This window comes from Cetorhinus maximus, chromosome 7 (genome assembly GCF_964194155.1).
Source record: "Cetorhinus maximus chromosome 7, sCetMax3.hap1.1, whole genome shotgun sequence".
Taxonomy (NCBI): Eukaryota; Metazoa; Chordata; class Chondrichthyes; order Lamniformes; family Cetorhinidae; genus Cetorhinus; species Cetorhinus maximus.
This window is the reverse complement of record NC_135885.1, coordinates 146,134,378-146,278,556: the sequence shown is the minus strand read 5'-3', so window position 1 is coordinate 146,278,556 and position 144,179 is coordinate 146,134,378. Positions and strand designations below refer to the sequence as shown.

The following is a 144,179-nucleotide window of genomic DNA, read 5'->3' as shown; positions in this document are numbered from 1 at the left end:
CAGTGCAGCACTCCCTCAGTACTGACCCTCTGACAGTGCAGCACTCCCTCAGTACTGACCCTCTGAAAGTGTGGCACTCCCTCAGTACTGACCCTCTGACAGTGCGGCACTCCCTCAGTACTGACCCTCTGACAGTGCGGCACTCCCTCAGTACTGACCCTCTGACAGTGCGGCACTCCCTCAGTACTGACCCTCTGACAGTGCCGTACTCCCTCAGTACTGACCCTCTAGTGCGGCACTCCCTCAGTACTGACCCTCTGACAGTGCGGCATTCCCTCAGTACTGACCCTCTGACAGTGCAGCACTCCCTCAGTACTGACCCTCTGACAGTGCGACACTCCCTCAGTACTGACCCTCCGACAGTGCGGCACTCCCTCAGTACTGACCCTCTGACAGTGCGGCACTCCCTCAGTACTGACCCTCCGACAGTACAGCGCTCTCTCGGTATTGTCCTCTAACAGTGTAGTGCTCCGCCAGCCCAGTCCCTCTGACAGGTAGCACCCATTCAGTATTGACTGTCTGGTAGCGCAGCCCTCTTTGAGCATCATCCCTGCGGCAGTCCCTCAGTACCGAATCCCGCACAGTGCGGTGTTCCCTCAGCACTGTCCCTCTGTCCATGCAGTGCTCACTCAGTCTTATCCAACTGGCAGTACAACGCTCCCTCAGCGCTGTCGCTCGGGCAGGGCGGCGCTCCGTTGGCACTGTCACTCGGGCAGGGCGGCGCTCCCTCGGCGCTGTCACTCGGGCAGGGCGGCGCTCCCTCGGCGCTGTCACTCGGGCAGGGCGGCGCTCCCTCGGCGCTGTCACTCGGGCAGGGCGGCGCTCCCTTGGCGCTGTCACTCGGGCAGGGCGGCGCTGTCGCTCGGGCAGGGTAGCGCTCCCTCGGCGCTGTCACTCGGGCAGGGCAGCGCTCCGTCGGCGCTGTCGCTCGGGCAGGGCGGTGCTCCTTTGGCACTGTCACTCGGGCAGGGCGGCGCTCCGTTGGCGCTGTACTTGGGCAAGATGGCGCTTCGTTGGCACTGTCACTTGGGCAGGGCGGCGCTCCGTTGGCACTGTCACTCGGGCAGGGCGGCGCTCCGTTGGCGCTGTCACTCGGGCAGGGCAGTGCTCCCTTGGCGCTGTCACTTGGGCAGCGCTGTCGGCCTGGCATCCCCTCCGCACCAGCAGCCCGGCGCCCCCTCCTGCTGGATCAGGGTTTCAAGCAGTGGCCCACCTGACTCTGAGGCAGGAGTGCTACCTCTGAGTCACAGGTGACACATATTCAAAATTGACAATGTTTCCAATCCCTTTTACACTGATTCAAGTTTTGAGTATATTTTTCTAGATTGATTGCAGCTGATATGTTCCATGCCCCTCTGTCGCAGAAAGATCGGAAAATATGGAATTCCTTTTAATAAGGAGAATATAGTATTTGCAGTAGCCACTGTCAGTGTGAAACGCTGTGCGACCAGCAATAGCATAACAGCTTACAGAATCAGGTTATGGGTGCACCATCTCAGCCATGTGCCAGGACTTTATTCTGATCACATGTGTGCCATTGCCTTTCCCCGCGTCAGTTTGTTTGCTGGTTGGATCTTTCTGAACCTTGTGATTGAATGACAGACAGCGTTGGTGGGGATGATCTGCATTAATTCTAGGCTGAGATTTTTTTTCTCTGGATTAAAACAGAAGTAGCATCACAGGCAGTGATACCAAGCTCTTTACAGATTTTAGTTCCATCTGAGTAATCCTGTATATATAGAATGCCAATTCAGAGCTCAGAGCGAGCAGAGTGGGTGCCAAGAAGGAAAAATAAACAACGGCAGTGCCTGTGACTAATGGGGAAATAATGTTTTTGAAGCTTAAGTATGGGCACAGGACTTGATTTCCCTCTCCACTCATGGAAAACTTTTGCTCAGTGAGATCTTAAAGTTTGTTGGCTTATTTGAAGGTTGGGATGGTTTGGCTGCATACTGATCAGAGCTGTACAGAGTTACAGTCAGTAGTAGTGGATGGTGGAAGCAGCCTAAGAGGTGACCTAATAGTGAGAGGTTTTGATAGATTAGACAGAGAAAAATTGCTCCCTTGGGCAAGTGGGTGAATAGCCAGGTGTTGGAGATGTAAAATCGCTAGCAAAAGATCTTTAATGGAGATGAGAAATGTTTTCACTCCGAGTTGTGAGGACCTGGAATGCTGTATCTTAAAAGGCGATGGAGGCTGATTCCATAAATAATGTTAGAGGTAGTTGGACAGCTTTTTGAGAATGAGGGTTATGGAGACAAAGCAGGGTGTGGGATTAAGCACCACTCTTCTTTCAAAAGGCTAGCACGGGCTGATTGGCCTCATCCTGTGCTGTAAATTTCAATGGTGGGATTTTCTGGCCCCTCCCACTGGCAGGATCTTCCAGTCCTGCTGAAGTCAACAGAAATTTGAATGGCTCACCACATCTGCTGCGGGGCTGGAAAATCTCAGCCCAAGATTCTATGAACCTGGGGCCTGCACTGGAGTGGTATCTGGAGGGGTCTATTGGCGTGTGGTGGTACACTCACACAGAAGCCATGTCCAGAACATCTGTATGTATGCAGAGTTAAGTTACATTCCAAATTCATTGCTCTTTGAGTAGGAGTTTGTTGTGGTCCCTTAAAAGGGTGCTTAGCAAATTCTGGAGAGAAGAGTTCATTCGGTAGGGGAAGAGCTGAGCTACAAGTGAATCATGAATGTGATGAACTCTGGGAAACTGTGATCTGCTGGCAACTTGGTTGTTTTTGAGAATCGGAGAGAAATTTCCCAGTTTTCCCAAGATTCTGCGCAGATTTTGTCCTGGGGCAGTGTTGCTGTGTGTATGTGATTGCACGGTTGGCTGGGTGGGACAGATTTAATTGGCCTGGTGGCCTTGCCTCTCTCTCATCCAAATGCTTTCTTTAAAACACACCTTCTGTTATTGGCTAATGTGTAAAGTAGAATGAGTAAAGGATTTAAATCTGAAATGAAGTTAACTAAGATAACACTAACCATGAAAACTACCTTTTCAAGAAATCTCCATATTTATTCTTGCCCTCAAGTTAGTTTAGAATTTGGATTGATGTACATTTTTTCAAAAAAGCCTTATTTATTGCTGAATAGGGAATAATACTGAATGTAGTTACATTGAACAGTTGGTGTATATCAGTCTCTGTAATATTTATCTCCTCTCATTACAGGATGTTGTGGGTGAAACCCCTGTCCATAAAGCAGCACGATCAGGAAGTTTGGATTGTCTTAATGTCCTTGTGTCTCATGGGGCTAAAACAGAGTAAGTAAACATTTCAGCACCTCTTAAATAATCAGCACAGCAACTCGTAAATATGCGAAAGGTGATGGATATAAGGGCACAATTAAAGGAGCTGTATGCTTTAATTTTGGCCCGAGGATGTTTTTAAACTAAAATCATTCCTTGAAATATTTGCCCGTAGTATTTTTCAACCACAGAGTCCTTTTTCCAGTAACTTCACATATTGCCGTTCCAATGAATGTTGTACTAAATACAGCAGTTGCCTTGCTAGAAAGTATTTTACCAGTGCAGCTCCAGATTGGAACCTTACCTGCTGGGAATGTAAATTGGTAGGCTGACTCCCTGCGGTATCCTGATCACATTTCAAGGACAGATAGTGGTGGTGGGGTGGGTGTGGGTCTGTAATTTCCCAATGTATGTATTCAGGAAATTGTTTAGTTATAGCATTAAGCTCCTTTAAAAACAATAGTCCAGCTGAATGTGGTGACTTGTTTAGCTGTTAATTTATTAAACCTCCATACAAATTAATGTTTAATAAAGAATATTACACACCATTACCTTCTGCGCTTCCATTACTTATACTCAAAACTGGAAAATATTGTTCTTGTATGTCCATGATTCTCTGATGCAACCAATAAATCAAAATCTACGTGTTTAAAGAGCACCATTGAGTAACCAAAGTGCCATTGAGCAGTTGCTCTGTACTGATTGGTTTCCAAACACAGTTTTGAAATTTAAATTAAAATTCTTAAATAGGCTAAAAACAGGACAGACCGTAGGAGTAATTTACCTTTAAAGTGTGAAATATTCTTATTTTTCCTCCAATTTTTGAAACTTTAATTCCTCACTAAGTACTTTAACAAACTAAGGTGTTCCCATTCAGTTCAGAGTGTGTTACCTGCTTTGCAATAGTTAGGTTATAAGCACTTTACTTAATGGGCCACAGGAATTTAATATACTCCTTTGTAAAGTTAGGGAGTTCATGCCCCCACCCACCCCAATTTTCTTAAATTGAAACCCTCATTGAAAGGTGTGCTCTCTGAAATGCTGGCCTTGGCATGTACTGTGGGGCACATTCATCCTTCCTACTGGGCAGGGCAACTTTGGTATCTTTCCTTGGAATGTTGCAATATGCAAACCCATTAAAAGCTTTGTGTAGTAATGCGACAACAATGCAGGATTTATTTCATGCCTTAATGTCTGTTCTTACTTAACCTCAACTGCTTCCATTAATTTAGCCACTAATCCAGCTTTTTTTTGCTTTAATATTCCTTTGTAGCCCCCCAACAATCTTCCGCCCCCAACATGCGTCTCTATCTTTTATAATCACTTAATAATTTCACCATATATGTAATCTCTTCAGCTGGGAATTGTCCCACTCTAGAGTGGCATTGTAGTCATTGACAATGTAAACTTTAAAAGATCAGAAAAAGATAATGCTATGAACATTGTGCGCTCAAATGTGAGGGTTTTATTTTTGACACATTCTTTAGAAATATCCTTAGTGCAATTTCACTACGTTTAATTAGAGTTCCTTAAAAGCCTTCATCCCTTTCAACTGCAAGCGATGATTCTCACAAGTAGTTTCTAGCGACCTTAGTCAACAAACTCCTTTGGATTTTTGCCAAGTTCTCAAGTGAGTTCCTCAGTTAATTAAATAAAAGTTGCTTTCACGTTGCTCAGTTAAAGATTTAACTCCCCAATCAACAGACTAAGTTTGCACCAGTTTTTTCTTAATGTCCTGCTGGCTTAGTCCTTTAGCCATTGATTATATTAAAAAAAGCAAAACTACATTTGCACTAGGGTTACTGACACAGTGATAATTGTACAGATATTACATTCACGTTTTATTTTTCAATTGGTTTCCACCACATTAACACATTTCACTTGGGCAGGGAATGCTTTTGAGCATGGTTTATGTTTCTTGAATTTTATTTGACCCCCCTTTACGCAGAGTTGAAGATTCGTAACCTGGTGTGACAGCACTTACTTGCCTTTTTCATCTACTTCTCCCTCCAACACCACCTTTCAAGAGCTTTTCAAATTGATCCCTGAAGCCTGACGTTTATCAATCAGTCAATTTTTTCCCTTCATTTGGGTTGTTTATAAGTCTTGCACCACCCAGTTATGCATTATTATTATGAGCACCTTACTATCCATTCATTCACCACAGGCTAGGTATGAAGACCAGCTCTTACAGTCATTACTTTCCAATAAGACATTCCCTATCAACTGCAAAGTTGAATGAATTTGCAGGTATTTTGCTTCTCTGGCTGGCTGTGTGTACAAACAATTCCTTGTTATTCAAACATAACTGCAGCAGAGCCTGTGACGAGAATATTGAATCTCTTAAAGTTCCAAGTTCTGTGGAAGACACTTTGCCCTCTTCGGAAAAGAGGGAACGAGTAGAGTCTAAGGGAGTTGGAAGTATGCCCAAGTATATGGTGTGCAGCGATGCTGCCAGTAGTAACCCCCTATTTAATCTTAGTATTGTGGACAGGGGGCACACAATGCAACTCCGTTTCCCTCCTCAATGTCTTTTTGCCTTGTACTTATTGTGCTGGGACAGGTTGTCTTTTAAAAGATCGAGTATTTTGGTAGAAGAAATTTGAGAGAAGTTGCAAATTGAAGAAAATTAACAAACGAAAGGAAATTGTAAACGAGGGGTTTCATCTAGTCAACATGGACAGATGGAGTTCAGCAAGGGCTGGCAGTGAGATCTCTTCTATTCACCTTGATTTAGTTAATAGAAGAGGATGCAGACAAATTACTCAGGAACCAGGGTTTTTAGAAGCAAAGATTAATGCAAGTTGGGCAGATATGTGAAGTTGTTAATTGAGAAATGCAAAGTATGGTTCGCTAGTGCGAAAATATATTGAAACTGAAGAGTTGGTTTTGACTGTTGACCAAATATTGAAAATGCCATGATGTGGCAGTAAATACCATGACAAACAGAGCAATGTCATCTGCAGGGAGATCAATGTAATGTAAGGAAGTGACACAGATGCACTATAAAGTGTTGGTGAGGCCAGAGTTGGAATATTAAGCTCCATTGTGGTGGGCATACTATTTGAAAGGCTATGAATGAAGCAACAAAGAGGGCACTGAATCAAGCTGGGGTGAAAGACTTAATGATGACCATTTGTTAGGAACTAAACAAGAATGAAGGGAGTAGCACAATCTACATGCTTTTTCCACCACCTTAAAAAGGGAGGGCAGGGGGGAAAGCGAATGCCCAAACAGATATGGATAGTGGTGAAACCAACGTCAGTATGCTAAAGTGCCATCGAAAGTGCAAGAGATTGATCCTGAATTGAAAACTGCTGTCAACTGAAGGAAATTTAGATTCTATTGCAAGCAAGTTAGATTCCTGAGTCATCAAAGAGCAGGATGCAGGTGCGGCACTGGAAAAAGAGTGAAATGAAATATTCTGTTCCATGATAAAGTGTGGAATTGTTTGTGGGCTGGTTAAAGTTTCTTATTCCGTTGTCTTGGATTGGAGGGCGTGGGGTGAGGGTTGGGTTTCCGTGGAGGGCACAGCAGAAGTTGCTGTCAGAACAGTGGAGGGAGAATGCAGCAATAAGTTTAGTTTTGGTTTTCTGTGACACTTCTTTCCGAAATAGAATACAAGTGTTTGCTGCAACATTTGGGACTTCTAATTTGAGACTCTTCCCTGATTAGCAATTCCAGTCACAGACATTGAAAATAACACATTTTTTTCTCTGAATGCTGCTCCCACTTGCCCTTAGCACCAATCCCTAGTTCATCATCTATTAGCCTTTGTTGAATATCAAGGAAGAGGAAACTAAAGATGGTAAGATTTTTGGATACTCTATAATTATTGGCAGTTTACTGCTTTTTCCAGTACACATGTCGTGAACCACTGATGTCATGGTTCCCTGCCCTGGTTCCCTAGATATATCATGGACCTAAAATCTTTCTTCTTGATTGAAATTTGATGGAGGTAGGTGGATCAGGAATGCTGGAGAAATTCTGACCTGTTACCTAACTGTGTTATGTTGTATTCAGTTGCAGGGTGATGTGTGATCAAGTTGAACTGTTACTGTCTTTTCCTGATTGGGTTACCAGCTCTGCTTCCAAATTGGGTTATTGCTGCTGGAAATTGCTTTATTGTGGCCTTTGGTTTCAAATTTTTTGTAGCAAATGCTGATGGGCTGAAGGGCATTATTTAATCAGGAAACCGAATTTAATAGAATCCAGGTAGATCCATAGGGAACACTCCTGAGGATAATTAGGGAGCAGTGCATGGGGAGGGGAGGGAGGGTCATCCTGGGCGGAAGAACCACTGCAAGTATCATCCGCAGGAAATGGAGAGAATGGCGATTGTTCATCTAGAAGGGACCATAGATGCTTAGGAAACGACTGGACCTTTTGGAGCCAGGAGGGGTAATATGAAGAAGGTGGATTGTTTCTGGATGAAAGGGATGAACATCTCCAAGTTATTTGGATGTAGCTATGGCAAGAGACGGGAATAAGAAGGAAAACCTGAGGCATTAGTTGAAGCCTTCTCCAGTGCCATTGTCCATGCGCTGAATGTTTTCTGCAGGTACTAGTGCCCTCTGTGTTCAGTAAGGATAGCCTGAAGTCCCTATAATGCATCTTAATGGGATTCCTCCAAAGATGCACACATGTACAGAAAGAAGTCACCTTTGTCAGGACATTGATTCCACTGTTTCAGGTTGTATCAAAAACCAGTGGAGTCCTGCAGTCAAAATTAGGGCAGGTAGAGATACTAAAATAATTGCACGTGGAGGCAGATAAAATTAAACAAGCCTGCTAATTTTTTTCTTGCCATGAGATTCCTAAATGGTCACTCATGGTTGGACCAGATATATGACACCTACCACATAAAGCCAAGTAAATTCTAATCATAAAATATTTTTGAAAAGATAATATTGGATAGTTGAAGAATGAAGATGTTAAGTACAGTTTAAGTGAAGCTGTACATTGCATGACTAAATTAAAAGGTGGGGATATCAAAAATCACCTCACCTGGAGAGGTGAAATACTGTAGATACAAATTATTAATATGTAATGATTTTTCACCCATTTCAGAGTTATTTAGAAGTAAAATGTTTCCATCTTTTACAGGTAAATATTTGGAATAGAGAAATGATCCATATATCATGCACTTTAATTCTTTTTTCTTTTATAGCAGCATTATAATTCTGCAAACCTCATTCTGTATGGAGCCCACGTTAGTATATGCTGCTACAGAAATTATAATACTCCACATGAATGGATAGAAGTATTCCATATATTTACGGCCAGTACAGGACTTGGAAATAATATGAAATGGGTTAAATGGCATTATTAATTCAAGATGTATTCATGTTCTTGTTTCATTGTTAAGATTACTTTCACCAGCACCCCTTAATCTGTTTTATTTGCCATTGCCCATGTAACTGTAACAGTGCAGAGAATTGAGTCTTTAAGAGATTGAAAAATGTCAAATGTTTTCCAGCTACGTAATTTGAATTTGACTTGATTTTGAAGTAATCCTAGAAAGGGGGATCATTCCCAATAGAAACGCTGAAACTGCCACAGGGGCTTCATGGAAACCTTACAGTTGTGGCATTGAGTGCGCAGTATCGCTTCCCCTCAGCACACAAGGCATACCGTTGAGGTATTTGTTGTGGTGATTGGTTTTAATGCTATGTAGGAACTGCGTTATAGATCTTTTAGTTGTGCATGCTTTGTTTATCCTAATTTAAAATTACTTCAGATATGTAAACTAATATAGTTAAGTTGAGAAATTTTTGTTTTAATGTAAGTTTTACACAATTTTTCAAGAAAAAAATGGTTTACTTATTGAACTTAATTGCCGCATGATTGTAACCAGGAACAATTTGATTGTTGAAAGCGATATGAAATTTGCAGGTTATTCAGATATAATATGATAATTGCTTTGTAGAGAAAACTGCAGTAACAGTATTCACCTAACATTGAATTTATTACTATACTTTAGAAAGAAGTTAGAAGATTGCCTTTAACACCACCTATTTTTCTCTACTCATTCTCCCTCCTCCCCCGCTTGAATCCTATATGCCGCTGCAAGAAATTACAACCCCTCCCCCCCCCCAACCTTAGTTTCGATCGCCTACATGTAAATATTAAAATGTCATTTTAGTTACATAAAATGGATCAGATTTATAATTGGCATTTTTCTTAACTCCAGTTTTCCCATTTTCCCTGTCGTGTGTCTAAATATCATGATTCCACCCCAAAAAAATGTTCGCTTTATAAAATAAGCAGCAAGTAACTTCTCAGCAATTTTTGGAAAGCTGTTTCCTGAAACTACAACATATTTAAAAACAAATATAATTTAAAATTATTTTCCCACAAATGTCATGATCCCCTTCTCATTAGCCACTTTCAAAAACAGCCCAATTTGTTGTTGTCGAGGTACCTAGATTGTCGGGCTAGTAATTTTCTTGTGTGACTCAATAACTCTGATAATTAACTTGACTCAAACTCTTCTTTCAGAAGTGACCACAAAGCGAGCTGTCATTGTATCTGAATGCTAACGTATTATGCATTGCACACTCAGGTAACAAAGTAGTGACAGAGATAATTTGGTGCACCTGTTTTATTTTGTAAATGCTCCTGTCTGTAGGCTGACTCATTTCCCAGTTTTACAGCAACAAATCCCTTCCCACTATTCTCGCCCTTTTTGTTATGTGATCTAATAAACTCGAGAGATTTTGGAACTGTGCCTGTGTCCTTATCGTGTGGACGTGTGATGCAAGAATCCGTCGAGACCAAGATTTCACAGGAAAGCAGTTGTGCTGAATGATATACTACAATCACATTGGGCTGTACTGGGCTTCACGGAACATTTATAAACCACCCTGGCATCGTACACTTAATATGTATGATTGGAACCACTTCGGTCACATTACAATCTCCTAACAGACACCGGTACCCTTTTTCTGTTCGTATTTGTAGTTGGGATTTATTAAATGATGGTGGCGTGGACACATAATATTGTTCCTAGGGTATCCGTACCATATAGCAGTTAGTAGTGAGTGATGCGTTTTCTGTACAATTTTGATTTGAGCTGTGGAAAAAACTCCAAATGATCATTTCTGTGTTCTGTGCATTCTTTGCATGCATGTCATCTCATGGCCCTATCTGCCTATTTAGGTGGGTATTAAAGATCCCAGGCCCCCATTCAAAGAAGAACAGACAATTTTAGTAGGGTCTCAACCAATATTCCTCCTCCAGTCATCAACACCAAAATCTCACTAACTGGTTGTTCAACTGTTTGTGGAGTCTTGCTGTGCACAAATTAGCTGCTTCCAGCATGTGTGATTGTAAAAAGAAGTAATTCAGCCATGTGAAGCATTTGGAACATCTTGAGGACGTGATCTAACATTGTACAAATACCAAGTTCTTGCTTTTATTTCTTTCACCCAATTTTGGGTCCGGTCAGTGGAATTTCTTACCAGGTTTTGGTTTTCCAGCATTATTGACTAGCTGAGGCAGAAGATTGGGTGGGAATCCTATTCCTCTGTATCCCAATGATTAATACAACCCTAAAGATCTTCCAGCATCGACCCTGCCAGATGCCTGGAGTGCTTGCCTAGGTGCTGATATACTTATTTTGGCCCATGTTCTACCTAATGATGTGAGCAATACTCTTAATATCTTTAGCAATGGAATATAGGAACATTAGGAGACCATTCAGCCTCCTTGAGCTTACTTAGCTATTCAGTTAGACCATGCCTGATCTGTATCTTAACTCCATCTTCCCACCTTATTCCTTGATACTCTTACCCATTAAAATTCATCAGTCATGGTCTTAAAAGATCCCATTGTCCAAGCATTCGTCTGTCTGGAACTAAACGTAAGTCCGTACGATCACTTGGAAACTGACACTTTTGTTTGGATGGAAAGAATATATGTTGCATCTGCTAAGTTTAATAAAGTATATTTTTCCTCCTGGATACCATGAAAAAAAAGTCGCAGCTTTTATATTGCGGTGATGGAATTGAAAGGTTTCAGTGGTAAGATGGGCAGAATGGCTTCCATTTGTGCTTATTGCTGAATACTGGATTTTTGCCAACAGGCATTACCAACTGCCTTATTTGATGACTTAATGGTAGTAATTTAATAGCATCAACAACTGAAACCAGAGAAGGACCAACCACCAGGGATTGAAAAGAGTACAAGAGGTGACAAAGTCTACCTTGGCTTTTAAAGGCTTGAAGATTGCTTGGAAAGGAAGCTTTGTATGAGCTCCAGTTTTGCTATCTTTTGGAAATTATAATTTAGAGCCATTGCACGATGATCTTAATTTCAGTGCACTGAGGAGGAAGAGCAACGGCATGTTTGGAACTTAGAAGAAACAAGAAAGGACAGTGGATGGGAGCGTCTGTAAATAATAAATTTAAGAGTTGAGAGAAATAACATCTTTAGTGCTCAGATAAGATTTTTTTGTGCTCATTGAAAGGAATGGAGAAGATAAACGTGTACTGATTCAACCATTGAGTGAACTGGAGATTGAGAATAATCAGAACATGTGATCTGAAGGAGGGTGATGAATGTGCAGCAGAATCATTAGCTGAAGGTTGGAACAAGACCTCAATATAAGGAAGGAACAATGAGAGAAAAGACAGCACCCTGAGTTAATGGAAGGAAAATAAAATCAATTACAGCACAGACAGGGCAAACTGAGAGAAAACTAAATTGCTATGAATATAACTTTGGCAGGAGATGCAGTGGTATTTGCTTTGATGTGTACAGTGCCAGAGCCTTCTGAGACGTTCAAGTCAATGACTGATGATTCACCAAGAAGTTTGCAATGTTGCCACTAAATAGGCTGGTCATGCACAATACAATAATGGTGATTGTGGGTTACACCAGAAGTGTAAATGGATGCATAATTTAAAGGTTAACTGCAGCTTCCATTGCTATAGAAAGCAAAAATATAAGAGCAAATGCTTGAGTGTTAACAGGGATCAGCTTTGTTAGGGATAGGATAACTGCAGCAAATTTGCATGGGGAAGGAACAATAGACCGGAAGAGAAAGGAATTGTGAAGACAGCAGACGACAAAGACATGTTTTGAGCTTGTTAGGAGGGTCCCCCTAGGACCAGGGATTCCTCTGGAGTATCAGATTCAACAGGCTGGCTGTCATGATGGCAGAAGCAGAATGAAACATTGGCTGTGTTCCAAGATCATCAAACTTGAGTTGAAGGCAAAAAGTGGGCCACAAGGTTATGTGCAAGAGTTGTGGAAAGTTGGTGACCATTCTTCTGAAGCCAACATTTTAATTTTGCGTATGTTGAAAAATTGTCTCTTTTCTCGTCTTAGCTGGGTTCATATTATATTCCTGTATTATTTTCAGGACTTGCTCCACTTACTGCAGCATGAATCTTAAATGGGCATTGTTTAACTGGCTGTCTCAAAACCTTGCTGAGTGAGTTGCACCATTGTTTTATATCAGGTGTCCTGAGCTGAGATTGTGGGAATTTGAGCAAGTCTGCATTCCTTTTTATTTTTATATTTAAATTGCTTATCCACTGAATTACATGAGCTTGTGCTCACTGTTGAAGGTTGTATTTTTATTGGGCAGCTCATAAATTTGATACTAAATTTAAAAAAACTGAAGTTACAAAAAGTACTGCATGCACCTTATGAAGATCAACATAAACTCTTAAGTAATAAAGAAGTACTTCTTTGCCCCTATGCTATGATGTCCTTTTGAGTATTTTAAATAAATCTTAATCAAACTTAAATGAGTTTTCACTTCTTTACTGGGTTGCTTTTGAAAATGGGAATATTTACTTTAGAATAATTTTTAAGCCATTATTTGGTGTTTGGATCTTTTAAAAACCAAACTTAAAAATTATTCTCTGTAGTGTGGTGTAGCACATATTATTTGTGTGTGTTCTTGGGATGTGGGTGTCACTGGCGAGGCCAGCATTTGTTGCCCATCCCTAATTGTCCTTGAATTGAGTGGCTTGTGAGGCCATTTCAGAGGGCAGCTAAGAGTCAACCACATTGCTGTGGATCTGGAGTCACATGTAGACCAGACCAGGTAAGGATGGCAGATTTCCTCCCCTAAAGGACATTGGTGAACTAGATGGGTTTTTACAACAATCAATGATAGTTTCATGGTTACCATGACTGAGATTACCTTTCAATTCCAGATTTTTATTACACAGCTGCTGTATTGGGATTTGAACCCATGTTTGCAGAGTATAGTCTGGGCCTCTGGGTTACTAGTCCAGTGACATTACCACTACGCCACCTATCCCCAAATATCTTATTACACTCTTCCCATCACTATCCATATTGTTTGCATGAGAAAATGGAACTATAAACACTCACAATACTCAATTAATGCCTTCTCAAGGGCAATTAAGGATGGGAATGCTGGCCTAGCCAGCAACACCCACATCACATGAACGAATTTTTAAAAAAGTTAAACCATAGCGTGAATGCTGTATGTCCAGTGTAAAAGCCTGGTGTCAACATTTCTCTAATGCTAATTACCACAGCTGGCAAGCAAAATTGAGTAGACAGTTGAGGGGAAAGTCACTGGACAGCTGTGTTCAGTATAGTTGGAATAGAATTTAAGTTCCAAGCAAAGATGACCAAGCCATGCAAGTATAAGAAAAGATCATCAGTAACTGTGTTTGAAGGAGGGTCACCATGGACCAATGGTCCACACATATTGACTGTCATTTCTCCACCCATTATTGCCTATTTGCCAATTACTGCTGGCTTTTGTTTCCAGAGCATTGCTCTTCTCTTAAGTATGTTGTTTTCAAAGAAGTTGACATTGTACTTACAACCTGCTCATTGTGGCAAAAGTTTCCCCAGCTTTCTGCTTCCAATTCAGTTATCCTTGAAATGTTTCTCTTGCTCCAGACATTTCTTCCCCTCATAAACAAGTGGCTGTACAATATATCTTGGATGGTCATTCATCTAACATAGAGACACAAATGTTTGGGCAACTGCAATTATGCCTGTTTCACCATGACTGTCCTGGTAATGTGGTTACACTGCAAAACTTTGGGGTTCTTTCTTACTGCAAAATTTTCATGAGCTTATACTGCACCCTGTATCCTTCTAGCTTCTTCACAAGTTGATGAAGTGTCTCAGATTTCAAACCACATAAAAGTAAGGAAGCTTGCTGTCAACTACATAAAACTGATCATGGAATTTACTGTTGTGTCCTTTCTATGATCTTGGATTCACTATAAGGTTGACCTTATACAGCCTGATGCGTAACTTTGTCCCTTGTAAGCTGGTCAGCCCATATCAAAAGGTCAATTGCTAAGCTGCTGTCAATCAGCATTAGAGTGCAGGAATGTTGCACAGTGACCAGTAAATAAAAGTTCACCAATAGCACGTAGCCTTTTATTGGATTTGGGCTTTGATCTGGTGGAACTGCAGTTGATGTCTCCATTCAAGTCTCTTGGCATCGCTGTGAGTAAGAACCCCAGTGAACCTGAGGGCTTTACACAGCCTGCTTCACACTATGTCCTATGGAAAATGAATTAGATGTACTACTGTAACTAGTTATTGTGCCCAGTGCACTGTTGTGATGTTGCCTGACCTTTGTTAATGAGCTTATTGGGGACAGCTCACCAGCTTCTAGAGTATTTGGTTGATGGCATTGAGAGCCATCAATGAACACTAATGTTATCTTTGACCTTTCTGCATCAGTTGGGCCAAAAACTTGCTAAGCTTTGCCCAAAGAATTTCTAGAGTTGACCTAAAGTTGATTACATTTCATCTTCATGCCCCACAGTGGAGAGAAGAATAACAACATATTCTGTGGTCAGAATTTTGTTTGTCACGCCTGAATGGGAACATCTTGAAGATTAGGACATGATGAACTGTGCCATAAATCTGTGTTTCCATCATGTGCTCTCCCCTATCAGGTGGACTAGTTGAGGCAGCGCTTTGGTTTATATGTTACAACCTGGGGCTTAACTGCTCTTTGTTGCAAAGCTTTGCGCACTCTGCAATGGTCCGTTATTCACCAAGGATTTCTGTCTCTTTTAATCTTGTGTAAAGTTTCAGCAACTGCAGAAGAACAGCTGAATGTTAACTTTCTGTATAAAGAGATTGCATTGCATTGGCAGGTCAGATTTCAAGGAGTTGCCTCTTGCAGTTTGAGATCACAACTTTGCAGAATACAGTTTTCAGGACATCAGAGATGTTTTTGTGATCATGTCCACTTATCAGCTTTGTCCATTCCAGAAGCATTTGGAGCTTCCTTCAACTTTAACTCGTTCACTCTCTGTTGATTGTGTTTCACTCAAGGCCACAGTATCCTGCAAAATAATTATTTTGCTGTCAGACTGGATTGTTTTTCTGGCTGTTCATTGAGTTCCATCTCACAACGTTCTAACTTTCTTTTATTCCGCAACATTGGCTGAGAGGAGTGCCTTCTAGAAACTAGAAGTGGGTATTCAATCTGATCCATGTTTTCTAGGCTGCAGGTGATGTTGCTAAGTACAGCTAGTTAGTTAGCCAAGGGGAGTGCTGCTGGATATTTACATTGCTCATTTTGCCTAATGAAGCAATCAACACCCTGGGCTGCTTATGTACAAGCCAACTAAACACCCTCCAGCCTTCACTTGTTATTTTTTTGGGGGTTTGATTACAGGTCAGTGAATGTGCTTAAATAAAAGCAAAAAACTGCGGATGCTGGAAATCCAAAACAAAAACAAAAATACCTGGAAAAACTCAGCAGGTCTGGCAGCATCTGCGGAGAGGAGCACAGTTAACGTTTCGAGTCCGAATGACCCTTCTGGTGCTCTCACTTGACACGCCCTATCTGTCTGGTGCCAGTTGTACGAAGTACTTGAATCAACGATCGGCTTGCCATCGTCCAATGAAAATACAGCTCATCCACCTGCCTCTTCCAAGTGTCCCTTCATTTATGTGTCCAAGCTGCATATGCTTATTCAGAAGTGTTGGGTCTGTCTTTTCTCTTTTTGCTGTTGTTTTGTGGAGATTCTTTGCCAAGTTCAATGATGAGGTCTTCAGCTGTAACCCTGACTTCATTTCTATTTTACACCCTGTGGCTCTGGGACCCTTGAACATGCCTGTAAGGTTTTACCCAGTTACAGATATTCACAGCAGAGCTTCCTATGGTGGGTTAATAATTTTGTTTTTTTCCAAAGTTGAAGAGAAGGGTGTAAATAATACCCTGTGACTCCCAAGTGCACTAACAGGGACCCAGCCAACTTCATTTTGCTAATTGCAAATTGATTTCGAGGTATGAGGCAGCACTGATATACTCTGATCAACCCATGAAAGGGGAGGGGAAAGGCATTAGTTTGGGCTTAGCACATTGTTTGTTATTGTTCATGTACTGAAATAGATGCCAGTTCTTACTCCCTTTGAATGTGGCCATGCCAAAGCACTTAACGGGAGCATTACCTGCAACATTTCCATGAATTTATCATCCCTTGCCCATCAGATAACTTTTACTTGCCAGACAGTTATATCAAGACTATCCTCTGAAAATAAACATCTGTTTATTTCATCTATATAAAAAATACATCCTGTACACAAACTTTACTTCCTGCAAGTCACAGTTCTTGGTGGTGTTCTTGCCAGTGTTAACCACTAAGTTGCTATGTCAGTATTTCCCATCATTTTGCTGTGTCAAGTGTCAACAATGTCATTGCCAGCTTTAATCACTCACAAATTGACCGTAGGCAGCCCCACAAACAATTGAATTTTATTATTAAAATATTTTCTTTAGTTTCCACCACCACCCTCCCACCCTTGCCAGGAAAACTAGGAGACTAAGCATATTCTAGTTAAAAGTCGAAATGAGCCTCCATCACTTGTGATGCTAAGAAAGTAATTTTATCTAATATGTTAACCTGTACAATTTTTTTGCCGTTCGTCCCTGCCTTTGAAAAGCATCCTGTGTAGCCAGGAATAAGATGCTCAGCTGGTTAGCTTGCAACAACAGCTTATCCTGCTGTGAGGATAGCCCTCTGATTACTGATTGAACCTCTTGAAATATTATGGTAGTTTCACACCAGAGCAAAAAAATACTTTGCAAGTAAAAAATTGCATTTACTTTCAAGAAAGTACCCCAAAAATCCAGTAATAACAGATTTTTCCACTGTAATATGAAAATCCAGCTTTTGTTTCCAGAATAGGAACAGGAGTAGGCCATTCAGCCCATCAAGCCTGCTCCGCCATTCAATTAGATCATGGCTGACTTTCCCGCACTATCTCCATATCCCCTTGAAATCATTAGTATCCAGAAATCTATCGATTTCTGACTTGAACATGTTCAATGATTGAGCTTCCACAGCCCTTTGGGCTAGAGAATTCCAAAGATTCACCACTCTTTAAGTGAAGAAATTCCTCCTCATCTCGGTCTTAAATGACCTACCCTTTACCCTGAGATTATGTCCCCTGGTTTTAGACTCATCAGCCAGGGGAAACATATCTACATCCAGTCTGTCATGCCCCTTAAGAATTTTGAGAGTTTCAATGAGGTCACCCCTCATTCTTCGAAACTCTATGAAATACAAACCTAGTCTCCTCAGTCTCTCCTCATAAAACAACCCTGCCATCCCAGGTGACCTGGTGAATCTCTGTTGCACTCCCTCTATGGCAAGTATACTCTGCCTTAGATAAGGGGATCAAAACTGTGTACAATGCTCCAGGTGAGGCTCTATACAAGTGCAGCAAGACATTATTCCTGTATTATTCTTATCCTTATTCTTATTCTTATCCTTATTCCTGTACACTCACCCCCTCACGATAAAGGTCAACATACCATTTGCCTTCCTAATTGCTTGCTTAATCTGCATGATAGCTTTTAGTGACTCATGAACAAGGACACCCAGGTCCCTTTAGACACCTGCAAAAGAAATATTCTGCCTTTGGTTTTTTTCTACCAAAGTGAATAATGTCACACTCATTCACATTATATTCCATCTGCCATGTTCTAACTCATTCACTTAGCCTGTCCAAGTCCTCTTGAAGCCTCCTTACATCCTCCTCACAACTTACCTAGTTTGGTGTCATCAGCAAATTTGGAAATATAACAATTTGTCTCCACATCCAAATCATTTAAATGGTTTGTGAATAGCTGTGGGCCTAGCATTGATCCTTGCAGTACCTCACTAGTCACAGCCTGCCACCCTGAGAATGATCCATTTATTCCTACTCTCTGCTTTCTGTCTGTTAATCAATTCCCAATTGATACTAGTTTATTTCCCCCAATCCCATGCACTAATTTTATTTACTAACCTGTGTGGGACCTTATCAAAAGCCGCCTGAAGATCCAAATACACCACATCCACTGGTTCTCCCTTATCTATGCTACAAGTAACATCCTCAAAAACTCTAACAAATTTGTCAAACGTGATTTTCCTTCTTAAATCCATGTTGACATTGCCCAATTTTACCATTCTTTTCTAAATGTTCAGTTATCACATCCTTTATAATAGATTCTAACATTTTCCTGGCTACTGTTGATTTGTTGACATGGCTGAGTTTTAGAATGCTGGGCAATGGACGAGTCAGAGAAAATCACTCATCTAATTGTTTAAAACTTATGAGAAGCTTAAGAGCAAACAGCCAGCTTAGTAGCAGTAATGTTCTAGATTTCTGAGAGCAAACAGTCTTAAACATGGGCCTTACAGATTTGAAAGGTGAACTTCATTCATCATAACACACTATTCCCAACTTTAATGCCAGCCAAGCTCACCTCTTCCTGTCCAAATGAAATTTGAGACTTGATAGTTCCTATTTCAACAAGACGTAACTACTTATGCTTCTAACATAATGAATATTGCAGGACATAAGCACAGCATTGGACACAGGCAGAATCTGGCTGATTTGTCCCAAGTGCTGATGGAACTCGAGTCTGTTGAGAGCCTGGATATGACAAACGGTGTGGATGAGGGTTGCATTATTAGTGAAGGTGAGTTAACGGCAGGGGCAGTCCGGTTGATGGACTTCATGTGGTATTTTGAAGCTGAACTCCGTGTCAAGAAATAGTGAGATTGCATGCCATCAGGTTCAGCGCCAGTATGTACTCCAGAAGAGGAGTGGGTGGATTGGGTTGAGATGTGGAGTTTCTAGTTGGAAACTATCAGTACAGCTTTGATTATTGCCAATGTTTATGGAGAATTATGTCAATTCCACGGATAAATAGTAGCCGTATATGCAGACAGCATGCAGGATTGTGCTAGAGGGCAAAGCGGGGTGTTATCAGTATAGATGTGGGACCTGGCCAAGTGGGATAAAGCTAGATTGGTCTCGAACCTTATGAATTGATGAGTTGAGTATTGCCAATGTGAGGTGAAGGGAAGTTTGAAACTGGGGAGACAATTGTATGCGAGCTCTTTGGAGAGGAGAGTGATTGCAGTTTTGAATGGGGTGAGTAAGGGGTGTGGGGGGAAGAATAGTACCTGAGATTTTGGCTGAGGAGAGGTAGTTACGTGTCAGTAGAAGCTGGTGGACCATGTAGAGAAGGGTTCGATCAGTGTTTATGAGGAAGGAGTTAAAAATATTTAGGGTTGAGGGTCTAGCTGAGCTGCCAGCAAGTGGTGGATATTTTGGGGCTGGGGTAGGTAGTGGATTTTTTTTTGAGGGAGTTATGGCTGGGGTAGGTGGTGAGTCTGCAAGAGACTGGAGGCAACTGTGGATTGTATTCACTTTTGAGACAAAGGAATGAATTATTACATCAGGTGAGAGTGGTGGTGAAGAGAAGGGTCAGAGGGGAGTTGGAGAGGGACATTAGGGGTAAAGGGGAAGTTTGAAAGGGTGGTTGGAGAGGGGGGTATTTTGTGAGGCTGAAGTTGCACAACAACTGTAAGGAAAGAAGGAAGTAAGTTCCTTTGTTAAGATACTAGTGTTTGGGAAGAGCACCTTTGAAAAGATTCTGGTGTTTAGTTCAAGAATATGCAAATTGTCTTTTAAAAAATCTTCAATTGCTGCCAAACCAGGAAATGACATGAAGAGATATGTGGAATTTTATTCCCACCAGAGATGGATTTGGTTCAGCTATGATTTCAGTGAAGGTTCCTGTGTTGATGTCTCCCATTGCAAGTTTTCTGGTGCCTGCTTTCTGCTGTCCCACAGTGTTACTCTGCAGTGTGGGTGTGAACACACTGCAAATTTTTAGACGGTTTGACAGGGTAGGTGCTGGGAGGCTGTTTCCCCCCCCACCACCCCCCTCCCCGCTGGAGAGTCCAGCACTGTGAGTCTAGTCTCAGGACAAGGGGTTGGCCATTTCGGACTGAGATGAGGAGAAATTTCTTCACTCAGAGGATTGCGAATCTTTGGAATTCTCTACCCCAGAGGGATGTGAATACTCTGATAATGAGTATATTCAAGACTGAGATTGGCAGGTTTTTGGTCTGGAGAAAATAGAGGGATATGGGGATAGACCAGGAAAGGAGTTGAAGTGGAATGTCCGCCATGATTTTATTGACTGGTGGAGCAGGCTTCATGGGCCCAATAGCATGCTCCTCCTATTATGTACTGATTAAAGCCCTGATTAGAATTCCAGGACAACTGATGAATCATGTGAAAATAACTTAGAAGGTAAGTTAACTGTGACAGGCAATCATCTGAAATCACCTGGTGAACGAGACAAATGGAAGACTTGGTACTTCTCTTACTGATCTTTCCAGTCCTGAAAGCCTATAAGATCAGCTGATTTCAAAGAGTGTGTCTCAGAACCAAACATAAATGGATGGGTCATCAAGACACGGAAAATAAGTTGGCTGCAGAGGAAAAAGAAGAAAAGCAAGAGGCAAAAAGGATAATAGAGAATTGTTTGAAGTATTTCATTCAGTGTTTTAACATACATGTTTCATCCTGAGAATTGTTGTATTGGTGCTGAGGAACTATTGAGTATCACTGGCCTGTGCTGCCATTTTGCAAAGCAATTCCAGGGAGAAGTGAATTGCTGAGAGTTTTATAGTTAACCCTAATCAGTTTAAACAATCAATTACAAGTATTTTTGTACAAGTGAGGGAATGAAAAAAGGTGCTGCAGTTTTGTTTGAAACTTTAAAAAAAAAATTCTGCTTGTGACTTACTACTTCTGTTTAAACTTGCTTCAGTACCCAAGCTTGACTTAAGATATTTGAGAACCAAGTGCAGCTAATTTCAGTACCCATCAAAATCAAATGTGTAAATGCTGCAATAATACTCTAATACTGTTATTAGCAGATTACTTTAATAGATTTATTGTAATGCAATTTTTCATATCGCCTTCAACCAAGTGCCCTAACTAATCTTTCCCACATGTCCAGATCTATCCTATGTGTGAAACGCTGTGATAAGATGGAGTGTAATTGTTTCCATGTTCCTTTGTGCAGTTTAAGGAATGCAAATGGGTTGACGGCAGCTGAGCTTGCCCTGGCTCAGGGGTTCCATGAATGTTCCCAGTTCCTGTGCAGTGCGCAGAACCATCAGCTAAATAGTTTCTACACCAATGGTGTCGCCAACGGTCTTTACCGGGATAATCTGATCACAGGCAGCCTAAATGGCTACGCAGGAACCAACCGCAAGAGAAGTCACGAGGAATCTGAGCACTGCGGAATCAAGAAGCCTAGAACTGACGGTAAGTACTTTGTGCCGTTACACATTTCGGTGTATAAGGATTATCAAAATCATTTCTTTTTGCATTTGTAGCAGCATCCCATCAACATTGTGATAATCACGTGAATACCAAAAGGACCAAAAGTTGCCCAACTTTTGTTGGTGTAGTAAAAGCATTTTAATCGTAGTCATATAGCACAGCAGGAGACCATTCAGCCCATCATGCCTGTACCGGATCTTTGAAAGGGCTATCCAATTAGTCCCACTTCCCTACAGCCCTGAGGTGTCAGCTGTGGCTCAGTTCATAGCACCCTCGCCTTTGAATCAGAGGGTTGTGGGTTCATGTCCCACTCCCGGAAACCAAGAACTGTGATTGTACTCGAAAAGAGTTGCAATCTGTGACTGTTGATAACTCGAAAGAGTTTCCCTACAGCCCTGAAAAAACTTTCCCCTTCAAGTATTTATCCAATTTGCTTTTGAAAGTTATCAGTGAATCTGCTTCCACCATTCATTCAGGCAGCACATTCAAGATCACAACAACCCAATGATCCCATCAGTGCAACTGTTGACAGAATTGTGGACTGAAATTAAAGGAAAACTTCAAGAAAGATTCTATTGAATTCACAGTTTAAATTCCAAATATTCTTTTTACATAAAGGTTTAACTTGGAAGTGGCTATTTCACCTTCACCCTTCAATCTTGGGCTGAATATAAGTCCATTTTGGGGTTGATTTTTGCAACCGTCTCCTTTTTTTATCCTGTTCTCCTTTATGTTCTTTGGGAAACTGTCTGGACCTTTTTAGTGTTGTACAGGATTTAGAATCAGTCGCCGCCTGGGACTATGTATTCCATATTCTACTGTATGAAGACGTTTCTTCCAACCAGTGCCTATCTTCGCATGGCCTTGTGTCTCTGATTTCTCTGCATTAGAAAGATTCCTTCTGCTAACCTGACCTATTCCTTTTCTTAAGAATAATTCAACCCCCTCCACCCACCTCCCCATCACATATTTTTCTCTTCTCAAGAGAACACAGTTGTTGTAGCTCCAGCCGCCATTCCTCACCCAGTCCATCAATCCAGCTAAATCTGCACTGCAGCTTGTCCAGAATGATTAGATCCATCCGATAGTCAGGAACCCAGTCAGCAAAAACTCTTGATTGTATTCGGTTGCTCTTGATGGAAGGTCTAGGGTCTGTTCGGCTTTTTAATGGTGTTTTTAAAAACCTTTATCCACTTTTAAGCTTAATTTATCTGCCTGTGCAGTCCCATTTGTTCATCTGTGCAGAGAAATGTATTACTTCAGTTATAGTTTCAGTATTTCCCTTCTTCCCTTCATCTCCCTCTATCCCTTTCTCTCCATTCCTTCACCTCGACCCCTAAACTCCCACTAAACTTCGCTCATGCTTCACTTCTCCTTCGGCACTTTCTATCCCTCCCTCTCCTGTGAACAGTCCCTTTCCCAGGCTCCACCCCGCGTGCTCCGCCCTCTGTCCCCCTGCCCTCCACATTCCATCCCCCCGCCCCACGCCCTCCGTCCCTCACTCCCCGTCCCTCGCTCCCTGTCCCTCGCTCCACGTCCCTCGATCCACGTCCCTCGCTCCCCGTCCCTCGCTCCCCGTCCCTCGCTCCCCGTCCCTCGCCCCCGTCCCTCGCCCCCCGTCCCTCGCCCCCCGTCCCTCGCCCCCTGTCCCTCGTCCCTCGCCCCCGTCCCTCGCCCACCGTCCCTCGTCCCCCGTCCCTCGCCCCCCCGTCCCTCGCCCCCCCGTCCCTCGCCCCCGTCCCTCGCCCCCCCGTCCCTCGCCCCCCGTCCCTCGCCCCCCGTCCCTCGCCCCCGTCCCTCGCCCACCGTCCCTCGCCCCCCGTCCCTCACCCCCCGTCCCTCACTCCCTGTCCCTCCGTCCCATGCCCTCTATTTTTCCCTCCTCCACACTTTTATGTGACCAGCTTTTTGTTTTATATAAAGTCGTTTTTTAACAATCTTGAACATATTTGGGGATTTGAAACTCAGCCCATTCCCAATCTCAGTCTCTCCATCCCCCCTTTTCCCGAACCCCTGCTCCCTGCCCCCGGCCAACTTCTTTTAATAATGTCCACCTTTGCCCCTGTCCCCATCCTTGTGCCATCATCGAGCCCGATCCACGGGGTCACCGAGCCCGATCCACGAGGCCCCCGGTCACCGAGCCCGATCCACGAGGCCCCCGGTCACCGAGTCCGAACCACAGGGTCACCGAGCCCGAACCACAGGGTCACCAAGCCCGATCCACGGGATCACCGAGCCCGATCCACGGGGCCCCCGGTCACCAAGTCCGAACCACGGGGTCACCGAGCCCGATCCACGGGATCACCGAGCCCGATCCACGGGGTCACCGAGCTCAATCCACGGGGTCACCGAGCCCGATCCACGAGGCCCCCGGTCACCGAGCCCGATCCACGGGGTCACCGAGCCCGATCCACGGGGTCACCGAGCCCGATCCATGGGGTCACCGAGCCCGATCCACGGGGTCACCGAGCCCGATCCACGGGGTCACCGAGCCCGATCCACGGGGTCACCGGTCACCAGCCCGTTCCACGGGGTCACCGGTCACTGAGCCCGATCCACGGGATCACCGAGCCCGATCCATGGGGCCCCCGGTCACCGAGCCGATCCATGGGGTCACTGGTCACCGAGCCGATCCATGGGGTCACTGGTCACCGAGCCCGATCCACGGGGTCACTGGTCACCGAGCCCGATCCACGGGGTCACCGTGACCGATCCACGGGGCCCCCGGTCATTGTCCTTCCTTTGCGGTGGTGGAAGGGTATTTTTTGGGAGTGCCTGGCAATGAGCAGGGTCCTGACGTCAGGGGTCATCATAAACAAGTTTTGGTTTTGATTTTTAAGTCAAAAACCACATGGTGATGACATCACCCATCCATAACCAATCACTGCCAGTGGCTCCTTTAAACCATATGTGGATATGTTTCTATTTGTTTCTCCTCTGACACTTGTCAGTGACTGCTGTCAATCATACGAGTATTACAATACACAGAGGCCTCCTCTGAACTTGCCAGTGTATCTATGTACTTGGTGCAGCAATGGATGTTTCTATCCTTTGAGTCTGTTTCCTGTATGCCTGTGAGCAGCTCGATCCTTGCTGTAGAAATTCCTGACCAAATATCTTTAACGAGGTTAAATTTGGGGGAAACAGGGTTGCTCACTAGAAATGGGACCTGTTAAACAGTAATTTACAGGGTAGAGTGATACTTGAGGTCAAACGATCCTGAAGGACACTGAAGGGAAATACTTTTAGGAAATGGACCTGTTTTGTGAAGCATACAGTAACCCAGCTTCTGCTTTGGAAAGCTTTAAGTGGCAGTTGTCTATGTATTTCTGCTGAATTATCCCAAAAATGAGAATTCAGCAGAAATATCCAAAATTGGCAGATGCTGTAAGCTCACAGTATGCAGAATCTGAGCCAGTTTCAGTTTGTCCATCAGTCTGACTGGATTGAAGCCCTGTGTAGAGCGAAAGGGATAGACACGATTGATGGATATTGTTGCCTTTCTTTAATTTATCACAGCTGAGATATGAACAGTTTGTGGCAGTTTAACCGAAGGGTCAAATAGTTTAGAAGCAGCATCCTCACAGCAAATCGGAATTAAAGTCCTATTGCAGCTGAGGCCCTCTGCATGTCCGGTGTGAACAGTAAACACTCAGTGAGACTTGCCTCCAGCACGTGTAGCCCAAAGCTCACTTGCACCCCACCCTCATCCCACAGCTTCCAATACCGACACCCTAGTGTGGCTGTAATGTTTGAGAGCTCTGGCCACATGGAGCCAGTAGTAATCGACAGTGAGCAGCTGACTGCCTCTAAATAAAAAGAACTTGTCCCTGTTACCCTCCTCCCTGACACTGATGCCCCACCAGGCCTGGCACTACCCGTGTAGTCACTTCCCCTTGCTTCCCAACAACAGCACCCCTTACTAGCTGTTGGTGTGCCCTCAGTTTGTCGCAATACACTTGCTTAGAGTGCTGCCTCAGCACTGGGTGAGCTAGCCAGAGTTGGCTGTCATGCCAATGGTGGGTGTCAGTATTGTGGCCCCACTCTCACAAAAATGCTCACAGCGCTCACTCCATTATGTCCTTTCACTTACAGCAGGCAAACAGTGAAAGACCAAGGCACCTGCAGTAAGTGGTGAGGACTGTCACCACCAAATGCTTTAGGATATTTCAGAACTTGTTGACTGTTAGTGTTTTTCATTTTCATGGTTATCTGTTTAGTTGGTCATTTTCCATCTTTTTAAATCCTATCCAGTATTTTATGCTGGGAGAGTTCAATGATGAATCCTTGCAGTGTTTGTAAGGCCTTTTAAATATAAATTTATCAAGCAAAGGCATGCTGAGGGGTTAGTTTTTGAGTTTGTACTTGCACCAGGGAACAGATTGGAAATAAACGGAACCCTGTGGGTGACACACTCATTGTGACTGTCAGGAGAGACACTCCACTGGTATCACAAACCCGCAAAGCAGACCCTTTAACATAAAGCAAAAGTCTATTTTGTATGTATGTGTGGTTATAGTGGCCATGACATTTCAGCAGAGACTTCACTGGGCCTGAATAAATCCATATATGATGGGCTGGTGTCGTATAGTTAAACATGCAAATGTGCATGTGTGCTTATAGTAGATTCCTCCTTCTCACAGCTCTGGGCTTTGATGGCTTCGGGACGACAGCCAATGGCATCACCATGAACAACTTTGAAAGCATTTACACAGAGACCAAGCCCTCCGCCATATCGGGTGGGGCTGGAGGATTCCCAGCCGAGTGTGGCAGCAACCAGATCAAACCGGATCCCACAGCTCAGGAGGCTGCCTTTCTTAGAGGCCAGGATTTTGAAGTCTTCACAATCTCTCCCATGCAGACGCCATGTCGCTGTATAACTAAATATGCATATGACTTTTAACATTTTCAGCCTTCATATTATAAAGTCAGTTTCTTTCCTAATTGTGATTCATGAACTAGGCAGATGCTCTCTAACAATCCCCACCCATCGTTGCTCAAACTGGAAAGCATGAGTGGTTTTGAAGAAAAAAGTTTCTAAAAACTGGGGCAACGCTTTCTCTGAATATGTGCCACCTAGCATCACATGGCCTGTCTAACACACAAGCACACGTGCACTCACACACAGATACACATGCAAACAGATACTGGCAGATACGCACAGCCACACCCACACATTTACACATTTAGCTATTTGCTTAGAGGACAGTAGTGACTGCACTTCTATAATAATTAACAGGCTGCGGAGTGCTTTGGGATGTTTTGAGGGTGTGATAAGGTGCTCTATAAATACAAGTTCTTCCTGCATGACTTATGTGTACACAGCATTTCAGCTGGAGTCTGTTATATCTTGTCTTTATTCTCATGTAATGTGCTGTTTATATTCTGATCAGAGGTTTGTATTTCAAAATAAATTTTGAACTGAGGCCCCATCTGCCCTTTCAGGTGAATGTAAAATCCAATGGCGATATTTCAGCTAAGAGCAGGGCAGTTTTCCTCAATGTCTTGGCCAGTATTTATCCCTCAACCAATATCTCTAAACCAGAGTATTTGGTCATGGTCACATTGCTGTTTGTGGGAGCTTTCTGTGCACAAATTGGTTACTGCGTTTCCTAAATGACAATGACTACTACACTTCAAAATAACCTCATTGACTGGGAAGTATTTTGGGATGTCCTAAGGTCATGAAATAGAAATGTAATTTTTCTTTCTTTTCATTCCTTTGTGCTTTTAGATGATGGATTATCCAAATGCACTTAGTTTAGATCCAACGTGTTATTTTAATAAATACTTTTGATACTTTAACTTTTGTTTCTGCCTTTGTTTTTGGTTTTGAACCCTTTCTTCATCAAGGCACCGGCTCCCTAGCTGAGCAACAGTTCTGGGAAAGCACCAGCCTTGTACCTGAGCCCGGGCGATGTCAGCAAGCTATTCAACCTTTGGTGGCATCATGGCTGAGCTCTGTTTTGTTCTTCAATATCCATGAGCTAGCTGTTTCAGTACAGGACACTGGATAATCAAGAGCAGGGGCCACGCCTGGTTACTTGTTTCCCCCTCACTTAATCTAAGGCACCGAGGCCAATTATAGTGTCTATGCCATCACTCTGACTAAAGGCAGCAATTCAGAAGTCATCAGCATTGTGCCTGGGTCCTGCTTAGGCTCGGCTTCTCCCTAAATAAACTCTTGGAGAAGCACCTGATACTTTGAATATTTAACTATTCTGGGTGCAATTATTGGTGCAAAAGCTTTTGTGAATGTTGGTGTTATTAAGTATTTGTAAGAATATTCTTACAGTTGAACAGTGATTAGATACAAAACTGATACAGGGGCCTATCTTGTTCATGCCATACAGCCTACGTCGGTGTAGTTTTAATGTACATTACGTCCTAGGCTAGCAATTGAGCACAGTTTAATTAGTGTCTGGGTTTCTCTGCTCTTTCAAGTCGCACACTAGCATTGTGAGACCCAATCCCCAGGATTGAATGAACAGTTCCTTCAGCCAGCTTCCTGTGGTGGTTCAGGGCTTTGTTTTTGTCACCGAATTTGTCGTTACTGTTGGGGCACACATACTCACACGAAAACCACACCTGTCAAGCCTGGCTCAGAGATTGTGATTCAACTAGTCTGATACCTGATATATGGTGAAGTGCCCACGGGACATTTCACTTACCCACCCTTAACTTTAACCGCTGGATCATTATTGGATTCGCAAAGATGTTTTAAAATAATTTTAAAAGGGAGCATTAGGAACGTTTTGAGGAATAAGTGAGACAGATGTTTCTATTTCCTAACCATAGTTATGCAGGGATTTTGTCCCAGACAAGTAAACTTTACAAAAACTGAGAGAAAAGGGAAAACCTCTTGGAGCTTAAAAGTACATAATACAGACAGCTATCGTAGGTTGTGGATAAAATTTTAAAGCACACAGTATATTGAATGTTCAAAAAGTATAGGCGGGTTTTTGCTTTGCTTTGCTGTAATAACTTGTTTAAACCTTTAATCCTACACAATAGTGTAGGACTGTCAGGAAAGCTTACCGTGATTCAAGGGCCCAGACTCCTCATGGTGGGAACCAGAGATGGTGAATGTGCAATGGACAGACAGACTGAGCTTTACATTGTACCTTATGTTTTTCTAATCCAAATTGGAGGGGAGCTCGAATCAGACCAGGGGAGAAAAGCTGATGGGTACAGGGAATATCAATTTTCTTTTACTCATTCATGGGATGTGGGCTTCGCTGGCTGGACCAGCATTTATTGCCCACCCCTAATTGCCCTTGAGAAGGTGGTGGTGAGCTGCCATATAGCTTATTACGTAGCAAAGTTCCAGTGATTTTAAAAAATGAACAATTTGGTTTTCCATCATAGCGGTGCACGATGAGGAGTGAAATCAAGTTGTTGAGGCACATAAAGCTGGTGACTAGAGGAAACCTTTTTACAGAGTTGGGAATTTGGGACAATTTGGTACAAGTGGCTGATACTAAATCAATTACAAATTCCCAAAAGGTACCAGATAATTACTGAAAGGATATGAAGGAGTGCAGGGAGATGAGATTATTTTTGGGAGAGTGTAAGAGAATGGATTTAGTTTGGGAAGTAGAAAAGTGTAGAATCTGTCCTGAGAGGGACCTGACTTGAAAATCAGAATGTTCAACTTGTGCATCAACATTTCTCTATGTGTAAAATAGGTGAAGTAAGGATTACTTCACTTGCATCTTCTGACGATGAACAAATTCATGAAGGGAGGAATATTTTGATGGAAGGAGATAAAGGTTTTAGCTGAACGGTTTGATTTATGTTTAGTCTGGTCTGCTGGATGCAGTTGAAGCAGTCTCTACATTCTACCCTGGGAAGCTACGCCACAGTTCCCTTTAAATGCAGAGTCAAAGCTTGAGATCAAAGACTCTCAAAGTCTGATAGTGGATACAGTTGCCAGAGAATGAGGACAATCTGGCCATGGCTCATTTTCCAGTCTTCCTGTAATGTGTCCCTGACATTTGTCTGTCTGTCAGTGGTGTCAGCAGATATTCCTCATCCTCCTGCTTTAGTCAGCCCCCATTTAAGGATTCCATATTCTGGGCAGTAGACATGTTGCTGCCACTCAGAAATTTGTGAAGTGCTCGGACCAGCTGGATCGGGTTCCTGTTTGTATACAAAGGGTTCAGAGCCAAAGTTCATCGATATATTTCTTCCCTGCTGTCAGTGAAGTCTTGTTTTTGGTGGCTGCTGCTGCATATATAGATGTACTTTGGTGAAGTACTGCTCTACAAGAAGCTGCTAGTTTCACGCTAGTGCTCAGAAACAATCACAGTTAGTGATCTAGTCTTTCCACATTCTCATACTTCTCAATAGATCCTCTGTGTTTGAGTCATTATCAATTCCGGTTGAGACCAGGTCACCTGGCTTTGAGATCAATGATCATGGACCTTCACCCTCATCAACATCTATAACCTTTTGTATTTTTATTCATTCTCAGGATGTGGGAGTTGCTGTCTAGGCCAGCATTTATTGCCCATCCCTAATTGCCCTTGAGAAGGTGGTGGTGAGCTGCCTTCTTGAACCGCTGCAGTCCATGTGGTGTAGGTACACCCACAGTGCTGTTAGGGAGGCAGTTCCAGGATTTTGACCCAGCGACAGTGAAGGAACGGCAATATATTTCCAAGTCAGAATGGTGAGTGGCATGGAGGGGAACTTCCAGGTGGTGGTTTTCCTATCTATCTGGTGCCCTTGTCCTTCTAGATGGTAGTGGTCAAGGATTTGGAAGGTGCTGTCAGAGGAGCCTTGGTGAGTTGCTGCAGTGCACCTTGTAGATGGTGCACACTGCTGCTACTGTGTCTCGGTGATGGAGGGAGTGAATGTTTGTGGATAGGATGCCAATCAAACGGGCTGCTTTATCCTGGATGGTGTAAAGCTTCTTGAGTGTTGTGGGGGCTGCACTCATTCAGGCAAGTGGAGAGTATTCCATCACACTCCTGACTTGTGCCTTGTAGATGGTGGACAGGCTTTGGGGAGTCAGGAGGTGAGTTACTTGTCGTAGCTTTTCTAGCCACTGACCTGTATTTATATGGCTAGTCCAGTTCAGTTTCTGGTTAATGGTAACCCCCAGGATGTTGATAGTGGGGGATTCAGTGATGGTAATGCCATTAAACATCAAGGGGCGTTGGTTAGATTCTCTCTTGTCGGAGATGGTCATTGCCTGACACTTGTGTGGCGCGAATGTTACTTGCCACTTGTCAGCCCAAGCCTGGATATTGTCCAGGTCTTGCTGCATTTGGACATGGACTGCTTCAGTATCTGAGGAGTCGCGAATGATGCTGAACATTGTGCAATCATCAGCAAACATCCCCACTTCTGACCTTATGATGGAAGGAAGGTTATTGATGAAGCAGCTGAAGATGGTTGGGCCGAGGACACTACCCTGAGGAACTTCTGCTGTGATGTCCTGGAACTGAGATGATTGACCTCCAACAACCACAACAATTTTCCTTTGCGCTAGGTATGACTCCAACCATTCGCCTTGACTCCAGGTTTGCTAGGGCTCCTTGATGCCATGCTTGGTCAAATGCTGTCAAGGGCAGTCACTCTCACCTCGCCTCGGGAGTTCAACTCTTTTGACCATGTTTGAACCAAGGCTGTAATGAGGTCAGAAGCTGAGTGGTCCTGGCGGAACCCAAACTGGGCGTCAGTGAGCAGGTTATTGCTAAGCAAGTGCTGCTTGATAGCACTGTTGATGGCCCCTTCCATCACTTTACTGATGATCGAGAGTAGACTGATGGGGCGGTAATTGGCTGGGTTGGATTTGTCCTGCTTTTTGTACAGGACAAAACCTAGGCAAATTTCCACATTGCTGGTAGATGCCAGTGTTGTAGCTGTACTGGAACAGCTTGGCTCGGGGCACGGCAAGTTCTGGAGCACAAGTCTTCAGTACTATTGCCAGAATATTGTCAGGGCCCTTAGCCTTTGCAGTATCCAGTGCTTTCAGCTGTTTCTTGATATCACGTGGAGTGAATTGAATTGGCTGAAGACTGACATCTGTGATGCTGGTGACCTCCGGAGGAGGCTAAGATGGATCATCCACTCAGCACTTCTGGCTGAAGATTGTTGCAAATGCCTCAGCCTTCTCTTTTGCACTGATCTGCTGGGCCCTCCCATCATGGAGGATGTGGATATTTGTGGAGTCTCCTCCTCCAGTGAATTAGTTAATTGTCCACCACCATTCACGATTGGGTGTGGCAGAACTACAGGGCTTAGATCTGATCCATTGGTTGTAGGATCTGTCTATCGTGTGCTGCTTATGCTGTTTGGCACGCAAGTAGTCCTGTGTTATAGCTTCACCAGGTTGACACCTCATTTTTAAGGATGCCTGGTGCTACTCCTGGCATAGCCTCCTGCACTCTTCAGGGTTGATCCCCTGGCTTGATGGTAATGGTAGAGTGGGGGATATGCCGGGCCATGAGGTTACAGATTGTGTTCGAGTACAGTTCTGCTGATGGCCCACAGCACCTCATGGATGTCCAGCCTTGAGTTGCTAGATCTGTTCAAAGTCTATCCCATTTAGCATGGTGGTAGTGCCACACAACACGATGGAGGGTGTCCTCAATGTCAACTGACTGTTGAATTCTAAGTGGATTTCCGCTGGGGCAAGTTGGCCCCTTCAAATTTTCTATGCAGGCTGAGAGAGTGAACGGAGGCAGGGATGGCTCTTGGATGTGACCCAGTAGCTCATACAAACCTTGTTTTGTACAACAGCTGATGAGGTCGCCTGGTCCCCTGAGACTCATGCAGTTTTCTCCAACTCCAGCCTGAAGAACTCTCCTTCAGGCATCCGCTATCAAAGTAGTAAGTTTTGTCGGTCTTCAGCTGCTGTGTACTCACAGCCAACAAAAGTCAAATAGTTCAGATGCTGGAAACATGAAATAAGAACAGAAAATACTGGAAACACTCAACAATCAGGCAACATCTGTGGAACAAGAGAAAAGCAGCAATGTTTCTGGGTGATGGCACGTTGTCAGAACCCAATTGTAAATGTGGTCTGGTCCAGTATTTGTTGCTTTAGCACAGATTGAGCTTGTTCCTGGAGTTCTGTAGAAAGAACTAACTTTCAAAATTTCCTGTGGACACACGTCGACGGGCAAGAAAGTTGCTCTCGAAGCTTTAGGGAGAAGACTGGTTTGGTTAATTCAGATACCTGACAGATTGGAGCTTTGTGTTGTACTTATTAAAGTAAATATGGTAACTTTTTCTCCAAGGTGCTTCATGAGGGACATTGGATGTGGCAGGAGTTGAGCCTGAGCTAAGGGTAGTGACCAAAGGCAAGATGAAAGAAATAGATTAGACTGTTTAGATTTTATTTATCTTACAAATCCAAGCAGCTAAACAGGCACAGCTTTGTGCACTAGATGTAAACCAGTGACCTGTTCAATACTGCTTCATAAACATTCCTGACTCAGGACATTGAGTTCCCTTGTTGATCAATGAACAGCGAGTATTATTCCATTAATAGCCAATACATCAAATTTACTTTGCAATGGTCAAGTCAGACATTTAAAATGCAAGTTTAAGCACAATATACTCAACATAACATAGCTGGATAGCAGGCTTAGTGCTGGATGATATCTTCAGTACTGGATAACAGGCAATTAAACCAGGGAATGTTGCACCTTGTTCTCTTACTGGGCCAGTCTATGAGGACTTGAGATAATTTAAGGCAGCATTGTGGATTACCTTTATAGTTTCACTCAACATTTTTGTCTTGATATATCAACAGTTCACAGTTAAAAGTGTTCCGGTCCAGGTGTGAACTGAACTTTAGCAGGATGTGGCATTTAGTTTCTCCCTTTAAATTTTATTTATACAAGTTTAGGTGTCAATACTTTGCTTTATTTTAGTACACATATGCAAATATTATAATCAGATTATCTGTGCTGAAAGCAGGATGAATGTTAGGTTCCCTACCACAACATGACTTTCCCGGTCCTAGAATAAAGTGTAAGCTCCCTCTTTACCTCTCACTGTTTTCCTGCCTTTCTTCCCTTTCCTTCTGACTGGTGCAAGTTGGAGCTTGTTGCTATTTCTGTGTTGACATCTCTCGGACTCTGCAGCTTCTGGTCAGAGGATTAAGGTGTGGTCCAGAACATCATCTTTTTATAAACAGGAGCTGAAAGATTAGCATTGCACGGGGCTCTTAATCCTAACGTCTCTGCCCGGTGTCTCTCCGCGGTGTCTCTGCCCGTGCTGTCTCTCTGCGGTGTCTCTGCCCACGGTGTCTCTCCACGGTGTCTCTGCCCAGCGTCTAACCCTGCTGAATTCAGGCACCGGTTTCAAAGAATGAGCAGGATCATATTTAGGAGAGGTAATTGTCACCTGATTGTGTAATTATTTTATTTCAATGATTTTCTTTACAGACGATATAATTCATTTAGAGAAAGGAAATGTTTGGTAAATATTTTCATTCAGATATTCTTCTTAGTCGCACGTGTAACTGAACACACTCTCTGCTGCAGTTAGCTTTGAGATGACTAATTATCTCAGTTAAAATAAAGCCAGAAAATGATGGAATCAGTCAGCATCTGTGGAGAGAACATAGAGTGTGTAAACTTCTGATCACAGCTTTACTGGACAAAACAAACATTAACTTCGAGGTACAGGTTATGGGTGTGCCTCTGATTAGTCTGTGCTTTGATAATGTGTAACTTAAGTCTGTTTGGAAGGATTAAATATAATTTTGTTATTGACTTTGGTTGCAAGTACAAAATGTTTGTTAAAGTATGTGAAATTAATTCATCTACACCTCTTCCAATAGTTTTGTACTTGTGTTGCTTTTCTGCACTCTCTGTGTTGCAACAATAAAGAAATCTGAATACCTAACTAACATGTTCCAGTTCATTAATTCAGCTAATTTTATTATTTATCTTACTCTCCTCTGTCCCTTCTGTCTAATGCTGTTCACTGTTTCCAGCCCAGAGAAGGAGCTGCCCTCTGATCCAGGATGCTCCTGTCCCTAACATGTTTGTTAAAAGCTAGAGTGATTGGTATGCTGGTATTTTTCTGTCTCAGACTGGAGTAGGGTAAATGTTGTCTCCATTCAGCACCACCCCGTATAGTGCTGCAGTCACAACCTGAAATCATAATGTGGGGAACTACAGTAATAAGCCCAGTGTTTTGTCCCAGTGTGCGTTGCTGACACGCTGCGCACACACTGAGAGTTTACTTTGTTTCCTCTGCATTAACTTGTACAGGAATCTGTAGGAACCTTGTTTTATTTTTAAAAAGATAAGGTCCAATCCAAATTGTGGAAACACTTTGTACTGCCATCAGTTTTAAAGTTTAAGACCTCATCCTTGTCTTCGAGTCCCTTCATAGCCTCACCCTCCCTCTATCTCTGCAAACTCCTGCCATTTTGGCCTCTCCCCCATTGGTAGCCTTGCCTTCTGCTTCCTATGGGCCTAAGCTCTGGAATTCCCTTAATAAACTCCCCACCTCTCTACTATGTTTTTGGTCATCTGCCCTGGTGTCATCTCCTGTGGCTCAGTGTCAAAATATTGATAACGCTCTCGTTAAGTGCTTTGGAACATCTTGCTATTGCAAAAGAATTATATAAATGTCGTTTCCAAGAAATAAAATGACCATTTTCATCAATTCAGAATAAAGCTCCCATAAACTTGAACTCATCCAAGCTTCTGCTGCCTATATCTTCACCATATGTTCACTATATGTGGCCTTATTGCCCTGCATTAACTCCAGGTTTTTACATTTAATATTCTAGCCCTTCTGTTAAAATTTCTGCATTGCTTTGGCCTCTCACTGCCTTTCTAAATGTCTGCAATTCTCCCAGCCCCACCCTGTCCATTGCTCAAGCCCCTTGTGCACCCTTCCCCACCTGCTTTGTCTCAACTGGCAGAGGAGCCTTCAGCCTTCTCGGTCCCAACTCTGGAATTCTGTAAACTCTTCTGCCTCTCTGCCTCTCCAACAGCTTTGGGTCAACATCACACCCCCGTTGTGTTTTTTAGCTACTGAATCCTTTTTCCTTACCTTGCTGTGGAAGTAGGTTTGAACTTGTTTCTACGTTAAAGGTTCGGTATAAATGCAGGTTGTCCACCCTTTGTTACAGTATTAGTGATGCATCACTGTTATTGAATATCCACACAGGAACATAATGTCTCAGTTCAGTTTAGCTGGTGGGAATATTTACTGAGAGGTGACCAAAAAGATGTCGCCGATCTTTAGAGTTTAACTTCCTCACAGGAGAAACTATTTTGTATCAGAACTGGAAAACCTTGTGTGTGGAGTAAATAGATTGATGTGCGACAGGAGTTGATCGTAATATTTTGCACCAGAAGATGTAGCATGTTCACTATGTTTCCGATCACTTCCATAGATGGACAAGCAGTGTGCAGACAGGCTTGTATGATTCAGGTTAAAGTTACTGCAAATCACAGCTTTAGATGGTTCCAAACTAAATCGCTGATAAGCAGCAACACTATTTGAACTTACAAAATGTTCCCTGAAAGGAAAACAATTCCTTTTATAATTCTTTTCAACCTTTTCACTGAATTTTGGACATTACAGTTTTAGGTAGCTCCACCTCACCTGCCCAAGGTGTGGGAATATGGCTGAAACAAGTAAACTGTAAAATGGACCAAAGGAGCAGCTGATAATCCCACTTGAGGCAGTTTATCACACTTTAAGCCACACTTGGCAATGGCCAAACATTTCTCCAACAGACTGGTGATTTATGAGTAATTATTTCCATCCCTCACGCTATTGGGAAAGGGAAATCTCCTCAGTTCCTGTCTTGTCAGGCACAGCCAGTTGCTACTTTTGGCTGTCTGTGGTTATCCATTTAACTCCTCTCTGTTCTGTCGACATCAGTATTATATTCGCATGCCGCTTAATGGCTTGGCAAAGCCCAATAGCCAGAGCTTCATTTTAAATCCTAGTGGCCTTGCTAAAATTAAAGTGGCAAGATTATAGGACATGGCGCAGTTAGAGTCTGTGAATCTGATTCCTCTGTGTCGCTATCCAAAGGCTAGATCCTGTTATATATCCTGATATAAAGATAGAGGGAAGCCAGAAAAAGGATGATTTTGTCCTTATGGTTGCTTTAGGATTCAGCTACCAATAAAAGGTCCATCATTACTGAATATTTTAAAAACATTTCTATCATTCTCTTGATCCGTCCTATAACTGAATTTGTGCTTTTTTTTTCACTTGCCTTGAATATTGAATTTTCTAATAACCGTTATTAGTCTTGATGCAGTCAATCCCTGCTCCAGCCTTGGATCCCACCCCTTGCACCCGTGGTCCCCCGATTCTGGCGTTTAACCACCTCAGCCCTATCCACTGAGCGACCCAGGCTACTGGTGAGTGACTGGGGGGGACGTGGGGCAGTGCATTGGCTCTCAGCACCCCTGCCCCCCACTTCCCACATAGTGAGTCCCCTGCCCGCCGCTGGGTGAATACCAGCAGCAGTGGGATAAGGCTTCCGCCCCAGTATGGGTTTACAATTGTGGATGAATGCATTCCTGGAGGTTTCGTCACATGACTTGCCCCCACACCCCAGCCATTAGTCGGCCAACACACTCATGCTTGTGACACGTCCATCCTGCCTTCCTACACCAATTGGAAAGCAAAAAGACTCATTACCCAATTGGATGATGCTTGACTGTCAGCCAAACAGCCTTTTTACCCATTTTCAATATTTTTATATCTGGTAGAGAAATAATCAAAAAAAATGACAAAAAGATATCTCTTTTAATGTCCTGATGATTTTTCTTCAGAGCTGCACACAGCAGTGTCCTGGAGATTGATCTTCAATTCCTGGAGACTCCAGGCCAATGCTGAAGCGTCGGCAACCCCGTGCCCTAGACCTAATCGGGCAGAGGCAGGGTCCTCACCCAGCACCTGCTATCCCGATACCAAACACGCTTCAGGGCAAAGCATTAACTTTCACCCCTTGTGTCTGTTAAACTCACTGTATAAATGTAAACTGCTGCTATATGTATGTGGAAGGGAGTGTATGTAAAAAAAAAACACCGTTCCAATCGCCTCAGATTCTGTTCTAAACAACTCTCGAGTTCTCAGTCCTATAATAGGAAGGCAGTGGAGAGAGAGAGATCTAACCTTCCACTGTAAAAACATCAAACTCCTCAGGTCATTATGAAACACCATCGCTAACAGCGACAGAGCTGCCTGGCAACCCTCTGTCCGCCCCAGCCCATCCCATGCCCCCACCCCCACCCCCAATCCTACTGCAACTGAAGGACACAAAGGGAGTCGGAATGGCTTTTTAAAATAACACTGAAATGTTCCAGTACTATGATAGGTGTGTATCTCACCACAGATATGAATGGCTATAACTACATGGATAAAGTATTGACCCATCAGCCTGTCACAAACGGATCCTTCCACAGCTTCAGCTTCTCTCCAGTTCAGATGAACAGAGTGGGTGACGTCTCCTTCGGAGGAGCTGCTGAATTGACTGGCGGTTTGGGTAACGTCTCTACCCAGCTCTCCTGTAATGGAAGTGGATTTCAGACTGATGGAAGCACCCCAAGTGTGGGAAGTGCCCAGCCTCTGTCAGAAACGTGTGGCTCGCTACACCACAGTGGCAGCCCTGGCAGCTGTGTGACAGTCAAACCGATGTTACCATCGTGTCACACAGCTGGATGCCTCGAGGATCATGATCCACTACAATATGGCCACTATCACGGGTTTGGAGACACAGCCGAAAGTATTCCTGATCTCAACAGTTTTATGGAACACTCCAATTCTGTTAAGGTGGAGCAGAGCTATAACAACGCTGTTTATAGCGCAGTTCACCTCTTCCATGGATCGTAAGCCAGGTTGCTGGGGGTGATGGGTTGTTGCTGGTGTTTCTCGTTGGCCACACTGATAATTTCACCAGCAGGGTTATATGAAACGCTCGAATGTTTTGTTTATATTTTTATATTTCAATTTAAAATGGTATTGTCTTGTTAAAAACTGAAGCTTTAATTGGGTTTCATACATTAGGAGGGGCAACACAAGGAAACAGGAGCAGGCCATTCAGCCCCTCAGGCCTGTTCAAGAAGAATTGTTAACCTGAGCGAGCAAGTTAATGTTTGTTTCTGGATTAAACTGACCCAATGAAAGCAGGGAAGCACATTGTAAAAAGACAACATTTATAAATATCACTTTTGTTCTAATTAATGTTATTTGAACATTCGGGATGAAACCTGTAGTTTAAGCATAGGCTCCTCTGAAATTTTCTATTCATTCGTGGGATGTGGGCTTCACTGGCTGGGCCAGCATTTATTGCCCATCCCTAGTTACCCTTGAGAAGGTGGTGGTGAGCCGCCTTCTTGAACCGCTGCAGTCCCTGTGGTGTAGGCACACCCACAGTGCATTTAGGAAAGTTTTATGTTTTAACTTCCTCCAGCAATGTTTTGATTTAATCCATTTTAATCAGTGAATAATTTCTCACCTGGGCGATTTAAGTTTTGGTAACGTTGTTTACAGTGACTTTTAGTTGTCGAAAAGCCTGTCCTCTGGTTATACAAGTGGTTATGGTCCTTGCCTAGTAACTCAGTTCAAATCCCTCCAGAGACTGAATTCAGAAAACCTGGCTATGACTGGGCTGGCACCAGATAAAATCAGTCACTGCAAAACTTGCTGATTTGTCATTAAAAACTCATCTGGCTCATTTCTGTCTTTAAGGAAGGAAACCTGCTGTCCTCACCTGACACCTAACTGCATACGTGACTGAATTACACATGTAAATGTACATCAGTTACATATGGAAGTGACGACCTTATCTTCTGTGCTTTTGTCCAGACATTACCATTTTAAGTTCTCTGGGTGATAGATAACAGCTGAACAAAAGTAGAATTGTTTTTCGAGAACTCATTGATGTGTGTTAAGGTTTAATGTTACATGTTTTAAATGTGATGAAAAGTGGATTAATTTGATGAAAGATTTGTGTAATTCAAGCCTTTTTTGATATTCTGCATGGTTCAGAGCTTACGTTATCTGCTGTCACTTACATCTCCGTAATTTCCAGCCTGAGAGAATGTAAGCAGTTTTCAACATAACCTTTTTTTGATGTTATGTTGGTTAAATCAGCAAGAAAGTCAATATTTTGCTTATTAAAAATGGAAAGTTTTGTATTTCCATGCCATTATAAAATTCATATTTTAATTGTTAATTTTGCTTATAAAAGGAAAATGTTTAATTCCATTAATTACAGCCTCTAACCACGTGCATTAAAAGGCATTCTCCTTGTAATTATCGCTTTGCTCACTGCATGGTTTGTTTTCCTTGAAAAGCATCAGAAGCTTTTCCTAGTTTTTGTAAAACAATTTGTGTATAACAGATTAAATAAAGTTTTCACAATACTGTTTAAAAAACTTTGTCTTCCAAAGTCTTGTCTTATTTTAGAGATATTGTTGAGTACTGTACATAAACGTTCCTGTCTGTCATTTCACAGTTTTCATTGAAAGACGAAACACTGCAGAACAGTTTATTGGATGCTGACCTTTTTGGTGGGATTTCAGGAAACTGCACCCTTGCAATACAAAATATATACATTATATATAGTCAACAAGCAGCTGATGCTAATACTGAGCAAGCAGGAGATCCAGCTCGTCTGATTGTAATCTTTTTCTGTATTGTAGAAACGAAGAGGGAAAGCTACTGAACACAAAAGCACAGGACTCCAGTGATAATTCTTAAAATTTGGAGAATTAAAATGTTTATTAAAAGATAGAAAAGATAAAACTTAAACACACACAGGATAAAAGATACACGGTCAGAAAAAATTTACAAAAATAACCCCCAAAATGCTTTATCAAAGGTACACAATAAAACTATCTTTATGGCAACAGCCCTTATTGATTCTTAACCATCAAATCCAGGAAAAATTACCCAAACCAAGAAATTGCTTTCGCTTTAAGCAGAAGTACAATCCACGACTTCTCAAACAACTCCATGCTGATGTGGGTTTTCCAAAGGGAGATTTGAAACAAACTGTTTCTCAGGATAAATATTCTTCTGGCCCAAAACTTGAGTTGCTTTCTTTAGTTAAAAGAATTTCGTAGCTTTTCCAGCACACTCCATACACACAGGAATTGGCCTTCAGTCGATGGGACTTACCCTAGAGCAACTCACTACAGCTGAAACCCTGTTTTTATAACTACCCTTTTCATCCTAGTCATCTATTGTCTTCAAATGTCCCTTTGAAAACCCAGTTTCCCCAAATATTAAAACCTCTCGTTCCTATTTCCTCTCTATTTCGGGTCAATAAAATTTAAAACGCCTGCTCCTGTTTACTCAAATCTCCTGTAAAACATCAATGTTCCTCTGAAGCTCCGAGACTCTTTTGAAATGCAATAGCCACAAATCAATTTCAACACTTAACCCCAGATGCAAATTTCAAATCTACTCTGTTTACTCGTAAGTCAAAAACTCGCCATAATGCCTCATTACAAAATGCAAGATGATAACACCTCTACTCTTTTATCCTTTACTTTCTGGCTCCAACAATTTTGCCTTTGACTAACCCTGGGCGCACACAGACACAGTTTACCCTTACCTACACAGAATATATACATATACACAGAAATATAAAAATACACACACATCATCACACCCCGTGTCTAAAATTCTACTGTCACATGGGAATCATGACTTCAAACAATCAAAAGCTTATGAAAACTAGCCAGCCACATCCCTGGTGCTTCTGAAAACCAAGGGTTTCATCTTGACATTTTTAACTATTTAGTCCAGAAGGCGTTTGTGGTTCAATTTATATTATGTTCCTGGTTTAAAAAAAATACAAATTCAGGTCACAACGGGTTAACCCACAAACCACCCAGGGTATTGACATACCACAGGAGAGCGAATGCTAAAAAGATGGTACTCTGGTCTGCTTGGAAACAAATGGGCAGGCGTCAAGCACATCAGTGCACATCATTAATGTCAGGATGGTTTCTGTGGAATATCCTCAACAGTGGACGGATGCTGTTAAAACAGTTAATCCTTTTAGGCACTCCCTCAAGATCGAGGATGACTTGCTTCCGCTCCAGTTGGATAGGCTCTCAGGTGGCTGATAATTCCAGAGCCTGCCACATGTGGGGCAGGTAGATGAGATATTTGGAGGTTTGTGCACTCTCTCCAACAGCTCGACTTCGCCTCTGCAGGTTCCCAATGGAACCTCTCGATGTGTTCAGTACCTTCCCAAATAAGCCATTTTGGTCGATCACAAACCAGGGTTTCCCAGGAGTTGGTGGGGATGTTTGATCTCCACAGCGATGCTTTGAGGACATTCCTCAGGCGTTTCCACCCTCCTCCTGGGAGTCTCCTGCTGCAACCGAGCTCCAAGAAAAGAAACAGATAATCTTGTTGCTATCACTCCCACACCGAAGGCCCCACTGCTCGGTTTGATTTTAGGTAAGTGACCTCACCACAGCTGAAGGAAGGGTCAGAGGTCAACCCCTGTCCCTCAACACCTCTCGGAGGAGATCAGATTTGGTGTTTTGAGATTGGAACAATCCAAGTGAGGTCAAGTTTGCTTTCTAAGGTTAGTACCAATTAATAAAGGGACAATTAGCTTGAGTAATCTTAGTCTTTTAATAGAGGACAAGGAAAGTGGGTGTTATATATTTCAACGATGTGAAGATAGGAATATCTCAGTGTGAAAAGTGTTTCCTGTTCCATCTTGTATTTCCCGTTAAGAATTCTGGTGGTTTACACTAGGATGAATCTTCCTAGAGCGCTGTGTGTGTGAATTTACAAGATCCTGAACACACACATGTTCTGATTCCTGAATTTCCTGCATGACATTAATGACCACATTTTTATAAGTATTTAATTGGCAGTAAAGCACTTTGCGATTCCCTGAAGGTCATGCGAGGTGGTGACCTTATATTGGGAAGGAAGATTGCCATCCAATTCAGAGGAGACATGAAGTCTACTTACCGGAGTTACATCGATGGTAAACAATTAATTTGCGCAGACCTGAGAGGCTCAGATCTCCCAAATGAAAGGAGCCAGGATTATACTAACATCTCTCAATGTGTGGAAATTCCCTGGAATTTACTCAAGCATATTTCTATTTACACCTTTTCTCAGCTGTGGAGATCCTGGCTGGTGACTCCATGGGGACAGATTGATTTAGGCAGAGCTCCATCTGGAGTGACTGTGCCAGTTGTCAAATACCAGGGAACAATATCACAGGAGAGCAGTTAGTTTGTATTCAATTGTTGGGATTATTCATTTCCAATTTATTAAATCCATTAATCAGATTAAGATGCTAAATTTTTTATTCGTTCTTGGATGTGGGCTTCGCTGGCTGGGCCAGCATTTATTGCCCATCCCTAATTGCCCCTTGAGAAGGTGGTGGTGAGCTGCCTTCTTGAACCGCTGCAGTCCATGTGGTGTAGGTACACCCACAGTGCTGTTAGGGAGGGATTTTGACCCAGCGACAGTGAAGGAACGGCGATATATTTCCAAGTCATGGTGATGTGTAGCATGTTTCATAATTTGACAAAAGGTCATTTGTTGCCACTCGCAATGCATTTTAACAATAGTCTGAATCCCAGACCAATTGCCATTTGATTGAGCGTTGGGAGAATTTGTGTAAATATTTTAGTATAAAGGAAACCAACATAAAGATCATATCACAAAATAGAGTGCCTTTTGGCAGCAACACAATTTATGGGTCATCCTCCATTTCCAGCCTGTTGTGCCTCTCCAATTTTAATCACTCAATTTATTGGCGGCTGTGTCTTCAGCTGTCTGGGCCCTAAGCTCTGGAGGTAAAGTCATTATAATCCACAGAGGACCATCGGTATGGAAGGAGACAATTAGCTATATAGTTTGAGGGGTATCGCTCTGCTGTGTGGGGTGAGGTCTCCATGAATTACCACAGCTGATACAGGGATTGAAGCCATGTCATTATCATCATTCTGCATCACACTCTAGTTACCTGGTTAACTGAGCTAACCAGCTCTCAAAGCTCTGGAATTCCCTCTACCTTTCCTCCTTTAAGACACTCCTTAAAACTGACTTCTTTCACCAAGTGTTTTGGTCACCTGACCTAATATCTCCTGTGGCTCGGTGTCAAATTATGTCTTATTTTAAAGTGGCTTGGGCTGTTTTACTGTGTTAAACGCAGTGTATAAATACAATTTGTATCTAGGCACACAAGCAGCGGAAACTCCATTTCTGTGAGAGCTTTGTGACGTTACACAGATGCTATGCACCGTGGGTTGGAATCTGGGATTAGCCAGGAGTTTCTCTGCTGTTTAACTGACCAGATCCACTTGAGGATTGTGGCTGAATTTCTTCCGGAACTTTCTCCTTAGAGGGGTTGGTATCAATTCAGACTAAATGATCACTCGTAGTTCAACTGCAAAGTATATTTTAAATTGTTGCATTAAGCAAGGATGAAAGTTCTAACAAACTTTTAAACTCTGTAAACTTTGTTAAATTAAATCGTCTTCCCCCCACCCCCACTGCCTGGTGAATGCCATCAGGAATCGAGGGTAGCTTCTGCCATCTTGTGGCCAGCTGCAGTATAGCACCTTCCCTCTGGCTCCCTGTTTCTATTCTGGTGTGTGAGTGAAATGGCTGTCGGTTATCCAGCTGGATACTCTCACCCCCTGGTTAAGGTGGAACGGTTTTTATTTGCTCTCGGGATGTGAGAATCTGTCCCACATGAGCAACAGAAAGACAAAGTTGGGTCATGAAGGCCACATAGCAGAATATAATCCCCTGAGGACCTCTTTCCTGTACTGCTCCCCACCTCTCACTATATCTGACACAGAAACAGCAACATTTGATTGAGCTGGAACGCCCACCCACAGAGACTGCCTATTTTCATAGAATGGTTACAGCACAGAAGGAGGCTATTCGGCCCGTTGCTTCCATGCTGGCTCTCTGCAACAGCAACTCAGCTGGGCCCTCTCCCCGCCTTTTCCTCCTAACCTCACACTTCTCTTTCTCTCCATATAATTATCTACTTCCATTTTGAAAGCCTCGATTGAACCAGCCTCCACCACACACGCAGGCCGTGCATTCCAGGCCCCAGCCACTCGCTGCGTGAAAAAACTTTCCTTGTGTCACCATTGCTTCTTTTGCCAATTCCCCTAACTCTGTGTTCCCTTGGTTCTCGATCCTTCCACCAATGGGAATAGTTTCTCCCCATCTACTCTGTCCAGGCCCCTCATGATTTTGAACATCTCCATCAAATCCCCTCTCCGCCTTCTCTTAAGGAGGTCACCTCCGTCACATCGGCCGACTCTGCTCCCGCCTCAGCTCATCTACTGCTGAAACCCTCATCCATCCCTTTGCTACCTCTAGACTCGACTATCCCAATGCAGTCTCCTGGTTGGCCTCCATCTTTCATGCTCCATAACCTTCAGCTCATTGAAACCTGCACTGCTTGAGGCTCTACTCATGCCAAGTCCCATCCATCCTGTGCTGACCTACATTGGCTCCAGGTCCAGCAAAACCTCAAATTTAAAATTCCCCTCCTAAATCTTATCGTCTTTCAACCTCCTTCTCATTTTTTATTCATTCACCGGATGTAGGCGTTGATGGCTGGGCCAGCATTTATTCCCCATCCCTAATTGCCCCTTGAGAAGGTGGTGGTGAGCTGCCTTCTTGAACCGCTGCAGTCCATGTGGTGTAGGTACACCCACAGTGCTGTTAGAGAGGGAGTTCCGGGATTTTGACCCAGTGACAGTAAAGGTACAGTATCACTGTGTTAAAGCTCTCTATAGCTGAACCCAACCCAGCTGCCTCCCAATATTAATGTGTGCATGATCCCAGAGCGCGGACATGTATATATTTCAGGTAATCCAAAAACAATGAAGGAATGATGTCACAGGACACAGGTGGGTGATTGCTGATGATTGTAACCAGTCTTTTTTTTCTCTCTCTTAAGGGCGATGAGTTAAACTAAGAAATGTAATTAATAATCTCATAATTATAGGCATGGCAGGGCACCTAGGTCACAGGTTGTGAATGCACAACCTGTTCCGCGTGGGAACGCGAGAACACTTCTCGTGTCCTGTACAAGTACATGTGCAGGAAGTGTTGTCAGCTGGAGGAGCTCAGACTCTGGGTTCCAGAGCTTGAGCAGCAACTGTCGTTACTGTGGTTTACCTACGAGAATTAAAACTACATGGACAGCACATAGCTGGAGGGGGTCACCCATAGCTTAAGGGTATGCAGGTGAAGAAGGAATGGGTGACCACCAGGCAGTCAAAAAGGACTAGGCAGGTAGTGTAGGAGTCCCCTCCCTGGAGTGTACCTCACTGTCCAACCTCTGAATACGGGTGAGAGCGATGGTGCCCCTGGGCAGTGCAGCCAGAGTTTAGTTCATGGCACCACAGATGGCTCAACTGCACAGGGAGCAGGAACTTTGCTCAGGAAAGCAATAGTAATGGGCGATTCGATAAAGAGGGAAACAGACAGGTGTTTCTGCAGTCACAGATGAATTCAGGAAGCCACGTTGTCTCCCTGGTGCCAGGGTCAAGGATGTCACTGAGCAGCTGCAGAACACTCTGAGGCGGGAGGGTGAACAGCCAGTGCTGTGGTCCATATCAATACCAACAACATAGGTAGAAAAGAAGATGACAGGCAGAATTTAGAGAGCTAGGAAAGAAATTAAAAAGCAGGATCTCAAAGGTAGTAATGTCTGGATTAGCTCCCATGCCATGTGCTGGTGAGTATAGAAACAGGTTAATGCATGGCTGGAGTAATGGGGCAAGAGGGAGGACTTTAGATTCCTTTCTAGTGTCCAGACTGCTCATGATTTTGAACACCTCTATCAGATCTCCTCTCAACCTTCTCTTCTCCAAAGAAAACTGTCCCAACTTCTCCAATCTACCTTCAAAGCCAAGTTCCTCATCCCTGGAACCCATTCTCATCAAGATAAAAGGGGGGGTTGGGGGTGGTCACAATATTGGTTGAAGAAACAATCACAGCTGTGAGGAGAGGTCATCATGCGCATTAATCAGTTAGATTTAGCATCATCACAGAAAAGGACAAAGGTCCTTGAATAGAAGTTTTCAATTGGGGAACAACTAATTTTACTGAAGCTGAGATGTGATTTAGCAAAAGTGGACTGGATTCAGATCCTTGAGATCAGTGTCAGTGCAGCGGGAAGTGTCCGAGGAGGAGATAGAGAGGGTTCAGAACTAAAAAATTCCCACAAAGGAAAATGTTGGGGATTTCCAAATCTAGACCAACCCTCCCCACCGACCCCAGATGTCAAAGAGTGTTCCGAGTAGGATACGAGACTAAACTAGTCACTAGACTAGACTAGTCACTAGACTAGTAATCCAGAGACCCAGGGTAATGCTCCAGGAACCCATGAGTTCATTAAAAATCTGGATTTTAAGAAGTCCATAAAACCATTGTGAAGGAAATCTACCATCCTTACCTGGTCTGGACTCCAGATCCACAGCAATGGCCTTTGAAAAGCCACTTGGTTGTATCAAACTGCTATGAAGCCTAAAAAAGAACGAAACAGGATGGAACACGCGGCATCGAACTAGGAACCGGAAATGACGATGGCAAATTCAACCCCCCTTTAAGCTGAGGAATCAGTGCTCCTCCATGTTCAACACCACCTGGAGGAAGCACTGAGGGTTGCAAGGGTGCAGAATGTTCTCTGGGTGGGGGACTTCAATGTCCATCACCAAGAGTGACTCAGTAGCACCACTACTGACTGAGCTGGCCAAGTCCTGATGAGTCCTAAAGGACATAGCTGCTAAACTGAGTCTGTGACAGGTGGTGAGGGAACCAACAAGAGGGAAAAACATACTTGACCTCATCCTCACCAACCTGCCTGCCACAGATGCATCTGTCCATGACAGTATCGGTAGGAGTGACCACCGCACAGTCATTGTGGAGACGAAGTCCCATCTTCACATTGAGGATACCCTCCATCGTGTTGTGTGGCATAACCACTGTATAGATTTCAAACAGATATAGAAACTCAAGACGGCATCCATGAGGCACTGTGGGCCATCAGCAGAATTGTACTCGAACACACTCTGTTATCTCATGACCCAGCATATCCCCCACTCTACCATTACCATCAAGCCAGGGGATCAACCCTGGTTCAATGAAGAGTGCAGGAGGCCATGCCAGGAGCAGCACCAGGCATACCTAAAAATGAGGTGTCAACCTGGTGAAGTTACAACACAGGACTACTTGTGCCAAACAGCACAAGAAATAGAGTGATCAACAAAGCTAAGTAATTCCACAACCTCTCAGCAGATCTAAGCTCTGTAGTCCTGCCACATCTGGTCATGAATGGTGGTGGACAATTAAACAACTCACTGGAGGAATCTTCAGTACTATTGCTGGAATATTGTCAGGGCCCATAGTCTTTGCAGTATCCAGTGCCTTCAGTCATTTCTTGATATCACGTGGAGTGAATCGAATTGGCTGAAGACTGGCATCTGTGATGCTGGGGACCTCCGGAGGAGGCTGAGATGGATCATCCACTGGGCACTTCTGACTGAAGATTGTTGCGAATGCTTCAGCCTTATCTTTTGCACTGATCTGCTGAGCTCCCCCATCATTGAGGATGGAGATATTTGTGGAGCCTCCCCCTCCTGCTAGCTGTTTAATTGTCCACCACCCTTCACAGCTGGATGTGGCAGGACTGCAGAGCTTAGATCTGATCCGTTGATTGTGGGATCGCTTAGTTCCGTCTATTGCTTGCTGCTTCTGCTGTTTGCATTTAGTCCAATGGTGTAGTTTTGCTGGGCTGAGTACCTTAGTATTAGATATGCCCGGTGCTGCTCCCAGCATGCTCTCCTGCACCCCTTACCACCAGGCCCAATGCCTGACAGCCATGATCTCGGACCTGACCAGCCTGAGCAGTTTGCTATCTATATACATGCAGTGCAATGGCTTCCCTCGAAACTCCCTCCAAGTGACGTTCGACATAGATGACTATATGGAGGATTCTTCAGCTTGGGAGCGGCACCAGTGTGAGATCAGATTCCCTTCACATTGGCACAGGAAAAGCAACTCTCACCTCTCATGATGAGGTGGTGCTATATTACCCTCCTCCCTCTCACAATCATTCAAAATACTCCGAAAATTGTCATTTTTTTCTCAGTGACTGAAATTCCAAAGTCCAAAAAAAGTTTTAATTTTTTAAAAATTACAATAGTATTAAATATATGCATCGAATTGCCATTTTTTTTTCTAACCCTTCATTAAAATTGATAAGTGAAGGCCTCAGCCTGTCTCAAAGCCTGGGCTCGGATGGAGTGATTTTAACTTTCTAAGACATTACAAATTGGATGTGTTGTGTAACAGGGAATCAAGCTGTTACCACCTGTTTTTACAACTACGCCCAGGTTAAATTTACCCCCAGAGATACATGCCCAAGAATTAATCTCCAAACACCAAATTCAACTTTTACAAAGACCCTGTCTAAAATAGTGAATAAGTACATTCATAAATGGGACATCTCAACCACTCCAGGAAACCAGTGCTGCTGAAACCCATCATTAATACTTCATGCTACCAATGCACAGGACAAGGATGGTTCAACTCCTTCCCTGGTTTCCTAGTCCAACTATATTCCCGATATATTATTTACATACTATGCCTAGGCTAGTAATCCAGAGACCCAGGGTAATGCTCTTGGGACCAGGGTTCAAATCCCACCACGGCAGATGGTAGAATTTGAATTCAATAAAAACCTGGGTCTGAATTTTGCCCTTGACGGATGGGCAGGGAGCCAATCATCGCCATCGAAACAGGCCCCGCCGCCATTTTACCTGGCCAATTAAGGCCCGTCCAGCGTGACGCCCGATGGGAAGCGGTGGGGGGGGGAGGGGGGTGGCGGGGGTTCCCCAACTGTCAGAGTGCGCTCTTTCACGCAAGCGCACGAAAAAGCGCATATCTCCCTCAGGCTAAGTGCTGCCCCAGGGGGATCACTGAAAGGTTGTGAGAGATTAAAAATAGAGCAATAAAAAAATCATTAACATGTCCCCCTCATGTGAAAATGTCACACGAGATGGGACATGTTAATGAAATACACAAAAACTTTATTAAACTTTTTTAAATCCGCTATCAAGTCTCATCCCGCCACCGGATGAGGTTTGTAAAGAAATCACTTACCCGCCTGCCGGTTGGGCCGGTGCACTGAGCCGGAGTTCACACGGGCACTTAAGTTCCTGGTCAATTGGTGAGTTAAGGGCCTTAACAAGGCCGTTAATTAATGGCGGGCACGCGTCGCACTGCAAAGCGCTCCCGCTGACTGAAATATCGCGATGCCGCGCGCTGACATCGCGACACTTGCACGATGTTAACGCATGAAATTTTAAGCACTGACGTGTGGGCTCCACCACCCACCCCTCAGCCAGAAGATTCAGTCCCTGGAATTAAACGTCTGATGATGACCATGAAACCATTGACAATTATTGTAAAAACCCATCTGATTCACTAGTGTCCTTTAGGGAAGGAAATCTGTCATCCTTACCCAGTCTGGCCTACATGTGACTCCAGACCCACAGCAATGTGGTTGACTCTGAAATGGCCGATCCAGACACTCAGTTGTAACAAAACGCTACAAAGTCACAAAAAAGGAATGAAACCGGACGGACCACCCGGCATCGACCTAGGCACCGGAAATGACAACGGCAATCTCAGCCCTGTCGACCCTGCAAAACCCTCCTTACTAACATCTGGTGCCAAAATTGGGAGAGCTGTCTCACTGACTAGTCAAGCAACAGCCTGACATAGTCATCCTCACGGAATCATACCTTACAGATAATATCCCAGACGCCACCATCACCATCCCTGGATATGTCCTGTCCCATCAGCAGGACAGACCCAGTAGAGGTGGCGGCACAGTGGTATACAGTCAGGAGGGAGATGCCCCGAGAGTCCTCAACATTGACTCCAGACCCCATGAAGTCTCATGGCATCAGGTCAAACATGGTCAAGGAAACCTCCTGCTGATTCCACGTACCGCCCTCCCTCAGCTGATGAATCAGTGCTCCTCCATGTTCAACACCACTTGGAGGAAGCACTGAGGGTGGCGAGGGCGCAGAATGTACTCTGGGTGGGGGACTTCAATGTCCATCACCAAGAGTGGCTCGGTAACATCACTACTGACCGAGCCGGCCAAGTCCTAAAGGACATAACTGCTAGACTGGGTCTGCAGCAGATGGTGAGGGAACCAACAAGAGGGAAAAACTTACTTGACCTCATCCTCACCAACCTGCCTGCCGCAGATGCATCTGTCCATGACAGTATTGGTAGGAGTGACCACCACACAATCATTGTGGAGGCGAAGTTCTGCCTTCACATTGAGGATACCCTCCATCGTGTTGTGTGGCACTACCACCGTGCTAAATGGAATAGATTTCAAACAGATCTAGCAACTCAAGACTGGGCATCCATGAGGCGCTGTGGGCCATCAGCAGCAGCAGAATTGTACTCAAACACAATATGTAACCTCATGACCCAGCATATCCCCCACTCTACCATTACCATCAAGCCAGGGAACCAACCCTGTTCAATGAAGAGTGCAGGAGGGCATGCCAGGAGCAGCACCAGGCATACCTAAAAATGAGGTGTCAACCTGGTGAAGCTATAACACAGGACTACTTGCGTGCCAAACAGCATAAGCAGCAAGTGATAGGCAGAGCTAAGTGATCCCACAACCAACGGATCAGACCTAAACTCTGCAGTCCTGCCACATCCAGTTGTGAATGGTGATGGACAATTAAACAACTCACTGGAGGAGGAGGCTCCACAAATATCCCCATCCTCAATGATGGAGGAGCCCTGAAGCATTTGCTACAAACTTCAGCCACAAGTGCCGAGTGGAAGTCCCATCTCAGCCTCCTCTGGAGGTCCCCAGCATCACAGGTGCCTGTCTTCAGCCAATTTGATTCACTCCATGTGATATCAAGAAAAGGCTGAAGGCACTGGATACTGCAAAGGCTATGGGCCCTGACAATATTCCAGCAATATTACTGAAGACTTGTGCTCCAAAACTTGCTGCGCCCCTAGCCAAGCTGTTCCAGTACACCTACAACACTGGCATCTACCCGGCTATGTGGAAAATTTCCCAGGTATGTCCTATACACAAAAAGCAGGACAAACCCAACCCGGCCAATTACTGCCCCATCAGTCTACTCTCCATCATCAGTAAAGTAATGGAAGGGATCATCAACAGTGCTATCAAGCGGCATTTGCTTAGCAATAACCTGCTCACTGATGCCCAGTTTGGGTTCCGCCAGGGCCACTCAGCTCCTGACCTCATTAAAGCCTTGGTTCAAACATGGACAAAAAACATGAACTCCTGAGGTGAGGTGAAAGTGACTGCCCTTGGCATCAAGGTTGTATTTGACCGAGTGTGGCATCAAGGAGCCCTAGCAAAACTGGAGTCAATGGGAATCAGGGGAAAAACTCTGTTGGTTGGAGTCATACCTAGCACAAAGGAAGATTCCTGTGGTTGTTGGAGGTCAGTCATCTCAGCTCCAGGACATTGCTGCAGGAGTTCCTCAAGGTAGTGTCCTTGGCCCAACCATCTTCAGCTGCTTCATCAATGACCTTCCTTCCATCATAAGGTCAGAAGTGGGGATGTTCGCTGATGATTGCACAATGTTCAGCATCATTTGCGACTCCTCAGATACTGAAGCAGTCCATATCCAAATGCAGCCTGGACAATATCCAGGCTTGGGCTGACAAGTGGCAAGTAACATTCACGCCACACAAGTGCCAGGCAATGACCATCTCCAACAAGAGAGAATCTAACCATCGTCCCTTGACATTCAATGTCATTACCATCACTGAATACCCCACTATCAACATCCTGGGGATTACCATTGACCAGAAACTGAACTGGACTAGCAATATAAATACTGTGGCTATAAAAGAAAGCCAGAGGCTGGGAATCCTGTGATGAGTAACTCACCTCCTGATTCCCCAAAGCATGTCCACCATCTACAAGTCAGGAGTGTGATGGAATACTCCCCACTTGCCTGGTTGAGTGGAGCACCCATAACAGTCAAGAAGCTCGACACCATCCAGGACAAAGCAGCCCACTTCATTGGCAGCACATCCACTCCCTCCACCACCGACGCACAGTAGCAGCAGTGTGTACCATCTACAAGATGCACTGCAGGAACTCACCAAGGCTCCTTTGACAGCACCTTCCAAACCCACGACCACTACCACCTAGAAGGACAAGGGCAGCAGATAGACGGGAACACCACCACCTGGAAGTCCCCCTCCAAGTCACTCACCATCCTGACTTGGAAATATATCGGCCGTTCCTTCACTGTCGCTGAGTCAAAATCCTGGAACTCCTTTCCTAACAGCACTGTGGGTGTACCTACACCACATGGACTGCAGCGGTTCAAGAAAACAGCTCACCACCACCTTCTCAAGGGCAACTAGGGATGGGCAATAAATGCTGTCCCAGCCAATGAAGCCCACATCCAATGAATGAATAAAAAAAGTATATATTATATACTTTGCAGAAATTTCTTCACTTACAGGGTTGTGAATTCTCTACCCCAGAGGGTTGTGGATGCTCCATCATTGAATACATTTAAGGCTGGGATAGACAGATTTTTGGTCTCTCAAAGAGTCACAGGATGGGGAGCAGGTGGGAAAATGGAGGTGAAGCCTAAGATCAGCCATGATTATGTTGAATGGTGGAGCTGGCTCGATGGGCCGAATGGTCTACTCCTACTCCTATGAATATTTAAACAAAGGTAATTACTTAAATATGGCAAATTTAAAAGTTTCAAGTAGGCTAACCTGCAACGAGACATTACTTCGAGATGGTCTAACAATGGTATCTAATCAGGGAGAAAGTTCACAAATTTGGCTCACAGTGGCTAAATGTAAATAGAACATGAGAAATTTATCTGAGCAAATCCTGCTAGAAATGAGGGCATGTAAACATGGCTTCGAACGAAATAGGTCAATCAAGTTGAATTATTGTAAGTCACTGGGCTGATGGATGAAAATCACTCTGTGGACTTTGCATATTTGGAGTTTCAAAGCAGCTGTTGATATAATGCCAGATGGAGTCCTCTGGGGTTAGAGGGCAGATCCAGGGTTGGATAAGGAGTTCGAGAGAATTTACAGGGCTGTCAGGAATGGGAGCAAACTGATACAGGGACAAGTGGAGTTCTGCTGGGCTTAGCATTAAGACCGTTCCACCTCACTTCATATCAATTACTGGCACAGGGCAGGGGAAGGCCAGTATCCCGAGATCTCGGGTGATACGAAAATCTGTGCTGGCGTCAGAATCCTTAAGGAGAATGAGATTAAAATTTGATCTGTGTTGAGGGAATTGGTCCCACACCAGGCAGATAGCATCTGAAGTAAATAAATATACTGCAATGCATGTGGGAGGGGTTAATGCCCGGAATGCTGGGCTCTGAATGAAAGTCTGCTGAGATGGACTGAGGCTTGGGTGTTATAGAATCTACCACAGCGTCACCTTTGGGGATATCTTCATATGCTTTAATGTATTAATTTTAAATTATATTTCATTTATAATTAAATAGGCAAATTTATAATGCAGGAGGAAGCAATGAAGTAGAGTCAGTGAGAGTCTTGCCAGCATTCAAGCAGAGGAGCTGGAAAATGCATATCCGAATGATTACATCACCACCACTGGTGGGAGGGTGTAATTACAGTGTGACTAGTTTACATAGGCAGTTTCCATTGTAAGTGAGGATGTGGGAATTTATTCACAAGTGAAATGAAAATCTGAAACAAGGTGAGATTTTGAAGATAGATACTGGATATAAACACAAGGGCCAGGATTTTACAGCCCCTCCCGCCTGGCCGGATATTACAATCCTGCTGAACTGAATGAAGATTTAAATGACTCACCGCATCCGCTGGGGGTGGGGGGTGCGTGTAGTGGTGGTGGAAATCAGCAGCACAATCTGCGTGGGGAAAAGCTGTAGGTATGGGTCCACCGGTTCCCAAACTACTGCGGGAGAAGTGCAGGAGATGGAGATGGAGATGGCATCATCGCCACCAGTCGCTGGACGAGGCAGAAATCACACGCACCAGTGCCAGGCATTCCATTCGCGAGTTTTTGTTTTATATATATATCACAGCTGTACAGTTTTTGTGTTGAACAAGTAACAATAAAATTATTTCTTACAATATGATTAAAGGCCTATGCTTATGAATCATACACTATACATGAAAAGCTCGCACCTGTACATTTATACAACATCTGAGAAACTAAAAACAAAAGGAGCTATTTCTGATAAATATTTTAATAAAACCATTTCCTCCAATTTGTTTTTTTTTGTCCTGGTGGGGATGAAATGCTGATAATAAAATAAAATGAACACTGACAGTTTTATAATTTTCCCAGGAAAGGGTGTGTTATTTTTACAAAACAGAAACAGTCCATGCGTTGGACACGAGACTTAAAAACCAGGGCTCCTTTATTCCCCGCCCCCCCCTCTCTACTTTGCAAAAAAAATAAAAAATAACTGGTCTCCAGAAGGCATGGCTCCTTCAGATACACTCTCACCATCCTTTCAACTCTCCATAATAAATATACATTAATTTGTGTTGCTGTACAGATAGCAGAAAAGGCTGGTGCTGCAACTACCTGGTGTAGGCCCTTTCCTTTTTGGATTTTTCCAGTGCTTTGTCCATGGTTTTTTCATTCTCCCCCCTGCATTTGGGACAGTACCATTTGCCCTTGGGCTTGTGGTTCAAACTCACACAGGAGAAGTGGAACCACTCAATGGGGCACTCCTCATTGTCGCAGCCAATCATCTCACCGTAGGAGACCTGGTTGCACAGGCAGTAAGTAGGCTCGTTGGGGTCAATAGGCAGGTCCGCCGGAGATGCTTCCCTCTCCGCCTTGGCTTTGGATCTCTTCTTCTTCTTGGACGTCTTGGCTTTCTTTTCCTTCGGCATTCCGGCACTGGCTTCCTCATGGTCGTGGTTGCTGGACGCGTTCTCTCGGTTCTCGTTGTTACGCTGCCTCCTGGACCTCTTGGCGCTGGGTTTCTCTGCCGGAGCCGTGCCCTCGTTCCTGGACCTGTCCAGTGAGGACTTGTTGTTGGCATCGTTGCTCTCTGCACAGTTTTCAAAGAGCTCGACGTGGCTGTCCACTTGCCGACTCCGGTTCTCCACCAGCTCCACCATCTGGTTAACAATCTGGATTTTCTCATCACCTAGCTCCTGGCTCCTGATCAGAGCCCGCTGGATATAATGGAGGATCCGCCTGCGCTGAACTACATCTGTCTCTCTCTTGTGCTTCTCGTAATATTCATCCAGCTCCTTCAGGATGTCTGGAGAGAGAGGAAGCAAAGAAAGACTTTCATTTATATAGCACCTTTCATATCCTATGGGCATAGCAAAGACTTTATGGGCAATGAACTAGTTTTGAAGTGTAGTCACTGTTGCAATGTATGAAAAAGAGCAGCCAATTTACACACAAAAAGATCTCACAGTGATGTGATAATGATTAGATCATCTCTTTCGCTGATGTTGGTTAAGGGATAAATATTAGCCCCAGGACATCAGGGACAACTCATCCCGTTCTTCTTTGAAGTACTGCCATGGGATCCATAATATCCACCTGAGAGGACAGGCAGGGCCTTGGTTTTACATCTCATCTAAAAGACAGCTCCTCCGACAGTACAGCACTCCCTCATTACTGACTCTCCGACAGTGCAGCACTCCCTCAGTACTGACCCTCCGACAGTGCGGCGTTCCCTCAGTACTGACCCTCCGACAGTGCGGCACTTCCTCAGTACTGACCCTCGGACAGTACGGCACTCCCTCAGTACTGACCCTCCGACAGTGCGGCACTCCCTCAGTACTGACCCTCCGACAGTGCGGCACTCCCTCAGTACTGACCCTCCGACAGTGTGACATTCCCTCAGTACTGACCCTCCGACAGTGCGGCACTCCCTCGGTACTGACCCTCTGACAGTGCCACGCTTCCTCGGTACTGACCTCCCGACAGTGCGGCACTCCCTCAGTACTGACCCTCCGACAGTGCGGCGCTCCCTCAGTACTGACCCTCTGACAGTGCGGCGCTCCCTCAGTACTGACTCTCTGACAGTGCAGCACTCCCTCAGTACTGACCCTCTGACAGTGCCACGCTTCCTCGGTACTGACCTCCCGACAGTGCGGCGCTCCCTCAGTACTGACCCTCTGACAGTGCAGCACTCCCTCAGTACTGACCCTCCAACAGTGCAACACTCCCTCAGTACTGACCCTCTGACAGTGCGGCGCTCCCTCAGTACTGACCCTCCGACAGTGCGGCGCTCCCTCAGTACTGACCCTCTGACAGTGCGGCGCTCCCTCAGTACTGACCCTCTGACAGTGCAGCACTTCCTCAGTACTGACCCTCTGACAGTGCGGCACTCCCTCAGTACTGACCCTCCGACAGTGCGGCACTCCCTCGGTACTGACCCTCTGACAGTGCCACGCTTCCTCGGTACTGACCTCCCGACAGTGCGGCGCTCCCTCAGTACTGACCCTCTGACAGTGCAGCACTCCCTCAGTACTGACCCTCCAACAGTGCGGCGCTCCCTCAGTACTGACCCTCTGACAGTGCAGCACTCCCTCAGTACTGACCCTCTGACAGTGCGGCACTCCCTCAGTACTGACCCTCTGACAGATGCTGCCAGACCAGCTGAGTTTTCCACCACTGTTTTTATTTCACACCTCCAGCATCCGCGGTATTTTTCTATTACCTCAAACTTCAGTATTGGCTTTGCTGGTAAATACTTTGTCTAACTTGGGGCAAAACGTTTACCAAAGCGGGAACTTGTAGCCCTGTATCTGAACCAAATGTTTAACCATCTTCTACCTCATGTCATCATCAAGTTCTGGTTCCCAGTGCAAGGCATGTGGATTATTAGCAAAGATCCAGCACCCACAATCTGAATGGGGCAGTTACTGGGAGCCCCACAGGCCAGTGTTTGGATGCTTCCTCTGAGTGTTGAGGGTGAAGGTTGCAGAGGGCACAGGGCAGAGGTCAGAGGGCACAGCTCCCTGGGTGTCAGAGGCAATGGGAAGGAGCCCAGAGGAAACCCCAGCAGTGAAAGCGCTGGTGTTGGGCACCGGGTACACTCGGCCCGAGAGAGGGTAGGCTGGAGCCGGGGGCGGGGGCAGGACTCCCTCCACCCCGCAACCCGCCGCCTCCGCCTCCTACCGACCCCGCAACTGGGGCCAAAATGGAGGAGGTGCCCGGAGGAGGTGGAGCCTCGAGGCGAAGAGGGCCCCGCCCCCTTCCCCTGCAGACTGACAGACATGTTCTCCAATCGGCGGCCGAGGCTCCCACAGGGCTCGGGAACAGTTCGACCAATCAGCAATCGACATCCCCGCCCCCCCCCCCCTCCAGTGATTGGCGGGATCCCCGACCTATCAGTGGTCGTCGCCCGTGAATCAGGAAACGGCGATTGGCCAATGAGGGAGAGGGGTGGGGCTATGGTAATGAGGCGCTGGGAGTATAAATGGCGGCTCTGGAGGGGCCGCAGACAGAGGGAGATGGAGCCTCCAGTCAAGCAACAAGGCAGGGGCCTGGCGGCCTAACCGCCCTTTACACCCGACCGGCACTTCCCGCCACCCTTTCCCCCCAACACCGCAAACAATAACACAAACCCCGGGGCTTAGCGGCTCCTTGAGCCGGGCACAGCCGCCTCGCTCACTCATCCCCGGCTGTGAGGCGGGATCTCCGCCCGTCCCCACCCCCCTCGCTCTGTCCAGTTGCCCCTTTAAAAGAAGCTCCAGGGGAATGGGGGGGAGGAGGGGGTGAGAGTGTCCCCCAGGCCGGGCACAAGCTGCCAGTCCAGCCCAGCCCGGGCTGAGAGCCCAGCCGACAGGAGAAGCTGGCGGAATCCCCCCCCCGCCCCCTATGCCGGTGCCAATGCCCGGCTTCCGCTGCTTTGATGCGGGGGGCTGTGGGGTTGAGATGGGGCTGGGGCTGGGGCTCGGGCTCTCTCCCCGCACCCCCCCCCCTCCCCCGCCGCCCCACTCTGCCTGCAGGACCTTTATTCCTCTTTCTGTCAAAATGGCTGTGTTTTCAAGCTGATCTTTTGTTCCGCCCCAATCCTGACGCTGCAGTTCACTTCTCCCCGCACACACACACACACACACACACTCTCTCTCTGTGTCTCTCTGTCTAACTATAAAAAATAACCATGGCCGGGCCGGGCCGGGCCGGGCCGGAGCGGAGCCGGGTCCGGGTCGGGGCTTTGCAGTGAGGAGCCAGCCCCGGGATTTTTTCCCCCCTTTACCTTGGTATTTTGCATCGATTTCCCTCATCAGAGAGACGTTCCTCTGGAGATCAAAAGGCAAAGACTCGATTGAATCCAGATAATCCTCCACATAGTTCACAACGTGGATCTGCTCTCCGTTCGCAGGACTCAGCATCTTCCAAGCTACATTTGTTATTTGTTGGTGGGGAGGGAGTGAGTGAGTGAGGAGGGTGAGGGAGGGAGGGGGGCAGGGACAGGCTGACTTTCTTTCTTTCTCTCTGTCTCTGTGAAGCTGCTGAAAGCCGTCAGGAGCTGGAGAGGGAGGTCGGGTCTCTCCGGCCTCACTCACCCAACCCCCGGTTGATATTTTTTTTGGGGGGGGGGTGGAGTTGGTGAAGAAAAGCAATTATTAAATAAAAAAACAACACGCCGCAGAGACGGGGGAAGATGAATGGGAAACCTCCCCCCCCCTCCCCGGGTTCAGCAAGGGGTATAACCTCCCTCCTCCTCTCACCCTCCCCTCCCCCCCCCCACACTCCCTCTCCCTCTGTCTCTCAGCACAGTCCGATCCCAATCCTGGAGCACTTGATCCAACGTGGAAACCCGGAGCCCAGTTTGAAACACTTGGGAAAGACTCGGCCAGCACCGCGCATGCGCGCGCCCTCATTAGCATACCACCGCGACGTCAGCGGCCGCCCTCTCCCCTCATTAATTCCATTTAATTTTCACCACCCCCCCCCCCCCCCCGGGCATTTCAGCCACTCGCTTGACGGAAAGCGACTGCCAAAGTGGATTCGGCCGCGCCGCTGCCCTTTGCTCTTTTTTTCTCTGCCAACTCCGGTCATCTTTAACTTTTATCAGTGATTGGCGTGAGGGCGCGGCCAGTCAGGCCTCGCGCCTGGAGACGTCCGGACCAATCGGCGTAGGATTGGAGGGCGGGACCTACCCACAGGCCCCGCCCATCCACCCGGCGGGTTGTCAACAGCCAGGCTGTTCGCACTGCGCATGCGGCGCCGCAGTGGCCTGTGGAAGCTGTAGTTCCGCTGTCCAGCCGGCGCCATGACAACCGCGACCGGAAGGACTACAGCTCCCAGGAGGCAGCGCGCCAGTCTCCTGTCAGATTTGAAATGAGCGGGCAAAAGGCGAACCGGGTCAAAGGTCAGCTCTAGCCGGGCTGGCGGTAACCTTGAGTTGCGTTGATCGAATGGAGGAGGGGCGACACGGTTGCTATGGATGCGCCGGTTGCTAGGCTGTTAAAAGAGATTCCCAGGCGGGAGCTCGGCTTTTCTTTCTCCCTCAGAGGCCGCGGACATCTCGGGTGAGACTCTTCCCCCCCCCCCCACCCCCTGGCTCTGAGACTCTGCCGGGCTGCGGCCGCACCCAGGCTGGGCCCTGTGCTTCGGGCGGAAAGCAGATTGCTGCGGATACTGCAAAACTGAAATAAAGGCACACAATGCTGCAAATACAGAGCCGTTCAAGCAGCATCTGCGGAGAGAGAAAAACCAAGTTAACGTTTCGAGTGGAATATGATTCTTCAACAGAATGGAAGAGTTCATATTCGCCATGTTCAATGTTTCCTCTCGCCACATAAAGCCTTGATGGATGGCAGCAGGAAAAGTGGGCGGGGCCTCGGCTGGGGGCGGGTCCAATCGGATCCGGGGCGGGGATGGCCGTGACCAACTAGATTGGGGCGGGGTCAGGCAGCGCCAATTGGGCCAAGTGGGCGGGCCCAGACGGCACCACCGCCCAGCCTCTGGCCCCACCCCCAGCCAGAAGCTCCGCCTCCTGGCAACCGCCGCCATTTCAGTCCGGGGCCTACTGCACACGCTCCAAGCCGCGCTCGATTAACAGCGCAGCCGCTCTCCCCGAACAGTATGAGGGCGCTGCTGGCCTGGTCTCGAGTCTGGCTCCTGGCCTGGCAGCGAAGGCCGGCCCGACGGTGCAGCAGCAGCTGGCAGCAACCAAGCGGCTACCCCACCGGCCTGCGAGTCTACAACAGCCTGACACGGAGCAAAGAGCCGCTGGTGCTCGCCGAGCCGGCTACCGCCTCCTGGTACAGCACTGCTCAACATATACCTGAGACCGCGGCTTCAAGGCAGGCCCAGTCACGGCTCAGTGGGGCAGCTACACCCGCAACCCCCTGCCCCGTCCCCCCCAATCAAGTGGTAGGGAGTTCACAATAAACCCACTCCAGAGACCCAAACAAAAAATCCAGGCCAACACCCTCAGTACTGACCCTCTGACAGTGCAGCACTCCCTCAGTACTGACCCTCTGACAGTGCAGCACTCCCTCAGTACTGACCCTCTGACAGTGCAGCACTCCCTCAGTACTGACCCTCTGACAGTGCAGCACTCCCTCAGTACTGAACCTCTGACAGTGCAGCACTCCCTCAGTACTGACCCTCTGACAGTGCAGCACTCCCTCAGTACTGACTCTCTGACAGTGCAGCACTCCCTCAGTACTGACCCTCCGACAGTGCAGCACTCTCTCAGTACTGACCCTCTGACAGTGCAGCACTCCCTCAGTACTGACCCTCTGACAGTGCAGCACTCTCTCAGTACCGACCCTCTGACAGTGCGGCACTCCCTCAGTACTGACCCTCCGACAGTGCGGCACTCCCTCAGTACTGACCCTCCGACAGTGCGGCACTCCCTCAGTACTGACCCTCCGACAGTGCGGCACTCCCTCAGTACTGACCCTCCGACAGTGCGGCGCTCCCTCAGTACTGACCCTCCGACAGTGCGGCACTCCCTCAGTACTGACCCTCTGACTTTGCGGCACTCCCTCAGTACTGACCCTCTGACTTTGCGGCACTCCCTCAGTACTGACCCTCTGACTTCGCGGCACTCCCTCAGTACTGACCCTCTGACTTCGCGGCACTCCCTCAGTACTGACCCTCTGACTTCGCGGCACTCCCTCAGTACTGACCCTCTGACTTCGCGGCACTCCCTCAGTACTGACCCTCCGACAGTGCGGCGCTCCTTCAGCAGTGACCCTGCGACATTGCAGCGCTCCCTCAGCACTGACCCAGCGACAGCGCAGCGCTCCCTCACCACTGACCCTGCGACAGCGCAGCGCTCCCTCAGCACTGATCCTGCGACGGCGCAGCGCTCCCTCAGCACTGACCCTGCGACGGCGCAGCGCTCCCTCAGCACTGACCCTGCGACAGTGCAGCACTCCCTCTGCGACAGTGCAGCCCTCCCCCTGCGACAGTGCAGCCCTCCCCCTGCGACAGTGCAGCACTCACCCTGCGACAGTGCAGCACTCACCCTGCGACAGTGCAGCACTCCCCCTGCGACAGTGCAGCACTCCCCCTGCGACAGTGCAGCACTCCCCCTGCGACAGTGCAGCACTTCCTCAGTACTGACTCTCCGACAGTTTAGCAGTCCCTCAATACTGACTCTCTGACAGTGCAGTGCTCCCTCCGTTGTGACCCTGTATAATGCAGCACTCGCTCAGGCCTTACCCTCCGACAGTGCAGCTGTGCCCCAGTGCAGCACTCCCTCAGGACTGTCCCCCTGACAGTACAGCACTCCGTCAGGACTGCCCCTCTGACAGTGCAGCTCCACCTCAGTGCTGCCCCTCCGACAGTTCACCGTTCCCTCAGCACTGAGAGTGTTAGCCTCGTTTATTGGTTTGAGTCTCTGGTGTGGGTCCTGGACCCATGTCCTCCTGATTCTGTTGTGAAGGCTACCCAATGAGCCATGATTGGTATTGGTCCTAATTTATTTTTCATTGATTTACATTTTTCTTTATTACAGTTCATTTAGCTTTTATCAGAATTGTTTGCCTTGCTTTATTTTGTCAGATGGAAGTAATTTAATGCTTTAGATTGGGGGAAATGTTGCAAGACAGTGTTTGCAAGCTTGCTGGGCCAGCAACCAGCACACAGAAAACTCTTGCCAAAAAGTTAAGTTGTGAAGAAGTGGGCAGTGAGCACTAACACATTTGCGACTTGTTGAGATGTCGCTTTGTTTGTAGAAGCATCGTGAATGGATTGTGCAAATGGCGTCACTTTCATATTGGATATTTCTACACTTTGTGTAATATAAAGCAACTGTCTGCTTTGTCAGTTAATTTCTGTTCCAAATTATTTTGAGTGATTAGCTTATTTGTCTTATTGAACAGTTTTGCCTCAAGGTCAGGCAGTTTTCCAGAGTTGGAATGATGATGAGGGTCCTGGAAAGGAGTGTTGCACACAACATAAAATGAGATATCCGATAGCCTGCTATATTAACAAAACACTATTTAGATGAACAAAATTAAAATAGTAAAGATGGTGCTGGGGCTATTTTGTGCTTTGTAAGTTAGGGATAATTAAAGTGTCGATATATTCTGATAAAGCTGTTCTTGTGTCTTATTTTGTGTCTCTTTTGACAGGTACAGTTGTGGGCCTACTGTATATGACCAAGCTCATCTTGGCCATGCAAGGTAAATACGTTAAATTTCTGGCTGATGGATGACGTTTGATTAAAATTCAAACATTCTACTGTTAGGGGCATGAGTAAAGGACAGTCAGGAACCTAAGAAATAGGGGCTAGAGTGGTCTATATGGCCCATCGACCCTTCTCTGCCATTCAGTAAGGTCATGGCTGATGTTCCACCTCAAATTCATTATGCCCCCATATCCCTTGATTCCCATAGTGCTTAAAATCTACCAATCTCAGTCTTGATTAAACTCAACAACTAAGCACCTATAGCTCCCTGGTGTAAAGAATAACAAAATTTCACAACCCTGTGAGTGAAGGAATTTCCACTTATCTCAGTCCTAAATGGCTGACCCCTTACCCTGAGCCTGTGACCCCTTGTTCTAGACAGTCCAGCCAGGGAAACAGTCTCTCACCTTCTACCCTGTCAAACCCCCTCAGAACCTTTAATGTTTCAATGCAATTATCTCCCATTCTTCTAAACTCCAGAGAGTATGGGCCTATTCTACTCAATCTCTCCTGATTGGACAACCCTCTCACCTCAGGAATCAATTGAGTGAACCTTTGTTGCACCTCCATTCTTGGGTCAGGAGACTGAAACTGCACGGTAGTCCAGGAAGTGTACCCAGTGGTGAAGTGAACTAGTAGATAGCTCCTGCCTCAACTCATCAATTTCTCCCCACTTCTCCCCTCCCTGCCCATAGTTTCTCCTTCACAAAATCCTGCTGATTCTGAAATCTATATTTTTGCCTCAATGCCCCAGCTGGAAGTTTATTCTATGTATTGGAATGGTTGCAGTTATGTATCAGCCTTTCGTGTTTTCAGGATGTCACAAAGCCTGTCACAACCAAAGAATCACTTTTGAATTGTTAGGCAAGAAATTGTGTGTTTGTGTTTTGTGTGAGGAAGTTGTGTTTATTCCCTGAGTTAAGAGCTCCCTGACTTCAGCCTTGCATTATGCCCCCTGCTAGTTGGAACCTGTCCTACTTTGCCTACCTTTTAATACCAATTTATAGGCTTGTGTACTAATGTCCAGTTTAGGCACTGACCTGTAAACCTTGTGACTGCTGGGGCCTCTAACTTGACAATGTTCCCATATGAAGCTGCATAAGCTGTGTCCGGTTTGGACTGTTGTTCTATGCTCACTAATTCCAGGGAACCAAAGAGCAACTTTCTGGAGTCCCTGGACAGGAAGACCATGAAAGTCTGATGCAGTTGGAGCACAGGGGGTAGATTCAGGAGAATCTGGAAATTTCTGGAATTATGGAATCAATTGCTGTATTCATAACTGAAAAACACACAAAGAGATAGAGTGACAGACACCGTGTGCTTAATACAGAGTAAGAGGGAGTGTAAAGTACATGAGGGGAGTAAAGATGAGAGAGTTATGGAATAAGTTGCAGAAAGGAGAACTAACAGAAGACTACAGAGGAAAAGTGTAGGTGTTGTACTGACCCCATGGGATAAAATAAATCAGTAAGCGTTTTGCGGAAATAGACAGCAAGATTTGGTTTTTTTTATATCCATGCTTTTGAATTTTCCAGGGGATGCATTACCCAGACACCTTAAAAAGCAACTCACTATTTCAGAGCTTGATCAGCACAGAATGGGATTTAGGAGGAGCATGATGCCGGAGTTGTACAATCCTGCATTTACCTTTGTTATCTCCTCAAAACTAATTTCAAAGGATGAATAACCAAATATTTTCCAATCTTTCCTCAGAACAAAGTTTCCGCTTTTGGACATGAACTTTGTTGCTCATTGTATCCACTACCCCTGGGGCTGGAAAAATCTCCTTTGTGTCTTAGTGATCAGAATTGGGCACTGCTGCCAGTTGTGGTCTGATAGTCCAAGGGACTGCAATGTGGTTTTGACATTTATAAATTAAGGACTACCTCTGTGAGATCACTACCACAGCTTCCGCTGTCTGATGGGCAGATAGTTTTGTACACAGCATATGTCAGTGTACCAGGCACACACAATAAAATCACAAACGCTTCATAGCATATTTAGCACAGAAAAGGCCGTTCAGCTAAACTAACCTGTGCTGTTGCTTGTACGTCACATGTGAGTCCTCCCTTTCCATCTGCCACATTTCATCTTTCTCTTCCCGTTCCTTTCATTTACTCATTGCTTTTCCTTTTGAAAGCGTGTAGGCTGTTCACCTCAACCACTTCCTGTGGTAGCGAGTTCCACATTCTAACCACTCTGAGTAAAGAGGTTTTTCCTTGTATCTCTATTGGATTTATTAGCATCTATCCAGTATTTATGGCCCCTGGTTTTGGATTGTCTCACAGGACACAGGATTCTCTGTACATCTGCCTTGCCCAACTCATTCAGGGCTCCTGTAAGACTTTTCTAAAGAAAATGCCCCAACCTGTTCAATCTTTCCTGATAGCTGCAATCTCTCAGTTCTGGTACAATCCCTGGAAATCTTTTTTGCACTGTCTCTAGTGCTTCTATGTCCTTTCTATAGTATGGAAACAAGAATTATTCACAGTACTCTGTGAGGCCTAAGCAGGTCCTCTCCAAGTTTAATCTCACCGCTACTTTTGAATTCTGTACTCCTAGAAATAAATTCCAGAGCTTTGTTAACATTGTGAATTGCTTTGCTCACCTGCCAAGTTGCTTTTAATTGTTCACCTGTATCCCTTTGCCCTTCTGCACCAAAGAAAATGAATGAGGTAAATTATTCTATTCATTAAAGTGCATCACCTTCCCTTTATCTGTTAAATTCATTTGGTACTTAACCACAACCCAGCCTGTGAGTTTTTTTAATATCTCCTTGTATTAGGTTGCATAATCTCCCTTAATGAATTATTTTTTCTTGTCCCAGTCTTCTCCACGTTCTTGTGCTCAATATATTGAAATCAGTAACAATGAGCTTTGTTGAACTGTGTTAAAGCTTACTCAAATTTCACTGTCTCTGTGGCCACCTAGCATCATTTGTTAGAATCATTTTAACAGCTGTTAATTTCATCCATACATATAAAATGTGCAACTTAACTACATTAACTACATTACAAAGAAACACTCCTGTCATTACAAACAATATATCCTCTAACTCAATGTGAGCAACTCCACTGGTGTTGTACTAAATTGATTTAAAATACAATTGTTTTAAAAACATATTTGAAGCTTTTCACAAACTTGTGATGCAAAATTGAAAAATGTACAGGAAACCCATTGCACCCGTAAGGTGTGAGTTAATTGAGTGGAAAGGACATATATCAATTTGCAGCATTTATTAATGCTGGCTTCAAGTGGTAAGTTGTAAGTTTGAAGCATTCTGCAATGTATGCATTAGAGCTGCAACTACATTAGAACTTTAACATCAATGGGAAGCAGTGACTCAAAGCTTGTTTAGCATGAATCGGCTCATAGGGCCCAAACTGACTGTGCAGGGTGAGATTCTCCTCCAGATGGAGCACTGAGACTGCATTCCAGCTGTATTCATGCTAACTGCTGTGGTTGCTGTGTAAATGCACCTTAAAATGCACGTCGCATACTGTTAACCCGTGTCATAGTCTACAATGCTGGCTCCATAAGACCGTTAGACATAGGAGCAGAAATGAGGCCATTCGGCCCATCGAGTCTGCTCCGCCATTCAATCATGGCTGATAAGTTTCTCAACCCCATTCTCCCGCCTTCTCCCCGTAACCTTTGATCCCCTTACCAATCAAAAACCTATCTATCTTGGTCTTAAATACACTCAATGACCTGGCCTCCACAGCCTTCTGTGGCAATCAATTCCATAGATTCACCACTCTCTGGCTAAAGAAGTTTCTCCTCATCTCTGTTCTAAAAGGTCTTCCCTTTACTCTGAGGCTGCGTCCTCGGGTCCTAATGTCTCCTATTAATAGAAGCATCTTCTCCACATCTACTCTATCTAGGCCTTTCAGTATTCTGTAAGTTTCAATCAGACCCCCCCTCATCCTTCTAAACTCCATCGAGAATAGACCCAGAGTCCTCAAACATTCCTCATATGTTAAGCCTTTCATTCCTGGGATCATTCTCGTGAACCTCCTCTGGACCCTCTCCAGGGCCAGCACATCCTTCCTGAGATACGGGGCCCAAAATTGCTCACAATATTCTAAATGTGGTCTGACCAGAGCCTTATAAAGCCTCAGCAGCACATCCCTGCTTTTATATTCTAGTCCTCTCGAAATAAATGCCAACATTGCATTTGCCTTCCTAACTACCGACTCAACCTGCAAGTTATCCTTAAGAGAAAAAAGCAAAAAACTGCGGATGCTGGAAATCCAAAACAGAAACAGAAATACCTGGAAAAACTCAGCAGGTCTGGCAGCATCGGCGGAGGAGAGCACAGTTGACGTTTCGAGTCCTCATGACCCTTAGAAGGTCATGAGGACTCGAAACGTCAACTGTGCTCTCCTCCACCGATGCTGCCAGACCTGCTGAATTTTTCCAGGTATTTCTGTTTCTGTTTTTGTTATCCTTAAGAGAATCCTGGACTAGGACTCCCAGGTCCCTTTGCACTCCAGATTTCTGAATTCTCTCCCCATTTAGAAAATAGTCTATGCCTCTATTCTTCCTACCAAAGTGCATGACCTCACACTTGCCCACGTTGTATTCCATCTGCCACTTCTTTGCCCATTCTCCTAACCTGTCCAAATCCTTCTGCAGCCTCCCCGCCTCCTCAATACTACCTGTCCCTCCACCTATCTTTGTATCATCTGCAAACTTAGCCAGATGCCCTCAGTTCCTTCATCTAGATCATTAATGTATAAAGTGAAAAGTTGTAGTCCGAACACTGACCCCTGCGGAACTCCACTAATCACCGTCTGCCATCCTGAGAAGGACCCCCTTATCCCCACTCTCTGCCTCCTACCAGACAGCCAGTCTTCTATCCATGTTAGTACCTTGCCTCTAACACCATGGGCTCTTATCTTACTGAGCAGCCTCCTGTGCGGCACCTTGTCAAAGGCCTTCTGGAAGTCCAAGTAGATAACATGCATTGGCTCTCCTTTGTCTAATCTACTCGTTTCCTCCTCAAAGAATTCTAACAAATTTGTCAGGCATGACCTCCCCTTGGTGAAACCATGCTGACTTTGCCCTATTTTACTATGCACTTGCAAGTATTCTGAAATCTCATCCTTAATAATGGACTCTAAAATCTTACCAACGACTGAGATCAGGCTAATCGGCCTGTAATTTCCCATCTTTTGCCTCACTCCCTTCTTAAACAGGGGGGTTACATTAGCGATTTTCCAGTCCTCTGGGACCCTCCCTGACTCCAGTGATTCCTGAAAGATCACCACTAACGCCTCCACTGTCTCTTCAGCTATCTCCTTCAGAACTCTGGGGTGTAATCCATCTGGTCCAGGTGATTTATCCACCTTCAGACCTTTCAATTTTCCTAGCACCTTCTCCTTGGTAATGGCCACCATACTCACCTCTGCCCCCCCCGACTCTCTTGAACTTTGGGGGTGTCACTCGTGTCTTCCACTGTGAAGACTGACGCAAAGTACCTATTCAGTTCCTCCGCCATTTCTTTGTTCCCCACTACTACTTCTCCAGAGTCATTTTCCAGCAGCCCAATGTCCACTTTTGCCTCTCTCTTCCCTTTATATATCTAAAAAAACTCTTGCAATCTTCTTTTATATTACTGGCTAGTTTACCCTCATATTTAATCTTCTCCTTCCTTATTTCTTTTTTAGTTGTCCTCTGTTGGTCTTTGAAGGCTTCGCAATCCCCTGGTTTCCCACTGCTCTTCGCCGCATTGTATGCTTTCTCTTTAGCTTTTATGCTGTCCCTGACTTCCCTTGTCAGCCATGGTTGCCTCGTCCTCCCTTTAGTATGCTTCTTCTTCTTAGGGATGAATTTTTGCTGTGTCTCCCAAATTACTCCCAGAAACTCCTGCCATTGCTGTTCCACTGTCTTTCCTGCTAGGCTCATCTCCCAGTCAATTCTGGCCAGCTCCTCCCTCATGCCTCTGTAGTTGCCTTTATTCAACTGTAATACTGTTTTATCTAATTTCAGCTTTTTCCTCTCAAATTGCAGGGTAAATTCTATCATATTATGGTCACTTCCTCCTAAGGGTTCCTTCACCTTAAGCTCCCTTATCAAATCTGCCTCATTACAAATTACTAAATCTAGAATTGCCTGTTCCCTAGTGGGCTCCACCACAAGCTGCTCCAAAAAGCCATCTCGTAGACATTCCACAAATTCCTTTTCTTGGGATCCACTACCAACCTGATTTTCCCAGTCTACCTGCATATTGAAATCCCCCATGATCGCTGTAACCTTGCCTTTCTTACACGCCTTTTCTATCTCCTGGTGTATCTTGTGCCCCACGTCCTGACTACTGTTCAGAGGCCTGTACATAACTCCCATTATGGTTTTTTAACCTTTGCGGTTCCTCAACTCTACCCACACAGATTCTACATGATCTGACCCTACATCATTTCTTGCTATCGATTTAATTTCATTTCTTACTAACAAAGCAACCCCACCCCCTCTGCCAACCTGCCTATCTTTTCGATAGGATGTATATCCTTGGATATTTAGCTCCCAGTCCTGATCCCCTTGCAGCCATGTCTCCATAATGCCCACCACATCATACCTGCCAATTTCAATCTGCGCCACAAGCTCATTTACCTTATTTCGTATACTGCATGCATTCAGATACAACACCTTCAGTCCTGTATTTTCCGTCCCCTTTCTCATTGTCGTCCCTTTATCTGATGTGCTTGAAGTTAGATTCCTAGCCCTTTCCAAACACTCTGTCCTATTTTGTGTTCTGGAGACTTTAATAGCCTCTCCTGGGCTCTCTTCAGTTTTTTCATAATTTTCCATGAAGTTGAATCCACCCCCCCACACGCTAACCTGCTGCTTTGTTTCCCATTAGTCATACTTCTTGGAGTTTTACCGTTCCCTCCCCCACACTTTCTAGTTTAAAGTCCTGTTGACCACCCTATTTGCCCTTTTTGCTAGAACATTGGTCCCAGATCGGTTCAGGTGGAGACCGTCCCAACGGTACAGATCCCTCCTGTTCCAATACTGATGCGAGTGCCCCATGAAATGGAACCCCTCTTTCCCGCACCGCTCCTTTAGCCACGTGTTTACTTCCCTTATTCTCGCGTCCCTATGCCAATTTGCACGTGGCTTGGGTAGTAATCCGGAGATTATAACCCTTGAGGACCTGTCCTTTAATTTAGTTCCTAGTTCCTGATAATCCCCAAACAGGTCCTCTTTCCTAGTCTTACCTATGTTATTTGTCCCGACGTGGACCACAACAACTGGATCCTCCCCCTCCCTCTCCAATATCCTTTCAGGTCAGAGATGTCCCTCACCCTGGCACCGGGCAGGCAACATACCATGCGGGACTCTCGATCCTGCTTACAAAGGAAGCTATCAATTCCCCTAATTATAGAATTCCCTACAACTACCACTTGTCTTTTTGCTCCCCCCCCCCTCTTGAATGGCCTCCTGTGCCACGGTGCTGTGGTCAGCTGGCTCATCCTCCCTACAGCCCTCTTCCTCATCCACACACGGAGTAAGTACCTCGTACCTGTTGGACAAGGTCAAGAGCTGAGGCTTCTCTGTTCCTGAACACAGGATCCCTCTACCTGCCTCACTTGCAGTCACACCCTGCTGACCCTGACCGGACTTGAGGTACTTAATCTACCGGGTGTGACCGCCTCCTGATACAAAGCGTCCAGCTAACTCTCCCCCTCCTGGATGTGCCACAGCGTCCGGAGCTCGGAATCCAGTTCATCAATTCTGAGCCGGAGTTCCTCCAGCAACCAACACTTGCTGCAGGTGTGCAAGAAAGTATGACATTTTCTTGAGCTAATCTTTGATTGCTGGATAGCAAAGTGGAAAAAGAACATTTTCTGATGTGCAATCTTCTGATCAGATGACAGGAATGGCAAGGGGAGGAAACAAAATCCACACAACCATGTTCAGACTACCTTAGGAAAAGCTGGGAAATGGCCAGATTCGAAGGCGAGCAAGAGGCCATGGCTGCACATGTGCCATGATGAGGGGAATTGGCCATTCTACACAAAAGGTTGTCCTGACTCAGGAATGTGCCAAGTTCTTCAGTAAAGGACTGTAAGTGTATTCATTCCTGTCACAATAGGCAGTTTATTGTAGATTAATCACACACTGGGAAAAATGCTTCTTGGTATCAACTCTGATTAGCTGTGTGTCATCTTGTTCCACCATCCTTATCTATTTCAGAAATCTTATCCAAATACACCACATCCAATCCTCTATGTAATTTAAAAACTTTAGTCACATCTCTGAGCCTATCTTCCTCCATAAAGAATACTCTTATAAATACATTTTTAAAAAATCTTCAGTTCAAGGGACAGCTTTGTCCCCTTTTGCATCCTCTAGAACCTCAGTATCTGATTCACAAATCATTAATGTCACTATGTAAGTCAACAAGGCCATGCAAAACAAAACAGAGCACTTTTGTTCATTTATTGAGGGATAGAATTGGAAAGCAGAGACGTTGTTATACTTATAGAACCTTGATTAGACTATGGTTGAAGCACTGTAACAGTTCTGGGCTTCATATTATAAAAAGGATATAGAGACACAAAAGATGCAAAAAATATTTGTAAGGATGATCCTAAAGCTGAGAGGTTATGACTATCAAGAAAGACTGAACAGGCTGGGACTGTTTTCTCTTAGAAAAAGGAAGCTGAGAGGTGATCTGATACAGGGGTTTTTAAAATTATGAAGGGGTTCAGTAGGTTAGATGTACAGAAGGTATTTCCACTGGTGGATGAATCCAAGACTAGGGGCCATAAATATAAGATTGTCACAAATAAATCCAACAGGGAATTCACAATCCTTTATCCAGAGAGTGGTGAGAATGTGGAACTCACTACCACATGGAGTAATTGAGATGAATGGTATAGATACATTTAAGGGCAGGATAGATAAACACGCCTGTCATTACAAGCAACATATCCTCCAACTGACTGAGCAACACCATTGGTATTGTACTAAATTGGTCAAATATAATTGTTTTAGAAAACTTTGTATATTTTATTTGTGGGGTTAAAAGCAGAGGACTGATGAGAAATGAGCAGCTGTTGAAATAATTCTAACAAATTAAGTCAGAGAGACTCTGAGACCAAAGTCTTTTGATGGCTAAATTTATGAGGAAGCTTTACCAGAGTTCAACATAGCTCATTGTTACTAATTTCAATATAGAAACTTAAAAACACAAGGGAGAAAGAAATAGAAGCATACGCTGATGGCGTTAGATGAAGAGGTATGGGAGGAGGCTTGTGTGGAACATAAACATTGGCACAGGCAAACAAAGTGGCCTGTAAAATTCTAATATCCATCAGGTTTGTCTGGCTTTGGACCCTGCAGTACTCAACTGCTTTATACAAGAATGGTGCCTCTAGTCTTGTACTTTATTGCCCTAGCGATTTTCTCTGTAGTTGCCTTACCTATTTGTGACCGTGTTCGGTGATTACAGTTGCATTTCTGTCTTGCTTGGCAACTTGTAACAGGTATTCGTACAAGGAGCAGACTAGCTGGGAGCTGCCTGGCCCCGTGAGGTGTCCGACCTCGTGTAGCAGCACGACCTCCACCTTTGGTGACATTCATTCATTCAAAAATCGAAATTGGCTTTGTAACTATTAATCTCCTTATGGTTAGCTTTTATACCTTTATACTCCATAAAAATGTAATGCCAATGGAGCACTTAACATCACTAATTAATATAATGAGCAATGTGTGAAGCCCTGGGAAACTATTCACTGACTCCCAATTTCACCCTATTCAGTTTGAAACAATCCATTGCTCACGCAATTTTAACCAACATCCAGTTCACTGCTCAGTTTCTCCAACATCAGCATGGCATCTTTTTTTCAAAGACCTATTTGTGGAATTGCCAGGATGATAGAACGAGAACTAGAAAGACTATGGTTTTTTTACACCTAGAAATTTGTGTCCCTTGTGAAGTCATTGTTTTACTGAATTTAAATTGGATGTCACTGACCTCCAGACTGCTATTTCAGTGACCATCAATGTCTCACAGTGTGGTTTTGTATAAAACCTCTTTGGATCAAATGGGTGTGTGTTAACTTATCAACTATCTTCAGCTGCATATGAATTGTGGTATTCTGTTAATTTTGGAGTGAGAGTTTGTCTACCTGCATTGTGAGGCTTGAGTCTCAGCAATGCGTAGCACTCTACTGGATCTTAGATTGTGTTCTCTACATGGGGTGAATCCAAACTAAGGTGGAATTTCCTGCTATTGCTTTGAGGCAAAGTAACATTTTGTACTTTGATATTCGATTTAATCAAACTCCATGGGGGCTCCATCTAAATAGAGCAGAATAACGGGGACAGGAGTAGGCCACTCGGCTCCTCGAGTCTGCACCCCCATTCAATAAGATCATGCTGCACTACCTCATCAACTTCGCTTTCCAACCCCAACCCCCATATCCCTTAATTCCCTGCACCATTTTCCTTTCTACTGAAATGGAAGGAAAAGTTAGGAGCAATGTCGATCAGATGTTGCCCACATTGTATTCTCATCAACAGTTAAAATTACTCCATCACCATTGCGTCAAGCCATAACATACTATGCTTAAAAGAATGGTAGAAGCATGAACACTTACCTTGGATATGCACTTGAAGTTGCTGTAACCTCCAAGGCTGCAGACCAAGAGCTGGATATTGAGATAAGGCTCTTTTTCGGTTGGCAGGCAGACACAATGGGCTGAATGGTCTCCTGTATCATAAATTCCTATAATGTTAATCTATCAATTTCACTCTTGAATATACTCAATGATTGAGCATCCACAACCACTGGGGTAGAGAATTCCAAAGATTCACAACCTTTGAGTGAAGACATTTCTCTTTATTTCAGTCCTGAGTGACTGACCCCTTATGCTGAAACTATTCCTCCTAATTTTTGACTCTCCAGCCAGGGGAAGCAGACATTCGGCATCTACCTTGTCAATCCCTCTCAAGAATCTTATACATTTCAATGAAATCACCTCTCAATGTTCTAAACTCCAGAGAATATAGACCCATTCTACTCAATCTCTCCTCGTAAAATAACCCTCTCACCTGAGGATCCAATCTAGTGAACCTTCATTGTACTGCCTCTGAGGCGGGTATGTTCTTCCTTAAGTTAGGAGACCAAATCTGTACACAGTACTCCAGATTCCAGTGTAGTGCTGAGAAACTGCTGCACTGTCAGAGCTGTCGTCTTTCAGATTAAATTTTAAACCGACGCTTACCTGCCTGTCTGGTGGCTGTAGAAGTTCTATGGCACTATTTAGAAGAAGAGCAGGGGAGTTCTCCCTGGGGTCCTGGCCAATATTTATCCATCAACCGACACCAGTGAAAAAAATCAGATTATCTGGCCATTATCTCATTGCTGTTTGTGGGAGCTTGTTGTGTGCAAATTGGCTGCCATGTTTCCTACATTACAACAGTCACAACACTCCAGAAATATTTCATTGGCTGTTGAAGGAAGTCCTGAGGTCATGAATGGTGCTTATGGAAATGCAAGTTTTTTTCCTAATGTTCCTAACTCAGAATGTAGTGGGTATCTTATGTGAAACTCACTAGGAACATAAGAAATAGGAGCAGAAATTGGCCATTCCTTCCTCCCCCCATCTCAGCATATTCCACCATTCAATAAGATCATGGCTGCTCTACCTCCCATTATCTTCCCACACTATCTCATATCGCTCAGTTCCTTTAGTATCCAGAAATCTGACCTTGCTCTTGAATATACTCAACGATCGAGCATCCACAGTTGTTAAAAAGTTAAGGATTAATTGGTGGAGCTGGACTGTATTAATTTAGACTAGCAGAGAGTAAGAGGGACTAGTTTCTGACCAGTTGGTACATTTGGGTGACAAAATGCCATTGGACAGTTTGAAGAATGGGTGAAGAATAGAAAAGAGCATAGCAAAACAAATGGCAGCAGTCAAAGTGGAATAGATATCACGCTGCCACTAAAAACACTGGTAAAAGTTGAACTAAGTCATCTGCAATGATGCTGGGAGCACAAGACTGGAAACTGAAGGAATTTGGAAGATGAAACACCAAGCAGGAATGTTCTAGTCCAAGTAGAAGAAAGCATTGGAATTTATATGCAACCGTTGACCATGAACATTCCAAGCGCTTTACAGCCAATGAAGTACATTTCAAGTGTAGGCGCTATTAGTGTACTTTTAATCTGTACCATTTAGAAGTCCTTGAGCTGCTGTCCATAAAGGAGATGGATAAAGTGACAGGAGGCAAAGGGCAGTCTAAAGTAAATAAAGTTTGCTCGACTGGACATGGAGGTTGATGGCACCTAATACCCAGATGAGTGGGACTGCTGACAAACCAGCCTGTGATCAGATACCATCTGTTCAGTATTTCCAACCTGATGTCTAAATGCTGTACGTAGAGGGATTTCTGATTGGGTAAAGACCAAAACATAAAGAGAGCAATGAACATTGGCAGAAAATTAGTACAGTCACTTTGTGAAAACATTTTGCATTTTCTTGTGTAGATTTTGATTACAACCCAGTAAAACATGCAATTACTGACTAAAAGCTAATCTACGTCATGACCATTTTGAACAAGGTAAATCCGAGCTATCTCATCATTACTTTCGTCAGCACCACCATCACTATACTTCCTGCCTATAATTGCACAAACCACAACAACCTGCAATAGGAGTAGGTTAGAGGCTGGGAATTCTGTGGTCAGTGGCTCATCTCCTGTTTCCCTAAACCCTGTTCTCCATCTACTAGGTTCAAGTCAGGAGTGTGATGGAATACTCTGTACTCAGGTGGATGGGAGCACCCATAGCAAACACTTAAGAAGCTTAACATCATCCAGGACAAAACAGTTTGCGCAGTGCCTCTCTCACTGGACTTCTGTCTACTCCAACCAGTCACTGTAGTTATAACTTGTACCATATACAGGATGCACTTCAGGCTCTTGGCAAGATTATTTTGACAGCACTGTGGTCCTTCACAGGTTAGCTAACGCAAAGGCTTTCTTAAATGGAATGGAGTTTTAAATGTTGATACAGTGACCGGATTAAAAGTGTGTTTTATAGCTACTGTATTATGACTTCATGGATTGACCTTATTCAGTGTCACTTAGTCTGCTGAATGCTTTGTGGATTATGTATGTATGTATTAAGTGGAATGCTGTTAAACTCTGAACTAGACTGAGAGGCTGCCTGTCATATTGAGAGATATAGTGCCTTGCAAAGTGTGCAAACTCATATCTAACGGATAGGGGAATAAAGCTTGGGAACGTTGTCCCGATATTGTAGGACCAGATAACTTGAATCTTGGAGGTGAGCTCCATCTTCAAAGCTTCAAATAATGCTGTCAGTGACTTTCTGTGGAGTATTTGGGACAGACAGAACACTGCAACAGAAGTTCCTCTATGGACATTCCCAACAAGGGAAGCATCACGAAAGCTGCTGCCTATTGTTTATTTCAGGATAAGCTTTTTTTTTTAAAGGTACAGATCAACCCATTGCATCCTGCGAGGAGGCAAGCTTCAGGAACATTAGACCTGGTGCAATAAGGGTATTAACAACAAAGTTTAATGTGAAAAGTAACAGGATGCAAGAGTGACAGGAAGAGCTTGTATGCAGGGTTTATATTGTTGGGAACTCTCCCTTGCTGTTAGTTGCAGTGAGTCAAATATGGACAAGCATGTTGTTTACCTGCTGTGTAAAGCACAATATCACAGCCTCATTACAGCCTTGGTTCAAACGTGAGGTGAGAGTGACTGCCCTTGACATCAAGGCAGATTTTGACTGAGTGTGGCATCAAGGAGCCCTAGCAAAATTGGAGTCAATAGGAACCAGAAAACTCTCCACTGGTTGGAGTCATACCTAGCACAAAGGAAAATGGTTGTGTTGGTTGGAGGTCAATCATCTCAGTTCCAGGACATCACTGCAAAAGATCCTCAGGATAAAGTCCTAGGCCCAATCATCTTCAGCTGCTTCATCAATGACATTCCTTCCATCATAAGGTCAGAAGTGGGAATGTTCGTTGTTGATTAGTGCTGAACCTTGTGCATTCGTGACTTCTCAGATACTGAATGCAGCTCCAACAACAGTCGAGAAGTTCAACACCACCCAGGACAAAGCCTGCTAGAATGGCACCCCATCCACAAACGTTCACTCCCTCCACTAGCAGTGTGTACCATCTACAAGATGCACATCAGGAACTCACCAAGGCTCCTTAGACAGAACCTTCCAAAAACGTGACCTCCACCGTCTAGATGGACAAGGGCAGCAGATGCATCGCAACACCACCACCTGGAAGATCCCCTCCAAGTCACTCACCATCCTGACTTGGAAATATATTGCCGCATTGATATAAGGCCGCATTTGACAGAGCGTGGCATCAGGGAGCTCTAGCAAAACTGGAGTCAATAGGAATCGGGGAAAACTCTCCACTAGTTGGAGTCATACCTAGCACAAAGTAAGATAGTTGTGGTTGTTGGAAGTCAGTCATCCCAGTTCCAGGATATCACCGCAGGAGTTCCTCAGGGCAGTGTCCTTGGCCCAACCATCTTCAGCTGCTTCATGAACGACCTTCCTTCCATCATAAGGTCAGAACTGAGGATGTTCACTGATGATTGCACAATGTTCAGCACCATTCGCGACTCCTCAGATACTGAAGCAGTCCATGTCCAAATGCAGCAAGACCTGGACAATATCCAGGCTTGGGCTGACAAGTGGCAAGTAACATTCGCACCACACAAGTGTCAGGCAATGACCATCTCCGACAAGAGACAATCCAACCATCGCCCCTTGAAGTTCAATGCCATTACCATCACTGAATCCCCCACCATCAACATCCTGGAGTTTACCATTAACCAGAAACTGAACTGGACTAGCCATATAAATACTGTGGCTACAAGAGTAGGTCAGAGGCTAGGAATCATGTGATGAGTAACCCACCTCCTGACTCCCCAAAGCCTGTCCACCATCTACAAGGCACAAGTCAGAAGTGTGATGGAATACTCCCCACTTGCCTGGATGAATGCAGCTCCCACAACACTCAAGAAGCTTGACACTGTCCAGGACAAAGCAGTCTGCTTGATTGGCACCACATCCACAAACATTCACTCACTCCACCACCGACGCACAGTAGCAGCAGTGTGTACCATCCACAAGATGCACTGCAGGAATTCACCAAGGCTCCTTAGACAGCATCTTCCAAACCCACGACCACTACCATCTGGAAGGACATGGGCAGCAGACACATGGGAACACCACCACCTGCAAGTTCCCCTCCAAGTCACTCACCATCCTGACTTGGAAATATATTACCGTTCCTTCACTGCCGCTGGGTCAAAATCCTGGAACTCCCTCCCTAACAGCACTGTGGGTGTACCTACACCACATGGACTGCAGCGGTTCAAGAAGGCAGATCAACGCCACCTTCTCAAGGGCAACTAGGGATGGGCAATAAATGCTGGCCCAGCCAGCGAAACCCACATCCTGTGAATGAATAAAAAAATTTGTATCAATGATTAACAGTTCAGAATAATTCAAATAAAGTTTTTTTTTTAAAAAGTACCATTGACTGTAAAATGCTTTGAGACATCCGGTGGCCATGAAAAGTGCTATATAAATATACGTCCTTTTCTTTTATTAAATGGATTTTTATGATGTGGGGATTTTATTTTGTATCTATTCTGTGACATCCAGAAAAGAAAATGTCAATATTTTGACCGTTTGATCAGAGCTGAAAAGCCACAGAGTTCTCTTCTGGAGGGCAAAGTAGAGAGCAGCAGGAAGAGGGGTTGACTTGGGTATAGTTGGATGACAGACATCACAGAGCGGTTGCAGACGAGCTGCAGTGGATGTGTGAAATAGCACAGCGTGACGGCATCCTTCTGATAGGAGTAGCTACAAGTAGCAGAGAGTAAATAACGTATATTTTTGTACATAGTATGCTTTAGGTTTAATGGGTTTTTTTAAAAGAAATGGATTAAATTGAAGTGGAATAGGAACTCAAGTTAACAATTAAACCAGTAGTCTAGAATTAATAGTGACCTTGGCAGAAAATAAATATAAGATGCATTAAATTAACGTGGCTGTCACAGATATCTGGTTGTTGTTTTTTATATTTTCGTGTTCTTTCCTTGGTGAACAGTGTGAAGTAGCAGAAGGAATCATGGGTTGATCAACAGCCTGACCAGTTGTGGTATGAATGCTCCTTCCATAACCATAAACATATTTATACCAACCAGCAGAGGGTAGTCTAATGTGGTGGGAAGGTTTTATGTGTTCCTACAAGCCTGTATGATGAAGTGGTTGGGGGAGGCGGGGTGTATCCAGACCGAGTGGACACGATATAATGTAAATAAACTGCCAGTGCATAGTAAATGTTTGTCGTGAGCCTGTTCTAGTTCAAAAAAAGGTGGTGGAATCTTTTACATTCACGGCCTTAATTTAGTGTCCCATCCAAATGAGCACGCCTCTGACAGTGCAGCGCTCCCTCAGTACTGACCCTCTGACAGTGCGGCACTCCCTCAGTACTGACCCTCTGACAGTGCAGCGCTCCCTCAGTACTGACCCTCTGACAGTGCAGCACTCCCTCAGTACTGGCCCTCTGACAGTGCGGCACTCCCTCAGTTCTGACCCTCTGACAGTGCAGCACTCCCTCTGTACTGGCCCTCTGACAGTGCAGCGCTCCCTCAGTACTGACCCTCTGACAGCACGGCACTCCCTCAGTACTGACCCTCCGACAGTGCAGCGCTCCCTCAGTACTGACCCTCTGACAGTGCAGCACTCCCTCAGTACTGACCCTCTGACAGTGCGGTACTCACTCGGTACTGACCTTCCGACACTGCAGCGCTCCCTCAGTACTGACCCTCCGACACTGCAGCACTCTGTCGGTACTGCACTAGGAGCGCCAGTCTGGATTGTGTGTTTATGGCTAGAGTATTTAGAATCTATGGCCCCTTGATTTAGATGGTTGAATTACAGCTGACACTAATTTACTAAATAAATATGTGACCATTTGATATATTAGCTTCCTCCAACATTTTAGATTGAAAAACAGCGACTGCTTAACCTAATGGGTTTCCCCCCCTCAATGTTAAATCAAAGGTGACTTCTGTTACTTTTGTTAATGTGATTCCCCCAAAGCTATCTTATTAATAAAAAAGCAGTTGTTTTTGTCTGCAGTCAGGTTGGCCAATTTAAAGCAGTGGAAATAACCGGTAAATCAATGAATTAATGAAAGAATGTGAAGCTGCCGCTGTTTTTTTTCCATTGTTGAGTAAATACAAGGTCCATTGTGTTACTTTTCCTGCAGACTGGTTAATGCAATCAAAGTGCTTTGTGCTCCTTCAGACGAAGTTTAAAAGAATCCTAGAATAGTACAGCAGAGAAAGAGGATGTTCGGCCCTTTGGGTCCGTGCCATGTCTCTGCACGAACTACTCAGCTCGTCCAACTCCTCTGCCTTTTCGCCATAGCCCTGCAAATCTTTTCTCATCAGGTGCTTATCCAGTTCCACTCTCTAAAAGCCATGATTGAATTTGCCCACCCCACTCAGGCAGAGCATTCCCAATTCTAACCACTTGCTCTGTAAAAATATTTTTCCTCAGAACCCATGTCCTCAGGTTCACAACCCTCCTGCCACTGGAAACAGCTTCTCCCTATCGACTTTATCAAATCAAATGATAATGGATTATCAAATCCATTCATAAAAAAGGAATTATAGTTGGATAGAATAGACCAGGAAGAAGTTACTAAACCGAAGGGATGTGAGGAGAAGCTGCTGCAAAGTGTCAAACACTGGGGAATGCCGTCCTAGGAAAACTCGTGACTCCCAGTTGTAACAAAATGTGAATATAAGTAGGAAGTGAGGACAAGGCACAAGACCTTCAATCTAGACCAGTGGCTCTCTTGTGATGTTGTACTCAAGAATCTGAGATTAGCGTGGTGTATAGGTCATCGGGATTAGAAGATAAAGGATAATTGAAGCTAGGAAAGGATGTGGAAAAAGGAAGGCAGGGAGAGAGAGAGCTGTAAGATGTACGACAGGCAGAATGGGACCGGAGTATGTGAGAGAGGCTGAGCTGCTATACCACTGGTGTGGGTAATTTCTTTTTCCCTTTCCCCCCCTTTAAGCTCAGAGCTTCAGCTCAGGTGCAGTCTGGGGAAGGCTGCAGTGATTTCCCTTCCTGTGAGGGTGGATTTCTTTCGCCACAGAGCAAGGTGGGGGTGTCAACTGTGATGCAGCAGACTCCGTTTCCTCAGTGCGAGATGGTGTTGGCGCATTTGACTGCAGTATGGGTTGGGATTGGGCAATGGGATGCAGCCCTCGCTCCAGCACACACACACACATGCACAAATATACAGTCACAATGGAGTCATTTTAAAAATATATTGGTATTGATGACATTGGCCATGCGTTCTGTTGAAAATTGCTACAAAAACATTTCTTTATGGTTCGTCCTATATTCAAATGCCCACACTGTTGCATTCACTGGTGATATCCAGTAGTGGCACTGAGATAGGCATTTTCATGTAATTTTCTGACTTGGCTGTCACACCACACTTTGTCTTGGAGCCTTGTGGCTTCTCTAGGGCTCTGCCTGCTGGGTTGTGTTGTAATTCATGCTCAAATTTAAATTTTAATAAATTATTTCAGTTTTTCTTATTTAATTTTTTCTCCTCGTCTTCATAGCCAGCTCTGCTCCCTGTGCTGTCTGAGCCCTGGACCCCTGCCCTGAAACATTTAGAACTCAATCTGGACAGGAGAGTCTGGCAATCCCAGCCAACCCTGCAGCATCCCCCTCATCACAACACCTAGGGACTGGTGCCAAAGTTTGGGCGAGCTGTCCCAGAGGCAAGTCTAAACCCTGACTCTGTCACTTCTGGGACCCTGGTTTTTTTCCCCACCAGTTGGCTGAACTTTGACCTGGCACCACTCCCTAAAAACTCTCACCCCCCCACTTACTCCCACTTGGGCTCACCAGCCTTCAAAATATTGGCAAAACTCCTGACACACAATAGTGTTCTTTTTTGCAGTTTCCACAAAAATACCCTGTTTTCTATCATGGCCCTGGATTGTGCTGGTCTCTTTCACTTTTTAAGAAATTTCCCCTGGGCTATGTTTTTCATGCTCATTGCAAGCACATTGCTTTTTTTTTAAAGACTGTGGTTTGTTTGATCCTAGTTGTGTTTCTTTCAGCCTTATTTTTCATTGAACTTCTCTTCCCCATGAGTTCTTCATTCTCTTCCTCCACCTCACTTTCCTCCCCATCCAATCTAAGAATCCCACATTGTAAACTTCCAATTCCTCACTACTCAAGTTTCCCTAAATACTCACTCCCCTTTCGGTACCGTGTTCACAGCCTGACCACCCCTAGATATCTTCACTTCCCCACCCCACCTAACCATGCCCATGCCCACCTGCTCAACTTACAATCAAAATAACTTTCTCCCACAAGCAACATTCTCCAACTCACCATATCCTTTGCTGCAAACATTTGCTTCTTTATAAATGGACAGAGTCTGGGGGCACCTCATCAGAAGGATGTTACACCAGTATGTTCCAAAATATTACATGTATTTCACAGATCATTTTAACTATCATTCTCTTCAATTCTAAATTTGTCCAACTGTACCCTTAGTTTTATGATTCTTCATCTTTAACCAGGATTTGTCCTATTTTGAACAAAAATTATCCCATTACATTAGTATATCCTCAGTTACACTGTACAACACTCCTTATTAAAGATATGTACACAGTCATGGAATTAGAGTCTGCAATCTTCACTAACAGGACCATGACATCTATAATAAAAACTCAATTTGATTTATTCCAGCACTGCCTAAAGCACTATGGGAGTACCTGAAATCCTGATCAGTTAACACTGCCAGGGAATTCATAAGAGAAAAGTTTTTTTATTAGTTGTGTATTTGATTCAATTTTGGAAGTTGTACTTCACAGCTTTTCAAACATCTTCATGTATTAGTAACAGGACAGGGAATGCACAAATGCAGAAACAGCACTGGAAGAATAAAGGGGTAAGAATAAAGTGGGCAATGGGATGCAGCCCTCGCTCCAGCACACACACACACACATGCACAAATATACAGTCAGAATGGAGTCATTTTTAAAATATATTGGTATTGATGACATTGGCCATGCGTTCTGTTGAAAATTGCTACAAAAACATTTCTTTATGGTTCGTCCTATATTCAGATGCCCACACTGCTGCATTCACTGGTGATATCCAGTAGTGGCATACTACTGGATACATGAAGGATTATTAAGATATGGTATCCTGTAAGTGACTATTAGATTTGAGTCAATTGTGATATTTATGGAAGTGCCTCCGTTTATATATCGCCTTTCACAACACAAGGATGCCTCAAAACGCCTCCCAGCCAATTAAGTATGTTTGAAGTGTAGTCACTGTTGTAATGCAAGGAAGCATGTCAGCCGATTTGTGTCCAAGATCATCCCACAAAGAGTTATGCGACAATGCTTAAATAATCTGCTTTGGTTAAGGGATAAATAAGTTGTTGAGCAAAACCCTGCACCGGAACCCAGACTCAGAGCAAAACCCCAGAGCCGGAGTGAGACCCTGCACCGGAACCTAGACTCAAAGCAAAACCCCAGAGCCGGAGTGAGACCCTGCACCAGAACCCAGATTCAAAGCAAAACCCCAGAGCCGGAGTGAGACCCTGCACCAGAACCCAGACTCAGAGCAAAACCCCAGAGCCGGAGTGAGACCCTGCACCAGAACCCAGACTCAGAGCAAAACCCCAGAGCCGGAGTGAGACCCTGCACCAGAACCCAGACTCAGAGCAAAACCCCAGAGCCGGAGTGAGACCCTGCACCAGAACCCAGACTCAGAGCAGAACCCCAGAGCCGGAGTGAGACCCTACACCGGAACCCAGACTCAGAGCAAAACCCCAGAGCCGGAGTGAGACCCTGCACCTAGAAATAAACCATCAACTTTATACCCCATATATAATGCGTGCACCTTAAATTGGAAATATTGGCAACAACCTTTTCACTCCTTTTCATTTTTTTTCTAGCTCCTATGTTAGATTTGACATCCTAAGAAGAATACTAACCAAGGTCTTTGACATTGATGTCATTATGCTGATGGTTATCACAGATATTGATGACAAAATAATTCAAAGAGCCAATGAGGTAAATTACGTGATTGCGTCTCAGGAAGTATTTAATTTAAAACCATGAAACTGATATTTGATAATTGACTATTATTTTCTGGATTGCAGTTGAATATTTCGCCAACAGTACTTGCTCGCATGTATGAAGAGGATTTCAAACAAGATATGGCGTGCTTAAAGGTACAATTAATATTTCCTTGGAGGTATGACAGAAGACATGTTTGCATAGCTGCTAACCGTTCATAAGCACTTTTAACTTCAGCTTCAGTTATGTGGAGAGACTGAGAAGCTGCTTATAGCAGAGAAGGTTGAGGGGATATTTAATAAAGATCTTAAAATCATGAATGGTTTTGCTCGAGTAAATAAGGAGCAACCCTTTCCACTGCCAGGAGGGCTGGTAACCAGAGGACACAGATTTAAGATAATTGGCAAAGAAACAGAGGGGAGCTGGGGAGAATTTTTTATTACACAGCAAGTTGTTGTGATTTGGAATGTGCTGCCTGAAAGGGTGGAGGAAGCAGATTCAGTAGCAACTTTCAAAAGAGGAATTGGATCAAGTCAAAAAAAATATGGGACTATGGGAAAGGACAGGAGAGTGGGATTAATTGGATAGCTCTTTCAAAGAGCTGACCCAGTCACATTGGGCTGAATTGCCTGCTTCTGTGCTGTAAGATTCTATGATATGGTCCATGATTAAAATTTACAGTTGGGTTACAAAGGTTTCTTTGTTAGTGGAGTAGTCACATTGAAATAATTGCCTGGGGTTGTATCATATCAAATACACCAACCCAGCTTATGGTAATTGCACCCTGGCATTGAAGGTGTTGAATTGGGAGAAGGTGTTTACCAACAAGGGGAAGAGCAGGAGCCATAGAATAATACATCACGGACTGAGGCCATTCAGCCCCTTAAGCCTCTTCTGTCATTCGGTTAGACCATGGGTGATCTGAATCTTAACTCCACCTGCCCACCTTCGTCCCATAACTCTCAATACTCTTACCTAACAAAAATATAACAATCTCAGTCTTGAGATTTTCAATTGACCCCTAGTTGCTAAGCTTTTATAGGGCTGGAATATCAACTGAAAATGGAGGCAACGAACCCAAGCCTCGACTCAGATGGGAGTCAGCGACAGAAGAAAGATTTGTGCTGAGAAACGTTAGAAGTGCTAGGTTTAAAGAAAGAAATAACTTTCATTTCTGTAACATCTTTCACAGCCTCCAAACATCCCAAAGCCTTTACAGCCAATGAAGTACTTTTGAACTGTTGTAATGCAGGAAATGAGGCTGCCAGTTTGTGCATAGCGTGCTTCCTCACACATGGCAATGAGATAACGATCAGATAATCTGAAGGAAAAATATTGGCTGGAGCAGAGTAAGGGACTCCCGTGCTCATTTTTGAAATAGTTTTCATGGGATCTTTAACGTCCACCTGAGGGGGCACATGAGGCTCCCGTTTAACACCTTTTCTAAAAAAACGGCACTTTCGGCAGTGTAGCACTCTCTTGGTACTGCCGCACCAAGAGTTCACTTCCAGTGCCAATTGCTGCTTTTCCTGACAGCCGTGAAGTTCAAATGAGGCAGAGTCAAGTGCTTTCACGGGACAGGGGTTGTTTTAATCCACTTGTGCTAGAAAATTTCAAAATCGAAAGTAAATGCTGATTAAGTACTACCCGCAGAAATGAGTGAGGGAAATAACCTGAGCTGTCTGTAGCTAGCAACTGAAGTTTTACAGTCAAACTTTAGGTTTTTTTTCCCAGTAAGTTCTTGGTTTCTTTAAAACTTTTGTTTTCTCGTCGAGCAGTTTATCTTGGAGTATTTTTTAAAAGTCGTAGAATCATAGAATTGTTACAGCACAGAGGGAAGCCATTCAATCTGTTATGTCCATTTTGGCTCCCTGTAGGAGCAACTCAGCTAGGCCAGTCTCCTGCCTCTCCATTGTAGCCCTGCAGATGTTTTCCCTTCAGATAATTATCCAATTTCCTTTCAAAACCCTCATTTTTTCTGTCTCCGTCACAGTCTTAGGTAACGCATTCCAGATCCTAACCATTTTTTGCGTAAAGAAACAACATTTTTTCCTTGTGTTTCCGTTAGTTCTTTTGCAAATTACATTAAATCCGAGTCCTCTGGCTCTTGACCCCTCCGCCAATGGAGACAGTTCCTATCCAGCTACGCTGTCTGGGCCCCTTGTGATTTTTGACATTCTATCAAATCTCCCCTCAACCTTCTCTATGCTGAGGAGAACATCCCCAACTTTGCCAACCTATCCTCATAACTGATCCTCCTCCCTGGAGCCATCCTCATGAACCTTTTCTGCACCCTCCCCAATGCCTTCACGTCCTTCCTAAAGGGCGATGCCCAGAATTGGACACAATACTGTTGTTGAGGGTGAGCCTGTGTTTTATAAAGGTTCATCATAACTTCCTTGCTTTTGTGCTCTTGCCTCTATTTGTAAAGCCCAGGATCCCGTGTGCCTTTTTAACCACTTTCTCAACCTGCCCTGGCACCTCAACAATTTATGCACATATACCCCATGGTCTCTCTGTTCCTGCACACCCGTTAGAATTGTGCCCTTTAGTTTATTTTGCCCCTCCTCGTTCTTCCAACCAAAATGTATCACTTCGCACTCTTCTGCATCTGCCTTTTATTCCATACGTTATTATTCGTACATTGCGAAGACCTCATATTTTGGGAGAGTAGCAATTTTCTGTCAATGTTTAGGGGTATTGTCATTCGCCGTCACCATGGCCTTTACCTTTTTAAAGCTCCCTGATAGTCCAGGTACTCCAGCCTATGTGTTGGCGGGCACTGGTTCTGCCATAGAATGTCATACTGAGGAAACAGGCTTCATGCCCTCCGCAAAGCAGGTTGATTGTAACTTTGTGATGGCAACCCTGTTTTACACCTCCTTGTTTGTATTTTTACTGACGATTTACTGTCACCCAGTTCACACTGTTGCACAAAGTCAATATCTACCCCAGAGAGTTCAATAGTTACTTTTTATTTTTAAAAAGAAGCTTGTTGGACTCTTAAATTCAGTGCTAATAGAAGGGCTCTTGTCACGTATGATTGTAAAGGTTTTCTAAATGGGAATTTGATGTAATCTGGTCTATTTTGGAGTTGTTTTCAGCTTCAGTACCTGTAATATTTAAGTACACAACCTGTACTTCTATTATGTAGACAGGACACAAGACAAGGCAGTTATTTATTGTTAAAAGTCATAGGAATGATACTGCAGAGATGCTTTTGAACCTGCCCCTGCATTAAACTATTTAAATCTGTGAAAAAGTTCACTTTAGGTTTAAATGATCTTTTGATATCTAACTCTTTCCCCCCAAAACAATATAGTTCTACTTGTGAGACAAAAGTAGGAACCTGGTTTCATCAAATACTGAATAATGTTATCACTGTTGTTTCTGTAGGTTCTCCCACCGACGGTTTACATGCGAGTGACCGATAACATTCCCCAGATTGTGAAATTTATAGAAAGAATCATTCACAATGGTCATGCCTATTCTACCTCGACAGGTGAGTTTGTGCAGTGATAGCTGCCCAATGAGTGAGTTTCAGCTGTGTTTTTATTAATAAATGGTATTCTTAACCTTATACAGGCAAAATATTAATTTTAGTCCGTGGATGCATAACTCCAGTCAACCGACAGCCTGCCTTAAATTAATCGTGGACCCTTTAGACTGATTGAGAATCTTATTTGATGTATGTATTAAAGTAAAATTTTGCATGTGACTGTGATGGCCCATGTGTTGGGAAAAGCTTGTATTTTCTTTTGTACAATGCCCGTTTAAGACCAAAGTGGCCTGGGGAGTATTCTAAAAGAGGGTTATTTGGTTTCCTGATTATGATATCTTTAGGTTTCAAGGAATGCCTATGTGACCTAGGGTTGATATGGGGATGAATAGCTAAAAGGCAAAGGGTAAATAGAAAGCTAATTGTATTGGGCTTGGGTTTCAGCTTGAGTTTTCTGTTTTACAGTTAAGAACACTGAGAATTTGTGTAAAGAGGAAACAAGCAAGGTTCTCTTTGAATGGAGCAGTTTTTTTGCTTGGCAGATCAGAACACAGAATTTGGATGAGAGAAAACAAGTAAAGTTCTCTCTGAATGGAACAGTTTTCTGATTGGAAGTCTTTGAACAGATCCTGGTGTTGAAATGTTCTCTGAGACTAGAGCAGAGATTGTGTTACTGTGTGTGTTGTACTGTTGGAAATAGCAGAGAGCTGAAGACAGGAAGGGCAAGGGATTGTAGATTGGGCAAGACCCTGCCTGCTGGTTTAGTGTTCCCAGAATCCACTAGACCATTTAAAGGGATCTGAGAAGGGAGTGTCTGGGGATTCTGTGCCACCAGCTCTGTTGTGATCCAAGTGAGAGAGGGTTTGGAGACGTACGCCTTGTTGGTGTTCACTGTGTTGGGGACTTCGGATAGAATACGGCTACTGGTGAATGTGACTAAAGGGCCAAAACAATTGAGTGGGAAATGAGAGATTCTACATGGTGGAGGCCAAGCTGGAAAGCCTGTGAGATTGCTTGTGGTCCGACATTTGTGTGGGAAGTAATGCAAGTGCTTTACTATGTGAGGTGTAGTACCTACGTGAGGTGTATCTTTGTTGTATTGACTATTTAAAATTAAATTTACCTTTTATTAGAAATATCCTTGCTTGTTAATTACTGTTTGAATTCTGTTGATTTTAGTTGGTTTGTTAACAGTAAAAGTTTGAACAAGTGAAATCTTGTCCAGTTGTTTTCTTTTCTGTTGGTGTTGTGGGCATAACTTTGGTTTTAAAAAATTATTGGTCCCTACTGGGACAGTAACAGCCACGTTGGTGCGGGCGTGTCGTTTAAGTTGGGGAGGGGGGATTTGTTCCAGGTCCACTTCACCATTTTGAGAGGAGCTTGATTTGAAAATAGGTACCGTTTAAGACTTCAGTGTTACTAAGAGAGTTGAAGCCAAGCTGGTTTAATTTGTTCCAAATAATATAGTGGCAGATAGTAACAATAATCTAGCCCTCATTTTTGAAGGGAAATTTAATAGAGGTGTTCAAAATAATGAGGGGTTTTGACAGAGTGCAGAAGGAGAAACTATTTCCATTGGCAGATGGGTTAGTAGCAGGACACAGATTTAGAATAATTGGCAAAAAATCTGGGGGAGGGTAGGGGGGTTAGTGGTGGCGGAAATTGGAACTTTCTTTTACACAGTGATTTGTTATGATTGAGAATGCGCTGCCTTAAAGGACAGTGGAAGAAGATTCGATTGTAACTCTCAGAAAGGAATTGAACATATAGAACCATAGAACACTACAGCACAGAAAAACTACTAGAGAAAGAAAAAAAATTGCAGGGTTATGGGGATAGAGTCGGGGGAGTGGAACTAATTGAATAGCTCTTTCAAAGAGCTGTCACAGGCATGATGGGCCAAAAGACCTTCATTAGCTGTATTATTCTATGATTCACAGTGATTTTAGCGACTGTATGCAGCTCAGTATCATTTAGTCCTAGTACAAATGAGGTATTGATCTTGCAAAATACAAAGAAATTCTTATCTAAGCCTGTCATGATTTCAGAACACAAGTTTTTACTTATTGAGCAAAACACTTGTTTTTTTTTCTGAAAATTTTCAGGAAATGTATATTTCGATATCCAGTCTATTGGTGGTCAGTATGGGAAGTTCGTTGGGATGTGTGCTGATACTGCTGGAGAAACAAGTATGTATCTACAATTGTGTTAATTTCTTTACTGTTTGAGCTGTTATGTTTAACATCTTTCTGCTGGTTGTGGCCAGAGTTTCTTTGAGCAGATTGGGTCTCAGACTGGAAGCTGTGCCTTTAGTCCCTGCAATGTAAGGGTCGGTGTCACCAAATTTGACGGTTGTCTCTGAATTGTAGTGACGTGGTGATGTTCCATGCTCCCTTGTCATCTCAGGCAAACAACAAATAAGGTGCGGCAAAATGGCCAAAAAGGTTTATTTAAAATAAAGGTAGTATGTATAGATCTATAGTAAAGGAATCTACTTGCACATTGCATAACTTGGCTGCCTGTTTAAAGACAGTGTACATAACTCTTGCAGCACTCTGAGCATGTTCTTAGAAAGACATCTCTGATAGTAAGACTTATTTTGGTGATGCTATCTCCCTTCTTTTGTGGAAGAAGCAAGGAGATTTGAGTCCCCGAGAGAAACCCTGGATTATAAAGGGTCTCTTTCCTAGAAGGAGTCTGTTTTATAAAAGTGACACCCATCACAGTAACTGTGGTCTGGGAAACCTGTTTGTACCTTCCCAGTTGGATTGGTTCTTGACAATAGCTACAACTACTTACATTGAAGGTATTATATAAATGTTATGAAACACCTAAAGAGAAAATGTAAGAAATATTAGTACAGGTGACCAAAAGCTTTGTCAATGATGTAAGTTTTAAGGAGCAAATTAAAGGAGGAGAGGGTGCGAGGTGAAGCGGTTTAAGGAGGGAATTCCAGAGCTTAGAGCCAAGGCAGCTGAAGGCATGGCCGCCAATGGTGGAGTGAAGAATGTGCAAGAGACTAGAATTAGAGTAAAGTAGTAAAGGGTTTGGGTAGACATTTGGATGGTGGGAGGGGGCAGGGGGGGTGAGGGTTAAGATAATAAATCGGGACAGACCTCTGATTGAATAAGGTCCTGTTGAATAAGCTAGCTATGTGTGTTGGCCACAGACAGACTACTCTCACCACCAGGACAAAGGAACCTTTGAAAAGCAAAATACTGCGAATGCTGGAAATCTGAAATAAAAACAGAAAATGCTGGGAATGCTTTGCAGGCCAGGAAGCATCTTTGGAGAGAGAAACACAGTTAACGTTTCAGGTCGATAACCTGTCATCAGAGCAGAAAGATGTTAGAAGTTTGGTCTCGTCTGCAAGTGGAAACATTTCTTCCTCTCTTAGCAATGGCAGGCGGTGGGAAGGGGGGAGGGGAGGAGCCAGTGGAGGAAGGAGGGATAAGTAAACCATACAGGAGAAACTCCCCTTCACGATATGGTATTCAACAACACGGCACAAGTTCATGTTCTGAAAAGTATTTTAAATATTTTATTTGTTGATCCTTTATTACTAGGTGGTGGTGATAAAAGACATGTCAGAGACTTTGCCCTGTGGAAAGCATCAAAACCACGTGAGCCATCTTGGGTGTCCCCATGGGGTAATGGCCGACCCGGCTGGCACATCGAGTGTTCGACAGTTGCAAGGTTAGTGCCTTGTATTTCTTGTTGAACGGTGTCTTGACTGAAACTGACCTGGGAGTTGTACTGCTCACAAAGCGGAATCACATTAATGCGGACCTGTTTAACTATTGTGCTCATCTTCTGATCTGGTAACAATGGTATTATCTCTATGACAGTTCGATTGCAATGTCTTTGTTGGGATTTTTAATAATCCAATGACCGTGTATTAACTGTATGGAGTGTCCTAGTGCTGGAATTAAAGGAACAAACATAGAATCTTACTGTTGTCATAGGGTTGATTTCTGGCCATAACAACACTTGTGTTCATTTTTTGTCTCTCTCCACCTATGTTTCCACATGCTGTCACTCAATAACAGTAACTTGCATTTATAAAGTGCCTTTAACAGAGTAAAGTGTCTCAAGCTGCTTCACAGGAGTGTTATCAAAAATAATTTGACCCGGGGCCACAGAAGGAAATATTAGGACAGGCAAGCTAAAGCTTAGTCAAAGAGCTATGTTTTAAGGAGAGAGATGTAGAGAGGTTTAGGGAGGAAATTCCAGAGCTTAGGGCCCAGGCAGCTGAAGGCACAGCCGGCAATGGTGGAGTGATGGAAATCATGGATGTGTAAGATGCCAGGATTGGAGGAGTATAGAGATCTTGTAAGGTTATAGGACTCTTTAAGAGGTTACAGAGATAGGGAGGTGGCAAGAGCAATGGAGGGAGCTGGAGACAAAGATGAGAGTTTTAAAATTGAGGCGTTGCCAGACTGAGAGTCAATATCTCATCCATTTTCAGTTTTTACATATTATTTTAAATTTCCAGTGAACTCCCTGTATTGTTCGCGTAAAGGCATGTCCAAGACCCTTTATTATTGCAGTGTGCTGTTGTGACTACGAAAATAGTTTCACACTTTGCATTATAACAAATGGTGAGCTTAACTGTGTGGCATTTTCAGCTCTGTGTTTGGAAATAAACTGGACATCCATTCGGGTGGGGTAGACCTGGCCTTTCCCCATCACGAGAATGAGATTGCTCAATGTGAGGCCTACCACAAGTGTGAACAATGGGGCAACTACTTTTTACACTCAGGTATGTATTGGTTGGGCATTGGATAAAGGGCAGATGGAATTCAAATTAAGACAGCAATCAATGTTCAATAGCTTTTATGAGTTTTTGATACTTGAGTGATTAGTAGTGAAATATAGTGTAATTTTTCTGTTGTGAGAGTGTGTGTGTATCTGGTAATCTATGTGTAGTTTTCTGACCATCAATTTTAATCATGCAATTTCTTAATGTGTCCTCTGGAGGGAAAGCTTCGACACTGGGAGAATGTAATGGAAAACCTATCCATTATGTTTCTAAAGGGTTCACAACAGAGACATCATCGTAACCAACTTTCAGTCTGGATAAAATCCCTGAGCAGTTTGGATGTTTGTTTTTTTTCAGTTTTCCTCCAAGTCTCTTGATTGTAAAAGATGAAATGGTCAATTATTAATTGGCCTCGTTGGGAAGCAAGCATTGCAGCCTTGTGATGAGGGGAATTATTTTGTGGCTTAGAAATGAGCAGAGTGAATGTAATTGACTTCAAGCCCTGGAGCAATGCATCGTAACCCCTGTTAAGATTGTGCTATGTTTTTGAAAGTGTTTCGCCAACAACAGTGAATTGTTTGCTGGCAGAGGGATCTCTGAGTTTGTTTAGCTGCTTAAACTGCTAGCATGTTGAGTGCCTTGATCTAAGAATGTAATTCTTGAATTTCCATGAAGAGGCTGACAATCCAGGCTTTTTAGTTTTTGATTCATGAGATTAGAATTCTTTCGGCCTAAGGTTCTTAGTTCCAGCAGTCCTGCTAATTCGTTGCGCAGTAGTGAAATTATTAATATAAAGCTTTAAAACGGTTCTTCTGTTTAACCAGATTTACAGCTCTGCTGCCATTTATTTGTATTTAACCTAGACATTTTTGACCAATTTGTTCCTTCTTACCTGTGCTGAGCTTTGGCCTTTCGGTAATTGATCTTATACTGTTCCATATCCCTGCTTTCTCTCCAGATCCTTTATTCTACATTCTTTCAGTAGTTATCCATATTTGTTGAATGTGGCCATTGACTTCACACCAAGCACCATTTGTGCTCATGCATTCCACATCCCAATAATTTATCCTGAAAGTGTTTCTTCTAATCTTCCCCATTTTCTGTTGAGGGTTTATAATGAGATCAGGGCTGGTCGGTGGGGCTTAGAACTTGGTCTTTGACACTAACCGGAAGCAGGCACTGTGGAACTGGCTGCCTCCTTTACATTCTGGCTGATCTTCTTTTCTGTGAAAGTTGATGGTAAAGAAAATAGTGTGCAGTGTAAAATGGACGGCAGATTTATCATCACCCGTTTCATGCTACCTTCCAAGACCAATTTCAGCCCTGCGTGACTTCAGCAATGGAAAGAACACATCTTTATCTTGTTTGCATCCCTTTTGTTCAGGGCATTTGCGTTTGAAAGGAAGTGAAGCAAAGATGTCGAAATCTTTGAAAAATTACATCACAATTAAGGTAACTATCCATTCGTATCCCACCTGTTTACTTTTTCCACTGTTTCTTTTTTTAAAAAACTTTTTCCAATGAAAGCTGTTAGGCTGTCATAAAAATCTAACTGGTTCACCAATAGCTTCCAGGGAAAGGAACCTACACCCTTAGTCAGTTCTACAGGTGAATGTCTTTCTTTACTATCTGATTGTCTCATATTGTCTTCTTGGCAGCTAGGGCTGGGCAACGCAAGTTGCTTACATTCCAAGAGCAAAGGTTCTTGGGGCCTTGTGTTTCCCAGTAAGATGTCCTTCAGACATTCCCTAATAGAATATAATTTTCAGAGTATCTGGAGTGCAGATTAAGAATGCATTTGCCCAGGGACTTCAAGAAGAATAGGAAGCTAGGTAAAGGTGGAGGGGTAGCACTGTTAGTCAAGGATGGTATTGGTGCATTAGTTAGAGATGATCTTGGTTCAGATTAGAATGTAGAATTGGTTTGTGTGGAAATGAGGAATAATAGGGAAAATAAGTCACTAGTGGGAGTGGTCTACAGGCCTCCTAACCACAATGTCAGATAAAGTATGCAGGAAGAAACATTGTGTGCTTGTGATAAAGGGCTGGCAATAATCATGGGTGATTTTAATGTACATATAAACTGGAAAAATCAGATTGGCAGTAGTAGCCTGGATGAGGAGTTAGTTTCTTAGAGCAGCACCTTCTGGAACCAACCAGAGAGCAGGTTATATTAGACTTGATATTGTGTAATGTGACAGGATTAATTAATGACCTCAGTGTACAGGCACCCTGAGGTAGCAGTGACCACCATATGTTTGAATTTTACATCCAGTTTGCAAGGGAGAAGAATGGATCTAAGACTAGTATCTTAAACTTAAATAAGGGCAACAATGTGGGGATGAAAGCTGAGCTAGCCAAAGTGAACTGGGATACTAGGCTGGAGGATAGATCAATAGGGAAGCTGTGGCAGACAATTAAGGGGATATTTTAGAATACTCAGAATAAGTATATTCCTACTTTAAAGAAAAATTCTAAGGGGAGGACCCACCATCCATGATTAACTAAAGAAGTTAAGGAAAGCATCAAACTTAAGGAAAAAATATACAACTGTGTAAACATGAGTGGCAGGTCAGATGATTGGTCAGAATGTAAAGAATGCCAGAGAACGACTAAAAGGTTAATCAGGAGAAAGAAATGAAAGTGTGAGAGGAAGCTAGCTGGAAATGTAAGAACAGATAGCAAGAGTTTCTATGGGTATTTAAAAATGAAAAGAGTAAGTAAAGTGAGTGTTGGTCCTACAGAGAGTGAGAATGGGGAGTTAATAGTAGATAATATTGAAATGGCAGATGAAATGAACAATATTTTGCGTCTGTTTTCACTATAGAGGATACAAAAAAAATTCCAGTAATAGCTGTAAATCAGGAGGTGGAGGGGAGAGGGGAACTTGGTGAAATTACAATCACTAGGGAAGTGGTACTGAGCAAACTGATGGAGCTGCGGGCTGACAAGTCTCCGGGTCCTGATGGACTTCATCCTAGGGTCTTAAAAGAGGTGGCTAAGGTGGTAGTAGATGTGTTGTTAATTTTCCAAAATTCCCTATATTCTGGAATGGTTCCATCAGACTGGGAAAGTAGCAAATATAACCCTTCTACTCAAGAAGGGAGGGAGGCAGGAAACTCTAGGCCAGTTAGCTTGACATCTGTCGTGGGGAAGGTGTTAGAATCGATCATTAAAGAGGTTATAGCTGGGCACTTAGAAAAACTCAAGATCATTGCGAAGAGTCAGCATGGTTTTGCGAAAGGGAAATCATGTTTAACCAATTTATTAGAGTTCTTTGAAGGAGTAACATGTGCTGTGGATAAAGGGGAACCAGTGGATGTACTGTACTTGGATTTTCAGAATGCATTTGATAAGGTGCCACATCAAAGGTTATTGCGGAAAATAAAAGCTCATGGTGTAGGAGGTAATATATTAGCATGGATAGAAGATTGGCTGGCTGGCAAAAAACAGTGTGTCTCATAAATGGTTCTTTTTCTGATTGGCAGGTTGTGATGAATGGAGTCCTGCAGGGATCTGTGTTGGGGCCTCAACTTTTTACAATTTATATAAATGACTTAGATGAGGGGAGCGAAGGCATGGTAGCTAAATTTGCAGATGACACAAGGGTAGGTAGGAAAGTAGGCTGTGAAGAGGATATGAGGTTGCAGATGGATATTTAGGTTCAGTGAGTGGACAAAACCTGGCAGATGGAGTTTAATGTGGGAAAACATGATGTTGTTCACTTTGGCAGGAAGAATAAAAAGTAGAGTATTACTTAAACGGAGAACTGCAGAATTCCGAGGTGCAGAGGGATCTAGGTGTTCTAGTGCATGAGTCACAAAAAGTTAGTATGCAGGTACAGCAAGTAATTAAGAAGGCTAATGGAATGCTATCCTTTATTACGAGAGGAATTGAACACAAAAGGAAGGATGTTATACTTCAGTTATACAGGGCTTGTTGGCAATGGAGTATAGAAGAGTGAGGGGTGACTTGATTGAAGTTGATCAGATTTTGAATAATCTCTACAAGGTGGACGTGGAAAGGATGTTTCCTGTTGTGGGTGAGTCAGAATTAGGGAGCACCATTTTAAAATTAGGGATTGCCCTTTTAAGACAGAGATGAGGAGAAATTTTTTCTGAGGGTTGTGCGACCTTGAAACACTGCCTCAGAAGGCAGTGGAGGCGGGGTCATTGAATATTCTTAAGGTAAAGGTAGATAGATTCTTGTTAGGCAAGGGAATCTAAGGTTATCAGGGGCAAATGGGAACGTGGAATTTGAAACACAAACAGATCAGCCATGATCTTATTGAATGGCGGAGCAGGCTCAAGGGTTGAGTGGCCTACTTCTCCTATTTCATATATTCGTATGTCCCGCTCTCCAGCTGGATGAAGGAAACCCACATACTTATTCTACATTGGGACTGAAACATTGCAGGTTATTTTGTACAGTTAGGCTGCAGGTGTGAAGGTGTAAATGAGCATTAGCCCTGATTCTCCAACTGCTGCAAGCACGGATTACCTCACAGAATTACCTCTGTTCAACTTGCTGAGGAGCCGTGCAGTAAAGAAAGAGCCTTCTACTTTGCTGACCAATTGAGAGAAATAAACAGTCTTCTCCAATGAGCAATCTCAGTGTCCGATAGGAGAGAAAAACAGTAACAAGTTGATGCCGTTAAGCTTTCAGATCAGTCTGACCAATTTGAGAAAGAAAACTTCCTAGCAGGTAGCCAACTAGCTCCAACGTTGAACTGGCATGGACAGAATGGTTGGAATGGCCTCCTACACTGTAATCATTCCCTGATCCTATAAACGTTGACTGAATCCATAGAAGTGAGCTATCGACCCAGGGGTCATAGCAGTAATAAAGTGCCATAAAATTTCAAAAGATAATGGCTTAGAGCATCTTTGTATAAAATAAGTTCTACGACCCTGGACAATGGTTACTCCTTGAGCTTTTAATAGTTGTCCCTACAGTCAGTATTGTATAATGAAAGTACTGCTGCTGAAAACTGACAAGTGTGCTGTGTTCATCCTCCTCTGGACAGAAGAAATGCATGAAGGAGACTGAACAGCCTGGGGTTCTTTACTCTAGAACAGAGAAGGCTGAGGGCTAACCCCATAACTGTCTTTAAAATTCGGAAAGGGTTTGATAAAGTAGGCATGGAAAAGGGATTAAAGCAAAATGTCTTAAATAGACTGAAACCTGTACAAACAGATAGTGTCAAATAACTTGCATTATATTAGATAGAAACTGCCCCTTGAAACCACGGACACTTACAAATTCCAAACTAATCTCACCCTTCGTTTCACCAAATCCGTTTGTAACTGAAAACACGGGATATACAGTTGAATACAAGGCAGCAACAGGTGAAAGAAATGGCTTTTGTGAAATGTGGAGTTCTTTATCCAGCATTCACTGGTAGGGAAACCCCTCTATCTCTAGGATGCTTGCATGGCTCTGTCCCAGCGATAGAGAGGGTTCACTGCCACTGTGCCTGCTGGATTAAGAACTTCCCATTCCACAAAAACCGGAAACTGTACCCGAATGTCTGGTACGGGCACAAAATGACATGGACTTCCATGGTATTACCTCTATTCATATGGTATATCACTGGATTAAACTTCTTGCATCTGTGAACCCCATCCCATTGCATGACATCACCTGACCCCCGCCGCAGAGAGCTGCGACAGCATGGAGCACAGTTGGGAGGGTCCTGGAGAATTGGGGCTCATTGGTGTCGACCTTCAGGAGAGGGTCTTATGTGATGGTCTTAGCATTCAAGGGAATAATGAAGTCAGGTGTGGGAAGGACTCTGAAATTGGGGCAGGAAGAGGTAGACTGGGGAATTCGGGATGAAATGGAGAGTGGTGAATGGAACCTCAGGGTGAAGTAGAAAGGGGAAAAAAGGAAAATGAAGAAAGAGGAAAAGCGGAAGAGCCTGGGAGTTGGGGGTTGGTGTTTGCTGGAGGCAGGTTATTAAACTGAGGACTGTTAGATCATGGCATCCTTCACCACATGTAGTTCTGAGACTAATATTTAATATGAAAGGGAAGGGAATTAATATCTGAAAAGGAGGAATATAAAAGTGTCTGAGGGGAATTCAGGAGAGTGTAAACGTCAGGAGCTGAAATGCTCCTGTGTCTCCTGCTCACTGCAGGCTTTCTGGTTCTCGGAACTTCTCACACAACAGCTGCTAATGTGAATCTACGAGCAGAAAGAGTCAACTTCAGTGAACCCAAGCATTACACGTTAATACATGTCACGTGATCATATTGTCAGATGTCATGTGGTCAGAACATCATGTGATCAGAATTTGAGGAGCATGGACGCAGCATTGAAGCAGCCGCACAGGGGAAAACTCTGGTCAGACTACGAGCAGTGGGCATGACAGGCGAGCCCAGGTATCCAAACGCAAATCGAAACACAAGCCGGGCACTCCAAACACAATCCTAAACACAAGCCCAGGTTTCCAAACACAATCCAAAACACGAACCGGGCACTCCAAACACAATCCAAAACACATGCCAAGACTCTTTGAATACAACCCATAAATGAGCCTGGGCACTCCAAAAACAGCCCAGGATACAAGCCCGGGCACTCCAAACACAAACCAAAACACAAGCCTGGGCACTGCAAACACAAGTCTGGGCGCTCCAAATACCACTTAAAACACCTAAGTGGCTGGAGAGAGAGCAGGAAAATGTACCATTGTGATTGGAGAATCGAATCTCATTTCACCAGTACATCAAGCACTGATGAGCTCCTTGCAGCTTCTACCAACAAGCAGGAAATAGAACTGAAACTGAATCCTGCTACCAGGGCTCCAGAATAGGTACATTCCTAGGTGAGAAGAGAAAAGAAGGAAGGGGAGGTGCAGCCAATCTTGGGATATTTGGTTCATCTGATTCACTACATATACAACATTTTTGAAAATAAAGACATCGGCAAATAAAGGAGACCTGATTCATGTCCCTTAGGTTTCCCTAATTTACAGATTTTGCAAGATAAGATGGTCACTACTAAATCCAAAGGGGAATTCAGGAGAAGCTTCTTTACCCAGAAAATAGTGAGAATGTGGAACTCACTACCACATTGCATGGTTAAGGTGAATAGTATAGATACATTTATGGTATAGATATATTTAAGGGGAAGCTAGTTAATTGCATGAGGGAGTAAGGTTTAGAAGGATATAGGGTAGGATTTTTCACATGGTGGGATGTTCCACCCTGCCATCCAAAGGGTAAGCTCGGACAGATCTTGGGGGCATGCCCAATGTAGAGAAGGAGATGACCCTGCCCTTCTCGCCTGAGGCTCAAAAAGGGTGAGGTCCTTCCACCAGCCTCAAAATTGAGGCCGGGCAGTAACAGCCCTTAAGTGGTCATTAGTTGTCCACTTAGGGCCTCAATTGGGGCAAGGGCTGGCCTTGGCCTCACCTGTTCCCCTGTAAAATTGCGGACAGGTCAGGGCATGTGGGAGGACAGTGGGAAGGCCACCTGGGGAATTTTATGACCCATTTTCCACCCCCCCCCCCCACCCCCCCAGCCTGCAAAGCCGCTGGCGGGGGACCATAAAATTCTGTCCGTGCTGGTGAGGTGGGAGGAGAGACTTGAGTGGGACATTAACACCAGGTTGGACTAGCTGAGCCAGTTGGCCTGTCTCTGTGCTGTACATTCTGTGTTTTATAAAGACTCAGGAGTCGATTCCTGCCATGTAGTGAAATTGATGCACTTCCTGGCTACAGCTTAGTATTCGCGCTGAATGGATTGGCGAATTCGTCGAATGAGGACTGCTGTGCCCCAGCACATTATGTTTAATATTTATCGATACTTTATACATGTAATGCACAATGATAACATTTCAATTTCTCTGATTATTAACCAGAGTTTCTTGGAAAAATTCTCTGCAAACCATTTTCGAATGTTTTGTCTTCTATCAAAATACAGATCAGGTATGAAAGCTTTAATAGCTTGGAAAAAAAGGTTGATGTGTGATGGGAGGACCGTGCTGAATCTGTATTGTGTTTGAATTGTAGCAGTGGAATACAGTGATACGAGCGTGACAGAGGCTGGAAACCTTCTCCATTCCATTTCAGCTTTTATCAGTGATGCGTCTGCTTACATGAAAGGACAGTTGATCTGCCCATCGGTCGATGAAACTTTGTTGTGGGAAAGGTAAGGCAGAGAAAAAGAAAGACTTGCATTTCTGTAACGCCTTTTGCAGCCTCTGGGCATCCCAAAGTGCTTTACAACCAAGAAATTAGTTTTGAAATGTAGTTACTGTTATAAGAAATGCAGTGTCAATTTGCATACAGCAAGCACCCACAAACATCAATGCGATAATGACCTGATAATCTGTTTTGAGGTGTGGTTGAAGATAATTATTGGTTATGAAACCGGGGAAACCTGCCCCCACTCTTCTTTGAAATAGAAATCATCCAAAAACAGCCTGCTCTGCAGTATAGCACTGAATTGTCCACCTACACTTTTGTGCTCAGGTCTCAATGGAGTGAGACTTAAACCCATGACCTTCTGATTCTGAGATGACAGTGCTACCTACTGAGCCACGGCTGATATTTGTGTGATTTGTAAACACTGTTGTGTGCTACTGTCTCAAACTGTGACCCCCTCAGACTTTTTTATCATGTTGTTTCAGGAAATAGGCTCGCTAAAGGGCTAGAAATTCACCAAGCCACAATGCTGCTATATGCTGTACCCTGTGTCACAAAGCTGAGCTGATCCAGCAGGTAGAAACACTTTCTAAAAATAATCTCCTTTCTGCAGTGTCCAAATGCCTTATCCTGCAATGATCAGCCAGGGTAAATCGGCTAGCATATTGATCAAAAACTAACAGTAGTGAGGGGGCTGACCACGTGATCCAGTGCTGCCAAATGGGGAAGTGTGTTCTCTGGGAGAACCTGCGATTTTCCATTTTAATCAAAACAAAAGCCACTGGCTGCTATGCCCAGCTTCCCTGAGAGTAATGTACCCCGCTGGGAGTGAAGGATCACACAATTATCCCTCTGGTTTCATTCTTTAGGCTATAATCACATCAGATGCTTTCAGTAACAATAATTTTATAGTGCCTTTATTGTTGTGGCTCAAAAAATATATAGATTTGTCTTTCTTTATTTTTAAAGTGTAAATTGCATGCTCTCTGCTTTTTCCTTTTGTATCCAGGTTAAATGCAGCTAAAGTCAATGTGCAGGCTGCCTTCACTGATGATTTTGACACCCCAGGGGCTACTGATTCAATTATGAACCTCATTCACCATGGCAACAGACAGCTTCAAGCAGTTACCAAGGTAACCCATTAGGATTTCACAATCCCTATGAAGGTAGTGCATTATTCAGAGTAAGGCCACGATGGGTGTATTAGATTTTTCAAGACCATCATTAGGTTTGTTGAGGTGAGGCGGGGGTTTGTACAGTGCTTTGATAGTTAGTGTCGCAGCTCTCTTGGGAAGGAATGAGAAAGATGAGAGACTCTGGAGCATTAAGTTTCATTACGTGCACTAATTAGAAATGAGCTGTTGTTTTTCAGCTTAGGATCTCATTCAATTTAAATCATAACTTCACTAAACTGGTGTTAGGGATTGCGAGTTGTAGTACTGGTCCTTTTGAAACCACCACATGTAGTGGTTCAGGTGAATACTTTAGATGCATTAAAGGGGAAGCTGGATAACACATGGATTGACAGACTGGGTCTCCTCTCTCTTGAAAAAAAGAAGGCTAAGAGTGGTCTTTAAAATCATGAAAGGTTTTAATAGAGTAAATGCAGAGATAATGTTTCCTCTTGTGGGGAAGAGCATAACTAGAAGCCATTGATATAAAATAGTCACCAAGAAATCCAATGGGCAATTCAGAAGAAACTTCTTTACCCAGAAAGTGGTGAGAATGTGGAACTTGCTACCTTAGGTAGTGGTTGAAGCATATGGTAAAGTTACATTAAGGGGAAACTAGGCAAGCATTTGAAGCAGAAGGGAATAGATAATTACGATGGTGGAGTTGGATAAGAAAAGATGAGAGGAGTCTCAAGCAGAGCCAAAACACCAGCATAGACTGGTTGAGCCGAATGGCCTGTTTCTGTGCTGTATAACCTGGTCATCCTATGAGGGAGAAAGAAATAGAAAGATATGCTGATAGGGTGAGATGACGTAGGGTAGAAGGAGGTTTGTGTGGAGCATAAACTGGCACAGACCAGATGGGCCAAATGACCTGTTTGGGTGCTGAACGTTCTATGTAGTTCTAATCCATCTGAGTTGCTATTGGCAGTGGTCCTCAGGTTAGTCAGTGTTAAGTGGTGCTGGAGAAAGGAACCATAGAGGGGGAGAGAAAGGAAGCAGAGGCAGGGAATATTGTCTTTTCATGCCAAAGAATTCAATCACTTTGGACTAGATTAGTTATCAGAAAATATTTGGGGAAGTAAGTCTGCCTCTTCCCCAAGGAAACCCACGGCGTAGCTTTTCCCCAGGATGCAGAGAATCCTGTTAGCAGTGTGCTGTAAGTGGTAACAGATTTAGTTTCTCCACTAAGCCACTGTTTAGTAATGTGGATGGTTGCACGCAAACTGGCTTCAAATGGGCAGCAAGGAATCTTCCACTAACGTTTGAACAAGTTTGTTGAAACTGCACATAAAATACAAAGTGAAGATTAATTGATTGAATGATATGATGGTACAGCACAGAAGGAAACCATTCAGCCTATCATGCCTGTGCCAGTTCTGAGAGAATTATCCAAATTGATCCCCATTCCTATGTCTTTTTTCCCCATTCTATCCTTTGTAAATTTTTCTTCTTCGAAATGTTTATCAATTCCTTTTGAAAGCTTTCCAACCCTGTTTCTGGCAAGGTATTCATGCCCTACTAACCCACTGTATTTAAAAAATAACACATTCTCCATAACTCCTCCTTTGTCTTTTCGTGGTAACCTAGTTGTCCACCAACTGACCAGAGGATTTAAAAAAAAATTATTTGTCTTATCAAAACTTTTGATAATTTTGAACTTTATTTTTGAGTGAAAATCTCTCCAGTTTCTCTGGTCGCCCTTCACAACTCAAGCTTCCCACCCCTGGTATTACCCTAAACACTCCTGGACCACCACATAGACTGTCCTACACGAGAACAGCCAAGACTGGACACAGTATTCTCAATATGTTTCAATCAATGATTTTTGTAAGATTATCATTACACCAGTTTTATGCTCCATGATCCTACTTATAAAAGAGAGGTTGCCATTTTTGAAGGGGTTGCATTTTGTAGGGTCAGTATGGAGCTGCACTGTTGGAGGGCCAGACTGAGGGAACACCACATTGTCGGAGGGTCACTACAAAGGGAGCGCAGCACTGTCAGAGGGTCAGTATTGAGGGAGTGCTGCACTGTCAAACATGCTGTTGGATGAGATGCTAAACTGAGGCACTGTGTGCCCTCAGGTGGATGTAAAGTATCCTATCAGACAATTCAGTAGGGTCATTACAAGGTCTGAGAGGATTGGTGTTAGTTCTGAGATTAGTGAGCACTGAGAATGCATATATATTTGTGGCTGAAATTTGACCGGTCTGGCATACCTAACAGTCAGCTCTTTATGTTTATGGCAGGAGGGCGACTACCCCAGGAGTCCTGCTGTGTTTGGGGCAATAATCTCTTATATAGAGCGATTCTTGGATGTTGTTGGTATTTCTCTTGGAGAAAGTCAGGTGAGTAACTGCAATGCAGGAAGTCTTTCAGAGTTTCTGTGTTGCAGAGTTGATTTAGTCTTTGCATAAAGTTTGAGTCAACTGAGGCAGTCACTTTGCGACACTGCATATTGGCTTACAGGAGAAGGATATTCCATTAACATTTACTCTCAAGATATGCCTGAGGCAGCCACACTTTTCTTTTTCAGCTGATGAGGATTCTAAATCTCCATTATGGCTGATCTTTACTGCCTTCTACCTATTAGTGGATTGAATCCAGTGGGTGATGCATTACCTTACTCTGTCTGCTTTTTAATGCTGACGTCGGTGTTCTCCACATTCATTATTTACCACTTGCTCATGTGGAGGGTAAATGGCAGGCACTGGAAAGGCAGAGTGACCGGTTTCCATATTGTAGGTTCAGTTTACAAGATGGCTAGCCTGACTGTGGATCCACAGAAAGGGAACGATGGAAGAAATAGTGGTGCTTAGTGATGACTGTTGGAACAGGCAATGCTTTGAACACTTCCCTATGTTACAACAGTGACTACACTTCAAAAGGCCTTCATTGACTATAAAACGATTTAAGATGTCCTGAGGTTGTGAAAGGTGCTATATTAGTGCCAGTCTGTCTACCTTTTTGAACACACAGAATATCTGAAATTATTAAACCCACTGGGAATTTTGTTCATTCATCTGAACCTGTATAATCTTTGATAATGCAGCACACACTCAGTACTGACCCTTGGACAATGTGGCGCTCCCTCAGTACTGACCCTCCGTCAGTGCAGAATACCCTTAGTACTGCCCCTCCATTGGTGTGGCACTCCTTCAGTACTGCCTCTCCTACAGTGCCGCACTCCCTCAGTACTAATCCTCTGACAGTGCAGCACTCCCTCAGTACTGACCCTCTGATGGTGCAGCACTCCCTCAGTACTGCCCCTCCAACAGTGCTGACTCTGACAGTGGAGTGGTCCCTCAGTACTGACCCTAGGACAGTGCAGCACTCCCTCAGTATTGACCCTCTGACAGTGCAGCACTCCCTCAGTACTGACCCTCCGACAGTGCAGCACTCCCTTAGTACTGACCCTAGGACAGTGCAGCACTCCCTCAGTACTGACCCTAGGACAGTGCAGCACTCCCTTAGTACTGAACCTCCGACAGTGCAGCTCTCCCTCAGTACTGACCCTCTGACAGTGCAGCACTCCCTCAGTACTGACCCTCTGACAGTGCAGCACTCCCTCAGTACTGACCCTCTGACAGTGCAGCACTCCCTCAGTACTGACCCTCCGACAGTGCAGCACTCCCTCAGTATTGACCCTCTGACAGTGCAGCACTCCCTCAGTACTGACCCTCTGACAGTGCAGCACTCCCTCAGTACTGACCCTCTGACAGTGCAGCTCTCCCTCAGTACTAACCCTCCGACAGTGCAGCACTCCCTCAGTACTGACCCTCTGACAGTGCAGCACTCACTCAGTTGAAGGGCTCAATTCCTGGAGAGATGCTTCAATTCACTATTGAGGCAGTAATTTGTTTTTTAACAAAGATTTAGCTAGTCACATTCTGGAGCAGGATTTAACTAATTGTGTATTGGAATACTGCTCAAAATTATACAACCTGCGCTGTCGTGCTTTGTCAGCCGAGTACCTAAAGAATCTTGGTGTAATTTACAATACTGTAATTGACCCCATTTTGAAAGCACCATTTGGACAGCTGAAGGTTCACGTGTTTTGCTGCAAAATGGCCTGAAATAGAAAGAAAGTAAGATTGCATTTATGCGGCACCTTTATTGACCCCGGGATGTCCCAAAGCGCGTGACGGTCAGTGAAGTACTTTTGAACGTAGTCACTGTTTTAATATTGGAAACAAGACAACAGATTTGTGCACGGAAAGATCCCACGAATGGAATTGAGATAATAGCCACATAATCTGTTGTTGATGATGTTGATTGAGGGGTAAATATTGACCGGGACAATGGGGAGAATTCCACTGCGCTTCTTCAAAATAGTGGCTGTGGGATCTTTCACATACACATGAGAGGGCAGAGGGGGTCTTGGTTCAACACTTAAAGGCATGGTGTCCTGTTTCTAATTTGACAACAACTCATTTCTAGTGGAAGTTGAATGAATAAGGAAGATAATTTCCTACTGTACTGCTCGTCATCTTCATTCCTAGGACCATAGGAAACAGGGGCAGGAGTATGCCTTTCAGCTTTTCGAGTCTGCCTCACCGTTTAACTAGATCAGGGCTGATCGTCCACCTCAATGCCATTTTCGCGCACCATCCCCATATTCCTTGAAATCTTTAATGCCTCGGAATCTACCTATTTCTGTTTTGAACATACTCAGTGACTGAGCCTCCACACCCTCAGGTAGAGAATTCCAAAGATTCACCACTCTCTGACTGAAGAAATTCCACCTCATCTCAGTCCTAAATGGCCTGTCCCTTGTTCTGAGACTGTGTCCCCTGGTCTAGACCCCCCCCCCAAGCTAAGGAAAACATCCTTCCTGCATCTACCCTGTCAAACCCTGTGAGAATTTTGTAAGTTTCAATAAGATCACCTCTCATTCTTCTAAAATCTAGAGAATACAGGCCCAGTCTGCTCAATCTCTCCTCATAGGACAATTCTGCCATCCCAGGAATCAGTCTAGTGAAACTTTGTTGCACTCCCTCTATGGCAAGTATATACTTCCTTAGGTAAGGAGACCAAAACTGTATACTCCAGGTGCAGTTTCACCAAGGCTCAATGCAACTGCAGCAAGATATCTTTACTCCTGTGCTCAAATCCTCTTGCGATAAAGGCCAACTACTATTTGCCTTCCTAATTGCTTGCTGAATCTGCATGTTAGATTTCAGTGACTTATGAACAAGGTTACCCCAGGTCCCTTTGGACATCAACACTTCCTAATACTCCGCATTTCTGTTTTTCCTACCAAAATAGATAACTTTGTACTTTTCCACATTATATTCCATCTGCCATGTTCTTGCTCACTCACTCAGCCTGTCTAAATTCTCTTGAAGCCTCTTTGCATCCTCACAACTCAGAAAACACTGTCTCCAGTGGCAGGAGGGTCAGTAACCAGAAGGACACAGATTTCAAGTGATTTACAAAAGAATCTGAAATGGTATGTGGAAACACATTTGCAAGTAGTGAGTTGTGACCTGGAATGCACGAAAAGGTGTCGGAAGCAGATTCAATAATAACTTGAAAAGTGAATTAGATAAATACTTGAAGGAGGAAATATTGGGGAAAGAGCAGGAAGTGGGATTAATTGGATAGCTCTTTCAAAGAGCCAGCACAGGTACAATGGGCTGAATGGTCTCCTTTGATGCTGTAACATTTTATGGTTCTATATACGCCTCCTGCCCACTCCCTGATTTTCTAGTTTTGATTTTCCTCCTGTTTGCCCATCCTTGGCATTGTTTTTATTCCCTTGCATTGAGTTAGCAATGGAACTGCCTTGTGGCTCCAGTATGAGTTCCTTCAGCTAGGCAAGAGCTACCTGACAGCAAACTCTTAATGATGCAGTTTTTATTCTGGGTTTGTATGGGGAGGCTGGACTACACTGAAAGATCATACACTGCGCAGATCATCTAACCATCCACCCAGCAGAAGCTTGAAACTTCCTTCAATGCTCCCATTGTTTGAGAATGATTAGACAGACTATTGTACAAACATTTCAAAATTTACTTTATGGAGTAGAGAAATTGCTTGCCATGTTATATGTTCCGATTCTGCTGATCCTCTGGTCTGTAATTCCCTCAAATTTTTTGACTAGCTGAAGTGAAAACAAGCTAAATATATCTTGACTTGTATTTACAAGCAGCCTTGTTAAACTAAGAAAATGTAGGCGGATTCCCATTATTTGATCTGTTTTAATGCTGGATAAACCGTTACACTCTGCTACTAAGAGTGGACTCCTGTTTCTTTTTTTTACCCTCTAACATAAATTCAGTCAGGGACAGAAATTGGACAGATACTTGAGGGAAATAAAGTTGCAGGGCCACGGGTTAGAATGGGGGAATGGGACTGACTGGATTGCTCTACAGAGAGCCAGCATTGATTCGATAGACTGAATGGCCTTTTTCTGTGCTGTATGGATTGTATGACTGGGCAACATAGGATGGGTGTCTAACATTCCAGACACACCTCACTCCAGCAGATTGCAAATAAGAGTGAACCTTTTGTTGAGACTATTGCCTCATGGAGAGCATGAGCTGAAATGTGAATGAGGCAATGGGGTATTGATGTCCTATTTGGCTTGGACTCTAATAAAAACAGAAAATGCTAAAAATGTGCAGCAGAATCAGTTCATCGCCTTGTGGTTCTATGAAAGGGCCCACCACCCAGAATGGTGGCCTTTTGTTCTCCTTCAAGCTATCTGCTGAATGCTTCTAGCAGATTCTGCTTCCACTTCAGATTTCCAGCATTTACTTTTTGTTATGTATTTCTTTAATGTATTTTTTGCTGTCATTGTGAAAACGATCGCTCCAATTCTATGGGAGCCCCTTGCGTTTGGTCATCCACTTTTATAAACAGGCCAGTTGAGGTGCAGTGAAGCCCATTGTAGGGTGTCCCATTGCAGTGGGTAGGACAAGAGAATAGCCTGTGTTTCGAGGAGCCTGAGCTTCAGTGTGTGCAGTCTGATGCTTTTTGAGCCAAGATATACTATCAGATCATTTGCATGGTTTTGCTGTTCCGTTGCTGGCTAGAACTTTCTCAGTTAAAGTACAGAAAGCTTTCAACTAGATAAGTTGGTTCCTGGAGTTTCAGACTTGGTAATTCTGACAGACAGGGTTACATGGGGTTTCACTGCAGGGCCGACACAGATCATTATGCTTTTGCTAAATATTAGCTTTTATATGTTTTCGGATGTGTGGCATGGAGTGGAGTTGAGACAGGTCCACTGGTTCACTTTCTCTCTTGTTGGCACAGCTTGCTAATTGCTCCTACTTTATTCCATATCTTTGCACATCCTCCTTGTATTTTCTTAAACTACTTTCTGTGATTTTGAAACAGATGTTGTCCTAAGTGCTGATTTATTGCTTTATAACTGAGATATTCTGCTTTATATGAGGAGCACCATGTATTATTGATCTTTGAAGAGATTTTGCAGATGATAATGGTCTTGTGTTCCAGGTTAGAAGGAGCCACTCTCTGAGTCAATTGCCTCACTTTCTTGTGGTGCATTTCATATTTTACAGCACGGTGTCGACATGCTGAATCTACTATTTTAATGTTATTGTGTCAAGGGGAGTCAGGTTATGGAGTTTTGGGATGGGTGGTGTAGGGGAGTCAGGATGTGGAGTTTTGGGATGGGTGGTGTAGGGGAGTCAGGATGTGGAGTTTTGGGATGGGTGGTGTAGGGGAGTCAGGTTATGGAGTTTTGGGATGGGTGGTGTAGGGGTGTCAGGTTATGGAGTTTTGGGATGGGTGGTGTAGGGGTGTCAGGATGTGGAGTTTTGGGATGGGTGGTGTAGGGGAGTCAGGATGTGGAGTTTTGGGATGGGTGGTGTAGGAGAGTCAGGTTATGGAGTTTTGGGATGGGTGGTGTAGGGGAGTCAGGATGTGGAGTTTTGGGATGGGTGGTGTAGGGGAGTCAGGATGTGGAGTTTTGGGATGGGTGGTGTAGGGGTGTCAGGATGTGGAGTTTTGGGATGGGTGGTGTAGGGGTGTCAGGATGTGGAGTTTTGGGATGGGTGGTGTAGGGGTGTCAGGATGTGGAGTTTTGGGATGGGTGGTGTAGGGGTGTCAGGTTATGGAGTTTTGGGATGGGTGGTGTAGGGGTGTCAGGATGTGGAGTTTTGGGATGGGTGGTGTAGGGGAGTCAGGATGTGGAGTTTTGGGATGGGTGGTGTAGGGGAGTCAGGATGTGGAGTTTTGGGATGGGTGGTGTAGGGGTGTCAGGATGTGGAGTTTTGGGATGGGTGGTGTAGGGGTGTCAGGTTATGGAGTTTTGGGATGGGTGGTGTAGGGGTGTCAGGATGTGGAGTTTTGGGATGGGTGGCGTAGGGGTGTCAGGATGTGGAGTTTTGGGATGGGTGGCGTAGGGGTGTCAGGATGTGGAGTTTTGGGATGGGTGGTGTAGGGGTGTCAGGATGTGGAGTTTTGGGATGGGTGGTGTAGGGGAGTCAGGATGTGGCAGGAGGACAGATGCATATGTTCAAGGACAGAATTTGTAAATAAGTATCTCCATCTTTTTGATTGGTTCCTGGAAAATTAACAAGTGCCCCTTATCCATCTGCATTTTGGATGAAAAGGTAATTAACTGATGTGCATAAATAAATCTTTCTGTGAGCACTCATCAATCTCAGGAGAATAACAGGCAGTTGCTCAAATCACTGCCTTGGTCTCAGTTTGTTGGCCTGTCTGTCACTGCCAGGAACATTCTCTCAAGTGAAAAATAAGTTTTGCCTCAGTTACGAGGTCATCCTCCAGCTCGTTTTCAGATCATTTGGAAATATAAACTCCTGAATATTATTGTTGTTCAAGGAACAATATTCTTCATGTTTTGATCTGTGAAACTTATACATTTTTAAACAATAATTGTTCTTGAATCTGTTTAGCAAAGCCAAGCATGTGTGTTCCAAATATTCTCATTGTTTTCTTTTATTAAAAATTAGCAACATAATCTTCCTATGAAAAGGTTCTGAAATTTATGGTCCTGATTCTGTTTATTTTGAAACTAAAGAAGTGTAAAACTGTTTTCACTTGAGGATAAACAGGTACAGAGCTGAGCATATCCTATTGATTGATAATGGCAATTCTCCCCACCTCAGTCAGGATCACAGGACTGTTTTCTAGACATTTAATCTTGCTATTGTGAAATGTATGATTTTTAATCAATCTCGGCCTATTATAAGTCTTACTTTGAGCCTAAGATTTTTGGGTTTATGGAATCAAAAAGGCAAACATAAAGGAATTGAGAAAAAAGAACTTAGAAGATTATTTTCCTGTTTTGGAGTAGATCTTCATTGGTTCTCATATGTAAGGGTCTGATTTGCAGAGAACTTAATCCATCAGTGGCAGCAGCAGCATACATAATAAAACATGATGTTAGAATGTGATGAGAACACACACACTAAGTTGAGAAAAATCAGCTATTCCTATAATGCACAGAGTTCATCCAGGTTCTGATACCTTCTTTCAAGTCATATTTTCTTTCTTTCTCATTTTCTTTTCCTCTCACTTATGTCTTTTATCTCTGGGTATGTTTCAGATTCCCTTACATTTGTCTTGCTGTGCAGGTCTCTGTTGCCTTTCCTGCTCCCACTGTGTGGCTCTCCTCTAATTTCTATCTGTCTTGTCCTTTTTCTCTTTTTGTGTATCGTCCTTTCGTTGTTTCTGTGCTTTTGTTACTGTTTGTTCCTCTTGTACCTTTTATATTCATCACAAACCAGTAGGATACAGATTGTGACCAACAGTGTGGGGCTTTGGACAGAATGCATTGCAAACATTGTGTGCTGTTCTGGCCCCTAAGACATTCGAGTTTTGCTAAAAGTGAGAAATTTGATTGGTTGTTAGTAATGTTTTGTTGAGTAAGGATATTAAAGGTTACAGAGCCAGGGTTGAATACATGGAGTTCAGATACAGACCAACCAGATTCGGAGCCTGTCAACTTCAGACACTCAGTATGGTTGACGTGACAGATACAACGCATTTGACCGTTGTTAGTGTTTATGCTGTTGGCATGCGTGAAGTCTCTAAAATCTGATACAACAGATGTGCACCAGATGTCTGACTTGTTAAACTCTCTAATAAAAAGGAGCCTTTAGGATAAAATTGATACAGTTATTTGTGCATGTAGTAGAGGTGAGTAAGGGTGCTCTGGCTTATTAAAGTACTCAGTTGGTTCTTTAACCCCATCACCCCACTTTTATCCATCAGTTCTGGAGAGATGTGCTTGTGATAAATTCTAGTATTGCTTCACAGACTGCATTCTGAGACAAACAGGATAAAGTTAGTTCCGTCCACTGAAAATACAAGTGCATAATGGCTGGAGAAAGTGGCACATGTTGATCCCTTCCTGACCTTTTTAACCTGCTTTTAGTTTCCTGCAGTAGTATCTCTTAGTCGTGTGACACAGTTACGAGAATAAAAGTGACCCCTTAAATTATTTGATCTCTATTTGACAATGTTAAACCTAGTTCAAGCATCAAGTTAAAAGTATTTTTTTAAAAACTGTCCAACAACCACATTCAGCAAAGCTTTGAATAAACTGTGCTGCAGTATGTTTCCAAGTTACCACTGAACAATACTGAGACATCTGTAACCCTATCAGTTAATGTTTTTATTTAAAAACTGGGAGATTAGTTGAGTGTTCTTCATTTTATTTGAGTGGTCAAATAAAATAAACAGGAAATTTGTCAGCTTTGAGTGCTGAACAGTTTTCTTAAAGTGATTATTTTTAAATACCAAGTTAAGTTGCCTCGGTAATTTTGAGGTCAGAAATATTATTGATGGGGTAAGATGAGGAAGGGTGGGAGGAGAATTGTAAACACTGATATGGACCAGCTGGGTTGAGCGGCCTTTATCTGTCCCATACTCTGTATGTAACACTGAGCCCTCCTCTCTCTCCCGCCGTCTGCTCCCTGCACTGTCATGCTTCCATTGACCACTACCTCACACTCGCTGTTCAAGTCACCTCCTGCTTGCTTTCTATGTGCTGCATCTCCCTCCACTGCTGTAAACAAGAGGGGTGGCAGTGATTACTTGTCATCTCCAGAGTGTGACAAACCACTCCACAAATAGAACTAAAAAATACCCCCACTAACTTAATTTACAATTTTCCTCCCAGTTTAATTCTGTGTCATTGCACACTGTAATATTTGAAGATTCCTCAAGGCTGTACCTTGAAAAAACCAGCTGTTTGGTTGATGGGATGAACATTGCAAGCAGAGTTTGGCTGATACCAGGAGCGAGAGGTTGTAGTTAGGAAGAAAGTGGGGCTCTTTACCATTGGCTAAGGGAGAATTTAATAGAAAATTTCATAATTTTGAGAGGGTAAAACAGTGAAATATACTTGGTGTTTTCCATTGGTTAGTGAATTAGTGACAAGGGAAACACGCACATGCTGATTACTGAGGTAAACAAACAGGGAAAATGTAAGAAATGACTGTAACATCATTTACAGGGGAATTGATCAGAATCTGAAAAGAAAGAATATAAGAGGATACAGGATGTGGTAATAGTTGACAGACCAAGAGTTAGATCCAGCATTGGTTCGATGGGCTGAATGGTCACCACCTATAACTTCTGTGGCCAGTTTTTGTTTTTGTCTGTTTTTTTCAACTAACAGTCACCAGTAATTAATCCCTGTATTTATTAATGGCGAAAGTTAAGCTCGTCATGCCCGGAGTATACAGAGCATTGGGTAGCCTCACTATTGTTATCCTGGCTCTGCTGTTTTGTTTCACATGTTTATTTTTGTTCTTTTTCCAGGTACGGGCAGTAGACCAATCTTCAGCCACCCTTCGCAGTGTCGCTGAGCAGCTGGTTGGTTTTCGGCAGGAAGTAAGGAAGTTTGCCCTGGCAGTGGATGACCAGGAGCTGGCAATGAGTGAAGGCAGAGAGCTGTCCAAGGAAGAGAAGCAGCAGCTGAGGGAGAGGCGTAGGCGGCTGCTGAGTGAGCGGCAACCTCTCCTCCAGACCTGTGACTCGCTGCGGCAGAATCTCAGTGCTATAGGAATAAATATAAAGGTTAGTGGGAGATGTGTGACCATAGCAGAGAGATATGTGGAAAAGGACATATAAAAACACTTACTGGTCTATTGGACCTGTTATACACAGTCCTGGTGTAACTTCTACACAGCACTGCCCCTAGCTCTTTGCCTTGTTTCCCATCAATTACATCTCTTGAGGATAGGATGAAACCAGAAATAAAATAACTCATCCTAAAATTGAAGTTGATGATAAAAGGGATTAATTCTGAGGTTGCATAGACTCAATTTGTATTCCCTAGAAAATTGACCTAATTGAGATGTTTGAGATGATTAAAGGATTTGATAGGGTTGATGGAGAGAAACTATTTCCTCTGGTGGGGGGAATCCAGAACAAGGGGGCAGAATCTTAAAATTGGAGCCAGGCCATTCAGGGGTGATGTCAGGAAGCACTTCTTCACTCAAAGGGGAGTGGAAATCCGGAACTCTCTCCCCACAAAGAGCTAATGAGGCTGGGGATCAATTCAAAATTTCAAAACTGAGATTGATAGATTTTTATTAACTAAAGGTGTTAAAGGATTTGGGGGCAAAGGTGTATATATGGAATTTGGTCACAGATCAACCTTGAACTAATTAAATTGAGGAATAGCTTCAGGGATTGAATGGCCTCTTCCTGTTCCTATGACAAACTGTGTTAAATAGTTCCTTAAATAGACCAAAACAACTCAGAGGTGGAAGATGGCTAGTCAGTAAAGGACTTAGGAGAGACTGACTAAATGATTTAAATATGGTTTATTTGGAGCACACTGTACTGATATTCTGCAGTCATTAGTGATTAACAAGTCACAATGTCCTATAATACACAATGCATAGGCATTAACCACTGTTTGCGCACTCTTTTCATGTTACACCAGACTTTACATTTCTCCCTACTGCGCCCCAGAACGGCTCAACTATTGTGGCCTTGCATTAAACTTCATTGGCTGAACAGGCTGTGACTGCCCTCTGCTGCTCAAAGTAGAGATTGCACCGCTGCGATGCTGCATTGCAAACTGCAATGCCACTGTTTATCAGCAGAATGTCCTTACTGAAACGGGGCTTTCAAGAACAACATTATCTCCCTGTGGACCCCTTGGTCAGGACTGGATTAAGTGCTTAGATTTGTTTGACTTTAGTATGATCCCTTTAAGAAAAGTTTTAATACTTAGTGAAGATTGCATTAATTTTGAGAAGCAGATGTCTTTCCACCTTGTCCATTGTTTCCTTTTAATAATAATCATGCCATTGTGGATTAGGTGGAGGATGGTGACAAATTTCTGTGGGCAGCCAAATTTGAGGAGGATTTGTAGTGGATAGAGCCAAAGACTTTTTATGGGTTGAAAAAGGCAGTGTACAGTGGCTGGTGATGTTCCGTGCACTACTCTTGAACTTGCTATGCAGTGAAGATCATGTCTGTGGTGCCTCTCGAAGGATGAAAACCACACCGACTCTGGAAGGAACTGTCCAGACACTGGGAGGGGCAATTGAGATGGATCCTTGCAACAATCTTCTCTGTGGCAGACAACAGGGAGAATCCTCTGTAGGTAACACAATCAGACTTGTGCCCCTTCTCGAATATAGTCATGGTCACAGCGTCCCTGAGACCCCGGCATGTGTTCTTCTTCTCAGATGAGGGATATGAGGTTGTGCAGCCATGCATGGAGTGTATCTCCACCGTGTTCCAGAATTTCCATAGGGATTTTATCTGCTTCAGGGCCTTGTTGTTTTTCAGCTGTTGAATGGCTTTTTCAACTTCACTCCAGACCAGGGTAGCACCAAGACTGAGCAAACGGGATATTGAGGAATGAAGTTGAGGACATTCAAGTTGAAGGCAGAGTCTTGGTTGAGGAGTTCTTCAAAATGTCCACTCCAGTGAGACACTGACTGCCTCCCAGTCCTTGACGAGCTCGCCCCCATCTCGGCACTCAGTGGGGTGGGGCCTCGGCTATTTGGGCCATAGATCACCTTAATAGTGCTGAAGAAACCATGTATGTCGTTGGTGTTCGCAAGTTGTTGGATCTCCCAAACTCTACCCACCATTTGTTCTTAATGTCAATATAAAATTAAACTTTCAGTTCTGTAATACCTTCCATGACCACCAGATGTCTGAAAGCACTTTACAGCCGATGAAGTATTCTTGAGCAGAGTCACTGTTGTAATGTAGAAAATGCAGCAGCCAGTTTGTGCACAGCAAGGTCCCACACACAGCACTGTGATAATGACCAGTTCATCTGATTTTGTGATGTTGCTTAAGGGATAAATGTTGGCAGCGGATACCAAGGTGAACTCCCCTGCTCTGTTTCAAAATAGTGCCATAGGATCTTTTACATTCACTTGAGGGGGCAGACAGGGCTTCAGTTTAATGTCTCATCCCAAAGATGGCCTTCTTAACCTGCATCAGTACTTGTGATTTCTGTATCTGTACTCCCGATTCCCCTGTTCCTCTACCCCATTCAGACACTTACTTTCCAAGGAGTCTGTGACCTCCTCCTTTCTACAGTGTATTACCTCGCACTTAATCTGCATTGAAATTAATTTGTCAAATCAGGTTATGGTACTTACTGTTCACATTCCACTCTACTCTCTCAGATGAAAAAAGTTCACTATAAATTAGGATTAGCTATTACTGATGAACAGATGGATAATATTGCTGCTACATGGAGCATCTTGCGTTAGTTTTAGAACCATAGAAAAGCTACGGTGCAGAAAGAGGCCATTCATCCCATCGTGCCTGTGCTGGCCATAAAAAGAGAAAAAAGAAACTAGCCGCTCGTTTTTAATCCCACTTTCTAGCACCCGGTCCATAGCCTTGCAGGCTACAGCATTTCAGATGCAGATCCAGGTACCTTTTAAATGAGTTGAGCGTTTCAGCCTCAACCACCAACTTAGGCAGCGAATTCCAGGTGCCCACCACCCTCTAGATGAAAAAGTTATTCCTCATGTCCCCCCCAATCCTTCTACCAATCACCTTAAATCTGTGCCCCCTGGTAATTGACCCCTCAGTTCGGGGAAACAAGTCTTTCCTGACTACCCTATCTAGACCCCTCATCATTTTGTACACCTCAATTAGGCCTCCTCTGTTCGAGGAAAACAACCCCAGCCTATCCAAGCTTTCTTCATAGCTGCAATTTTCAAGCCCTGGCAACATTCTTGTAAATTTCCTCTGTACTCTCTCCAGTGCAATTATGTCCTTCCTGTAATGTGGTGACCAGAACTGTTTGCAAAACTCCAGCTGTGGCCTAACCAGTGTTTTATACAGTTCCAGCATTACATCCCTGCTTTTGTATTTAATACCTCGTCCAATAAAGGAAAGTATTCCATATATTTTCTTTACCACCTTATCCACCTGTCCTGCCATCTTCAGGGACCTGTGGCCATGCACTCCAAGGTCTCTCACTCTATCACTCTCAACATCCTCCCATCTTTTGATGCAGCAGTGGGCAAGAGATAATGTGAAGAACTTTTTTACACAGCATATGGTAATGACCAGGAGCTCTCTGTCTATGAGGGTGGTTGAAACAGAGATGATCAATGATTTCAAAAGAAAATTGGATCGGCTCTTGAAGAAAATAAACCTGCAGGGTTACGGAGATAGAGTGGGGGAATGGGACTGACTTGATTAGCCAGTAAAAGAAGTACCCCCTTGAGATTTAAAGCAGATATTTGTGTACCATTTTAATCATTTTGAAAATAGATTGTTCAGCTATTTTATGTCAATTATCAGTTATAAGGAAATTCACTTAGTTCAAAAAGTACAGCTTGTCTTTGTAGCAATAATACAAAATAATGAAGATGCTGCACTTCTCAAGCTTGGTAAATCCTGTTACTGAACTAAAATAACTCCTAGTTACCATCCTGCATTCCCCAATGGATCCTGGCCAAAGCTTGTCCTTGCAGTTTTTTATTTGTCTGCCATGTTCATAGGTAGAAGGGAAGAGGCCTGTCAGACCATCTCTTCTGAGTATCTGGGACCAGAGACTTGCTAACGCAATGGGGGTGAGAAGTTTACTGGTTACTGAGGCAGGTTAACATGTTGTCGTTGGTCATGATCTTTGGAGAAACCATATCTAAGCTCATTAGCCACCTTTCATCCTAATGCTTTTGTTAATTTAAAGACGTAAAACTGAAAAGTACCTACTCGGTACATCTCTGCTGTATCTATCACAGGGACAATCTGTGAAAATGACCTCATTGGCTGCAATGTGTTTAGGGAGGTTGTGAAAGGCACTATGGAATGCAAGTCTTTCCTTAACTATCCAAATCTTCTTTATTCTTTCACGGGATGTGGGCTTCACTGGCTGGGCCACCATTTATTGCCCATCACTAATTTGCCTTGAGAAGGTGGTGGTGAACTGCCTTCTTGAACCGCTGATTAATCCCACACCCTCTCTGATCATCTGGAACTGCTTAAGAGACTGCTCCCTTAACATTAATTGCTGTAGTTCCTTATAATCCATTGCATTTTCCCTAGCTAACTGTATCAACCAGATATCCTCCAGCTCTGCTACTAGATATTTGTAGGTTCAACTCAGCATTTCTTGTTGCTGGTTAAGTATTTGACTGTGTACTTCTGATGTTAAATCACAGGCTGTAAAAATAGCAAAGACTTATAATGAGTTTGTACTATCTATTCAGTCTACGCGTGAAAATGCCTTGAGCCAAGGGGCGTTAAAGTAGTTCCAGCCAACTTTTCTGTTCTGCAGTGTCTGGCCACGTCGAAATCACCACCTCTGCTAATGTTTAATTTTAAGCTGGTTTTGTCAAAATTCTCCTGTGCCAAGTTATGGACTAGAGGAAGTCTGCCCCCTCCTGCTCACCAGCATCCTTTCTCTGCTATCACTGATTCTCCCTTTCCTCTACTGCCAACTTACACCAGCCATGCATCTTGACTGATGACCCTTCTCACCCTTTACCAATTTCTGATACTCCCTCCTCCAGATTTAGTTGTTATGCTGAATTCAGCATTGATGACTGCTCCCAAGCCCTTGCATCCCCCATAAACTATATGTGTCTATATCCCATATCAAGGTAAATGTAGTGAGAGCCCAGGATTGAATGCTACCAGTTAGATTGAATTCAAGCGCTGCTAACCATGACTGACTCAGATACATTATTCAACATCCTTTTAAAGATATACTGAAACAAAGCTGCATCTCTCATAACCACATTAGATCAGCAGCCATTCACAACACTGGCTATTTGTCCACACTAATAAGTTTTCCATTACGGAAGTTTAAAAACAAATTCAACAGAACAGCATCTAAAGCAGAAAGGCTTTGATGGAATGATTCACCTGGAGTGATTCTGTGATATAACATGCAGAAAGGCAGAGCCGAAACAAAGGTGTGTCTTTGGTTCAATGGCTCTCATTATTCCTGTAAAGCAACTCCATCTGGCTTACTGTGAACAATAACAACTTGCATTAAAACAGCCCCTTCAATTTAGAAAAAATGTCCCAAGGCACTTTGCAGGAGCATTATCAAACAAAATTTGATAACGAGACAAACATATTAGGACAGGTGACCAAAAGCTTGGTGGGAGAGGTGGGTTTTAAGGAGCATCCTAGAGGGAGGGGGAGGGAGAGATAAGTATTTAGGAAGGGAGTTCTAGAGTTTAAGACCCAGGCAGCTGAACATTGGAATTTGAGTTGCCTGTACTGGCCAATAGGCCGTTGTATAATCTGGGACTCCCTTGCGACCTGAACAGCATGTTGTGTGTTCTGCAGAGGCCTCACTGCAGTCCTGCACTGTTTAAATAGATGGATTGATGGTGTTTTAGTGAGATGAGGCCAGATACAAATCATTAAGCTGCTTTAGTTTCAGACAGTAAGGAAATTTAGAGTGACAAATATATTCAAATCTCACTGTACTTAATTTCAATCAGTTTCTAATGAATGAGACAAATTAATACACCACACCATCTACCCAGGGTTAGCATTTTGGCTAATACTGGATGCAATGCATCCTCTGCCAAGAGGTCATAAATAGAGACATTTTCCACTGGCTGAATTGACAGGACGCACTGGGATCAGGGGTTCAGCCAGCCATGGTTCCATCTATCCAGGACAGCTTGAGAATGAAGATGTGTTAGAGAGAGGCTGAAGATTTCTAGTGAAGAGCTTGAACGATGGTTGTGCAGGTTACATGATTAATTTTGCACTGTTTGTGTCATAATTTCCCAGAATCTGTGTACAAACCTATATTTTGCTCTTTCATAGGATCGAGGGGCAACTTCATCGTGGGAGCTGACAGAACATCTTACCAAGGAAAACAAAAGTGAAGCCTGATCATTTACTTCAGCCTCATAGACACCAAGATCGGGGCGCCAGGCAACCCATTGATAGTCATGGAGACGTACTTTTTATCTTTGGGTTAAATTGTTCATTGGTATCACAAATTAGAGGGGTCCAGTGTTAGCTACAGTGGTAATACTGGACTGAGAGTCAGAGGGGTCAGACTCAGAGTTCACGTCCCAGGCTGGACTGGCACAGCTGACCTGTGCTTAACTTTGCTGAGGCTGACCAGACTATTAGTGACTTGCAGTGTCTCCATGCTGCCTCTCCTGTGGATCAGATATGTCAGTGTCAGTTCCTAGCAGAGAGCTTGTTAATCACAGTTACACCAAATAGTGGTGAGAAAAACTGATGGAATCCATTCAAGCCAAAGGATGAATCATGATCACCAACGGCAAGTTAAAAATCATAGTGGATTGTAGTTAGCTCATTAATACCTTGTTCTTTGATCATGCTGTGTTTCTGTCTCATACATCAATTATTAAAAAAATTGACTCTGGGTGTATTCAACAAGTTGCGAAAAATTTCGAAAACTAAGAGTTTACACTTACATGAAGTAACAGCTCATCACATCCTCAGATAACTTGGACCATTTTAGAACAACCTGAAGGTTGCAGTTCAAGCAACAGTGACCACTTATTCTGTTTCTGATGGGGTGGGTGTGTGGAGAGGAGATGGGAAGGAAGGGGAAAGGGACTGGCAGGGAGAGGGGGTGTGGGGAACCTAGGCCCAGACAGCTAAAGAATTCTGTTTTTGTTTTGGATTTCCAGCATCCGCAGTAGCTTTTAGCTTTTTGTTTTTATCTCTGTGTTTAATTGACTGCCACCTCTCTTCAAGAAATGCCCTCTCTGAAGAAGTATTGTTCTGTTCTCCGACAGGATTTCCGCCTGTCTCTTCTGCCCTGCTCACCTTCATTGCTTTCCATTTCTCTCCTGGTGTTTGACAAGGTGTTTACTAAAACCCGTTTTCACAGCCATATCTCCTTTCTCAGTGACTGTCTGCTTATCTCCACAATCATCCCACCCTCAACTTCTCTCTCCCCCCGCCCCCCCACCTTATACCAGCTTATATTTCACCTTTCTCCTAACTATACTCAGTTCTGCCGAAGGGTCATGAAGACTCGAAACGTTAACTGATTTCTTCTCCACCGATGCTACCAGACCTGCTGAGTTTTTCCAGGTAATTCTGTTTTTGTTTTGGATTTCCAGCATCCACAGTAGCTTTTAGCTTTTTGTTTTTAGCTAAAGAATGCTGCTCTCTTAAAATAGCACTATCCATAAAATTCTGTAGCCCTCAGTTGACCTTTGAACCTGATTTCCCCAAATGTGCACTGAACTACAAAGTTCCACAATAGGTGTGCGAGTTTGTAGAGTAAGAATGTTTTCCCCTCTGTTTTAAGCAGTTTATGAATATATGGAGCTGTAGCTGTGTTTGGGATGAGGTTACTAGTTGTGGCACATTGTGGTAACATTCTATAGCGATGCACCGACTCCCCACGTAGCATTTGGGTCTGACAATTCCATGCTCATGATGCTAGTGTTCAGATTACCAGTGTTAACTCTGTTTCTCTCCCCACAGATGCTGCCTCACCTATTGAGTGTTTCCAGCATTTTCTGTTTCTATTGCTCGGTGACAGCTGTGTTTGAAAAGCAATTCCAGGTTGAATTTAACCCTTTATTCACTCATCAGTTGAAAGGAACATTGTGCTTTTAATTTGGCGTTACCGATGGAAATCATTCCTTGCACTCAGTTCATTCTTGTTTCCCTGGCGATAGGCGGCCTCGAAACAACTACACTCGGCTGCAGATTCTTCAGTCATTTCTGCTGATTCCATCATCATTTTAAAGTAACTTATAGACCTTCCATGGTAGATCCATGATATGGATTCTGATAGCGGTGTGTTACACAGATGTGTTGCGATGACTAAACAGTTGCACGTAAGGTAGTGTTTTTTAACTGCTGATAAGCTTCAGAACTGTGGAGCAGCAGAGAGATCTATAGAAATCGCTGAAAGCTATTGGGCAGGTACAAAACAATTATTAAAAATGCTAATGAAATGTTGACCTTCATCTCAACTGGTGGCTCCTAATTTCAGGAGGGTTGAATGCTCCACAGCAGCTTCATTCAACACTAAATTATGAAGGGTTTCGATAGAACAACAGTCAGTCAAGGAGATAGTTCAATTCCAGTGAGAATGAAAGACTATGAGAAGGATGTACTGTCAGTGGCTAACTAAGGAAGTTAAAGGTAGTATCAAATTGAAAGAAAAAGCGTTCAATTCAGTGAAGATGAGTGGCAGGTCAGAAGACTGGGCAGAATATTAAAAAACAGCAAAGAATGACTAAAAGAATAATAAGGAGGGAGAAATTAGAGTATGAGAGCTAGCTAGAAATATAAAAAAATAATTAAAGTCTACAGGTATTTAAAAAGGAAAAGTGAGCATTGGTCCTGTAGAGAGAGAGTCTGTGGAATTAATGGAAAATAAGGGCAGAAGAATTGAACAGATATTTTGCATCTGTCTTCACTGTAGGTGAAATAACATTCCAGAAATAAGTTTGCATCAGGAGGCAAAAGAGATGGAGGAACTTAAAACAATTTACAATCACCAGGCAAAGGGTACCGAGAAAATTATTGGATGTAAAAGCTGACCTAACCCCAGGTCCTGATGGACTTCATCCAGGGTCTTAAAAGAAGTGGCTGCTGAGATAGAAGATGTATTGGTTTTGATTTTCCAAAATTCCCTGGATTCTGGAAAGGTTCCATCAGATTGGAAAATAGAGAATGTAACACATCTATTCAAGAAAGAAGGACAGAAAGCTGGAAACTATAGGCCAGTTAGCCTAATATCTGTCATAGGGAAAATGCTAGAAATTTATTATTAAGATTATAGAGGGGCACTTGGAAAATCTTAATGCAATCAAGCTGAGGCAACATGGTGTCGTGAAAGAGAAATTGTGCTTGACTAATTTATTAGACTCCTTTGAGGAAGTAACAAGCAATATGGACAAAGGGGGACCTGTGGATGTGCTGTACTTAGATTTCCAGAAGACATTAAACAAGGTGTCACATCCATGGTTACTACACAAATCAAGAGTTCATGGTGTAGGGGATAACATATTAGCATGGAAAGAGAATTGGTTGGCTAACAGGAAACAGAGAGTAGGCATATTTGGGTCATTTTCGGGTTGGCAAGATGTAATGAGTGGAGTGCCACAGGGATCAGTGTTGGGGTCTCAACTGTTTACAATCTATATCAATGACTTGTTTGAAGGGACCAAATTTATGGTTTCTAAATTTGCTGATAACACAAAGATAGGTAGGAGAGTAAGATATGAAGAGAACACAAGGAGTTTGCAAAGACATATAAATAAGTGACGGGACAAAAATTAGCCTTTGGAGTATAATGTGGGAAAATGTGAACTTGTCCACTTTGGAAGAATAAAAAAAGCAGCAAATTATTTAAATAGAGAGAGATTGCAGAACTCTGGTACAGAGGGATCTGGGTGTCTTGGTACATGAATCAGGAAAAGTCAGTGTGCAGGTACAACAAGTGATTAGGAAGGCAAATGGAATGTTGGCATTTATTGCAAGGGGAATGGAATATAAAAGTAGGGAAGTTTTGCTTAGTTGTACAGGGAATTTGAGAGACCAAATCTAGAGTACTGTGCACAGTTTTGGTCTCCTTGTTTAAGAAAAAATTTAATTGCATTAAGAGGCAGTTCAGAGAAGGTTCACTCAACTAATTCATGGGATGGGGGTGGTGGTGTTATCTTATGAGGAAAGGTTGGACAGGCTGGATCTGTATCCATTGGAGTTTAGAAGAATGAGAGGTGAGCTTATTGAAACATACAAGATCCTGAGGCGGATTGATAAGAGTGGATGCTGAGAGGGTGTTTCTCCTTGTGGGAGAGACCAGAACTAGGGACACAGTTTTAAAAAATAAGGAGTCTCCCATTTAAGACAGATATGGAGGAGAAATTTTTTCTGAGGGTCATTAGTCTGTGGAACTTTCTTCCCCAAAGAATGGTAGAGGCTGGGTCATTGGATATTTTTAAGGCAGAGGTAGATAAATTCTTGACCAATAAGGGAGTCAAAGGTTATCGGGTATAGATGAAATTTGGCGATGAGGCCACAATCAGATCAGCCATGAGCTTATTGGGCAGAATTTTGCGACAGTGGGATTTTACATTCCCGCTGCAGTCAATGGGGTTTATAACGGGCTCGCCACATTTTACAGCCTCGTACCCGCCAAATCGGGACTGTAAAATTCTGCCCATTGAATGGCAGATCAACCTCAAGGAGTAGACTCAAGGGGCCAAATGGCCTACTCCTGCTCTTAGTTCATGTGTATCTAACAAAATAGGAGACTTTATTACTGACATTCTTGCCGCTGGAAACAAAGGGCACAGCTCTGAGACAATTAAAAAATGAACAACTAAGTGGGAGGGAATGTTTTTTTTAAAAACACAATTGTTTACTCTGCCTGAAAAGGGTGGTAGAAGCAGATTGGCTAGTAACTTAAGAGAATTGGATAAATATGTGAATGGGGTGAAAATTGCAGGGCTCTGGGAAAAGAGCAGGAGAGTAGGACTAATTGGATAGCTCTTTCAAAAAGCCAGCACAGGGATGATGGGCCAAGTGGTCTACTTCTGTGCTGATAGATTTAAAGTCCAGGATCCGTGAAAAATGGCACCTTTGATGGCATGGCACTCCCTCGATACCACCCCTCCAACAGTGTGGCACTCCCTTAGTACTGTGCTGGAGTTATCAGCCTGGATTATGGGCTCAATCTCTGGAGTGAGGTTCGAACCCACAACTTTTTGATTCAGAGGCACTGAACCACAGCTGATACTCAGTGGTCCAACTGTGGCTTAACTAAACATACCTCCTGCCTCCTCATCCCCACAGTGGGCTCATGTCCAGGTGACCAGCAACGATCCTAATTCTTGTTATCATATGTCAAACACTCGCTGTACAGATCAGTGAGTTACAGCCTAAGGTAAATTGCCTTCAAATTTGTATACTCAGCTGTTAAAACAAGGAAATTTAGACACCATTATTGAAAAAGCAATCTGTTCAATACAATGCTGTAATGTTTTATTTAGATCAGAGAGTGAAATTAACTTCAATCGACACTTTAGCAACTCAACCAACATAAAAGGCTGAAGCATGGTAACAGAGCATTGGATTTTATAATGCTGGACTTGCTCTCCTGTCCCCCACTCCAGCAGTTACACTTATATTCATCAAAATATTTCCATTATTTTGATGTGTTTATTCCTGAGATAGGAATCATAGGAATTCAGCCCATCGTAACTGCTGGTTCCTGTTTTTTAACTGTAGCTGGCCAGCTGGACTTATACATTTTAGCAAGAAAATCATCAGAAACATTGCGAAGTTACTTCATGGGGACTGCCTGCAAACAGCCAGTGCAGACCACATGAACTCTGGCACTTCAGTACAGTATTCAGCACACTTTTCCTGCCAACAGCCAATTCTTCCCATTAGCTCTCAAAGAGTTTGTTAAAAGCCGTACTAATCTCCACAATCATGTCCGAGGTCGTCATGGATCGTCGATGTTTTTGGAAAGCCTGGTGGTTGCACTGCCTCGTCAAGGCACAGGCTCCAAATGCAGCTACAAGAGTGGGATTTAACCTGAGGGAGAATGGACAGTATGATGAGCTACTGTAGGAAAGGCTCAGAGACACCCACATCTTAGAATCGCACATCACAGCTTTGTGTCTGTGAAAGAGCTATCCAATTAGTCCCACTCGCCTGTTCTTTCCCCAGAACCCTGAAAATTTCTCATTTTCAAGTGTTTATCCAATTGCCCTTTTGAAAGTTATCACTGAATCTGCTTCCACTACCCTCTTAGGCAGCGCATTCCAGATCATAACAATTCATTGTGTAAAAAGAATTCTCCTCATTTCCCCTCTGGTTCTTTTGCCAATTACCTTAATTCTGTGTCCTCTAGTCACTGACCCTCCTGTCAGTAGAAGCAGTTTCTCCTTATCAAAACCCTTTATAAATTTGAGCATCTGTTAAATCTTCCCATTGACACAAATCAATAAAGAAATCTCTCTAAAGTACTGCTTTTTAGTGTTCTGCATCCCCGATTCACTGCAGACGTGATTAATGGACAATGCATCACTGCATTAGAGTGTGAAAATGCACCTTCATTCTCCCAATTTTGCACATGACCTCCCATGTCAGCCACAGGGGCTGTAGGGGTCCAGCCAGGATGTTAAACGTTGCTAGGAGAAGGGGGACAGCAGCTTTATCCAACCTGGCCTCGCAAGCAGTGAGAGGAATAAGGAAGCATCATAAAGTCTCAGCTGGGAAACTGATGCAAAGGCTGCAGAAGTCCAAACAGGAGAAATAAGTAACTAGATTTTTAAAAGTCTCTTCTGCCCAGAGCACATGGTTCTGGATCCTTGGTTACAGTTGGATTCATCATTGACTTGAACCAGACATATCCACATTCTGCAGAGATTTGTAAATTAACCATCCTGTTTAACCAGGATATTGTTCTTGTATTTCCCTTGGTAACATTGTGAGGCTGTTTAACAGTCTGACAGGTTGCATTTATGACCAAAGCTATCTTTATACCAGGAAATAGGGGCACAACGCCATATAATGTACAGAGCCTACAGTCCACAACCCCATATAATGTGTGTGTGGTGGGGGGGCGGAAATGAGGTGGAGGGAGACATATCCACTGGACTTGAGTATTCCACTCGAGACAACGCTCCAGTCTGCCCACTGGTGACTGAAGCTTCAGTCTCTAGTCTCCCTGACACCGTCTAGATCTCTGCTACTGTCTGGAGTGGGGTTTGAACCCATAACACAGAAGTGGGAGTGCCAGCACTATTCCAGACGAGGCTCACTCCTGTGTAAGCAGGTACAGGCTTGTCAACATCACAAATAATACAACCCCAAACGTATTTCCACTGCTCAGAGGCACACCATTGGCCATTCTTACCCATCTGTTTTCTCTTTCCCAGCGGTGAAAGCCCAGTGGGCCAGGACCCCCAGTGATCCAGAAAGGAGGTCTCCCTGACCTCCACACCTCCGACCACTGCCTTGCTGTGAGCATACCAGCACTAAACACAGAGAAACAGGTACTCCGTTAGCTTAACCTTTACGAGAAACACGTGTTAAAATTATCCACTTACTAATGAACTTTAAGAAGGAGAAGGATTTAGAAAAGTTATAAGATCTGTTTAATCAGTCAGGAACCTGTACCAGTAGATGATGTTATGAATTATTTGAATTAAGCTGATTCTCAGTGTCTGAAACATTTAAATGTTACATTGGCCTATCCGAAACCTATTGTTGCATGTAAATGATTCAGCGTGGAAACATTAATTTTGTATTTAACACTGGTTTAAATTTCATAATTTAATCATTCAGTGCAAATGCTCCCTTGTTCCCTCTGTAAACACCCCCTAACCACCCACCCACCCCTCCCCCTCAACATTGAATCACCTGTGATAACTCCACATTGAATATTTACAGGGAGACAAAATCTAAGCTGACACTTCCACAGCAGCACTGAGCGACTGCCGCGCTGCCCGGTGGGTGTAGGGGGCACAGAGGGAGTCCTGCACGGAGGGCTTCTGTATTTTCTACATTAGAACAGTGACTACACCTCAACATTACTTCATCAGCTGTAAATCACTTTGGGATGTCCCATGGTCATGAAAGGTGCTTTAGGAATGCAACTTTGTTTTTTCTCTGTCCTGTCACTTGTGGTTAGTTGAGAATCCAAATGGAGTGAATTACATTTTATTTATGAGACAAGTAGTGAGTGATAGACAATATCATTAATCAGTGATGCATGTCAACTTCACACAAGTATTTTTTTGTCCTTGTGGCTGCTTTACTTCCTTGATTATGGGTTAAAATGTTGTATAACACAGGGAAACACTAGCATTGTAAGGAGCCACTGGTCAGTCCAAGTATCAGGACAAACTCCACTGCTCAGTGCTAATTCCCAGTCCGCTCTTCACTCCTATATTGGATAATCTTTTTGAATTAACGGAGACTTTTAATATACTAGTGTGGCTGATTCTTAATGGACAGATTGGATCTATTATTGTCAAATGAACTAAAACTCAGCTGGTTTGGACACAAAACAGGAGCTCCGAGTTGGGAATTGTTGGAAAACACCCAAAATTAAACCCTTTATGTAATTAAAAATCTGATTATTAGAATCTCAACAATCGAAAAGTAACAAGTTTAAAAAAAAAGCTGACATTTTTCTGTCACTTTCCAATTGGCTTGATTTCCAAAGTTATCAAACTCATCCACATCAATGCATCTCTTGTTTACATTGAAGAGTTTGCAAAGTCTCACTGTTGCTTTCCTCAACAACCTGTGTCTTTAATGTGTAAAATGTCCCAAAGTGCTTCCCAGGAGCGAATGTCAAACAAAATTTGACATCGAGCCCATAAGATGATATCAGGTTGGTTACTCAAAGGGGTTAAGTATTTTAGGGAGAGTTTTAAAGAGGTTTAAGGAGAGAATTCTGACTTTAGGGCCCAGACAGATCACCAATGTTGCATCAATGGACATCAGAAATGTGCAGCTGGCAAGAGTTAGAGGAGAGCAGACATCGTAGAATTTTGTGGGGTTCCTGCCCAAAACAACCAATTAGCCTGGAGCAGGTGAGCTGCCCAGCAGGAAGGATTTCTGTGACAAAGTTTACATTAGTATAGCTCACCTGTGGTTCCATCTGAAATTAGATCTTTCTGTCCCTTCTGGACAATAGTCACGTTCCCCAGTGCTTGGCTGAGTTGAAGCAAGTTGCCCTGGTGATCGTACTCATCCAAAGGACCCTTGAGCTAAGCACAGAGAATCCATGTGACTTCTCATCTACCCGAATGCTTATAACAAACTGTGCAAAGCATAGTAGAATCATACAGCACAGAGGAGGCCATTTGGTCTATCATGCCTGTGCCAGCTCTTTGAAAGACCTATCCAATTATCCCTGTTCCCCTGCTCTTCCCCCATTGCCCCACAAATTTATCCTATTCAAATACTTATTCAGTTCCCTTTTTTGGATGTCTGCAAAGAGAGATAGATAGGCTAAGCGAACGGGCAAAAATTTGGCAGTTGCAGTACAATGTGGAAAAATGTGAGGTTGTCGACTTTGTCAGGAAGAATAGAAAAGCAGAATATTATTTAAATGGAGAGAGATGACAGAATGCTGCAGCACAGAGGGATCAAGGTGACCTTGTATATCAATCACAAAAAGTCAGCATTCATGTACAGCAAGTGATTAGGAAGGTAAATGGAATGTTGGCCTTTATTGTAAGGAGGATACAGTATAAAAGTGGGGAGGTCTTGCTACAACTGTATGGGGCATTGGTGAGAGCGCACCTAGAGTATTGTGTACAGTTTTAGTCTCCTTACTTAAGAAGGGTATACTTGCATTGGAAGCAGTTCACAGAAGGTTCACTTGGCTGATTCCTGGATTGAAGGGGTTCTTTTACGAGGAAAGGTTGAGCAAGTTGCCCCTATACTCATCGGAGTTTAGAAGAATGAGAAGGTGGTCCTATTGAAACATAAGATTCTGAGGGGATGGTTCCCCTTGTGTGGGAATCTAGAACAAGGGGGCATAGTTTTAAAAATAATGGGCTCCCATTTAAGACAGATGAGGAGGAATTTCTTCTCTCAGAGTGTTAATACTTGGAATTCTTTTGAGGTCATTGAATATATTCAAGGCTGAGTTAGACAGATTTTTGATCTACAAGGGAATCAAGAGTAATGGGGGAAAGCAGGAAAGTGGAGTGAAGGCCATAACCAGATCCACCATGATCTTATTGAATGGCAGAGCAGGCTCGATGGGCTGAATGGCCTATTCCTGCTCCTGTTTCTTATGATCTTATTAAAGTTGAATCTGCTTCCAACCCACTTTCATACAGTGCATTCCAGATTACAACAATTTGCATTAAAAATATCTAATTTCCTCCCTGGTTCTTTTACCAAATACCTTATATTTGTGTCCCTCTGGTTACCAACATTCCTATCAATGGAAACGGTCTCTCAAAGGGACAAGTTCATACCAAGCAACCTTGTAAGAGTTGTGTCCAAGCTGACTGATGCAATCAGCCAGTTCAGAGCTAATGTTACTAAAGCAACTGCTTTTTAAGATGTCATTCAACCCACCAAAGGTTGAGGTGTCTAACATGCTCCCACTGAGCACAATGCTGGTTAAAAAGTCCCGCTGTTTACCTGCTCAAAGACTCACCACTGTGTTGTACAGTCTGGCAAATTCAACGACATTTGGTGTTAGGATGGCTTTACCGTATCCCTGAATCACAGAGGGTTCTTGGACAATCACCCATAATCCATCCTGAAAAAGAAAAGGATAAAAACTGTCAAGATTCTTGATGGTTAGTGCCCAGAACACAGGGAGAATCGAACAATCATTCACTTCCCAGCTTAAAAATTCAAAAAATGATCTATTCTTCTACACACCCATACTATGCTTGGAGACAATTTTTTAAAAAATTAAATAACATGGATTCTTTGCTTTTCATAATGTGAGGGCTCCAAACAGCGAATTAAGCAGATAATCTAGACAGGCATTCCCATTGCATCACAGAGGGAGCGCTGCAGTGTCAGAGGCACTGTCGCAGATGGATTTAAAAGTTACCACAACACTATTTCAGAAAAGATTAGTAGAATTCTCCCCGGTGTCCCGGTCAACATTTATCTCTCAACTAACAGATCATGTTGCTGTTTATGGGATCTTGCTGTGTGCAAACTGGCTGCTGTTTTCTGCATTCCAACAGTGACTACACTTCAAAAGTACTTCAATAGCTGGAAAGCACTTGGGGTGTCCTAAGATCACGAAAGGCAATTTTGTGAAATAGAAATGCCAATTCTGGATTCAGCAGTGACAGATTCTACAGTTAATATACAATCCAAGAAATGCGAGATCCCAAAGCTTAAAGTGTGGTGAGTTGTGTGTGAATTGGAGCCAAAAAGATTTACTCACGGCATCGATTACAATGGGCAACCCTCGCTGCTTACACTTCTCCATTATAACCTGTTGTGAAAGAAATTTGCTTTCAGTCTCCACATCACTCAAGAAAAGAACTTAATTCTCCGACTCGCAAGGATTTAACAGGCTGCCCACATTACAGAGTTTACAACACAGAAACAGGCCATTCACTGTCTGTCAGCGTTTAAGCCACACTCAAGTCTCCTCCCACCCTATCAGCTTATCCTTCTATTCCTTTCTCCCTCATGTGTTTATCCAGCTTCCCCTGAAATGTGTCTATACTGTTCACTTCAACCACTCTGAGATAGTGATCCCCACATTGTCACCACTCTGGGTAAAGAAGTTTCTCCTGAATTCCTGATTGGATTTATTACAGTGACTGTCCTATGTTGATGACATTACACTTTTTAAATTCATATTGAATTTTCCATGGAGCCAGATATGCCACAGGCAATACGAGCGTCAACAGATTCAGATTTGATTCAACTGAGGCATTTTCCAACATTACTCGTGTTCTGTAACTGAGTTATTGTCCCCAGCAGCGTAGTGAGACACTAGAGGAACAGGCAGTAAGTACAACAGGAGTGATGCCACATCGTGAGATTTACCCCCAAAATTCAACTGTTAAAAGATGGGTGCTTAGATATTCTAGGCACAGGGTAAAATGTGGGGCCTGGGATGTTCCCTCTATTGGGACTCAGCCCTCATATCTATGAAGCAGGTGAGCTATGAACAGCGAGAGGCAGCTTTCCTGGTGGTGAGTGTTTGAAGGCTGGGCCCATCTAATGCTAACTCCAGCCCCTGGGTCAAGTTAACGTTAATATCAATAGGACAGGGATAATAATGGACAGGTTGCATAGACTAGGTTTGGATTCCCTTAAACTTAGAAGATTAAGGGGTGATCTAATTGGGGTGTTCAAGATGGTTAAAGGATTTGATATGGTTGATAGAGAGAAACTATTTCCTCTAGTGGGTGGGGGGGAGAAGAGTCCAGAACAAGGGGCCAGAATCTTTAAATTCGAACCAGGCCGCTGATGTCAGGAAGCAATTCTTCACACAAAGGAGAATAGAAATCTGGAGTGCTCTCATTAAGTAATAAGCTGGGGTCAACTGAAAATTTCAAAACTGAATTTGATAGGTTTTTGTTGGGTAAGGGGATGAATGGACAAGGAACCAAGGTGGGGAGATGGAGGTAAGATACAGATCAGCCATGATCGATTGGAATGGTGGAACAAACGAGGTGTTGAATAGCCTCCTCCTGCTCCTATGGGATGCAGGAGCAGTTGGGGAGGAATGTTGGTAGCGTTGTGGGGATAGGGATGGATGTTGTCCGTATTCCCAGGACGCAGGGTTGTGACATCTGCCTCTCTGAATTCCACATTCAGGTAAGTTTACTGTAAACATGAACCTTATCGCTGGTCCTATAATGACCTCCTGTAAGGCTGTGGAACAAGCTGCCTCAGGGTGACCCAGTCATGCTGAGACCTCAGACAGGCAGTGCTCGCCCACTCAAACCAGCACACTTCCCACCCTGCCACAACTCCAACCCTCAACCCCCGCCCACCAAAAACACACACATTGATGTATCAGCTCCTGAGAAACTGGCCCTGGAATGTCAACCCAAGCCCCCTATCTCCCCCATACCCCGGTCCCTCTCACCCTCCAACGCTCTCATTCCCTCTCGTCCCTGCCCTCTGAGATGTGTAGAGAGAAGGAACAGAGTACCAACAGCACACTGGCTGCCTGCTTCTAACCATCCAAAGTACCTCCTGGTTGACCTCACTACAGGAACTGTCACATGGATTGTGATCCTCACCTTGGTATTCTCTAAGACTTTCTCATCTCTTCCTAACCCCGGCCCAATCACCATTGCGTGCAGAGCAGGAAACCATTTCTCCACATCCACCACACCACTGGAACTGTCTCTGAAAAAACAAAACCACATTGCCAAATAGGATACAGTTTAACAACACAACTCTGCACTCACTAACTGGGTACTTCGGATAGGGTCAGTGCGTCTGCTCACTGTTGGATTGATCTGTATTGATATGGGCGTCTCTCCGGGAGGGATGATAAATCAGTAGAGACTCAGGAAACAATACAATGCTGAGCTCTGCCTACCCCACCTCCCCCCACCGTATCCACATAGGCAAGAGCAAATAATCACCGTTACCAATCCAGATTCTGTAATCCTTCAACCCCCTTTATCTAATCCCATATGTTGGCAAGGTTTCTGACTCCAGCTCTAATTCTAGGAGTGAATCCCACAGCCTCCCAACTCTCACTGTGTGAGGACCTTTCTCCTGGTCCCTGTCCTAACTCTCTTAGTTAATCTTCTATCAATGACCCATTATTTTTCACCCTTTGAATACTGGAAACAGTCTGCTTCTATCTGCCCTGTCCAAACCTTTCATCACTTTAAACCCTTTGATTATATCCTTGTAAATATCTAGTTCATAATTCATATGTTTTAGAATATAACTTTAAGTTTTAGGAATTAAAGTTGTAACTGCAGAAAATGGGGGCATCTGGTTTAGAAACTGGTAAAGGGGTAACCTGAAGTAAAAGCCAATTCAATCAAGCTTGGAGTTTATTACACTTAAAACAGAAGTTAACAGTTAGAATGGTAATATCAAATAACAGCAAGAGGGCTTACTCAGCTAAAGAACCAGAGATATGTCGGCAGCTATTCACGTGAGGGATCTTCATGTGGTTTCTCAGAAAGCTTTTGAATTAAAAGGTAGTGAATTTGCAGTTTGCCCAGGAACTTGGAGTTAGCCCGGAGCTCCTCCGTGAGAGAAAGCCAGACCCCCAGCTGCAGTGAAGTAAATGCTAGATCTTCGTCCGTGATGCAGTCGGTAAGGGGAAAATGACTGGAAAATTTGTTTTGATGGAAGCTAAAGGAAGAAATCTGCAGTAACCTTCTCAACAAGTTAATCTTGTTGCAGCTGGAGTTCTGGAAGTAATCAGCTTGGTTGAATTTTGAAACCATAGCAGCGGGCTACTGGATACCAAGGGTGTTTTCTGATGTTTTAAGTCACTGCGCAGGAGTTGCAGGGAGGCTGTGCTGGAGCTGTGGAATCCAGAGTCGCGAGAGCAGTAAAGAAATTGGAGAGTCGCTTAACCAAAAGCTAATGGAAGGCCCCCATGTACCTTGGTGAATGGCTGGAACACTGAAGAAAAATCAGTGAATTCCAGAGGGCAGTGGTATAATTTTTGAGTTGGTCCCAGGAAAAGTAAATGAATCTTAAAGATTTTGTAAGATGAAGGAACGCTCGGAGGGGAAAGTAGAACTGAGTTTATAACATCAGTCGTTATAAGCTGTAGTATTAACAGTGCTTAATTTGTTTAATTTTTTTGATATACAATAAAGTTTGTTTTTGTCTAAAAACATGAAATCTTGTGGGGTATTTCTGTCGGTTAATTGCTGATTGCTTGAATTTTTTTAAACATTAATGTTCCCTAACCAGATCGTAACAATATTGCCTGTAATCTGCCTCAGACAGACTCGATGAGCTTTGTGCTGCTTGTTGTAAAGGACACAAAGTAAACTTACAGGACAGGATGCACAATGATATTCGGGCTGTAGGATTTAATAACTGGTGCAGCATCTTTAGTGCAGAAGACATGGGAAAGGTCAGCACCCTAGGGAAGCAAAAGAGAGATTAAATATACTTCACACACCTCTGCATCTTTCTCACATCCACACCTACTGTATCCAGCAACACAATCCAAACAGGTCCGGCCAGCCTGCATTTATTCTCATCTTTGGTTGCTGAGGACACTAGAGCCAACCATACGGCATGGGTTTGGAGTCACATGTAGATTCAAATGGGCTTCACCGACAGTTTCCAATCTCTAACGGGTCAGTGAACCGGTTGAGTTTTTACAACAATCAAACAACTGCTAGGCTCCTCTGTCCTGTATAAATACAAATTCTTTAATTTCAATTCCATGGTGTGCTGACACCAACACAACATGTGAAACACAAAGTCACTGAGCAGTTCAGCTGACAGAGCGTTTCTCTTCACAGCCAAAACTCTGCAGTCTAATTATCTGCAGTATGCTACACAAGTTCAATGTTCCTGAGAGATTTTGCAATTAAAAAAATAAATCAGTTAAAGTCAACACTGTTCTATCACTGTGTTCCAAAGGTGCTGTTGTAAACTGGTCAATGTGTGTGTCTCTGATATTCAAACCCAACAGAAACTGGGACAATTTTTTTTCAAAATATAAATATCATTCTTCAAACTCGGGTCAAGAACCTACCACTTTAAGACTCGCAATTGCAGCAAAGTACGGTGCCCCTGTATACCTGTAAATGAGAAAAATGTCAAAAATGGTCAGAATTTATTGAAACATAGTATATGTGTGACACAAGTTATTTAATTTTCCCAATTATTATTTCTTTCACCCAGTTTTATTTTGTGTGTGAAAATTGAAAATACAAATGGCAAGTATACATTGCACACTGGCAGTTGATGGTAGCTGTTCTACATCATTCCCTATTAGACCCACACAGACCGTCTCTCCCCCAGCCTCCCTCAGCCACCCTCCCACCATTACCCCCTACTCCCATCCCCATTCTCCCTGTCTCCTCTCCCTCAACTGCCCCAGCCTTTGCCCCCACACCCCTCCTCTCACACCCCTCTTCCCACTCTCCCAGCTTCAGCATGCACCTCCACCTCTGAATCACATGGAACATTAGCTGATGGTTGCAGTGCTGTGTAAATGCAGGCTGTTGTTACAGTCTGACAACTTTAGCAAGACTCAAACACAAACAAACGTCCAGAAAGTGCCCGAACCTGTTTGCTGCCATGTGCAATTTCATCCACAACCCATAATTTCAGTTCAAACCAAGAAAATAAAGAATGTGACAGTAATGGGGTCGACAGTGCACTCACTCAGTACATCCGCCAATAATCCCTATCTTTCCATCTTGTCCTTTATGTTTTTTCTCGATTAAAGGTGGAACAATATTCCTGACCAGCTGCAGGTTCTTTTCCATACTTCCTGCAGGTCTGTGACTGTGAAATGTAAAAGTTCTGTACAAAACTGAAAAAAAAACACAACCTGTAACATAACCAGAAAGGACCAACATTTAAACACGCTCTCATTCCTCACTGCCCCTTTCCAACAAGGGAAACTGACAGCTGTGCCTCAGTGCGCATCACTCTCGCATGTGGGTCAAAAGATTGTGGGTTTGAGCACCACTCCAGAGACTTCAGCACAAATTCCAGGCTCAACCTCAAGGGGCAGTACTACGTGAGCGCTGCACTGTCAGAGGGTCGGGACCGAGCGAGCTCTGCACTGTTGGAGAATCGGTACTGAGGGAGTGCTGCACTGTCAGGGTCGGTACTGAGGGAGTGCTGCACTGTCGGAGAATCGGTACTGAGGGAGTGCTGCACTGTCAGGGTCGGTACTGAGGGAGTGCTGCACTGTCAGGGTCGGTACTGAGGGAGTGCTGCACTGTCGGAGGGTCGGTACTGAGGGAGCGCTGTACTGTCGGAGGGTCGGTACTGAAAGAGCGCTGCACTGTCGGAGAATCGGTATTGAGGGAGTGCTGCACTGTCAGAGAATCGGTACTGAGGGAGTGCTGCACTGTCGGAGGGTCAGGACTGAGCGAGCTCTGCACTGTCGGAGGGTTGGTACTGAGGGAGTGCTGCACTGTCGGAGGGTCAGGACCGAGCGAGCTCTGCACTGTCGCAAGGGTTGGTACTGAGGGAGTGCTGCACTGTCAGAGGGACAGTACTGAGGGAGCGCTGCACTGTCAGAGGGTCGGGACCGAGCGAGCTCTGCACTGTCGGAGGGTTGGTACTGAGGGAGTGCTGCACTGTCAGAGGGTCAGTACTGAGGGAGTGCTGCACTGTCGGAGGGTCAGCACTGAGGGAGTGCTGCACTGGCGGAGGGTCAGCACTGAGGGAGTGCTGCACTGTCAGAGGGTCAGTACTGAGGGAGCGCTGCACTGTCAGAGGGTCAGTACTGAGGGAGCGCTGCACTGTCAGAGGGTCAGTACTGAGGGAGTGCTGCACTGTCAGAGGGTCAGTACTGAGGGAGTGCTGCACTGTCAGAGGGTCAGTACTGAGGGAGTGCTGCACTGTCAGAGGGTCAGTACTGAGGGAGTGCTGCACTGTCAGAGGATCAGTACTGAGGGAGTGCTGCACTGTCGGAGGGTCAGTACTGAGGGGTGGTCTCCGGCTGCAGTGTTTTCTCCACCGCCCGCGGTGAGAGCGAATGGATCCCGATGAGAGCGAGTGGATCCCCGGTTGGGATGAGTGGATCCCCTGTGAGAGCGGGTGGATCCCCGGCTCTCTCTGTGCCTGGAGGCCGGGCTGGAATCACTGTGTCCCGGGGAGTTTCTACCTTCAACCCGCGGGCAGCAGAGAGCGGCTGTGACCGGGGCCAAAGCAAGGAGAGGGCGGCAGCGCGCGGGCCCCGGGCCTCCCGGTCCCTGTCCCGGTCCCTTTACCTGCGGCGCGGAGCCCGGCGGCCGCCAGCTGTTTACATTGATACATCCGGAACGAGGCAGCCAATCAGAACGCCCGCTGGAACCCGCCACTTACATTGGCTACAGGAACTAAACAATCACACGCTCTGCTGGACACAGCCAATCAGAAGGTTGTAGGAACCAGCCAATGGCAGGGTCTGAAATATTGAGCCAATCACCGGGTCTGACAGAACCAGCCAATCACAGCCTCCCCTAGAGTCAGCCGTTTACAGCCTCCACTGAACCCAGCCAATCACAGTCTCTCCATATGACGTCACTATCCACTTGGCACTTATTGCAGATATTGCAACAAATAATGGAAAGATTGGCATTTTTATAGCGCCTCTCACATCCTCAGGATGCCTGAAAGCGCTTAACAGCCAATGAAATAGATTTGGAAGTACTTTGTGGGAAACACAGGATGTAATTTGTGCACAGTAAGATCCCACAAGTTTTTTTTAGTGTTGTCTGAGTGATGGGGGGGCCATGGCTGGGTTAGTAAATGATTGAGCACTTTACACCTGGCTTCACCAAAGAAGAAGATGCTGCCCGAATCATAGTGAAAAAAGAGGCAGTTGAGACATTAAATGGACTAAAAATTGATAAAAGAGGACACATTCGATAGGCTGGTTGTATTTAAAGCTGGTGAGTCGCCATAAGAACACAAGAAATAGGAGCAGGATTAGACCACACGGCCCACCAAGCCTGCTCCACTATTCAATACCGTCATGGCTGATCTTGGGATTCAAATCCATTTTCGCACCTGCTCCCCATATTCCTTGATTCCCTGAAAGACCAAAACATCTGTCTACCCAACCTTACATATATTCAATGGTGGAGCGTCCACAACTCTCTGGGGTAGAGAATTCCAAAGATTCACAGCCCTTTGAGTGAAATAATTTCTCCTCATCTCAGTCCTAAATGATCGGCCCCTTATCCTGAGACTGTGCCCCCGTGTTCTAGATTCCCCGACCAGTAGAAACAACCTCTCAGTATCCGCCCTGTCAAACCCCTTCACAATTTTGTATGTTTCAATGAGCTCACCTCTCAGTCTTCGAAACTTCCGATTAGGCACTTTACAGCCTTCTGGGTTCAACAGTGAGTTCAACAATTTCAGAGCATGAGCTCCATTTTGATTTCTTTTTTTCCCCAGGTGTCAGTCTGTATCTTGTCCTCATGTTTTCACTTTCAGAGTGACCTTTATTCTGCCATTAACACCTATTCTAGACCAATGCTTTGTTTCTTTACCACTGCCATCAACACTTCATTTGCCTTTTGTTCCATGCCATTTTTGTCATTTAATCTTCCCCCCAAACTCTAACCTATCCCTGGCCTTCTTTTGTTCCACCTGACCCCCTCCTCACATTTTCAGCAGCACAAAACCCATCATATTTTTACCTCTCTCCAGTTCTAAAGCAGAATCATATTGGACCTGAAAAGTTAACTGGACTCGGTGCTGAGGGACGCACTAAAGCTTGGGACAGCTGCTGCTGGGGTGCAATGGGGAAAGGTCGCTGTCTATGGCCTTTCAGCCATAGTACACCCAGGGGCTGAGAATTGTATAGAGCCCTCGGGCTGTATGACTCACAATGAATGTATACAGCAAATACCACATTGTATTGAAGCACCTCAGAGAGCAACATGATCTATGTAGATAATTTGAATATCATTGCAATTTCTGTAACGACCATTTTGAAATGTTTTATCATGTCCTTTTAGATATTTTATGAATAAAGTATATTTTTGTAAAAAAAACATTAACTCTGTTTCTCTCTCCACAGATGCTGCCAGACCTGCTGAGTTTTTCCAGCATCAACCTGAAAATGACATATTTATGCCTGCTCTGTTTCCTGTTAGCCAGCCAACCTTCTATCCATGCCAAATATGTTATCTCTGATACCGTGAGATTTTATTTTCCATAATAACCTTTGATGTGGCACTTTATCAAATGCCTTCTGGAAATCTAAGTACAGTACATCCACCGGTTCCCCTTTATCCTCAGCACATGTTACTTCCTCAAAGAACTTCAATAAGTTGGTTAAACACATTTTCCCTTTCACAAAACCACGTTGACTCTGCCTGATGACCTTGAGCTTATCCAAGTGCCCTGCTATAACTTATTTAATAATAGCTTCTAATATTTTCCCTACAACAGATGTTAGGCTAACTGGCCTGTAGTTCCCCGCTTTCTGTCTCCCTCCCTTTTTCAATAACAGAGTTACATTTGTTATCTTCCAATCTAATGGGACCTTCCCCGAATATTTCACAACTTTCACACCAAATCGCTTCATAACCATTGAATCACCTTTTTATGGGGTGTTGCTGTTGCAATGCAGGAAATGTGGCAACCAATTTTCACACAGCAAACTTCCAGAAACAGCAATGTGATAATGACCAGATAATCTGTTTTATGCTGTTGGTTGAGGGAAAGATATTGACCAGAACACCAGGGAAAATTCCCTGCTCTCTGTCCAAATAGTGACCATGAGGCCTTTAACGCCTGCTTGAAGAAGACAGACAAGGCCTCAGTTGAATTCAGGTTACCGTGTGGCAGTCAGCTGAGGTCCAAAGGCCAGACTGGTAGGGTATGTTGAGGTTCAATTCGAACCCTCCAACCGCACCGAATTCAGACATAAAAACCAGAAAGAGGATCAGCAGTTAGTTGATGTCAACTTAGCGTGTTCGAAGAGAGCAACAAAGGAGTGTCTGATATGGCAGGACAAACCCTGTCTTTTATTGGTGTGATTTCGATCTCTGCATTATCTGATGCTGCAAAGTTTGTATCAACAACAAGTTACATTTTTATAGCCCCTGTAACACAGTAAAACAGTCCAATGCCCTTCACAGGGGCAACAAAATTTGATACCAAGCCACAGGAGGAAATATTAGGTCAGGTGAGTAAAAACTTGGTCAGAGGTAACTCCTAAGGAGTTGGATGTGAAGAGGAAACATGCAATGGCTCCCGCGCCATTACCCCTCGTGTCCACCAAGAATCTATCCTTAGCTCCCTCCAATTTCTCATTTACACGCTGTCCCCCAGCTGGACACTGATGACACCCAGCGCTACCTCACCACCACCACTCTCAACTCCCCCCACTGTTGCTAAATTATCAGGACTGTTATCCAACATCCAGTACTGGAGTAGAAATTTCCTCCAATTAACTGTTGGGAAGACTGAAGCCATTGTCTTTGATTCCCATTACAAATTCCGTTCCCTAGTTACCAACTCCATCCGCCTCTCTCTCATTACTATCTAAGGCTGAACCAGACTGCTCACAACCTTGGTGTCACATTTCACCCCAAGATGAGTTTCTGCCCACATTGTCGCGCCATCATTAACCTCATATTTCCACCTCCATAACACCTCCAAACTCCATCCCTGCCTCAGCTCTTCTGCTGCTGAAACCCTCACCAATGCCTTTCTTTCTTTCTTCATTTCTTTAACTTTCAGCATTCAACTTTAATTTGGCTAAGAAAGTAACTACCCACAGTATCACTTGTAATTCTTTCATGCTGGTGTGCATGTGAATGCGAACTCAAGAAGTGTGGGGTTACCTTTCTAAATATTTTTCTATCTACCTGAGTGAGGCTTTAACTCAATAAAAAACAACCTCTTTTTGTTTTAAACCTCAAGAATGCCTGTCACTCTTTTCTTTACAACCAGTACGTAAATGGTTAAACATAGACAATGAGTAAAATACCTTCATCCTTCTAAATTCACAATAAACCCTGTTGTGGTCAGACTTGGAGTGGTAGGCCAGGGGGGTCATATTTTACCCCTCCTTAGGTGTCCATAATACAGTGCGGCACTCCCTCAGTACTGACCCTCTGACAGTGCAGCACTCCCTCAGTACTGACCCTCTGACAGTGCAGCACTCCCTCAGTACTGACCCTCTGACAGTGCAGCACTCCCTCAGTACTGACCCTCTGACAGTGCAGCACTCCCTCAGTACTGACCCTCTGACAGTGCAGCACTCCCTCAGTACTGACCCTCTGACAGTGCAGCACTCCCTCAGTACTGACCCTCTGACAGTGCAGCACTCCCTCAGTACTGACCCTCTGACAGTGAAGCACTCCCTCAGTACTGACCCTCTGACAGTGCGGCACTCCCTCAGTACTGACCCTCTGACAGTGCGGCACTCCCTCAGTACTGACCCTCTGACAGTGCAGCACTCCCTCAGTACTGACCCTCTGACAGTGCAGCACTCCCTCAGTACTGACCCTCTGACAGTGCAGCACTCCTTCAGTACTGACCCTCTGACAGTGCAGCACTCCCTCAGTACTGACCCTCTGACAGTGCAGCACTCCCTCAGTACTGACCCTCTGACAGTGCGGCACTCCCTCAGTACTGACCCTCCGACAGTGCGGCACTCCCTCAGTACTGACCCTCTGACAGTGCAGCACTCCCTCAGTACTGACCCTCCGACAGTGCGGCACTCCCTCAGTACTGACCCTCTGACAGTGCAGCACTCCCTCAGTACTGACCCTCTGACAGTGCAGCACTCCCTCAGTACTGACCCTCTGACAGTGCAGCACTCCCTCAGTACTGACCCTCTGACAGTGCAGCACTCCCTCAGTACTGACCCTCCGACAGTGCAGCACTCCCTCAGTACTGACCCTCTGACAGTGCAGCACTCCCTCAGTACTGACCCTCTGACAGTGCAGCACTCCCTCAGTACTGACCCTCTGACAGTGCAGCACTCCCTCAGTACTGACCCTCTGACAGTGCAGCACTCCCTCAGTACTGACCCTCCGACAGTGCAGCACTCCCTCAGTACTGACCCTCTGACAGTGCAGCACTCCCTCAGTACTGACCCTCTGACAGTGCGGCACTCCCTCAGTACTGACCCTCCGAAAGTGCAGCACTCCCTCAGTACTGACCTTCTGACAGTGCAGCACTCCCTCAGTACTGACCCTCTGACAGTGCAGCACTCCCTCAGTGCTGACCCTCTGACAGTGCAGCACTCCCTCAGTACTGACCCTCTGACAGTGCAGCACTCCCTCAGTATTGACCCTCTGACAGTGCAGCACTCCCTCAGTACTGACCCTCTGACAGTGCAGCACTCCCTCAGTACTGACCCTCTGACAGTGCAGCGCTCCCTCAGTACTGACCCTCTGACAGTGCGGCGCTCCCTCAGTACTGACCCTCTGACAGTGCAGCACTCCCTCAGTACTGACCCTCTGACAGTGCAGCACTCCCTCAGTGCTGACCCTCTGACAGTGCGGCACTCCCTCAGTACTGACCCTCTGACAATGCGGCACTCCCTCAGTGCTGTCCCTCTGACAGTGCAGCGCTCCCTCAGTACTGACCCTCTGACAGTGCGGCGCTCCCTCAGTACTGACCCTCTGACAGTGCAGCACTCCCTCAGTACTGACCCTCTGACAGTGCAGCACTCCCTCAGTGCTGACCCTCTGACAGTGCGGCACTCCCTCAGTACTGACCCTCTGACAATGCGGCACTCCCTCAGTGCTGTCCCTCTGACAGTGCGGCACTCCCTCAGTACTGACCCTCTGACAGTGCAGCACTCCCTCAGTACTGACCCTCTGACAGTGCAGCACTCCCTCAGTACTGACCCTCTGACAGTGCAGCACTCCCTCAGTACTGACCCTCTGACAGTGCAGCACTCACTCAGTACTGACCCTCTGACAGTGCAGCACTCCCTCAGTACTGACCCTCTGACAGTGCGGCACTCCCTCAGTACTGACCCTCTGACAGTGCAGCACTCCCTCAGTACTGACCCTCTGACAGTGCAGCACTCCCTCAGTACTGACTCTCCAACAGTGCAGCACTCCCTCAGTACTGACCCTCTGACAGTGCAGCACTCCCTCAGTACTGACCCTCTGACAGTGCAGCGCTCCCTCAGTACTGACCCTCTGACAGTGCAGCGCTCCCTCAGTACTGACCCTCTGACAGTGCAGCGCTCCCTCAGTACTGACCCTCTGACAGTGCAGCACTCCCTCAGTACTGACCCTCTGACAGTGCAGCACTCCCTCAGTACTGACCCTCTGACAGTGCAGCACTCCCTCAGTACTGACCCTCTGACAGTGCAGCACTC

General features: G+C 44.2%; 4 protein-coding genes across 12 annotated transcripts in view; 2 read left to right on the top strand and 2 right to left on the bottom strand.

Moving 5' to 3' along the window:
• Positions 1-40,257, top strand: part of LOC144683068 (ankyrin repeat domain-containing protein 10-like) — a 69,523-nt gene extending 29,266 nt beyond the window's left edge. For 4 of the 5 annotated variants that reach the window (XM_078546087.1, XM_078546091.1, XM_078546090.1 and 1 more), the window contains 3 exons: positions 3,180-3,271; positions 21,609-21,853; positions 38,214-40,257. In XM_078546087.1, coding sequence (XP_078402213.1) covers positions 3,180-3,271; positions 21,609-21,853; positions 38,214-38,710 — 834 coding nt within the window. In that variant the 3' untranslated portion in view covers positions 38,711-40,257. Of the gene's footprint in view, positions 1-3,179; positions 3,272-21,608; positions 21,854-26,514; positions 27,677-38,213 lie in introns of those variants that run through there. The other variant, XM_078546092.1, reaches the window with a different exon arrangement.
• A 14,695-nt stretch (positions 40,258-54,952) lies between these two features.
• ing1 (inhibitor of growth family, member 1) lies at positions 54,953-59,459 on the bottom strand. Its single transcript, XM_078546086.1, has 2 exons — positions 59,152-59,459; positions 54,953-56,190 (listed from the first exon to the last, which is right to left on the bottom strand). The coding sequence occupies exons 1-2, from the start codon at positions 59,285-59,287 to the stop codon at positions 55,496-55,498; spliced, it is 831 nt and encodes a 276-aa protein (XP_078402212.1). The 5' UTR covers positions 59,288-59,459; the 3' UTR covers positions 54,953-55,495.
• A 1,434-nt stretch (positions 59,460-60,893) lies between these two features.
• On the top strand, positions 60,894-121,116 carry cars2 (cysteinyl-tRNA synthetase 2, mitochondrial). Of its 4 annotated transcripts, XM_078546084.1 has the most exons (16): positions 61,090-61,165; positions 63,494-63,544; positions 71,423-71,619; positions 84,597-84,714; positions 84,804-84,875; positions 88,117-88,222; positions 90,325-90,408; positions 91,786-91,915; positions 92,848-92,981; positions 94,366-94,433; positions 100,844-100,910; positions 100,995-101,133; positions 102,139-102,262; positions 104,554-104,652; positions 114,074-114,331; positions 120,548-121,116. In XM_078546084.1, exons 3-16 carry the CDS (start codon positions 71,543-71,545, stop codon positions 120,614-120,616), a joined length of 1,545 nt encoding a protein of 514 aa, XP_078402210.1. In that variant the 5' UTR covers positions 61,090-61,165; positions 63,494-63,544; positions 71,423-71,542; the 3' UTR covers positions 120,617-121,116. The 4 variants fall into 4 exon arrangements, with proteins under 4 accessions (XP_078402208.1, XP_078402209.1, XP_078402210.1 ...); XM_078546082.1 differs by lacking the exon at positions 71,423-71,619 and having other exon boundaries at positions 60,894-61,165; XM_078546085.1 differs by lacking the exons at positions 61,090-61,165; positions 63,494-63,544 and adding an exon at positions 64,030-64,125.
• A 4,581-nt stretch (positions 121,117-125,697) lies between these two features.
• On the bottom strand, positions 125,698-138,224 carry naxd (NAD(P)HX dehydratase). Of its 2 annotated transcripts, XM_078546080.1 has the most exons (10): positions 138,106-138,224; positions 136,541-136,691; positions 135,906-135,951; positions 135,193-135,281; positions 133,453-133,561; positions 131,631-131,681; positions 130,878-130,982; positions 129,348-129,468; positions 127,605-127,725; positions 125,698-126,277 (listed from the first exon to the last, which is right to left on the bottom strand). In XM_078546080.1, exons 1-10 carry the CDS (start codon positions 138,149-138,151, stop codon positions 126,127-126,129), a joined length of 990 nt encoding a protein of 329 aa, XP_078402206.1. In that variant the 5' UTR covers positions 138,152-138,224; the 3' UTR covers positions 125,698-126,126. The 2 variants fall into 2 exon arrangements, with proteins under 2 accessions (XP_078402206.1, XP_078402207.1); XM_078546081.1 differs by lacking the exon at positions 131,631-131,681.
• Between the last annotated feature and the right edge of the window lie 5,955 nt (positions 138,225-144,179).

What these genes read in the sequence shown, in the direction of transcription:
- ing1 (XM_078546086.1), bottom strand. Translation starts at nt 59,287, where the DNA reads ATGCTGAGTCCTGCGAACGGAGAGCAGATCCACGTTGTGAACTATGTG. An exon ending in AATCGATGCAAAATACCAAG is followed by an intron (nt 56,191 to 59,151) that starts GTAAAGGGGGGA and finishes CTCTCTCTCCAG; the next exon opens with ACATCCTGAAGGAGCTGGAT.
- cars2 (XM_078546082.1), top strand. Translation starts at nt 60,987, where the DNA reads ATGAGGGCGCTGCTGGCCTGGTCTCGAGTCTGGCTCCTGGCCTGGCAG. An exon ending in AAGATATGGCGTGCTTAAAG is followed by an intron (nt 84,876 to 88,116) that starts GTACAATTAATA and finishes TTGTTTCTGTAG; the next exon opens with GTTCTCCCACCGACGGTTTA. An exon ending in TGCCTATTCTACCTCGACAG is followed by an intron (nt 88,223 to 90,324) that starts GTGAGTTTGTGC and finishes GAAAATTTTCAG; the next exon opens with GAAATGTATATTTCGATATC.
- naxd (XM_078546080.1), bottom strand. Translation starts at nt 138,151, where the DNA reads ATGTATCAATGTAAACAGCTGGCGGCCGCCGGGCTCCGCGCCGCAG. An exon ending in CAATTGCGAGTCTTAAAGTG is followed by an intron (nt 135,282 to 135,905) that starts GTAGGTTCTTGA and finishes TTGCTTCCCTAG; the next exon opens with GGTGCTGACCTTTCCCATGT. An exon ending in ATCATTGTGCATCCTGTCCT is followed by an intron (nt 133,562 to 135,192) that starts GTAAGTTTACTT and finishes TTGTTTTTTCAG; the next exon opens with AGACAGTTCCAGTGGTGTGG.